At 37.1% G+C, this 144,179-nt stretch overlaps 1 protein-coding gene across 4 annotated transcripts; it reads right to left on the reverse strand.

Moving 5' to 3' along the window:
- Positions 1-36,120: 36,120 nt before the first annotated feature.
- MAP3K7 (mitogen-activated protein kinase kinase kinase 7) lies at positions 36,121-104,825 on the reverse strand (the record flags this gene model as incomplete). 4 transcript variants are annotated; one of them, XM_080700671.1, is made up of 17 exons in its annotated part: positions 36,121-36,301; positions 38,095-38,210; positions 39,025-39,086; positions 44,374-44,479; positions 58,172-58,236; positions 65,292-65,372; positions 68,141-68,270; positions 68,906-69,036; positions 71,652-71,733; positions 73,869-73,999; positions 75,766-75,894; positions 79,757-79,881; positions 81,951-82,089; positions 84,191-84,236; positions 84,729-84,794; positions 87,612-87,722; positions 104,706-104,825. In XM_080700671.1, the coding sequence occupies 17 exons, from the start codon at positions 104,823-104,825 to the stop codon at positions 36,121-36,123; spliced, it is 1,821 nt and encodes a 606-aa protein (XP_080556797.1). The 4 variants fall into 4 exon arrangements, with proteins under 4 accessions (XP_080556797.1, XP_080556798.1, XP_080556799.1 ...); XM_080700672.1 differs by lacking the exon at positions 65,292-65,372; XM_080700673.1 differs by lacking the exon at positions 38,095-38,210 and having other exon boundaries at positions 36,269-36,301.
- Positions 104,826-144,179: the final 39,354 nt, after the last annotated feature.

Raw genomic sequence — 144,179 nt, forward strand, 5'->3', positions numbered from 1 at the left:
TTGCTGCCTTACTGAGCACTGGCCTTAAACCTGTCTCAGCCTCTTAAGTACTGGGATTACAAATGTGTGCCACAGCATCTCGTTTATATTTTATTTTAAAAAATTTTTGGTGGTACCATTGTCAAACCCTGGGGCACTGTACCACTGAGCTACACTTCCTGCCCTTTTAATCTTTATTTTGAGACAGAGTCTCAGTAAGTTGCCTAGGTTGGCCTTGAACTTGATCATCCTTCCTTACCCTCCAATGTAACTGGGATTACAGGTGTGTACCACGTTGCCCTGCAATCAATGAATTGTATACATTAAAATGGTTATTTTCTATTGTGTTATATAAAAAGCCTGACAAGGTTGGTGATCAGGGAAGATCTCTCTGAGGAATCATCATTTAGGTTGTGACGTAAAGGCTGAACAAGAGTTAGCTGTCAGAAGGCTGTCAAGAAAGGCCACTGGGCAGAGGAAGAGTGTGTGAGAAGGAGTGCAGGGGGTTGCAGTGGCTAGAGGAGTGATACCATGGGAAAGCTACTGTGGGGCTCTTGCCCCAGGGACTGAGGTGGAGGTGAGAGCAGAGCAGAGCCCCTCAGGGCAGTAGCAGCAGCTCAAGTGAGGGTCAGTGTGACTTGGAGCAGCACTCACTGGGGTGTTGATTACTGCATGTCTCTAAGGAGGATGTACAAGGTGCATCATGACCTGCACCTTTCCCACCTGCCGCTTTTTTCTCCCACTGCCCACCGGCACACCCTTGGCTCCAGCCATGAGAAGGATTTTCTGACTTGTGAGTTCAAGAGGTGAATGCTTGCGCTTCAGGCCTTTGAGTGTTCTGCTCCTTCTTCTGGAATGTTTCCTGATATTTGTCTGACCCACTGCCTTTTAATCTTTTTTTTTTAATTTAGTGCATTGTAATTTTATATCATATTGGGGTACAAAGTGCCAGAAAAATACATACACAACTCTTGGTGCACTCCCTATTGGGTACCTCGACACACATCTTTGAGATTGGAATTGATAATTTTGTAGACATTCTTAGCATTGTTTCAACTACTACATTCTTTATGACTTTGGATTTTTTCCACCACCTTTTTCTGGTCCTCAGTCTTCCCCTGGAGTTTCTGCTGATCTATCTGATGTTGCCCTTTTTTTCTGAATCTTTCTCTAGCATCTACATATATGAGAAATTATATCTACTTACTTTTTCAAAACTGGCTATACTCAGTATAATATTCTCGAAATGCATCTATTTTCCTGCAAATAGTGTGATATTATTCTTCTTTATGACCGAGTAAAATTCCATTGTGTGTATATACCAATGTTTTGTGACCTATTCATCCACTGACAGACACCTAGGCTGTTTCATGATTTGGCTATTGTAAATTGTGCTGCTATGAATGTGGCTATGTAAGTATCCTTATAATACTCTGATTTCATTTCCTTTGGGAAGATTCCCAGGAGTGCTATCTCTGGGTCATGTGGTGGTTTCCATTCTCAATCTTCTGGGAAACTTCCACAGTGATCTCTATAGTGTCTATGCTAGTTTTCAGTCTACCAACAGTGTATAGAATTCCTATTTCCTCACATCTTCGCTAGCGTTTATTATTTGTGTTACTGATTATTGCCATACTAACTGTAGTAGACAGAATCTTAGTGTAGCTTTAATTTGCATTTCCCTGATTTTTTTCATAATTTGTTGGCCATTTGTATTTCTTCTTTTGAAAAGAGTCTATTCAGTTCAGTTGCTCATTTTTTAATTGTTTTTTGTGTTAAGCTTTTTAAGCTCCTTATTTATTCTAGATAGACCTTTGTCAGATGCGTAGGTAGTGAAGATTGTCTCCCATTCTGAAGGCGCTTTCTTGATGGTTTCCTTTGCTGTGCAGAAGCTTTTAATCGAATGCTATCCCACTTGTTAATTCTGGCCTTGATTTCCTGAGCTTTGGGGTCTTGCTGAGGAAGTTGAGCACTCAGCCGAGGTCCCCTTCTTTCCACGTGTTCTCTGGCTCTGACAGGCTTGTCTTTGAGGTTTCCCCACCCCTTGAGCCTGATTCTATGATGGTGCCTCTCATAATGGGCTGTATAATGGGCTGTCACTGCCAGCTTTATACTCCTTGGCTTTCCCCATTAAATCATGAATTAGTTAAGGCAGGAACTCACTTGTCCTGGTGTCCCCAGTATTACCTGAGTAAGCGAATGAACTTTTTCAAGAGGAATGAGTCAGAACTCAAAGCGTTGCTCCTCTGTTTTCCCTTGAGTCCTTCTTTGACATTCTTTCTTTCTTTCCTGAGGGTTTTCATTGCCATCCTTCAATAGACAGCACCCCTTTCCCAAATGCTTGCCTCTTCCCATTCTTCTTAATATCTCATCTCCAACCTTATAAAAATGAATCATATTTTAGTTCTCCAAATGTCTCAGTGGTGAGCAAATTTCTCATCATTGCTACCTTTTGTTAAAAGCATGAGATAGCCGGGCGTGGTGGCGCACACTTGTAATCCCCGCGCTTGGGAGGCGGAGATAGGAGGATCGCGCAGGTTCGAAGCCAGAAGCGCTGGCTTAAGAGACCCTGTTTCCAAATTAAAAAAAAAAAAAGTATAAAATAGGTCTGGGAGTATAGCCCAAGTAGAAGGGTTTCCAAGAACCACAGTACCACAAAAAAAAAAAAAAAAAAAAAAAAAAAGCATGAGATAGAGAAATGTCAAAAATGCTTTTATTAGCCAGGTGTGGTGGTGCATGCCTATAATCTTAGTACTGGGAGGCTGAGACAGGAAGAAGGATCCCAGGCTCATGGTCAGCTTCAGCAACTTATTGAGACTCTCTACAACTTAGTGAGACCCTATTTGAAAATAAAATAGGACTGAGAGTATAGCTCAGAGGTAGAATGACCCTAGGTTCAATCCTCAGTACTACCATCATGAGAAACAAAATGCTTTTATATGGGAAATTTCAGGCTGAGTCAAAAAAAAAAAAAAATGCAAGTTTGAGCAACTTAGCAAGACCCTGTTTCAAACTATAGAATTAAAAATATAATAGCTGGGCATGGTGACACGCTTGTAATCCCCGCACTTGGGAGGCAGAGACAGGAGGATCACACAGGTTTGAAGCCAGCCACACTGGCTTAAGAGACCCTGTTTCCAAATTTAAAAAAAAATTTAAAATAGGTGTCTGGGAGTGTAACCTGGAGGTAGAAGGGTTACCAGGAACCCCAGTACCAATAATAATAATAATAATAATAATAATAATAATAATAATAATTTAAAAAAATAAAAAAGGGCTGGGGATGTAGAGATTGAACGTGTCTCAGTTCAATCTCTACTAACCCTCCCCCTAACACACACACACACACACACACAGTTTAAGGTGAAAAGTAGGAAATTTCATCACAACATTTTTAGCTCTTTAGTCTTAAAACTGTCAGTTCATAAATAACTGACTTTTAAATAATGACATTATAGCCAGGAACAGTGGTGCATGCCTGTACTTGGGAGGCAGAGACTCAAGGATTACAAATTCAAGATCAGCCTAGGGAACTTAGCCAGATCTTGTCTCAAAATAAAAATTTAAAAGGACTGGGAGTATAGCTCAGTGGTAGAACCCCTCTGGGTTAAACCCCCCAGGAAAGTAAATAAATAAAGATATTATAACTCGAGATAATATCTAATGATTAAATTACAAAATTCTGGTTATGTTTTTAACCCCTTTAGGTTAAACCCTAAGTACCACCTTCTTCCCACATACAGAGTGAATAAATAAATAGATAAAGACAGTCTAATTCTAATACATATCTAATGCTTATTACAGGCTGCTGGGGGAAAGGATCTAATATATAAATACAGTCAGTGTTGCTCAGAACTGTATACATTTTCTCAAAACATTCACCTCTGTCTCCTCTGAAGTGACTCGGGCATACTAATGTCAAAGAGAGCTAAGCCGTCCACCTCCCTCCCACCTGTGCAGCTAACCCCTAGGACCCCGTGGAAGGTCACTTTACCTCCCTTGTTCTAAGGGACAAAAGTTCGGATCCTTTCCTCAACCATAGCAAGGACCATGGCTAGGCGTCCTATAACAAAAGACAGCAACAAGAGAAAAGCCCACACATTTACTTAATGTAATTTACATGGCATGGAAGACTTCAGAAATGAAGACCCCGAGAAACAAGGAAGCCCGCACATTTTTATGTTGTGTGGATGTAGGACTGGAGGACAAACGGCTATCTTCTAAATGGGTAACAAAGTGGGGGCTGCACAAGGCCTGTTTGCTCAGATTCTTGGTTTCTGTATCATAATTCTTTCTTCAGGTGTAGAGAGGGCAGTTTTGGAATGAGGGTCTTATGACATATATTTAGGAGAAGTTTAACTAGGTTTTATGTCCGCTAAAGGAGAAGGGGTGAGGTTCTATTTCCTTAGATTACGATATGCAGTGTGCTAACATGCTATATTTTAGGGCAGAGCCCTGTAAGTGCCCTCCTTTGTAAACTGGGATGATAATAATACCTACCTCAGAAATTTTTTTGATCACTGAATGAATTAATAATTGTAATACACTCAGAATGGTGGCAGGCATTTGCAGCAGCAACAAATACCTTCTGAGGAATGGGGAGTCACAGGAGATATGCAGGCAAGGCTGCTGGGCCCCTGCCTGCACGGCTCCCTGATCCTTTATCTGCAGAGGGAGGACAGGCCTGATTGGGTCTGACACAGGAAGCCTGTGCAGCCACCTGGGGAGGCACAGGCATTTGGACCATGGCGATTATAGTGATATATTACTTGAATTAACAGTGAACACTATATAATCACAATAATGTAATACTGATTGTGATGGAATTGTGACTCAACTATATTGGAATAAAATGATAAAGGAAATGGGAGAGTTGTTTGGAAGCTAGCTAAAGCTTCCACTACTATGACAGTCAAAAATTGAACACAAAGTGGGCGTGGTGGCGCACGCTTGTAATCCCAGTATTTGGGAGGCTGAGACCAGAGGATCGTGGTTTGCGGACAGCCTCAGCTACTTAGTGAGGCCCTCTGCAACTTAGTGACACCCTGTTTCAAAATAAAGAATAAAAAATAGGGCAAACGGTGTAACTCGGAGGTCAAATCCCTCTGGGTTCCACCCCCAAACCCTCGGAAAAAAAAAAAAATTGAACACAAAATTGAAAGATCAAGATATAGTGGTATGAGTAAAATATTTACAAATATGGGATAAACAGAAGAATTGTATTGAGAGTGAGGTTAAAGCTGCTCATTTTGGAGAAAGAAAATTTTGATTTAAAAACTAAGTGTGCTATTACCTTACAAATTAAAATTTCTTCCTTAAAACATTAAAAAAAAACAAATTGATTTACTTGCTGAGGCGCATTTGGCTTCTTGGCTAGGAGGCTTCCCTCAGCCTGTGGACACCACGGAGGTGCTATAATATCACAACCCTTAATGAGCTGATACCGCATCCAGGAGTGGCTGAATGTGTCAGCATTGCAGAGCTTGTTTCTCCCTCCTGTCAAACAGAGCCAAGTTCTGGACTGTTTTAATTAAGCTCAAGTTGGGAATGAAAGAGGGGACAGGACTGGGAGCAGAATGTAAACCTCATCCCATGTAACCACATTCTTTGTCATACATGAGTACTTACGTGGGCAAAGATCAGCCCTGTGTGGCCACCATGGGGAAATTACCATACGTAAATATGGGGCCCTTGGACCTTCAAAGTGATTAGTGTTCAGCTTAATCTTCAGGGATTAGTGTTTATGCCAAGTTAACTGAGAGGATATTCTGTAAATGACCCATTTAGTCACAGTGAACATTTATGGTTCAACACAATCATTACAATTTATGGTGATTAAAGTTCCATTTCTACTTATGTTTGTAAGCAGCTGTTTCTCTCAGCATCCCTCAGGTTTAATACAGCAAGACTTAGATGGGATCCTGTGTTGTTCCTGGGATTGCTACCCTAACTGCCATTTTATCCAAACACTTCCCACCATATTGGTCTGCAAACCCATCTCTGACTCGCACTCAGCCTCTTCCCACAATCCTGGATATTTCCCACTGGGGACCTTGACCTTAATCTTTGGATGTTCACTGATCTAAATCTTTATCCCAGATGTTCGCTGATTCTAAATCAAGGCAATATTTTCAAAAGGACTGTGAAGAATTTATGTTGACATTTTTGTATTTGTGAGAAGTTTAGAATTTTTCTCAAAGAGAAATCAACAAATCCACATTAATTCTAACCCCTCCCCTCGATATTTCTCTACATTCTTATCAACAATACTTTGGGGAATATGTGCCAGAGAAAACAAGTTAGCCTTGGTGGGGAATGAAGGTAACACGAACAATACTGAGAAATGACAGGTATTTACTCTTGGATCTAGGTCAGCCCTCTGTGTTCCCCCCCCATGAGGAAGCCAGGGATGGGCTTATGGCCAGATCAAAGTGGGAGGCGGCGGGGACCAGCTAGGACCTAAACTGCTCTGCTTCCCAGACCTTTGTTATTTCTGTACACAGTCAGCTACAAATCTGCTCTCAAACTCCAGAGTAAAATTCATCTGATGACTGCAGCTCCTTCTCTGCCTCCTGGTGCAATTTTATGAGTGCTGATGTAAGAGAAATGCACTTGTCAGCTGATGTGTTTCATTTGGAATTACAAATAATAATAACTGGCTATTGTGTTGGTGAGTTCTCATCTTGACTGCATTACCATGGGTCTTTCTTTTTTTGCACTTCCTTTTTTACGTGCACGCGCACACACACATCATTAACAAAATAAATATTTATTATTATCCAATAATAAAATTAGAATATCCACATGCTTGTGCAATCAGCTTAAAGAAGACAGTCTTGTGGAATGTGATGTCACATTTTAATGGATAATAACATGTCCTGTTATGAACAGTCATCAGAATAAGAGAATTTGTAACAAAGGTAATAGAGGAAATCTTTTGAGTATCAAATATTTAACATTTCTAAATTTGATTAGGCTTTTGAGAAGTATTAAAATAAGACATTCTTCTTTCCCTTCCCCCTAAATAACTGAAGTGTTTTCTCTGTGGGCAAATTTGACTGTCAGGCTTCCTCTTGCTTATCTATGGAAGTCTGCTAAAACATAGCTTGATCGTGTACTTTGCACTTCAGACCAATCACTCCACACTCGTTCTGTGCCAGGTTGTTATTTATAGAGAATGGCAGGTCACTGGGACCCTAAATGAAGTTCTAAGGAACAATGATAGCCAAAACACGTAAACACTTCAGGCAGCAAAGCTGGTCAGGTGCAAGCTTCTTTGGGGTAAAAAAAAAAGATTTCCTGTGTGTATTTTCATTTATAGACCATTCAAAAACTGATTTCTATAGATTTTAAGATAAAGTCACTTAACATCATATGGTTTGTGATAGCTGGTGTGGCAAACAGACTAATTGTGGGAAAAGTAGAATTGTCTGATGCCTCCTAACTGTGAGAATGAGCTAAGCAGCTTTAAGACTACAGTATATCTCTGCAGTATTTTTACTCTTTTGACATGTCTCCAAGTGGCTGTCATTTGTTTGGCAGACCCTGAACAGAAAGAAGTACAAGCAGGAAACTTCCCCTTTACCTGCTTAAATGAATTGAAAAGTAAAGTTAAAGGCCCTTCCTTCCTTCCTTCCTTCCTCTTTTGGTACCAGAGATTGAACCCAGGGGCATTCTGTCTCTGAGATATACCCCCAGATCTTTTCATTTCAAAACAGGGAAGATCACTAACATTTCTTGTAAAGTAATATGAGCATGAAGGTGAGGGGCTTCTTTGGTTTCCAGTTTCAGTCTGATCACTCAGGCAGAGAGGTGAGTTTAATCTACACAAACCATGTGTGTATTATGTTGATGAGTCTATTTGTTATTGGAGTCCTAGGCCAGAGGCTGGACTCTCAGGTTCCCAACAAACCATTTCTGGCCACTTGCCCCCCAAAACAGCCAAAAATAGGTACTAGTGAAAAGTAGGAAAGGAAGAAAGCTTTAACCAATATGGCCCTAGTGGGAAGGCAAAATAGGACCTACTGTCTTAGGCCTGTCTTCTGGGAACTGACAGGAGCTTTAGGTTTCAATAGAGTAAGGAGTGGGGCCGGGGAATAGAGGCATTCATCAGTAAGCAATTCTGGTCAAACTGTGGTCTGATTCACCATTCTCTTAGTTCAGCTGTGGGGGTCATTATTATGTGAGGGTCTTTGCAGGATGCAGGAAGTTTACCTATCACACCTGTGGGCCCAGAATGGGGAAGTTCATTTCCCATGAGATGATTGCTCCTGAGGTTCCTGGAAGGTGTAGGACAACCGATGACTTCTGGGTACCACTCCAGGAGTTGAAACAGGATGCTGCAAATCCTGACTCAGACTAGGAGTAAACTAGGTAACTTAGGGCTAATAAACCTTGTATTACTAGTTTTAAATGAAGACTCCCTAAAGGATTAATGTCTTATGTGCAGAGCTGAGCAGGAACTGACCCAACGTTTAAGGACAGATACAAAACGAGGGCAGAGGTGCCAAGATTTATCCTGCTTTTAGGTTTCCACGGGGCATCAGCAGGTCTAAGTAAAGAATCATTGCTCCTAGCAAAGGCAGCCTTTCTAAATCCCCACCAGTCTGTTCTCTATAAATGTAATGTCTCAACGGCAGGCAGAGATTGGGATTTATTCCTCAGAGACTAATGAATTTGCCTCCATTTCTTCTCCTTAAAAAAGACAATAGACCTTCTTGAAGCTTTTCCTTGTGTCCTTCAGATCAAACACCCTGTTGGAGTGAGTAGCGATTTCTGGTTCACATGTGCACGGCTGGTCATTACTGTGCAAGTCCTCTACAAATCTGCGAGTCACAATTTGTCCTCTCTAGATGGTAAAAGAATGCTGGGTTCTTGTCTTCTTGCTTTCCCTCACATCCCTTCTCAAATATGAACTACTTGCTACACTATTTATAGATTGTGGTAATTCCAAAATAAATATTCTTCATTATCTAGAGATAATTATCATGCACAGGCCTATATCAGGGTTGGAGCTAGCCATAATGGTGCATGCCTGTAATCCCAGTATTTGGGAAGCTGAGACAGGAGGATCACGAGTTTGAGAACAGCCTCAGCAAGCAGTGAGACTCTCAGAAACCTAGCAAGACCCTGTTTCCAAACAAAAAAAATAAAACAAGGCTGAAGTATAGCCTGGAGGTAGAATGCCTGTGGGTTCCATCCCCAGTAACACACACACACACACACACACACACACACACACACACACACAATCAAGGTTGGATGTGTGGGTATATGTATGTATATATGTGCATTATAATGTCTACAAATGTATTTTACGTTAAACAACCCAGAAATATAAGAAAATATATAGTAATCATCTCTCCACCACCATCTACCCTTTCTGGGATAAGCACTGTCCCTTCTCCACTGACCTCCATACTCCTATGCTTGTCCTATTACATGTATTTTTGTTATGCTTTTTATATTTTTTGACTAAAATGGGTATTATATATGTTCTTCAATGTCCTATTTTTATGTAGCAATAAATCATAGGTATCGGGAGAGCTCCAAGATGGCGACGGAGAGACGCAGCGTTCCTCACTAGCTGAAGCAAATTAAGTTCAACTACTGAGACAGAAGCGTCTTAATAAATAAAAAATTAAATGTATGATCCAAAACAGATTTGGGGAGTATGGCAGAAGAAATCCAACAACTGAACTGCAAGATTTACCACAACACACAAAGGAAGCAGAAAGTGAGCTGAAGACACAGCGGCTGGTGGAGTACAGGCGCAGGCGCAGACTGCCACAGGGCCGCTGGCCCAGTCGGGACTTTTGGGTCCTTAATATTCCCAGAGAGGCTCTAAAGTCTGAAAGTGTCCAGTGAGTTCCAGTACCTGAGGTAGTGAGCTAACTGGAGCTCCTGAGCAGCACTGTTCACCCACCAAAGGCGGCCCCATAGACACGCCCGGAGATCTGCAGGGACTGGGAAGTGGACCTGCTCACCGCGGGAGTGGAAAGTCAGCGGGATATGGAAGAGCTGCCAGAGCTTCAGAGCCACAGATTGGACTGCTAGCATGAATTCAGAGGAGCCACGGACCCGGCAAGCACACAGTGAGTGAGATAACTGAGTGCCAGTGTGCGCAGAGTGGGCCACCTCAAATTCTGGTATCACAGAAGGGCACTTAAGGCGTGATACCTGCACGGCGCCACAAGGGGACATTCCAAGCAAATATAAGACAGTGGTGCATTCACCATATATCAGTAATATAGTAGGACTGTTATCTCTTTTATTTTTTTTTATTATTTTTCTATTGTGGTCTATTATTTTATTGCGGTCTGGTATTGTTTGTTTTACTTTTTGGGTCTTTGGGTTTGATTTGGTTTTTGGTTTTCTGTGGGGATAAGTTTTTGGTTCCTTCTTTTTCTTTATTTATATATATGGCGGTTAGAGTTTTGTTTTATTTTAGTTTATTCTCATCCTTTTTATTCTCTTAATCTTTTCTGTTCTCTCTGGATGGTATCTTTTCTTTCTTTGTCGAAGTTGCTGTCTATACATGATGTATAAAAGTTAGCCTTTGTACCTTATTTTGTTTCTTTATCTATTTGTCTTTGCTCCTTTCTCCCACCCCATTTACAAAGTCTTCAATTTAGGCTATATATCATCTTCCTCAAAACTTTCTCTCCATCTCCTAAATGTATCTCTGTGTTTAATACACAAAATTTCTCACATCTCCATACTTATATATTCCAATAATTACAACTTTACTATCTAAACTTCTCCCATTCTCAACGGTATACAACCTTAGTATATGTAAATTCTTCCACAACCTAATCATATTTTCTACCTTACCTGACTCCTGTACCCATCACCCTAGCTACTCCACCATCACCCAACCCCCACCACTCGAAAATGTTTTGCTTACCGGCTGACTTTTCTAAAGTCCTAATACAAAGACTGGGCTGAAAATAATACCCACTAACGATGGGAAGACAGCAGAAAAGCAGGCCTGAGAACTCTGAAAATATGAGAACTAGGAATAATGGAGAAATGACAGAAGTCATGAATACTGACCTACAAGAAATGCAAGAAGGGGAGTTCCGAATCTTGATCTACAATATGATGAAAGGATTTAAAACAAGTTTAGAGGAGATGAAAGATGAGTTAGAAATACTAAGAAAGAATAAGAAAGAGGTCTGGAATGAAATGAAAGAGTCAATAAATGAAATAAAGTCAGCAATAGAAAAAAATTCTGGGAGATTAGATGAAATGGAAAGTAGAATATCACTGTTAGAAGACAGTTCATCCAAGACCAAAAACACAGTCAATAGTATATAGAAGTCATTACAGCAACAAAACCACAGTCAATAGTATATAGAAGTCATTACAGCAACAAAACCTAAACATAGAGCAAATTTGGGACAATATGAAATGCCCTAACTTACAGATAAAAAGGCATTGAAGAAAGGATAGAGGTACAGACCAGGGGCATCCATAATCTCTTCACAGAAATAATTTCGGAGAATTTCCCAAACATGGAATGAGAGATAGATCTTCATGTTCAGGAGACATACAGAACACCATAAGACAAGATCAAAGAAGGACCTCCCCACGCAACATAATAGTCAAAATGACTAATATAGAGGTCAAGGAAAAGATCTTAAAAGCAGTGAGAACAAAAGGTCAGGTGACATACAGAGGCAAAACAATAAGAATCACCGCAGATTATACAACCCAGGTCATGAATGCCAGGAGAGACTGGTATGACGTGATCTAGACCTTGGAAGAAAATAACTTCCAACCGAAGCTGCTCTATCCAGCAAAACTACTATTCAAAGTTGACGGAGAAATAAAAGTGTTTCAAGATAAACAAAATCTCAACAAATTTATAAATCCAAAGCCAACACTAGAGAAAATACTTAAAGAAATAAACCACAAGAAGAAAAGAGAAGCAGACTTCAGAACCAGAGAAGAGGGGAAAGTGATCAGAGGGGCTTCTAAGTAAGGAAGAAAGAAAAAGCTACCAAACAGATGACAGAACACAAAGTGACAGAAAACAAAAATAATATTTTAATAATAACTCTTAATGTCAGAGGACTTAACTCACCAATCAAAAGACATAGACTGGCAATGTGGATAAAAAAATATAACCCAAATATATGTTGTTTGCAAGAAACTCACCTAACAGCCAAAGACACTCACAGACTGAAAGTGAAAGGATGAAAAAAGATATATCATGCTACTGGAGAACAAAAAAAGGCAGGGGTAGCAATCCTGATATCCAACAAAACAGACTTTAACTAAGACACATCAGAAGAGACAAATCAGGGCACTTCCTTTTATTAAAAGGAACAATACACCAAGACAATATAATGATAGTAAATGTTTATGCTCCAAATGTGAGTGCAACCACATTTGTAAAACAAACACTTCAGGACATCCGATCTCAAATAGACCCAAATACAATAATTCTGGGGGACTTTAATATGCCTCTCACACCACTGGATTGATCTTCAAGGCAAAAGATGAGTAAAGACTCTTTAGAACTAAAGAAAACTATAAACCAAATGGACCTAATAGACATATAAAGAATGTTTCATCCAGAAACTACAGAATACACATTCTTCTCATCAGCCCATGGAACCTTCTCCAAAATAGATCACATCCTGGTACACAAAGAAAGCACCAGCAAATTCAAAAGATATAATATAATTCCTTGCATTTTTACAGACCATAATGGAACTAAAGTAGAAATCAACAACAGGAAACTCAAAAGAAACTATGCAAATACATGAAGACTGAATGATACACTATTGAATGATGAAGGGGTAAGAGCAGAAATTAGGAAAGAAATAAAGAAATATTTTTGAAATAAATGAAAACAGAGACACAACTTACCAAAATCTATGGGACACTATGAAGGCAGTATTAAGAGGAATGTTTATAGCACTGAGTGCCCACATAAGAAGGACTCAGAATCACCAAGTTCAGATCCTATTGGCACAACTCAAAGACCTAGAAGACTGCAACAGTCCAATCCCAAAGCCAGCAGAAGACAGGAAATTATTAAAATTCAAGCAGAAATAAATGAAATAGAGAACAACAACAACAACAACAACAACAACAACAACAACAAAAACAATTCAAAGAATCAACAAAACAAAAAGCTGGTTCTTTGAAAAGGTTAATAGAATTGATCAACCCCTGGCCAACCTAACCAAAAGAAAAAGAGAATCAATGCAAATTACTAAAATCAGAAATGAAAAAGGAGACATCACCACAGATAGTGAAGAAATTCAAAAGATTATCAGAAACTACTTTAAAAATTTATACTCCAATAGACTTGAAAACATGGAAGAAATCGATAGATTCCTAAAAACAGTTAACCTACCTGAACTGAACCAAGAGGACATAGCAAGCCCAAACCAACCAATAGCAAACAATGAAATAGAAATGGCAATAAAAATTTTTCCATCAAAGAAAAGCCCAGGCCCAGATGGGTTTCCAGCTGAATTCTACAAAACCTTCAATAAAGAACTAATACCAATACTGCATAACTTATTCCAGGAAATTGAAAGAGATGGAACTCTCCCAAATTCCTTCTATGAGGCCAGTATCACATTAATCCCTAAACCAAATAAAGATACCTCAAAAAAGAAAAACTACAGACCAAAATCTTTAATGAACATAGATGCAAAAATTCTAAACAAAATAGTAGCCATACACATTCAAAACCATATCAAGAGAATAATACACCACGACCAAGTTGGTTTCATCCCGGAAAAACAAGGCTGGTTCAACATACGCAAATCAATACATGTCATTCACCACATAAATAGAATCAAGAATAAAAACCACATCATCATAGCAATAGATGCTGAAAAAGCTTTTGACAAAATCCAACACCCATTTATGTTAAAAACACTACAGAAAATTGGAATAAAAGGAACATACCTCAACATCATTAAGGCAATATACAACAAACCCAAAGCCAACATTATACTGAATAGGGAGAAACAGCAAGAATTTCCCCTAAAATTGGGAACAAGACAAGGATGTCCACTATCACCACTCCTCTTCAATATAGTCCTTGAGACTCTTGCCACAGCAATAAGACAAGAGAAGAAAATCAAAGGAATTCAAATAGGAATTAAAATTATCCTTATTTGCAGATGACATGATCCTTTACCTAGAAGACCCTAAGAACTCAACCAAAAGACTTCTGGAGTTAATTAACAAATTCAGCAAAGTTGCAGGATACAAAATCAACCTAAAGAAATCAGTGGCTTTTCTTTAAACCAACAATGAATCCACAATGAAAGAAATAAAACAATCAATTCCATCCACTAAACCTCAAAACCAATAAAATACCTAGGAATAAACCTAACCAAAGATGTAAAAGACCTCTACAACAAAAACTATAAAACATTAAAGAAAGAAATTGAAGAAGAACTTGGAAGATGGAAAGACCTCCCGTGCTCGTGGATAGGCAGAATAAATATCATCAAAATGACTATTCTGCCTAAAATGATTTATAGATTCAATGCAATTCCCATTAAAATAACAATGACATTCTTCAGACATAGAAAAAGCAACTGTGAACTTTATATGGAGAAAGAAAAGACCCAGAATAGCCAAAGCAATTCTCAGCAATAAGAATCATGCAGGAGGTATCACAATCCCAGACTTCAAACTATACTATAGGTCAATAGTAATAAAAACAGCATGGTACTGGCACAGTAATAGGTACACTGACCAGTGGAACAGAATAGAAGATACAGAAACAAATCCACACACCTACAGTCAATTAATCTTTGACAAAGGGGCCAAACTCATACGCTGGAGAAAAGACAGCCTCTTCAATAAATGGTGCTGGGAGAACTGGCTATCCATTTGTAGAAAGATGGAACTAAACTCCTATATCTCACCATGCACAGGAATCAACTCAAGATGGATCAAAGACTTAGAAATTAGACCAAAGATTATGAAGTTATTAGAGGAGAACATAGGCTCATCACTACAACATATAGGCACAGGCAGTAACTTTCTCAACAAAACCTCCAAAGCTCAGGAAATTAAAGCAAGAATCAACAAGTGGGATAGCATCAAACTAAAAAGCTTCTTCTCATCAAAGGAAACCAGGAAGAACCTAAAGAGGAAGCCTACAGAATGGGAGATCTTTACCAGTCACCACTCTGATAGGGGGCTAATATCCAGAATATACAAAGAGCTCAAAAGACTCTGCACTAGCAAAACAAACAACCCAATCAAGAAATGGGCAATCAAATTGAATAGACACTTTACAAAAGAAGAGATACAAATGGCCAATAGATTCATGAAAAGATGTTCTTCATCATTAGCCATCAGGGAGATGCAAATCAAAACTATGCTAAGATTCCATCTAACCCCAGTCAGATTGGCAAGCATAAAGAAATCAAACAACAAATGCTGGTGAGGATGTGGGGAAAGAAGAACTCTTTTGCACTGTTGGTGGGAGATCAAACTAGTTCACCACTATGGAAATCAGTGTGGAGAGACCTTAGAAAACTGGGAATAGATCTACCATACAATCCGGCTATACCACTCCTGGGTATTTGGCCAAAGAGGTTGAAATCAGAGGACTATGGTAACATATGCATACCCATGTTCATAGAAGCACAATTTGTAATAGCCGAAATTTGGAAACAACCTAGGCCCCCATCAACAGATGAATGGTTTGCAAAGTTATGGGAAATACACACAATGGAATTCTATTCAGCTATAAAGAAGAACAAAATCATGTCATTCGTAAGAAGATGGAAGTGCTGGAAAGCATTATGTTAAGTGAGATCAGCCAAACACAGAAAGAGAAGGGATATATGTTTCCTCTAATATACCCAAACTAGTGAGCATTGGGGATACCAGAGGGAATCCAGATAACGGAAGGGAAATCTCAGCAAAGTTTGAATGGAAAGCTAAGAGAGGAAGGAGGCTGAACTTGATTGATGAGGGGCTACTTCCAAATAGGTGTAAAGGTACGAATATAGCAAGGTTAGCCTGGGTATTAATTGTTGGGAGGGGGGAAGGGAAAACGAGGGGGGGAGAGAGGGCACCAAATACAGATTAAATGTATAACATAAAATATAAAAAAGAAAGAAAGCAAAAAGAAATATTGAAATATTATCTCTAAGTGGTCAAAAGCTTGATATCAAACAAATGAATCTGTTATGTGAGATTATCATTGTTAATTTTGGATAAATTGCTATAATATTAGATGTCAACCACTAAGCCAAGCATGGGAAGGAGGGATGGGGAGAGAATGGGGTGGGGATTGGGTAGGGGCTAACTGGGCGATGTGTGCATGTATGTCTACACAAGTTTTTTTTTTTTTAATTCCATTATGATGTATGAATACAGTGCACCAATAAATATTAAGAAAAGAAAAGAAAAGATAATCCTAAATTTAGGAAAAAAAAATTATAGGTATCTAAATAGATATAGATCTCATATCTTTAAAAAACCATGTAATTTATCAAAATTAATCTTTTCTATATTGATGAACAATTTTGTGGCTTATGGATTTCTTTTTGTTAATTAAAAAGAAAATTTGAGAAGACTTCCAGGAAGATGGCGACAGAGAAAAGTGGCATTTATGAGTCCCGCTAACAATCGATCTCTATTACCACAAAATAAGCGCCTTTCATAGCCAGAAAATATCATCAGCAGAGAAATAAAAACTGTAAATACAAGGGACAGAGAAAAAGAGGGCTAGAAGAACAACCAGACACCAGAAAAGAAGCCAGCCCGCAGTGCTGCGGCTGGAGCCATGGCACAGAGCCACACTGGTGCCATCTTCTCTCACAGCATCAGGCTCCAGAGAGGAGGGGGACTCAGAATGGAGCTCAAACCAGAGAGGAGATATGCTGGCCTCACGGCCGACGGTGTAGCAGCAGTGCCATACTGCCGGCAGCAGTGGTGAGTACACTGGACAGCTCCAGATCAGCGCACTCAACAACCCACCAGGCTCCAGTGAGGAGGGGTGGACAGCGAGCTGAGGTGAGCTGCTGCATAACAGCAGTATAGGAAAACTACAGGCCTATATCTTGGATGAACTTGGATACAAAACTATTAAACAAAATACTAGCAACACACATTTAAAACCACATAAAAAAATCATACACCATGACCAGGTAGGGTTCATCCCAGGGATGCAAGGCTGGTTCAACATATAAAAATCAATCCATGTAATTCACCACGATCTATTTTGGAGAAGGTTCCATGATCATGTGACAAAAATCACATGATCGTTTCAAGGGACACTGAAAAAGCATTTGATAAAATTCAACATCCATTTATGAAAAAAGCACTGCAGAGAATTGGAATAGAAGGAACATATCTCAACATTATTAAGGCAATCTACAATAAGCCCACCGCCAACATCATATTAAATGGGGGAAAACTTCAAGAATTCCCCCTAAAAACAGGAACGAGACAAGGATGTCCATTATCACCACTTCTCTTCAATATAGTACTAGAGACTCTAGCCAGAGCAATAAGGCAAGAAAAGGAAATCCAAGGAGTAAAACTAGGAAAAGAAGAACTCAAACTTTCACTATTTGCAGATGACATGATACTATATTTAGAAAACCCAACAAACTCAACCAAAAGGCTTATAGAACTGATCAACAAATCCAGCAAAGTATCTGGATACAAAATCAATCTTAAAAAATCAGAAGCTTTCCTGTACACCAACCATAAATCCACTGAAAAAGAAATTCAGAAAACACTTCCACTCAGGATCTCACACACACACACAAATAAAAATACTTAGAAATAAACTTGATCAAGGATGTAAAAGATCTCTACAAAGAAAATTATAAAACACTGAAAAAAAATTGAAGAAGATCTTAGAAGATGGAAGGATCTCCCATGTTTATGGATACGCAGAATAAATATCATTAAAATGGCCATCCTTCAAAAAGTGATCTACAGATTTAACACAATGCCCATTAAACTACCAAGATCATTCCTCACAGACATAGAAAAATCAGTCCTTAAATTTATTTGGAATAACAAAAAGCCCAAAATAGGCAAGGTAGTTCTCAGCAACAAAAACCATGCAGGAGGAATCACAATACTTAACTTTAAACTATACTATAAAGCCATTGTAATAAAAACAGCATGGTGCTGGCAAAACAAAACAAAACAAAACAGAAAAACCAGATACATAGACCAATGGAGAAGAATAGAAGACCCAGAAACAAGCCCACACACTTTCAGCCAATTGATTTTTGACAAAGGGGCCAAAAACACACACTGGTAAAAAGACAGCCTGTTCAACAAATGGTGTTGGCAAAACAGTTTAACGATATGCAGAAAATTGGAAATTAATCCCACTTTCTCACCCTGTACAAAAGTAAATGAAGATGGATCAAAGACTTGGAAATCAAACTAGAGACCTTGAAGCTCCTTGAAGAGGGCATAGGTCCAACACTGCAACACATAGGCACAGATAAACACTTTCTCAACAAGGCCCCAAAGGAACAACAAATTAAAAGGCGAATAAATATGTGGGATTGCATGAAATTGAATAGCTTCTGTTCAGCAAAGGAAACTGTCAAGACCCTCAACTGAGAGCCAACAGAATGGGAGAAGATTTTTGCCACCTACACCTCTGATAGAGGACTAATATCTACAATATAGAGAACTCAAGAAACTCAGCACTAAGAAAACAAAGCACCCAATAACAAAATGGGCAAGCAAACTAAATAGACACTTCACAAAAGAAGAAATTCAAATGGCCAATAAATGCATGAAAAAATGCTCAACATCACTGGCAATCAGAGAGATGCAAATTAAAACTACCCTGAGATTTCACCTAACTCCAACTAGAATGGCAATCATTCAAAACACAAACAACAACAGATGCTGGTGAGGATGTGGAGAAGTGGGAACTCTAAAACATTGTTGTTAGGAATGAAAATTATGCAACTACTTTGGAAAACAGTATGGAGAATCCTCAGAAGAATGGGAACAAATCTACCATTTGATCCAGCAATACCACTTCTGGGTATCTACCCAAAAGAAAAGAATCCAAACTACCAAACTAACGCATGTGTATCTATGTTCATAGCTCCACAATTCACCATAGCCAAACGATGGAACCAGCCAAGATGTCCATCAACAGATGAATGGATCACAAAAACTGTGGGATATGTACACAATGGAATTTTACTCAGCTATCCAAAAAAAAAAAAAAATCAATTACATCATTTTCAGGGAAACTGATGGAACTGGAGGACATTATGCTAAGTGAGATTAGTCAGTGACAAAAAATAAGAAATCAGATGCTTTCCCTAATATGTGAGAGCTCGGGAGAAATGGGTCATAGGAAGAACTGTAGATGAAAAAGGAAATCCTATAGTGGAGCAAACAAGACAAACTAAATGAGGGGATGGCGGGGGGAAGAAGGAAAATCTCTAAAACATACAATGTACTTAAACATATCGAAGTCAACCACTAAGCCAAGCAAGGGAAGGAGGGACTGGGAGGGGATGGGGTGGGAATTGGGTAGGGCTTAAATCAGTGATGTGTACATGTACATACACACAAGTTTTTTTTTTTTACCCCAATATGATGTATGATGTATGAATATAATGCACCAATAAAAATTTTTAAAAAATTAAAAAAAAATTTGAGCTGGGCATTGTGGTTCATGCTTACAATCCCAGGACTTGGGAGGCTGAGACAGGAGGATCGCGGGTTCACGTATGGCCAGCCTCAGCTACTTAGTGAAGCCCTCTGCAACTTAGTGAGACTCTGTTTCAAAATAAAGAATAAAAAAATAGGGCTGGAGGTATAGCTTGAAGGTAGAATGTCCCTGGGTTCAATCCCCAGTACTGAAAAAACAAATGGCCATATTTAAAGTAACTTTTTGGTATCTATTTTTTTTTCTTTTTTACATACAGGCATTCTAAAACCTATAGATTTCTTGAAGTGGGACTTTTATAGAAACTTTCAAATGCAACAACAATAAAAAGAGCTCAAGATCTAAACACTAAAACCTACAAAACACTGCTTAGAGAAATTAAAAATGACCTAAGTTAATGGAGAAAATTCCCAACCTCAGGGACTGGAATTCAATATTGTTAAGACATACATTTTTCTCAATTTGTTATACAAATTTTAAAGTCAATCCCATTCAAAATCTCAATAGTTTTTTCTTTGGTAGGAATTAGTAAGCTGATACCAAAAGTTACATGAAAATTGCTAAAGCAATTCTTATAAAAGAACACCATTGGAAGACTTACATTATTGATTTTAAGAATTTCTATAGAGTTATAATTTGGTATAAGTCAATTGGAAAATACTAAATTTATGAATAGACTAAATTGTCTTGAACAAAGATGCTAATCCAATTCAACGGGGGAAATAAAAATGTCTTTTAATAAGTAGTGCAGGACTACAACTGTACAACTATGAGGAAAAGTGAATTGATCCTTACCTTACACCAGAATTACTCAGAATAGATCACAGACCTAAATGTACAAGCTAAACCAGATAACTCTTAGAAGAAACAAAGGAAAAAATCTTTGTTATCTTGGGTTAGGCAAATTTTTTAAAGAAAACACAGAATATAAAATTAAAAAATGATAAATTAAACTTCATTAAGATTAAAAGTTTTACTTTAAAAATATCACTAGAAAAATAAAAAGGTGCCATGTATGGTGGTACACACCCATAATACCTGTATTTGGAAGATTGAAAGAGGATGATCACAGGTTCGAGGCCAGTCTCAGAAACTTAATTTGACTCTTAGCAGCTTAGTGAGATCCTGTTTCAAAATTAAAATCGAAATAGGGCTGGAGGTGTATCTTGGCGGTAGAATGTCCTTGGGTTTGATTGCCAGCATCAAAACCAACCTACTAACCAACCAGCCAACTAACCAACCAACCAACCAACTGGGTAAGCCACAAACATGGAGAAAATAATATTCACAGCATAAATATAAGACAAAGAACTGTGGTAAGTGTACAAAAGATTTAAAACTCAATATTAATAAAAGAAACAACTCGAATTTTAATTTGAGCTAGGACTTTAAAACATTTTACAAATTATATGAAAGGCTAATAAATACATGACAAGATGCTCAAAATGAGTAGTCATCAGGGAAATGCAAATTAAAACCACAACAAGGTACCATAACACATCTATTAGAATGCCTAAAATTAAAGCAATCGACCATAACATATGTTGGCAAGGTGGAGAAAACAGAACTCTTAGGTATGGCTGGTGGGAATATTTAACTGTACAGCTACTTTGGAAAAGTTTGGGAGTTTCTTAAGAATATTAATGACTTCTGGGAAGATAGCAACCGAGAAAAGCAACGTTTATGAGTCCTGCTAACACTCGATCTCTATTGCCACAAAATCAGTGCTTTTCATAGCCAGAAAACACTATCAGCAGAGAAATAAAAAAATGTAAACACAAGGGACAGAGAAAAAAAAGATTAGAAGAACAACTAGAGACCAGAAAAGAAACAAGCCCACAATGTGGCGGCAGAGCCATGCCTGTGCCATCTTCCCTCACAGCACCAGGGTCCAGAGAAGAAAGGTAAACAAGGAGCTGAAGTGAGCAGCTGTGGATCATTCAGGTGTAATTCAGGAGTTCTTCCAGCACAAAGAACGTCTAAAACTCCCAGTGGACAAGATCATCACACCTTCCAGGGACTCAGATCAAAGCTCAAAACCAGAAAGAAATAAGCCAGCCTCAGGCCAGGTGTGGTGGTGCATGCTTATAATCCCCACCCTTGGTAGGCAGAGACAGGAGGATTGCGCAGGTTCAAAGCCAGCTGTGCGCGCTGGCTTAGAAGACCCTGTTTCCAAATAAAAATGTAAAAATAGGCCTGGGAGTGTAGCCCGGAGGTAGAAGGGCTTCCAGGAACCCCAGTACCACCAAAAAAAAAAAAAAAAAAAAAAAAAAAAAAAAAAAAAAAAAAAAAAGAAGAAAAAGAAATACACCAGTTTCAAGGCCAAGAGTGTGGCAGTGGCTCCATATTGCCAGCAGCAGCAGTGAGTTCACCAGGCCTGCAACAGCTCCAGATTGGCGCGCACAATAACCATAAGTGAAATCGTGGCCCTGACAGGAGAAATCCCAGCACTGAATGCCCAGGGACTCGCACTACTTTGATAATCTCCCTGGGTCTGAAATTTTACAGACCAATCCAGTGAAGGTGTAGCAGTGGCAGAGATACCACACCCTAGTTGCAGCTCCCTGTGGAAAAATGCCCAGCCCAGCACCCCCATGGTCTCATGCAGCCTCGATTAACTTCCTGTATCTAGGACTTTGATACAACCCAGTAAAGGAGCAGTGGCGGCTGAGATTACCACAAACTCCAGATTCAGAGCACCCTAAGTGAAGTTGTGGTGACCCGGGGAAGAACCCAGAGAAGGCACAAACTTCTCAAATCATGCAAAAGAGGAACACCCATAGAGCAATGAATGCCCACAACCCCATAATATCAGAATCTGATAACACAGAAATTTAGAGATCTCCAGAAGATCAAATCAAGAAAATAATTGTAGAAATAATACAGGACTTTCAAAAAGAATTTAGAGAGAGTCTAAGAGAAATAAAGGATGCGATCATTGAAGTAAAGGCCTCAATTCAAACTATAAACAATTGATTAGATCACATGGAGAATAGAATCTTGCTCCTATAAGATGATCACTCCAAAAACAAATGCATAATTTATAACTTAGAAAAAAAATCCGACAGCAGGAATATGACATTGAAGAAATATGGGCCCATTTTAAGAGAGTTAACCCAATAATAATTGGAATAGAGGAGGGAAAATAAGGTGAAACCAAAGGGATCAAAAATCTCTTCAAAGAAATCATAGCAGAAAATTTTCCAAACATAGAGCAAGAGGTCGATACACAGGTCCAGGAAACTTATAGAACTCCCTTTAGAGAGGATCAGAGAAAAGGTTCCCCACACCACACAATTGTCAAAATGACCAATGTGAAAGCCAAGAAGAGAATCTTAAAGGCAACAAAAACAAAAGGCCAAGTGACATTCAGAGGCAAACCAATTAGAATCACTCCAGACTTCCCAAACCAAGTCATGAAAGCCAGAAGGGCATGGAGAAACATATTCCAAACGGAAAGAAAACAACTTCCAGTCAAAAATTTCCTACCCAGCAAAACTATCTATCAAATTAGATGGAGAAATAAGAAGCTTGCATGACAAACATAAACTGAAAGAATTTATGTCTTCAAAACCAGTGCTAGAGAAAATACTCAAAGAGATTAACTACAAAGAAGAAATAGGTAATACACACCAGAACCAGAGAAACAAGATTTTCCATCCAGCAGACAACTAAGCAAAGAAGAATAAACAGTATTTCAAACAGAAATAAAATCTTAACATGTTAGGAATTACATTATCTCTCAATAATCACACTGAATGTAAATGGCCTCAATTCCCCAATAAGAAGACATAAAGTGGCAAAATAGATTAAAAACTGGAATCCATCCATCTGCTGCTTACAAGAAATACACTGTATAAGTACAGATAGTAACAAACTCAAGGTAAAGGGCTGGAGCAAGGTAATTCATGTTAAGTAGCCATCCTAACAAATGTGAAGTAGTATTTCACTATAGTTTTTAATTTGTATTTCCTTAATGATTAGCTATATTATGATGACTGATATTCATGTGTTTATTGATTATATAAAAATCTTTGGAGATTCATTACCTATTTGGAATATTAATATACCTTCAGATATAGCATTTGGAAACATTTTATCCCATTCTATCAGTAACTTTTAATTCTTTTTGCATTGTCTTTGGATGTACAATATTTTTTATGAAGTTTGTTTATTCTTTTGTTGCCTGTGCCTTTGGAATCATATGTAAGAAATCAATGCCAATTTCAATGTTGTGAAGTTTTATGACCCAGGCTTTCTTCTAAAAGTTTATAGTCTTAAGATTTACATTTAGGTCTTTCATCTGTTTTGAGTTAATATTTGTATATGGTGTTAGGTAAGGGTCCAATTTTATGCCTTTTCATGTAATTGTTATTTTTCAACAATATTTAGAGAAAAGATTATTATTTCCTTCACCAAATGTTCTCGGAAACCTTGTAAAAAAAGAACTTGACCATATATGGAAGAATTTATTTCTAGGCTTTTTATTTCACTCCACTGGTTTATATATCTGCCTTTATAGCAGTACTACACTGTTTTGATTATTGTTGCTTTATAAGGTTTGAAATCAGAAATTGTACATCTTCTAGATATGTTCATTTTCAAGATTGTTTTGGGTGTTTAGAGTTCATATTTCATGTTAGGATAGATTTTTTTTTCTGAAAATGAATAAGAAAATGTATAAAAAATAAAATAAAAACAAAGTAAAAAAAAAGAAAGTTGGAATTGAACACCAAAAAAAAAAAAAATTAATGCAATCACTTTGGAAAACAGTATGGAAGATCTTCAGAAGAAGGAAAGCAAATTTACCATATTACCATATGACCCAGCAATACCACCTCTGGGTATCTACCAAAAAGAATGAAAAGCAAAATACCAAACTAATGCATGAACAACCAAGTTCATAGCTGCACAGTTCACCATTGCCAAACTGTGGAACCAGCCAAGATGTCCTTCAACAGATGAGTGGATTACAAAACTCTGGGATATGTACATAATGGAATTTGCCCAGCCATAAAGGAGAACAAAATTATGGCATTTGCAGTGAAATGTCACAAAAAATAAGAAATCAGATGCTTTCCTTAATGTCCAAAATCTAGGGAAAAATGGGTAACAGGAGGAACTCTAGATGAAGAAGGGATCCTATAGAGGAGCAATTAAAGTGACCTATCTGAGGAGATGGGAGGGGGGAAGAGGTAAATTATTTAAAGCAAATGATGTACTTGAACAAACATAATCAAAGTTAATCAGGAAACCAAGCATGGGAAGGAGGGAGGGGGATGGTAGGGGTTAGAGACTGGGTAAGGGCTGATTGGGTGATGTGTGCATGTATATCTCAAGTTTTTTTTTTTTTTATTCTATTAAGAAGTATGACTACAATGCACCAATAAAAATTTATTGCCGGGCGTGGTGGCGCACATTTGTAATCCCCACGCTTGGGAGGCAGAGACAGGAAGATCGCACAGGTTCGAAGCCAGCCGCACGCGCTGGCTTAGGAGACCCTGTTTCCAAATAAAAATGTAAAAATAGGTCTGGGAGTGTAGCCCAGAGGTAGAAGGGCTTCCAGGAACTCCAGTACCACCAAAAAAAAAAAAAAAAAAAAAAATATATATATATATAATGCAAAAAAATTGTTGGTGGGATTGCAAATTAGTGCAACCACTTTGGAAAACAGTATGGAGAATCCTCAGAAGAATGGGAACAAATCTACCATTTGATCCAGCAATACCACTTCTGGGTATCTACCCAAAAGAAAAGAATCCAAACTACCAAACTAACGCATGTGTATCTATGTTCATAGCTCCACAATTCACCATAGCCAAACGATGGAACCAGCCAAGATGTTCATCAACAGATGAATGGATCACAAAAACTGTGGGATATGTACACAATGGAATTTTACTCAGCTATCCAAAAAAAAAAAAAACCTCAATTACATCATTTTCAGGGAAACTGATGGAACTGGAGGACATTATGCTAAGTGAGATTAGTCAGTGACAAAAAATAAGAAATCAGATGCTTTCCCTAATATGTGAAAGCTAAGGAGAAATGGGTCAAAGGAAGAACTTTAGATGAAAAAGGAAATCCTATAGAGGAGCAAACAAGACAAACTAAATGAGGGGATGGCGGGGGGAAGAAGGAAAATCTCTAAAACATACAATGTACTTAAACATATCGAAGTCAACCACTAAGCTAAGCAAGGGAAGGAGGGATTGGGAGGGGATGGGGTGGGAATTGGGTAGGGCTTAAATCAGTGATTTGTACATGTACATACATACAAGTTTTTTTTTACCCCAATATGATGTATGATGTATGAATATAATGCACCAATAAAAAATAAAAAAATAATAATAAAAAATAAGAAATATTATACCTCTCTTATAAGTACCATTTTCTGGTATCATTCTTTTAATATTTTGAGGGATTTGTTATGGATAGATTTACATACCAGTTGTTGAACTATTATTACCTTATAATGGATACCTGGTATTTTAGGGTATATTTCTACTGTAATTTATTTAACCCCTATTAATGAGTGTTCAGATCATCATTTTTTTACTCAATGCTGTGAAAAATGTAACTGTACTTTATTTTGTAGTGCTGGGGATTGAATGAAAGGCCATTGCCTGGTAGGCTCCACTACTGAGTATATCCCAGCTTTCATATTTGTATCTTTCTTCTCATTGTAAAGCAGTAAATATCTAAAACAACATTCGACTTCACATTTATGTTTCCTCTATAGACATGGAAAAAGTGGGCAAAACAAAGTTTATTTACTCAAAATGTTTTGTCTTTTGTATGTTTACATTTCCCTCCTTTTATAAAGGAGCTCCCCCCAGGAGCTTCCACTTATTAAGAACATTTTAAGTTGCCTTTTCAGTTTTGAAAGCTGTCCCTGAATCTTTCCTAATCCCGCCTGAGAATCTCAGGTAAAGGAGGTTTCATTTTTCTTTGACATCTTTTTAACTTTCACAGGACTAGAGAGGTTTAAGGTCTATAAAATTTACAAACAAAATACCCTTTTATAAAATCTGTTCTACAGTGCAGGTAATTTTTTTTCATTATTTTATTTATATGTGGAACATATTGAAATGGTATACATTTAGACTGTGCTTGGTGCCCTCTCCCTTCTTCCCCATTCCCCTTCCCCCTCCCAACAATGAGTGTCCAGGTTAACTATGGTATATTCATACTTTTACAAATATTCGGATGTAGGTCCTCCATTAATCAACCTCAGCCTTTTCCCTCTCCTACCCTTCCATTCTAGCTTTGCTGAGGTTTCCCCTCCATTATCTGAAGTCCCTCTGGTATTCCCACTACTCCCTAGTTTGGGCCTATTAGAGAAAACATATGTCCCTTCTCTTTCTGTGCTTGGCTGGTCTCACTTAACATAATGTTCTCCAGATCAAATTTATATAGTACAATCACTTGGAGGATCTGTGTAAGTTACATGTTTGGGTTTTACCCTCTGATGAAGCAGAATGTGTAATTTCTCCAGAATGTGTAATTCATTTTTTTTTTTAACTGAGGAAGCCATTTAAGTTCTCACTTATCTTCTCACTCCTCTTGCTGGGCTTGTGTTGCACACATCCTAATCAGATCCAGAGGATCTCTGGAATGACCTTCTATCAAATCCACTCCTACCAGGTTGGGCCAGAAGTAGAAAGGCTGCGCCACCCCTGTAGGATGCATGCCAAGGCGCCAGTTGTTGTGCCCATGGCAAAGGGCCCTGGGTGTGTGGCCTGCTCAGCTGTCCTGTGGAATGCCTTTGTCAATGAAACATGGTTAGAATATCATCTAAGGTTTTCTCTCCTCCTGGCTTTTATTTTTAATTTCATAGAAAAGTTAAAAAGGAAAGAACTTTTGAGTGGGAAAAATCATCACAATAGTATCTGAAGACATCAACCATTTCACTTGTCTCTCCTAGTCTGTTGGAATTGCCATTCTGTGGCATTATTTCATTTCTACTAAGGACTGGACAGACTCTTGTGAATGGAGTGAGGGGCCTTGCTCTCTTCCACTTTATTAAGTAAACAAGAAAACACATCCCAAGTTCTAAACCAATTAAAAATCAGATTTCTGTATGTTCTCCGAGTTAGAAGCCCTGGATTTGACCTGGACCATCATTAACTAGCTGGGCAGGTTTTCAAATGCCTCTGAGCTTTAGATTATCTTTTTAAAGTAAGGGCAACATAAATGCCTAAAACTATATATACATAATAAATGTTAACTCCTTTCAATTATATTCTTCAACATCTGTTTGTTAAACATTTTTGCCCTTAATTTTTAAAGATTTTATCACAATGGATTTTCTACCAGTTTCTTTTCTACGTGGCATTGTATACTGACTGTTAAATTAACTCAAGTTTGATTTCCAAAGGTGTTCCAACTGAAAACACATTTTAAAGTTTCATTTTATATAATAAAATATATATTTTATATTACATATTTTATATATTTTTACACACACACACACACACACACACACACACACATGTATGTATATGATGGAATCCAGGGGCATTCGACCTCCAAGCTACACCCCCTGCCCTATTTTTTATTCTTTATTTTAAAACAGGGTTTCACTGAGTTGCGGAGGGCCTCATTAAGTAGCTGAGGCTGTCCACAAACCGCGATCCTCCAGTCTCAGCCTCCTGAGGATTACAAGCGTGCGCCACCACGCCCACCTCCTCACTTTATATTTTTAAGCTGCATCACTTATAAATACAGAAAAATCTGCAAAATTTTAAAGAATGAGTTTATACCATGTTGATCATATTTTTTATGTTAATAAAAATATAAATTATTTGTGCATTCTCTGTTTCATGAGTGGAAGTAGGAGTGGTAGTGGCCTGCTTTCTATTCCCAGAGTATGGTGGTGGCTACTCACTTTCCTCCAGATCCTTTCAATCTTACACTGGTGACTGGACTCTGAACTCTGAGTTCAGCTTGGGGCTGCTCATAACACAGATGTTTTACAATCTCTTTGTAGCTGGAGGTGGCCGCATGACTGGATTCTGGTCAAGGATGGTGAGTGTATGTGATGTGCATCATTGCTGCTCTTCTTTTTGGTTCAAATGCTTTTTTTTTTTTTTTTTACTGAAACAGGGTCTTATGTTGCTCAGGCTGGTCTCAAATTCCTGGGCCCAGGTGATCCTCCTATCATTGCTGTCACAGCTGAGCATGTCTAACACTAAAATAATGGCTATCAGCCGGGCGTGGTGGCGCACACTTGTAATCCCCGCGCTTGGGAGGCAGAAACAGGAGGATCGCGCAGGTTCGAAGCCAGCCGCGCGTGCTGGCTTAGGAGACCCTGTTTCCAAATAAAAAATGTAAAAATAGGTCTGGGAGTGTAGCCCGGAGGTAGAAGGGCTTCCAGGAACCCCAGTACCACCAAAATAAATAAATAAATAAAATAAATAATGGCTATCTTGTTTATGCCATTATTTTTGGAAGCAGCCAAACTTATGTCCTAAGGAATGCAGGGAGATAGTATATGTGGTCTGGAATATTGAAATGAAGGGATTTTCTGATATGGATTGTTATAAAATTTCCCTGTAAAGAGCTCATCTGTTAATATTCAAGGTTGATATAGTTAGGTCATGAGGGTTATAACCTAAGCAGTGGTTACTGGATTACAATGGATTTATCTGGGTGGTGGCCTGGGCTGGCAGGGTGTGGCTACAGAAGGTGGGTCCCTGAGGGTACAGTCCTGGGGATTATTTGTGGTTCCTTCCCCCTGCTCCCTCACTTGCTCCTGGCATCCATGATGTGAGGAGCAGTCCATGTGCTCTCCCTTTCTCTGCTTCCCGCCGTCTGCCCCAAGGTCCGTGGTCCCCGGCCTCACAGGGACTGAACCAGAAAACTGTGAGCAAATGAATCTTCTAAGTTAGGTATTTAGATTACAGCTATGAAAATGCCAATACATGGATGAAATGAAAGGGGAAGAGATGTTCAGCTTAGCCAAGAAAATATATATGAGTTTTTTCAGTCTTCCAACATGTAAAACTTGTATAGTCAGATGAGTTTTACTAAGCATATGCTAATATCATGCCCACAATGTACAGAAGTACATGTCTTATAAGTGTGTAAATTATGTACTTCATAAGCAACACAGAAAATAACGGTGTTTTGGATCTTCAAAAAAATAACATGTTGAAAGACTGTTATGGAGCTGGGCTCCATGATATAAGCCTGTCGTTCTCGCCATTTGGAAACCTGTGGCAGGAGGATCACAAGTTGGGGGCCAGCCTGGGCAATTGTGGGTCCTGGTTTCAAAATTTAAAAAAAAGGGCTAGGGATGTAGCCTAGTGATAAGAGCACTTGTCTGGCATGTACAGGGCTCTGGGTTCATCCTCAGCACTGTGAGAAAAAGAAATCTCACTGTTGTACAAAAGGAGCAAGAACAGTGCCAATTTATTTTGCAAATAATATGTCTATCTTATTTTAGATGATTATTTGGTTGGGAAGCTGACTAGAGGCTAAAGGATTCTAAAGCATGTGGTGAGAGACTATCAGGCCTTATTCTTCAGTCACAAAAGAAGCTACACACCTATTTTCAAGTGTGTTTGGTCTCTAATTTAAATTTAGTAAGTGGGTAAATAAATGACTATGCCAGTCATTCTTGTAATATTTAAAGAGGTATCCACAAAAAAAGAAACACCTGAAAAGTAACTTCATTTTGTAAATTACTTTTGCTTTCCAACGATAAATGCCTAGCATTTTCTCAGTAGTTATGTGCTGTTGAAGCAATGCCCTTGCTGCTTTATATGGCACCTATATTATGACCATTAAATTACAGGATAAAGGATTCATGTCATGACTTAGAAATTTAAAAGCACCTAGAAAGTTAGGGAAAGTTAAATAACTACTCATTTCTCAGAAAAACTTCACTGAAAAGTGGCCTTAAGAGCTGCCTGAAATAACTCATGAAAGGCGGATCATTTAAACAGAAGCTCAGTTTTAGAGGAAATGCATGGCAGAGGGTAAGAAAAGAGCAGTGACTGGTGAAAAAGAGCACTGAGCCAGGTGGTCAAGCCCAAATGACCTGCCAAAGCAATCTTTATTTTTATGCACACCACTATACCAGGAAGGACCACTGTATAAAGTATCATGTTCAATACTGCATTTCTAAGATTGACTTCACTGTTACTGAAAGTATTATTTTGCATATTATTCTGTGATGTAATACTCAAACAAGTCTTTTCTAGAATTTTTGAGCAAGCTGCAGCACTGTGACAAAAACAGTAACAGAAAACTTATGTGTGTGCTCGCACGTGTGCGTGGTACTGGGGATTGAACTCAGGGGCATTCAACCTAGAGTTACACCCCAGCCCTATTTTATTTTTTTTACTTTGAAATAAGGTTTCACTAAGTTGTAGATGGCTGGTCTTGAACCTGTGATCCTTATGTCTCAGCCTCCCAAGTACTGGAAATGCAAGTTATGTGTTACTATGAAAACTTTGTAAGTTAAAGCAATCAAAAAAGTTTGATTACAACTAATGGGCCTATCCAAATGCTACTTTCCGTGTCCACTCACATTTTTAATGCCTACAGCAATACAGATAGAATTACACTTGCTTTAACATATGAATGCAAAGAAAATTTTGTGAGCAGTGTTAAGATTTTGTAAAAATGCGCTGGGCATGGTGGTGCACACTTGTGATTCCAGCATTCAGGAGGCTGAAAGAAACAGGAGGATCATGGTTCACAGATAGCCTATAATACTTAGTGAGGCCCTTTGCAACTCAGTGAGACCAGGTTTCAAAATAAGGAATGAAAAAATAGTTCTGCAAAAAAAAAAAAAAAAGACAACCAAACCCAAAAGAGAATATAAAAAAAGAGATGGTCTTAAATGTTTCTGAAGATGATGGCACTTCAGTCAAGGTTGCACCCAACGTATCTATAGCTTTCTAAAATCCAAGATTTTTCTCAAGAACTGATAAGTGATTTCCAAGTATTACTAGAAATGATTTAATTAAAACTTCCTCTCAAAAGAATTAAAGAGTACATACCGTATGACTTTATTCATGTAAAATTTCAGAAACGCCAACTCTTCAGTCCTGTTAGAGAGCAGCTAAGTGTCTGCCAGAGCCTGGGATGAGGCGAGGAGGCTGGTGGACACATTCAGTATCTTGACTGCTGAGGTGGTTTTACAGTACATTTGTCAAAGCCCAGAAAGTTGTTCATTTTAAATGGATAGCTTATTGTGTATAAGTTATACCTTAATTAAAAAAAAAGACCCCCAGAAACAAGCAAAAATGAAAACAAAAAACCAAAAACACTTACAATGAAAAAACTCAGGCTACATTTCACTTCCCTGTGGACTAGAGAACAAGTCTTTTCACACTAAGCCCACAATACTGTTCTTTGCTTTATTTTATTTTTTGGTGTACTTTTCTTTCAGGTGAAAGAGAAACAATAAAACCCCATCTGCCAAATAAGTCAATATGAAAGTTTTAAATCACCCTGAACTTGGTGAGAACCTTTAATTATAATATGACAAAGTTGTTTAGAGCAAATTCTTGGGTTCAAAAGACACACAGGAGTCTCAGTGCTGGATTTGTGGCTACTCACACAGTGGTCATGAAGCCTCTGTGCCTGTTAGTTAGGAATTACCTTGTGTCTCTCTTCCATTGCCATTCAATTTAAAATGTTTCCTATGTCTTCTTCACATCATGGGCAGATAATGGCCGGAGTCCCCATGTATGAGATTCTGTCTCAAACAAACAATAATGATGGAAAAACACACTCAGGTAGAAGTCTTCACTGTTAGGAACCTGTTTTCCCACTTGTAAGATGGGAATGCCATCTAAGTACTGTCACCAAAAGAAATGCACAGCTTGCAATTATTAACAAAAGCTTAGCTTATGACAGGTGATCAGTAAGTATGAAAAAATGAGCCAATTAATGGATGAATTTACAAATATAAAGGTTGGGTTTATACAAATGTGTATGTATCTGTAAGCTGAGGGATAGCTGGTAAGTACATTAAATACATAATATAACTTCAAAAAACTAGAAGAAATCATATTTCTAATAAGAAGAATTACTTGTATGCTGTGTTGTGCTTCATACAAATTAAGACTCATTAAATTGTTAAGGGCACCTTTTAACTACACACTCTGAATTAGAAGAGATAATGTGTTAACTGACCAATCACTCAGCCTTCTAAAAAATCATGATTATGGTAAAACAATGTCAAACATTAGAAAAATAATGACAGTTCTGTGTTGGGTAAACACATTGCTACAGTAGAACTCCTCATAGCTCATTTGCTCATAAAAACCATTTACCACTTTTGTGTACCACTTTAAAATAATAATCTGAATTTTATTAAAAACAAAAATAAATCTAAAAAGCTTCCTTCAATTACACAATATGCACAGAAATTTTTTGCATTACATCATCTTACATATTATGTTCTGAATGACAGAAGTAGAAGTAGAACTTACTACCATCTGAAGCAAGAAGTGCTGAAAACCATTCACGTTTACAGAGAGAAACAAAAGTCTACCAGGCAGACCTGTGACCTCTGGCTGCAAGCAGGAGTGTTAACTACAAACACAAAAGAAACCTGAAGAGGACATCCACTATGCTAAAATACTTCATTAAAAAAGTTACACACTTGTAAATAATTTTTAAACAAATCTTTCTAAATGGTGTGTCGCTATACGGTGAACTAATTTTTATTCAAGCATTTTTTTTTTATTGCTGAGGAGTATTTTCCCCTAGATTAGATAAAAGCTTTGCTTTGTTTCCCTGGTGGCAAGAATAGAACGTAATTAGTATTTGTCCAGGAACTGTCTGTAAATTTCTTAGCAAATTTAAACAAGTTTAAATTTGTTTGCCTGTTTGCTATTTCTACCTCAAAAATGAGGGTTAGGAAAATTTGTAAAACTAGAATTATTAAACAGTGTGGCTCCTTGTTAATACCTCTATTTGAAGGTTTGATGGATGAAAGAAATGGCTAATAAAGAAATTGGCTGTGGGTTTTAATTACCCATGGCATCCTTTTTCCCATATAACCAGAACTTAAAAAATGATATTGGCAGTATAACCTTTTTTTTTTAAAAACCAACTGCAACCGCCTTCTTGGGACAGCTGGCATAAATCAAGACTGCTTTATTTTATTTATTTATTTATTTATTTATTTATTTGTTTGTTTTTTGTTATGCTGAGGATGGAACCCGGGGTATTTTACTTCTGAGCTATACCCACAGCCTGATTTTTTAATTATTTTGAAATAGGGTCTCGCTAAGTTGCTGGGGCTGGCCTTGAACCTGTGACCCTCCTATCTTAGTCTCTAAAGTACTGGGATTACAGACGTGTACCACTGCACTAGACTCACAGTATAACCTCTTAAAAACAGAATACGGCTGAACTGTACTCCATGTCCAGAGCAACTACAGTACTGACAACCCCAAGGAATTTATTGTAAACAAAAAGCAACTGCTCAAAGGCCTTTGCATATGGTACCATGACTAAATCTACTATTTTCTTCCATTTACTTTTTTTGATATTTTTACAAAGTGACTACATGTAATTATGATAAAGTTTCCTTTTAAGTGTCTTATGACACAGCAAAACATTAATGACTAGAAACAAAATCTGTGGGCTGTAATGCTAAATCCAAATCGAAAAGTCAAGCTTCAGCATCTACTCTTGGATACCGCATACCTTCAGTAGCAAAGCTGCTTAGCAGTGACCAGGACCCTTTTGGTTGAGTGACAGGTGCTCACACAGCAGCAATGCTATGGACTTAGCATTTATGCTTTTCCTTAGTCTACAGTTAATTTTGTCCCGATTTTACTACTCATATGTTGAGCCAAATATTTAATTTCAGCTAAGTAGTAAAATTATTCGGGAATGAAAACCCTCCTTTTATTTAAGTGATAGAAGACACTTAGTTCTAGAAGGTTTCTAATAACAGATTTTCAAGAAGCTAAAAATGACACAGTTTAGTACAAACTGTCCTTTGCCTTTATTGCTTGTATACACAAGGGATTTGTTATAAAACTCAGCAGGAGGAAGAAAAAAATAATGCAAGAAAAAGTCACCTGCTTTAGCACTTTTAAGAATATTTTGATAACTTCTTAGATCAACATTCTTATCTGAAACAGAGCAAAATCTACAAGCATGACAGAATTCTAAAGAGCAGAACAATTATGCTTTCATTTTTTATTTTCTTTTAATAAAACACTAATAATAACATTCTTATTTTATAAGACACTCTTGAATTGGTATCAAAATGTGATTTATTTTAATACCAACTGAAAAAAATAGAGCTTGTATAGCTTATTATTTCAATGACATTTTATTATTACTTTTATTTTGAAGGTTGGTAGCAAAGTTATTGTTAACAATATAAATATTCTCTTTATAAGTGTTGAAATTTTCTTAAAAGTATTGAAAGGCAGCAGGCAGTTCAGGTTGGCTTGCAAGTAAAATCAGTTATTCCAATTTGAGGGTAAGTAGTATACTTGATAAGTTCATTTTTTTACATCTTTAACTTCCTTACTAACTTCTGATCTGCCTGTTTTTGTGGGTATTATATAAAGAACTCTAATCCCAAGCCGTTTTGCTGGAGCAATTATTCCATTTTCCAAAATTTCTCTTCAGTTTTTTTTTCCAAATATATAGTAGAACAATCTAATAATCATTACAGAAGAAATAATCACTTATGCTAGATCATTTGTTTTGCCTTTAAATTTCATTCGAGATATTAATATTAGTCATAAAAGCCTTATAGTTTCAACACGCATACACACAGAATGAAAAGTCTTTATGCCTTAAAAAAGCTCCATTTTGTTCAATATATCATAAAGAACTTTTGTCTAATGAAAATTGGTAAACTTGCTTTTATTAAATACAGCAGCCACCACTTACCTTTAAATATTTCATAGATGGAACTAACATTCAGTACTGATCCAAGAATGTGTTGTCATCAAAGCCCTTACAACAAACAACCCTAAAGGGTCTATATTTCTGTATACCACCAATTACTCTAGATTTATAATACCCTGTCTGTAACTTGGTGTATACCATCATTTGGGAAAAAAATATTAGTTTTTTGAGATGAGATACAAGAACAAAATCATTCTGAGGTTCCACCTTTAAGATGGAAGAAAGGATGATGTTTGCACATAGCAGCTGGTTTGCTACCCCACGGTCTATCAGGCTAGCCTCCACACAACGAGCATGCATACACAGCCACAGTTCACCGCATCTGCTTTGGAGGCGAGAACCACTGCTTATCCAGGTCATAGATGCCATCATGTTACGCAAGAGATGGTGGAAATGAATATCCACCATGAGAAGAAAATAAATGATGTAACAAATGCAGTAAATATAGGCAGGTGGCATTCAGAACACGCCGAAAAGCTATCACTCATTTGAATTGTCACAAGGGTTTTTCTTTTCTTAAAAAAGGTCTTTCTTTGCGTATTTTAAAATATAAGGGTCCCAGAGAATCATGAAGTGCCTTGTCGTTTTTGCTGTTGACTTCGGATGACCTCTAGTTGTTTTTTGCATTGCTGGTAGTAAGTAGAAAGGCTTTTGTTTTCATCTAAAAGCTTTTTATGTTCCTGTACCAGACGAGATGTGTTTTGCTGGTCCTTTTCATCCTGGTCCAATTCTGCAACTAGTTCTTGCCTAAAAACAAAACACATAATAAATATTACAAAGGATAGAAAAATTTATATCTATCAGTTGGTGATGGAAACTCATTTAATGAGAACTTTTGTTCTGAGCCTATCATTTTGTATCTTAAGTATACTACTCAAGTGTAATTATGGACCAGAATGGAAACTATCACATACTCGTCTGGTGTTAACCATACAAATATCACAATTCTCCCATAAGTAATTACTTAGAGAATAAATAAAGTAGATGAAGTATTAAAATAAAAATTACAAAAAATTCAATTGATAGCCTCTTTTTGTGCAGGAAAGAAGAAAAAAGTCTCTATTTGGTTACGGGACTGTTAAAGTTCTAATAATTCACATTCTCCTTTGATGCTTGTGGACTTATTCATATTCTGAAGTCACAATCTTAACTACAGTATTGAGTTAGCTAGTAGAGCATTTGCAAGCTAATTAAAAGAGATGGTTTCTAACTTACTATTTTAAACAGAACAATACAAACTACCACATTTAAAACACCCATTATTTGCAAACATTTTCAGGAAAGAGTTGTTTAAAGTCTGACTAAGCTTAGTTCCTTTTATTTGGGAGAGATATTAAGTATTAGTTACTAAAGTGAGGTTACTATATATAAATAACTGATAAAATTCCTCAAACTAAAGAACTTCCTAATATTTGGATTTAAAGGAAGTACTTAAGAACTGATTAATACTGTCATAGTTTTCATGCCCTCCCACTTCTATCATTTGCTTTTTTCCAGTATAGAACTATTCTTTCAAATGCTTGAAAATGTCAAAAGCATAGGTTAAATATATGAAATATAAAATGTAGGATTCAATGTATGGCTCCACCATCTTGTACTACATTAAGATGTATGACTACGATACACCAATAAAAAATTAATAAAAAAAAGGTAGGGTTCACCCACCAAAACAAAGTGCCAGTAGTTCTACAGTTACCTTTATAATTTCTAGACTGTAATATTTAATTTCCTATTTAGGCTTACCTTTGAAAAGCCAAGTTGATTTTATTTAAATTACTGTGTCAATAAACTGTGATAAAAATATTTTGTTTTTTGAAGCAAAACTTTTCACATGTTATTTTGTAAAACAAGAACTTTTATTTAGATAATTCATAGAAGGAAATCACATTATCATATATACACATAGTTGCCATAATATTCTCCTACAACATTTGATTTTAGTTACACTCATAAATCAGCTTTATAAATATAAAATCTCATGAGAGTCATGCTTAGGAACACTGAAGATTTTTGTTGTTTAAGAACCATGCATAAAGTAGTGTAAAAACTAGATTGGGTTTCTTAAAAATGGGAGAAAAGCAACTGTATAATTCTCAGAAAAACATGTATGGGTATAAAATTCCCCAGAAAAACACTTATAGAATTGAAAGAAAACCTTGTGATGAGTAATCCTACTCTGAAAGATCTGGAAAGAATATATAAAAATGTTTCTAAGATAAAGTTCAACTTGACATTTGTAAACCAAATCATTTAACTTATGGCTAAGAAAACAATAAATCTCAATAGGAATAAATCTAAACAGCTTTTACCTTTAAAACATTTGGGCATATTGCACTAGCTTATTTTTCTTAGTCAAAAGGTTTTTTTTTGGGGGGGGGTATAAAAATTAGTCAGAGTGTGCTTAAAACTTAACAGAAATCTCCAAGCTGAAAATAATGACAAATTCTAGAAGTTTTTTTTCTTCAAATAACATTGCCATCTTAATATATTTTAAACTCAAATTACAAGTATACTTTTATTTTTATTCATAAAAAACTTACTTTCTCTGTAATAACAATGCAATTTCTGTTTGAACTTTCATATATTCTTGGGCCATTTTACAATGCTGTTCAAATACTGCCATGGATTCTTTAGAGTTTGGACATGGTGCTAGAGGCTGAAAATAAATCAGAAATGTTAAAACATAAATTAAATCTCAGTATTTAGCTAAGATGAGTGATAAGAAAGACTGTGATATATTTCTGTAGCACTGAAGCAACAGTCTTTTAAAAATAAGTGTTATACATGCCACAGAAAATTTTGGTATCGTTTTGTCAGAGTTAACTCAGAAATTAAATTACACTTGCTGTTTTAATATTCTCATGTTCCAGAGAACTAAGACTAGAGTAATTGAAGTCTTACATGACATTTCAGGTTGCCAAATGGTATCATACTAAGAGATTTTTTTATTTTAAGAAAGTTTATCAAAAGTTGCTCAGGCTGGCCTACAACTTGAGAGATTCTGTCTCAGCCTCCTGGGTAGTAGGGTTTACAGGTGTGCATCAACATGTCTGCTCCCAAGAGATGTTTAGCTTTCATGTTCAGAAGAAGGTACTGAAATATATTACCCTTATCATCAGTTACTATGAACATAAGAATGAATCATAAAATGTATTAAGTAGGAATAATTTTATAGGAATATTTTATTTTAGTTCAGTAAAATTAGAGATGAAAATGCTATGCTCAGCAGTATTGAACAAAGATATGGAATTATTTTAAGACGACTGTTATAAAAACATCAGATTCTGCCAATCTTAAATCTGTACTAACTAAAAATAATTCATTTTGATTTTATTCTAAAGTTTAAGTAGGCCAATTAATAAGTATAAACAAATGAGCATACAATGATGAACAGGGACATAATTGCTAACATCAAAGAAAAACTGCTAAGAATAAAAAAGTAAACTTCCACCATGAAAGTGCTCTTTTACCTGTAGTTGGTGATCCAGTGTAAGATAAGCCATTGGGATGGAGTTATCTGATCCATTGGTATCTGAAATTCAAGTACGTGTTTTATTTATTTTCTGTCATAAATAACTATAAACAAGAAAGAAAGCATGTATAAGATATTGTCCCCCCAATAGTAAATAACATATAAAACAAAAGTTATTTCTATTGGTAATGAAAAGGGCCTGCTTTTGAATTCTAGAATTTTAAATTCTAAAGGTAAAAGGAGGACAACCAATTACAGATATTAAGATATAATCAAGTTAAGTTGGCTATAAACTAAATAGAACATAGTATGTTAAAGCTTGTAAGACCAGTCAGGCATAGTGTTATACACTTGTAATCCCAATGCTTTGGAGGCTGAAACAGAAGAACCACAGGTTCAAGGCCAGCCTCAGCAACTTAGCGAGGCCCCCACATACATTCACTTGTGATCCCATGTTTAATTAAAAACAAAAACAGTAACATATGACTTTTATATTTTATGTACAATCCTACCTAATCAACCTCTCCTCCCCCTCCTTCTCTCTCTTTTTTTCCCTGCTCTCATGTGCTGGTGATTGAACCCAGGGTAATCCTACTCCCAATCTATGTTTCCAAACTGATTTTGTTTTTTGTTTTTGTTGTGCTGGAGATTGAATCCAGGGGCACTCTGCCTCCAAGTTATATCTCTGGACCTATTTTACTTTTTATTTGGGAATAGGGTCTTGCTAACTTGCTGAGTCTCACTAAGGTGCTGAGGCTATCTTCAAACCTGTGATCTTCCTTTCTCAGCCTCCCAACTACTAGAATTACAGGTGTGCACCACTACCCCCAGCACCACGGCACCAATTTAATTTTTATTTAGAAACAGGATTTCACAGGCTGGGCGTGGTGGTGCACACCTGTAATCCCAGCATTTGGGAGGTGGAGACTGGAGGATCGCGGTTCACAGACAACCTCAACTACTTAAGTGAGGCCCTTTGCAACTCAGTGAGACCCTCTTTCAAAAAATAAAAAGACTAAAAAATAGGGCTGGTGGTGTAGTTAGGAGCTAGAATGCCCCTGAGTTCCATCCCTGGTATTGCCACAAAAAAAAAAAAAAAAAAAAAGAAACAATTTCACTAAGTTGTGGAGAGCCTCGCTAAGTTGGCTGAGGCTGGCCTTGAATCGGTAATCTTCCCTTCTCAGCCTCCCAAGACTGAGATTACTGAGATTACAGGCATGTACTACCATGCTCTGCTCTCCACATCTCTTTCTTGCTATCATGCTAAATTTACTAGAAGGCCGCTGGGCCAACTCTGTCAACACTGGGATAAACAGGGAAAGGGAAAGAACATTTAGGTTGCTTAAACAACCAGTCAGTTTTGTCAAACTATTCGAACAAACAGCTTTTTTTTTTTTTTAAACCTTTAGGTTTCTTTTTCTTTTCTTTTCTTTTTTTTTTTTTTTTTGAGAGCCATTAAGAATGTTCCTGCAAGTAACTACTACAGCTAATAAAACAGACCAAATGAGATAATGGATTGAAAGGAACACCATGTGACACTGGTATAAACTTAGAAGTTCATACATGATGGTGGTAATTATTAATACTAAATGGAAAGTCAGGAAAAATTGCACTGTTAAATAGTTAAGTCTATTTCAAATTGACAAAGTAGAATTTATTAAATAATTGAGTGACACAGAGAAAGACAGCCTAGTGGAGCCTTATGTACTTATCCTAAAATTATATACTAACACAAATGTTTTCTAAAGTGCCAAACAAGAAGCACACTTAATGTATTTCTTTCATGGGCCTTCTCCCCACCCCCAACAGTATTTTCAAGCTATGTTCCCCATTCAAACAATGCTTTGAACAAAACTAAAACTGACTAAAATGATAATGCTTGACTTGACAGAAAAAAAATTATCTTAAAAGTTTCCTCAATTTAACATTTCTACTCCTTCCCTCCCTTTCTTCCTATATTGGAGATTGAACCCAGGGGCATTTGCCTCTGTGTTATACCCCCAGCTCTTTTTATTTTGAGCCGAGGTCTCTTAAGTTGCTGAGAGTTTTGCTAAGTTACCAAGCATTGGCCTAGAACCTGTGATCCTCCTGTCTCCATCTCCCAAGTACTGGGATTACAGGTGTGCACAATTACACCTGGCTCTTAAGGTCCTTCAACTGAGTATCTTTTTTTCCCCTAAAACCAAGAAGTAGGATTTAACTTTCTCATTTATATCTAAGTTAAAACTGAACTTCTAGTCTCTAATTGCAATACTTGGTAAGGAGTATTCATAAAATTCACAAATTCATAAAAACAAACGGCAAGGTTACTCCATAAAACACTGTCTTTTTTTTTTTTTAGTGTTTCAACTGCTAAGCAAAATAACCGTCTTCTCAATGTCAAGAGTCACACTGATTTGATTAAATTAAGTGAAATCTCTCATCTGATACCCCAAACAAAATACTTGTTACCATATTATATTTTATAAGTATACATTCTCTTCTCATACCTTTCCTGCTTTGACTAAATACACACACACACACACACACACACACACACACACACACACACACACTATGCCAGGTCTCATTTAGTGGATTTCTCTCCTGATTATTAAAACACTTAAAGCCGGATGTGGTGGCGTACACTTGTAATCCTTGTACTTGGGAGGCTGAGACAGGCGGATCACAGGTTTGAGGAGTCTTAGCAAGTAGTAAGACTCTCATCAACCTAGTGAGACCCTGTTTCAAAATAAAAATAACATAGGGCTGGAATCGTAGCTCAGAGGTAGAATGCCCCTCAATTCCCAGTATCAAACAAAACACTTAGATTGTACTATAAATTTTTTAGTTTATTATTCAGCATGATGAGTTTATTATTAATGTGTATCATGACTCTATAATCATGATTACATGAAATGAGCCACATCTTAGGTCTAGTGTTGTAAAATATTATGCACAGGAGACACTCTGTAGTGAGTTCCTCTCTCTACTAGGTCTAGGTATTCCTCTTACTAGGTCCTCTAGGTAGTGGGTGGGTAGACTGGTCTCTCTCTCTCTCTTTTTTTTTTTGTTGTTGTACTGGGGATTGAAGCCAGTGGCACTCTTATCTCTGAGCTACACCTCCAGCCTTTTAAAATCTGAAACAGGGTCTCATTAAGCTGCTGTACATTGGTCTCAAACCTGCCAACTATTAGGATTACAGGCATGTGCCACCACCCCCAGCTTGTATATCTTTCTTCATTCCTATTATACTACAAAAAACTTGAAAAGTAATCATTATTTGGTCTGATTATTAAATTGTTATGCTCTTAGGTTTCTCTGAAAATACAAAGAAACCTCTCTTTAAAATTAAAAAAATCTAGCCAGATGTGGTGGTGCAAATTTGTAATTCCAGTACTTGGAAGGCTGAGACAGCAGGATCACAGGTTTGAGGACAGCCTCAGCAAGTAGTGAGACTCTCATCAACCTAATTAAACCCTATTTCAAAATCAAAATAAAAAATAGAGCTAAGGTATAGCTCGAAGGTAGAATGCCCCTGAGTTCAATCCCCAGTACCACAAAAATAAATAAATAAAAATTTTAAAATCTTATTAATTAGGTCTTTAAACTTATGTTTACATTCATCATTTTTCCTTTGGTCTGTAGTAGTCTTTTAATCTACTTGTTCCCTATATTTTATTCTATCAGGGATAAATTACTGTAGGAATATGTTTTATGGCAAAGACAAAATTCAGATGATATTGCAATTGGGACCTAGGTAAGACTTCTAGCTTTTGGTATTTTGTGAAAATTTTTTGGAAAAGAAAAAACAGATGGGTTAGAGGGTAGGACAACACATGATTGGATAGATAGCAGTTAAGAAAGATATTTTAAAACAACCTGTTTTTAATTTTACTGGCATAAATTGATAATCTGCCATGTTGATGATTTACAAATCTAGAACAATCTAGGCTGAAATACAGGAGCTGCCCAGTTGCATAATGGACCTGCACAAATGCCATAATGCCAGGGCAAGTACTCCCTTGGTTCGGGAACCAAAAAGAGCTGCTATCACTTGAATGTTAGTAGTGAAATCTGGCAAGACCATTTCATTGTCTATCACTGGGGGGTGGGAGCACATCTATGATGGATTCAACACACATGCTGAACAGTGGTGAGCTGTGATAGGGATGAAACTTGGGAGTTTTGCCATTACTATATTTAAACTTACTAAAACTAGAGAGTACGCCTGTAGCTAAACATAGTTTTATCTTACATGACACAGAAGAGGAGCCACTCAGTTAATTTTTTAAATTAAATTATAAACTTGACTAAACCATGCCAAATACTTATAAATATTTGAGTCTTATTTTAGTTTGTGAAGATAGAAAGCTGACCGTTAGGGTTCAGTTTAATTGCCACTATTAATAACCTAGTTGATCTTAGGTAAAATCCCAAATGGTTTAATTTTCCAAAGTCTAAGAGATCATCTTCCCTGAATTAATGAAATATAAATAAAAATTTTAATTTACGTATGTTGATGAGTATTTAGTAAGGTATTTTCTTAATGTTAGGGAGAAGTTTATTTCACTATAGCACATCATTTTATTTTTGTCCATAACTAAATTATTCTATCACTACTTTTAGACAGGTAGATTTTAATACTAATATTACGATAAGTCAGTCATTCAATGTTGGGGATGCAAGGCTTTAAAGGTCTATGTTACTGAAATAAAGTCTCCTTATCAGTAAAAAATAATTCAAAAGGGCAAAAATCAGATTTTTTTTCTAAGTCTTATATCCTTAAAAGAAAAGACCAATCTGGAGATGATGGTTACTTTAACCATTCTTCTGGTTGTAGTTATTTAAAAGATAATGACTTTACTACTATCATTCAGGAGGATGGTTTATAATAGGAAAACCACAGACCAAAGTAACCATGAGTATTATGGATCATAATAGGAAATCCACAAACTGAAATATCAAGAAACTTTTCAGTTTCTATTTCTAATACAAATGTGTACACGTTACAGGTTGAGCATTCCTAAACCCAAAACCTGAAATGCTCTGAAGCCTGAAATTTTCTGAGTGCTGGGGCAATGCCAATAAAATATGCTTCTCAAGTAGTAAAAAACAAAACAAAACTAAACTATTTGAAAAATATATGTTTAGTATCTGGGAGAAAAATTGCAGAGGTCAAGGAAGTCTTTGTCATAGCACTCAAAAAACACTGTAAAATTTACTGGCATGTAGCTGATTTTATTAATATGAAAATCTAAACTACTATACAATGCTTGCCTTTGTAAAAGCTAGAGTAATAACAGGGCTAAAGGCACATAAAAAGATGAAATCAGTTTCCCATTCTACTGAGGAACCAGACTGTCACCTGTGGAATCATCAGGGGTCCATGGATGACTTCGAGTTGGCTTTTCTGAGGTTGGTCCTGAGGTAGTGATCATTCTGACACTAGGACTGGATGACCTACTGCTTACCTGCAGAAGAAATGACAAGGAAACAAAAAAAATTTTTTTCATTAAAAAAGGAATGACTACAGAACATTTCCATTAAAAGACAAAAGACAGACTTCCATTTCTATTAGTAAAGGTTCTGAAACAATATTATAAAAAACCCCTCTAAGGATATTTTACATATATGTAAAAATTTATATGCACTCATACATTTTGCTTCTTCAAAGAAAGTAAGAGAAATACTCTTCAGACCAGAAATAATGCAAGATCAAGAGAACAGGAAGAGATCATGCTTCTAGCCCTGGGGAGTTCAACCTATGGCCTAGAACTCTTATTTTGATTGTCTGCTGCACTCAAAGGAACAGGAAAGAAAGCCCTGTGCCTTTGGAGGATGGTAGTAAGGCTGGAGAAACTTCTGCTTGAAGCTAAAATTGAGGGAAGAGCCGGGCGTGGTGGCACAGGCTTGTAATTCCCAGGCTTGGGAGGCAGAGACAGGAGGATCGCGCAGGTTCGAAGCCGGCCTCACTGGCTTAAGAGACCCTAGTTCCAAATAAAAATATAAAAATAGGTCTGGGAGTGTACCCCGGAGGTAGAAGGGCTTCCAGTACCACTGAAAATAAATGAAATGCAGATAGCCAGTAAATCTGTTTTCATAGTCCCTCTTCTGTATGGAGGTAGAAAATGTATATACAGCACATCCATAAAAAATTTCTAAAGTCAATGGAAGATATAACAAATCCCAACCACAAAAAATATCAGATATAAAAAGTAAGAGAAAAACTTATTTCTGAGTATAACATGGAATATACATAGTCAACCCCTAGAAAACAAATAGAAGTATATAAAAAAACAGTGAGAAAAGACAAATTATAGATTGAGCTTTCTTTTTGGTGGTACTGGGGTTCCTGGAAGCCCTTCTATCTCCAGGCTACACTCCCAGACCTATTTTTACATTTTTATTTGGAAACAGGGTCTCCCAAGCCAGCACGCGAGGCTAGCTTCGAACCTGCGCGATCCTCCTGTCTCTGCCTCCCAAGTGAGGGGATTACAAGCGTGCGCCACCACACCCGGCTAGATTGAGCTTTCTAATCCAAAAACCTGAAATTAGAAATGCTCTGAAACCCAACACTTTCTGAGTCTTGAGGTGATGCCAACACAAAGAAAATCCCACATCTGACCTCCTGTGACAGGTCACAGGCAAAACACAAGCACACTAAAAATACCGTATAAAACTAGCTTCAGGCTATTTGTATAGGGTTCATAGAAAAATAAATGAATTTAGCAAGAAGAAAAAATTTTCCTTGATGAAAGGGCTATGATATTATCAGGAGTATTGATAGGGGCTTAAATTTACATACTGAAAATATTAACTGATAAAAATGACTCATTTATAAGATTACCAAACAAATAAAATAATATATAAATAAAAATTTGAATAACATTCTTGCTTAGGATGAGTAAAGATATACATAACTCTGAAATCAGTAAAATAGTGAAATAAAAACTATATTTATTCAATTCAAAAGGAGATAAGAAAGGGAAAAAAGTGAGAAAATACTTAGGAGAAAAAAAAGGAAAGCACATACTAAGAATAAGTAAACTTACCAGTAAAAAAAAACAAATGTAAACAGATTAAACTATACAGTTATTAAGTGAAAGCAAAACCCAAATCAGATAGTTAGGCTGAATTAAATGCTGCATTTAAATAAGATGTCTAATTCATGGACAAAGGAAAAATAGAAAATTAAAGGATAAAAAAGATAACCAGATAAAAACTACCTCGGTCGGGTGTGGTGGTGCACACCTGTAATCCCAGCACTTGGGATGCTGAGACAGGAGGATCCTGCAGGTTTGAAGCCAGCCTCAGCTACTTAGTGAGGCTCTCAGCAACATAGTGAGACTCTGTTTCCAAATAAAACAAAAAATAGGTCTGGGAGTGTAGCCCAGAGGTAGAAGGCCTCTGGGTTCCATCCCCAGCACCACAACCCCCCCCCAAAAAAAAACCCCAACCAAACAAAAAACTACTCCAAATAAAGTTAAGTACCTATAGTGAAGTAATAGAATATATTTCAGGGCAAAGAAAACTACCAGAGAAAGAGATAAAATATTAAGTGATTTAATCCAGAATATAATAATCAGAAATTTGTATGCTGCATTTATAGTTCAAATAGATAAAGTAAAAAGCAGAACCAAACAAAAGGAAAAAGGAACATATCCATCATAGTGGTGAGATATAATACTCCTCTGGAAAGGAAACAGAATGCAGACCAAAAAATAAAACACAGCCTGAACTGCATAAAAAAACAAATGAAATTTAAATATTTATGAGCCTATCACACAACAGCCATGAAGAAAATCTAAAAAAAAAAAAAAAAATCCATATAAGTTAAAACAATGTAATTATGATTAGTACTGACTTCAAAATTAACTTTAAAAATCTTATTTTTTAAGCTTGGCATCATGGCACACGCTTGTAATCCCAGCATTTGGGAAGCTGAGACAGGAAGATCGCACAGATTCAAAGCCAGCCTTGGCCACTTAACGAGGCTCTCAGCAACTTAGTGAGACCCTGTTTCCAAATAAAGTATAAAATAGGTGTGGGACTATAGCCCAGAGGTAGAAAAGCCCCTGGGTTCCACCCTCGGCAACACACACACACACACACACACCCTTATGTTTAGAAACTTAAAGATACTTCTAGTTCATTGGTCAAAAAATCCAAAACAAAAATTAAAAAATATTCAAACTTAATTTTAAAATAAATTATGATAAAACTTGTGGGATCCAATTAATGAGGCACTTAGGGTAAAAAATTAAATTTGAAATATGTAAAAAAGAAAACTGAAAACACCAACAATATGCAAGTTAAGAATCTAACTTAGTTAGAAAAAGAAACAAACTACAACCCCCCCACATAGTAAAGGATATTTTAAAAACTGAGCAAATACTATAAAAATGTTGTGTCTAATAAGTTAAAGAAAATTTGAATTGTAATGAGCAAATATGCAAAAAATGAAATAAATTCTCCAAATTTCCATTATAGAAAATTCCAAGCCTCAATGGATTAAAATTATACATATATATGTACATGAATACACATTTTGCAGTACTTGAGGTTTGAACCCAGGACTTTGTATATGCTAGGCAAATATTCTACCACTTTTTTTCAGGTAAAATAAAAAAACAATTTTATTAGATAAAATTAAAAATAAGATTTTTTATTTTCAGATAGGTTGCCCATGCTGGTCTGAAACTTGGGATCCTCTTGCCTTAAGCTCCCAAACAGCTGAGATTACAGGAATGTGCTACCATACTTGGCTCAGATAGTTTTACAAATTAAATTCTACCAAATGTTCAGAAAAAATTTCTAAAAAAGAGATAAAAAGATATCTTCTAGCTTTGTTCTTTTTCAAGATCGTTTTGGGTACCTAGAGTCCATATTCCATATTAGGTAGATTTTTTTCTGAAAAATAAATATATAAATATATGATAGTTTCACCTAAAAAATAGAAAAAAAATTCTCTGGTAAGAAAGAAAGCAAAAAGAAATATTGAAATGTTATCTTTAAGTCACCAAAAGCTTGGTATCAGACAAATGAAACTGTTATGTGAGATTATCATTTTTAATTTTAGATAAATTGCCATAATACTAGATGTCAACTACTAAGCCAAGCATGGGAGGGAGGGATAGGGAGAGAATGGGGTGGGGATTGGGTGGGGGCTGACTGGGAAAAGTGTGCATGTATGTCTACAAAAGTATGTATCCTACTATAATGTATGAATACAGTGCACCAATTAAAAAAAAAAGAGATAAAAAGGAAATATATCCTGATTTATTCTCTAAGGCTAGTAAAACCTGATCAATTATCAAAGACAGTATGAGAAAGAAAAATTGCTAGCCAATCTCACTTTCAGAAGTCCTAGGAGTAGTTATATCAATGAATGAAATTTGGCAATATAAAATCAATAAAAATAACTTAAAATGTTGAGTATATCCAAAAAATTCAAAGCTCACTCATTTCATGTTAGGAATTCTACTACTAATTAATTTCAACATATTAACAAAGTAAAAGGGAAAATCTCAATAGATACAGTTCACAATTGCATCATTATGGAGTTGTGATTTTCACTAACTGCAGCTCTTCTGAGAGAAATCTTGAATACAGATCTGGACTGGATACAATTCCAAAAGGAGTACGCAGGCATACTTGAGAACACAAAGTTTTAGGTACACCTACATATAAAAAATAAATTCGTAGAGTCATCTGTAGAAATTTATTATCACATGATTCAGTCCAATAACACTTTGCATACCTAGGATTAAATGTCGATTTGGTCACTTAAAGCTCTGTGAACTTGTGCACCTTATGCTCTTCATGTGAAAAATGTGTATGAGAAGCAGTAATAGGTAAGAAGTTGGGCCTTGGAGAAAGACAACACAGATTTGAGTTTCTGTTCTGCTAGCTTTAGGTAAGTTATGTAATTTCCAAGACTCGACAATAAAATGAGATCAGCATTAACTCAGGTCATAAAAATCAAACAAAATAATGTACATTAAATATCTTGACACAATAAAAATGCTCATTAGCCAGGCTTGGTGGCACACGCTTGTAATCCCAGCATTCAGGAGGCTGAGATTGGAGGATCACAGTTTGTGGTCGTAGACAGCTTCAGCTACTAAGCGAGGCCCTTCGAAATTACAGAGTTATACACTTTTATCATTTGCCCTGTTTCAAATTAGAAAGAATAAAAAAATAGGGCTGGGGGTGTCACTCAGAGTTAGAATGCCCCTGGGTCCAATCCCCGATACTACACACACACATACACACACACACACACACACACACACACACACACAGCCTTAAAAATGGTCATTAAATGTCAGATACGTTGGTTGTAAATACAAAATGCGAATATGAGATGTGTAGTACCTAACAATTCCTTTCCTAGTTTAAAATCACAATCCTTTTATAAAGTATATGTGACTCAACCCTATCATGAGAATTTTCTTCCTCCTTTGAATTTAGGTTATATTTATAGTCAGTTCCTATATAAACTTAATTTGGGTATGAAATGCTTTATATTTCTTTCTCATTCCTTTAATTGCTTAAGGGCAGAGGAATTTTATATTATACTTCTCAGTATCTAGGAAGATGCTAAGTATACAATAATCATAAATTCTCAATGAATGAAATCACAGCACAAGTTGTTGGCACTTAATGTAAGTGCCAATCAATGTAAGACTGCTGCTTAAGTTTATTTATCTTTGGTATATAAGAAATATACATCAAAGAGAACAAATGATAAAACAAGTACTAATATAAAATTGTCACTGAGCTGTTAACCTTCTTTGTCTGAAAGCAAGTTGATTTAAGAAGAGTATACCAGTTTGCTCATAGTTGTAATTCTATTATACATCATTTCTTATTTTAACATTCTTAAAAGGAGAAATAAATGCATTTACAATATGGGAATAGCAATGTCTTTTATGAATAATTCAATCAGATATAAGTAAGAATTACATCTCCAGACTAGTAAGAATGGATTTAATATATTGGAAAAATAAGGTAAAATAATTGCAAATTGAACATTTATAATATTGAAACAAGATGTGTGGACCTGATATTACCATACTATTTAAGTTTAAATCCTTCCCAAGAGAATTTCTTGCCACATGTTTCTTTTCACCTCTTGCTTCCCAAGGTGCCTTTAGCATGTCTTGATTCACTTGTTCCATTTATTGATTTCCTATAGCTTATTATAAAACTAAGAAGTAAGACTAACATTCTCAGCTCAAGATTCAAAATGTCTTTGCTTAAAGATAAAGAAAAGCCATATAGAGTTAAATTTAAATCCATAAATTATATAAATGTTTATGTTTCAAGAAATGTATATTTTAATAAACAGTATGTTAGGATGTTAGCATGCTTACATGAAAAACCAAAGATATACAACCTATGACTATATTTTTCAATATCTAAACAATAAAAGGCATAAGTAAAAAACAAACAAACAAACAAACAAACAAAAAAAACCAGCAAGCAGCTAGTCTGTAGCTAAATTTCTACTACCACTTACAGCCCAAAACGGAAAAAGTCTTATTTTCTAGTAGCTGCAACCAAAAATGGAAAAAAGTTTATTTTATAGTAGCTATTTTTTAAGAATCATCGGCAAAATTCTGATGGCTGTAAGTGCTCTCAAACTACTAAAACCATTTAGTATCTCCCTTCAAGACATTAACTCTTACTTTACTTTATTCTGATATAAACTGCAAAGTTTAAGAGATATAAACATGACTTACCACAAGGATTGGATATGAAAGTGGTTACAAGAATACAGAACTTGTCACACAGCAATTTAAAGCAGCAAAAGAATACTAAGCCAAATTTAAACTGCAGGGGCAAATCTTCAGTGACATGTTCCAGAACAGGACTTTGACCAGAAGTTTTCCTCTATATTTATAAAAAAGAAATTGGAGCCAGGCACCAAGTGACACCTGCTTTTAATCCCAGTACTTGGGAGGCTGAGATAGGAGGATCCAGGTTCACAGCCAGACTCAGCTACTTAGTGAGGCCCTCTGCAACTTAGTGAGACCCTGTTTCAAAAGAAAGAATAAAAAAATCGGGCTGGAGGAGTAGCTCGGAGGTCGAATGCCCCGGGTTTAATCCCTAGTACTGCTAAATAAATAAATAAATAAATAAATAAAATCGGGCTGGAGTATAGCTTGGAGGTAGAAAGATCCTGGGTTTAATGCCCAGTACCAGAAAAAAAAAAAGGGTATAAGTGGTAATGTGCATTTACATTGGTACTGTGTCCATCATGATAGTCACAGACAATTAAATGTATTATTACAACATTATTAAAAATGTTCTAATGCAAAGATATATGTTCCGTGTAATTCTGGTACCATTACAGATCTTTACAAGGAAATTTTTAAAATATTTAATATTAATATATTAATATTCTTATATGGTCTTTAAATTATCTGGTAGAAAAGTATATTATCAACCAGGATTAACAATTATTATGCTAAGTTTCTGACTTACAGTTTTAATGGAAACTTTTTTATACTAAAGGATGTACAAAATTAAAATGCATAAATTATAACAAATCATATACTTTAAATAAGTAGTAACAATATATATATAATATCCCTTTTGCTATGTGTTAAAAGTCTGTTAAGGATAATCTATAAGAAAAAATACATTTGGGGTCTGGGCTGCATGGCCCCGACCTGGGAGGGTGGGCGGGTGGGCATGGGAGGGGCTCCCTTAGGCAACCACCCCCACTTGGAAGGCCCCAGAGTTCTGGGCCACATGGTCCTGACACCGGGAGGGTGGGCGGGCGTGGACTGGGTTCCCTTAAGCGACCCCCCCCACATCGGGAAGGCCCCAGAAGTCGGGGCCCCATGGCCCTGACCCCCAGGAGGGTGGGTGGGTGGGGGCGTGCCCCCCCACACACACACCTGGAAGGCCACTGAGGTCCGGGCCACATGGCTCCGACCCTGGGAGGGTGGGCGGGTGCGGGCGGGGCTCCCTTAGGCGACCCCCCCCCCTACCTGAAGGCCCAGGAGGTCCAGGCCACAAGGCCCAGACCCCAGGCGGGTGGGCTTATGTGGGCGGGGCACCCTTAGGAGACCCCTCTCCCACCTGGAAAGAAAAAAAATAATTTTCATTGCTACCGAGTGCCTGATCCCACATCCTCCCAAAACCACACATACTCTCTTCTCTTATTAAAAAAAAATATTCGAGAGGGGTTAAGATGGCCCCCAGTGGCAGCTAGAATATTGGAGATGCAGACAAAACATATCCATCTGAACTGGAACTTTTGGAAAAATTCCCCGTGAAGGAGGACTGCTGCTTCTCTACATCATTAAGAATCCTGGACATCACCTATAAGGAGAGAGTCTAGCAGAGACGTAGGAGGAAGGTGGTGGCTGTAGTAGTAGCCAAAATGGCGGTGGAGGCTTAGATTTGGGAGAGGCAGACATCTGATCCAACCCACCCTGATCCTCTGAGGAAATTAACCCAAAGGCCAAATGCTACTGTCGCGCATGCTTAGGAACACTGGACATTACGTACTATGGGAAAAGAGCTTGGGAAAGATTTGAAATGGTGGATGCAGTCGCATTGGCAGTGGCAAGTACTCAGGGGAAGCAGAGATCTGACGTAATACACCTGGAACTTTTGAAGAAATTACCTCAGAGACAGAATACTACCACCACAAACCCTTGGGAACGTGGGACAACATGCTGGGTGAAGAGGGTGCTCGGATTGGAGCCTGCCGAGGGGTGAGGCTGGTGCCGGGGCCAGCAAAGCTGGGATGGGAGCCTGCTATGAGGCAAGGCAGGTGATGGAGCCTCCAAGGCCAGGATCGGAGCCTGCTGAGGGATTAGGCCGGTTCTGGGGTCAGTGAGGCCGGGATTAGAGCCTGCTGTGAGGCAAGGCTGGTTCTGGGGTCAGCGAGGCTGGGATCAGAGCCTGCTGTGAGGCAAGGCCGGTCCTGGGGCGAGTGAGGCTGGGATCAGAGCCTGTTGTGAGACAAGGCCTGTGCTGGGGCCTCCGAGGCTGGGAATGGAGCCTGCCGAGGGGTTAGGCCAGTGCTGGGGCCATCGAGGCTGGAATCGGAGCCTGCCATGAGGCAAGGCTGGTGCTGGGGCATCTGAGGCTGGGATCGGACTCTGCCGAGGGGTAAGGCCGGTGCTGGGGCCAGTGAGGCTGGGATCGGAAACTGCTGTGAGGCAAGGATGGAGCTGGGACTTGCAAGACCAGGATAGGAGCCTGCCGAGGGGTTAGGCTGGTGCCAGGGTCAGCGAGGCCGGGATTGGAGCCTGTCATGAGGCTAGGCCGGTGCTGGGGCCTCTGAGGCTGGGAGAGGAGCCAGCCGAGGAGTTAGTTTGGTGCAGGGGCCAGCAAGGCCAGGATTGGGGCCTCCCATGAGGCAAGGCTGGTGCTGGAGCCAGTGAGGTCGGGATTAGAGTCCTCCGGGTGGCCAGGCCACTACTGGGGCCGTCAAGAGTGGGATCGGAACCTGCAATGCGGCATGCACAGAGAAATAGCACAGAAAATAAAATCCAGATGCTTCCCCTAATTAGCAAGAACTAGGAGAAAAATGGTAATAGGAGGAGGTCGAGTAGTAGAAAGGGCCCTACTGAGAAGCAATTAAGGTGACCAATCAGAGGGGAGGGGATGGGGGGGTATGGAATCTCTTTAAAACTCATGAGGTACGTAAACAATTATATCAAAAACAATCACCAATTAAGCATGGGATCGAGGGAGGAGGAGGGAATGGGAGGGGGATTGGATGAAGGCTTATTGGATGATATGTGCTTTTATATCCTCTCAAGTCTTGTATTCCAAAGTGATGTATGATTACAAAAAATAATAAATAATTGCCACAAAAATAAAATAAAATCACTGAAAAAAAAAAGAAAAAATACATTTGTAGAGTCATCTATAGAAATTTGTTATTACATGATCCCTGACATGTTTTTCTCATGACATTGAAAGACTAGAATGTCAGTTGTATTCTGATTCTTTTCCCAGTGCTATTTTTCATCTTATTTCTGGGCAGCAGTAACTCCATCGTGAGAGTGAGGAAGTGTACAAGAGTTCTGGGAGGCATCCCAGGTGGTGCACATAACATGAATTAGTAGAACCAGAAGGGCTGTGTTACTGTTTGCTGAGGCTCAGGGAAATTAAGGACCTTGCCCAAAGTCACAGACTTGACTAGTAAACAAAGACTCCAAAGTCCATACAGAAACGCAGTGAGTCCAGTTCACAACTGCATCATTATGGAGTTGTGATTTTCACTAACTGCAGCTCTTCCGAGAGAAATCTTGAATACAGATCTGGACTGGATACAATTCCAAAAGAAGTACGCAGGCATACTTGAGAACACAAAGTTTTAGTGAAAAATAAAGGTACAACTACATATATAAAAAATAAATTCATAGAGTCATCTGTAAAAATTTATTACCATAGTAAATGTCATTATTTATTATAAGGTAGCTTTGCTCAATTATAGGATTCTGTTAACTTATCATCAATGAAATCTATTTAAATAATGAAGCAGACCATCAGAAAACAAAATATTTAACATTTACTAGAATTATTTTAATAGACATAAATTCAATTGTTTTCTTCTGTTTGTGTGTGTGGGTGTACTGAGGATTATAAACCCAGGAGCATTCTCTCTCCTGGCTACCCTACCAACCCTTTTAACTTTTTATATTGAAACAAGGTCTTGCTAAGTTGCCAAGGGCCCTGCTAAATTGCTGAGGCTGGCTTCAAATCTGTGACCCTCCCGTCTTGGCCTCCCAAATACTGGGATTACAGGCTTGTGCCATCACGCCCGGTTATATTCAGCTTTATGTGGAATGAGAGAATGTAAGGTTTCTTTGCCATGGATCAGATTTGAATTTAAAATGTGGTCATAACCAGGAGAGTAGTGAAAGGGACTGGGGGAGAATCAGGGGAGGGAAAGGTAAGGTACAGGGAAGGAAACAGAACAAAAGATATTATATGCATATATGAAAATTTCACTTAAGAATTTCACTTCATATACAGTTAAAATGCACCAACAATTTTTTTTTTAATTGGTCATAACAAGTCATTGGCAGTGCGAGAGGGAAGGAACCTAAGGTTACTTTCCTCTAATCTTCAGTGTACCTATCTGCAAATCAAGAAATAAAAAGCACCCACTTTATAGGGTCAAGATTTTGATAATATATCCTAAGGGCTTGCCTGGTACAAAGCCAGTGTGTAACGAACGGCAGCTGTCATTACTGTACTGATAAGAGAACTGACCAGGTAAGTCTCATTTACCCAAAAAGCTTCTTGGGGACTGAACTTTGTTGGTACTGACAGTGCTCCACAGCAAAGACAACTGGGAGCAAATCTGCAGTGGAAAGAGTAGTGTTTAATATTTGTTACAGTGAAGGAGAACACTCCCAACAGGGCACCAAGGGGTGTGTATGAGGGTTTTAGAAAGAAACCATTATACAATCTAGGCTTGAGGAGTTTACTTCAGACTGGCTGCTGTAAACAGCAGGTACAATTCTATAAAGCAGACAGACCAGAGTGAGGATAAAGCTACAATCAATAAAGCAGCAGCAATCATTCATATTAGGTAGAAGAGGGAAATGCTTGGCTGGGGGGGGGGGCAGAGACCTTGTTTAAGTCTGTATTTATACAACGTGGTTAAATGAATTTATTTTGTTTCATTACCATGGTCTCAGCATAACCTTGTCTGATGTTGGCTTTCTGGGAGTGTACTTTCAATAGGACATTGACACAGCCCAGCTGGGAGAGCCAGGCTAGCTTTTTACAAACCTTGCTTGAGTGTCTGTAATCAGGTGCTTTGATAGATAAAACTATACCTTCAAGTTCTAGAAATCCATGTTGTGAATAATTTTCTTCTTTAAATAATATTATCTCCATGAATAATTTTAAAAGTTTTAATGTAACGGTCACTTATCACATACTTTTCAGGGGAAAAGTATATATTTTACATGGTACATAGGGTTATTGTTATTTCCAATCCAAAGTGGACATTAGGCATTTGAATGTCAAAATAATTATTTTTAAAACAGTAGATCAATTTCTAAAACAGGCTGTACAATTATTATATATCAGCTACCATATCATATTCTCCCTCGCACCAAATCTTTTGGAGCAGTCTATGACAATTAATGCAAATGATTGTTCCACAGCCAGGCGTGGTGGTGCACGCCTGTAATCCCAGCATTTGGGAGGCTGAAACCAGAGGATCGCGGTTCATGGACAGCCTCAGCTACTTAGTGAGGCACTCCGTAACTTAGTGAGACCCTGTTTCAAAATACAGAATAAAAAATAGGGCAGGGGGTGTAGCTTGGAGTTCGAATGCCCCTGGGTTCCATCCCCAACCCCCCTCCCCCCCAAAAAAGATTGTCCCACAACTGTATCCTATCTCAGCTGAAGGTATTGTAAATGAAAGAGAAATAAGGTTTGGTATAAGGAGATTAGCTTTGAATTATTGTATGTCATTCTAGAGTTTAAAGAAAAGCACACTAGCAGCCACTGCTGATGTATCTTAGGACAAGCTTCTCATTCCTAATCAAAGTGAGAACATTTGGCTAGAGGTTCTCGAAAGTGGAATATCAAGGGCAATAGTAAACAGAGCTTGAAAGGCTGAGCTCATCAAGTCTCTACGGAATTAAAGCAAAAACCAGATGTCAAACTATCTGTTAGTAAGTGGGCTGATTAAAGCTTTTAAGAATTCGAGGACAAGAAAAAGAAGACACTTCAGTTAATAGTTCTGGGGTCTCACAAAAATAAATATACTGAAAACTAATATTGAATAAGTGAAATAAAGAATCAGTCATTAATACCACAAATATATGATAAATAAATTAGTGTGTCTGCATATTTATATTTTAAAAACAATGTACATATGTGTGTGTAGGCATTGTAAGTTAAGTAATGAAATATTTCCAGATATAAATAAGGATCAAAGATATCTTTCCCTCTGGACCCCATCTTGCCCCCCCCCATTCCTATACATAATACTGAGACTGGTATTGATAATTTCATATATACACAGAGAATTACTTGAATTGTTTCCTTCATTGACTCTCCCTTGTGCTGTGTGCATGTATATCATAATGATATATAATTACAATGCACCAATAAAAGTATATTAAAAAGATATGTATCCCTTAAATTTTTCAATGATTTTATTTATTAAGCTAGTTAAGTTGATGGCCAAAAAGGCTTTCAAATTTTATTAGAGACTACAAAGAATCTCTAAAGTTTAAAGTATTTTATAAAACTGAAACAACTTTCTAGAATGAATAGTATTAATATTCTATTATAAATTAAATAACATTGTTTTTAGTATATGATGCTAAAATTTTGCATGAATATGGACCATGATGTGATAATTTTATTACTTCAGATGTATGCTGTATTCATAAAAGTTATTTTAGTATAACTGAAAACAACATATTTCACAATTAGCCTTCAATCATTTAGAGGACATGATATACATTATATAGGTCAAGTATATTAATCTGAGTAACAAAAAAAAAGCAATGACTGAGTGACTTGTATATATCTGGTTGGTTAAAATGCTACACTAGTGAGTAATGGCTTGAATAAATAGCACTGTCTGGATGGACGGTGTAAAGAGAAGCAATAATAATAAGACAGGAAGAGTTTGGAAGAACAGCCAGAAATATAAGGAACAGAAACTTTGAAAATTAGAAAAAAAGCCTTTCCAGAATTTATCACCTGCTTAATATTTTCTTAAGGATATTTCAAAAAATATATATATCTGGTGGCTATGCCAAATAGATATGCTAATGCCCTGTGTGCTCCAAGAGGAGTGGCATCTTGCTGGGGAAATATTCATTCCCATTAGAAACAATGGTAGTTACAAATTATTAAAGTATAAATCAAAGAGTTCTTTCTGAATACTTTATAACATACATAGAGATACTGAGCAATTTCTTATGCAGTTTAAATTTACTTTCATAAACTGTCCTTCAAGTTAAATTAATAATAGCATCTATGCTTTTTTCTTTTTAAAGTATTTAAATTCAGTGCCAATGTGAACTTCTCTACCACAATTTTATGTCAACTCATAAAATTAATTTTGCAGAACATATTATAGTTAATTCTTGATTTCTGCTTATCATTATTTCTCAAATGCAAAGCATATGAATGTTAAGTCTTACCTGACCAGGTTCTGTTCCAGTAACAGTCAAGTCTTGGACGGATCTACGCCTTGGTTGTCCGTTGCCTTTAAAAAAAAAACAAAAGAAGTAAAACACTGAAACCTATTCAAATAGGTAATAAGGGCATATCTGCTACAGGAGGAAGGTGCATTTTGTTGTTCCTTGGATCTATACAAAATATTTATGGGAAAAAGAATGAGTGAGTTTATGGTGGGAGAAGAAAAATGTAAGGAAAGGAAGAGGAACAGCTGCAGTGTTTTAACTCAAAAGTTGCTGGCCTATGACAGTCTGTCCTGATACAATAACCACGCCTACCACATGAATAGCTGTACTCTCTTCCACCATCTTCTGTCATGTGTTTTGAACGCCTGGGGTCTGAGGCTGATGACGGCATCTATTTCAAGGACCTTACGTTACAGCAAGAGAGCCAGCAGACTGTAAGACACAACTGACTTTAATGGGCAACAGTACCTTATTGCAGGGTCTAAAAGGATGGTTAGGCTTAGATTTATTATACCAAGTCACACTTAATCCCATTTGTATTTGTCAGAATCTATTGTTTGTGAATAAGAACTCGATTTCCTCCTGGAGAAGAATGCCTAATTTCATTCACAAATATATAGCTTGCTCAAATAGGCTATTATTTATATGCCAATAATAATTTAATCAAAAAAAGAATTCTGCAAATTTAAGTCTTCGACAAAATAGAATGAATTGAGCAATAGCTTCACTCAGCATTTTTATTTGGGAATAGGGCTGTTTATACAGTATCTTCTGAGAGATCAGCTGTCTAAAAGGAAACACCAAAATACTATGTGTAACAGCTGACACAATACTCAAAATTCTTTACACTCTGAAAGCTATATTATGTAATTTCTCAACTAGTAAGCAGTACTCAGAACATGCACCTTAATAGTTCTGGCTTAATTAGCCGATAATTTATAATTTTTATATTTTTCTAATTCTGAGTATAAAAAAATCCTTCTCTTAAACCAACCAGTAATTTGGCAACTTATGCCATGTGATCTCATTTTTTGCGCATAAACTAAATGCATTTACAACCGAATAAGAATGTTTAATGCAGTAATATGTGTACTGAATATAAAAACTCAATGTTGTAACTACTCTTGAAAGAATAAGCCATCTCTTTTTCTATTTCAGGCTGTTTTAGAATTCTTTGCATAATATAAATTCAAATTTACTTTGAATTTCAATTTGTTTAAAAAAATCTCAACTTTCTATTACAAATTAAAACAACAAACTATATTTTTTTTGAATCAGACACACTAAAATACTTTTACAAATACTTTTAAACTATCCGTTTCCCAAGGACAAAAAGGATCCCTATCACTATGACTAATAAGCAATTTTAGGCACATTTCATTCAACACACTTATTCTAAAATTAGCACAGATGAGACAGGCTTGTAAAAGTGTCTGGAATTCTCTTTTCAGATCAGCAACATTTGTGAATCTGAAGAACCACCGAGCAGCACATGTGTCTATAAACCATTACATCACCACTGCAGTGAATTGAACTGAAGTCTAGAGTGGGGTAGGAGGAGAGGGGAGTAAAAACTTTTAAAAGAAGAAGGATAATGAGTTGACAGTTAAGAAATGCCATAAAATGAGAATTCTTCAAGCTATAGCATGAGTTAAAGCAAGCAATATTAAGCAATGCATTTTAATTAGTCGAAGCATAGCAAAAACCATCTGGCAAGTAGTTCAGGCAAAGCAAAAAAGAATTGCAATCAACAAATACTTGTTGCTCCAATATTGTTTAAAAGTCATGATTTAGAAATATAAAAAAAATCAATCTCCTATTACTGCAAATGAAAATTACTGGGTGTGTTCTCAGAAAATTTGGATCCTGATTGTTTTTTTTGCGACTGAGTACTAACTTAGAATGCATTAATTTTACATTTTTCTATGTTTCTATGTGTACACCTGTATTATACAAGGTAGAGTAAATAAAAAGTAGAAGGCCGGGCGTGGTGGCGCACGCTTGTAATCCCCACGCTTGGGAGGCGGAGACAGGAGGATCACGCTGGTTCAGAGCAAGCCTCGCTGGCTTAAGAGACTCTGTTTCCACATAAAAATGTTAAAAAATAGGTCTGGGAGTGTAGCCCATGGGAGTGTATACCGGAGGTAGAAGGGCTTCCAGGAACCCCAGTACCACCAAAAAAATAAAAAATAAAAATAAATAAATAAATAAAAAGTAAAAGAAAGGAGGGCAATATGATATAAACAAACACCCAATAACAGAATATGAAACCTGTATATGATTGTCTTGAGGTTTACATTGTGTATTAAATTCAAAATGACATTTTAAAAAACTCTTCTAGCTAAGAGTATAATTACAATGCACCAATTTAAAAAAGAGTAACTGAAGGAATACATTATATTGCCAGCTCATGCTACATACCTCTCATTTCCCCCAAACAGAAAGGGAGGCAAGAGTACTAGCTTATTGGTCTATTCAGTTCTGTGTATGGTAAAGCCAAAAAGACAAAACCCAGCTCTTCAAAGAAGCTGCTCTTTTAAGTACAACTGATTTCCTGAGCAAGAAGTTGAAAGTCATCACAGAATTCTTTCAGAGACCGCTGGCTTAGGTCCTAGACAGTCTACTTCTGTGGTATATTCACATAATTGATGGTAGTATTTTCATTAATGAACCTCAGCCTTCCTCCTCCACTTCCCTTAGACCTCCCTGGCTCCAGTGAGGTTTCTTCTCCATTATCAAGAATCTCTCTGGTACCCCAATTACTCCCTAGCATGTGCATATGACAGAAAACATATGATGATCCTTGACTTTCTGTGACTCGCTAATCTTACTGCATATAATGTCCTCCAGGCCCTTCCAGTTTCATTTTCTTGCAAAAGACCAAGAATAGCCAAAGCAATTCTCAGCAGTAAGAACCACATAGGAAGCATTGCAATTCCTGACTTCAAATTATACTATAGAACTATAGTAATAAAAACAGCAAGGTATTGGCACAAAAACAGACACACAGACCAATGGAACAGAATAGGAGATAGAGAAACAAACCCACATACTTATAGCCAACTGAATTTCTACAAAGGTGCCAGACACATACATTGGAGAGCTTTTTTAAAAAATGGTGTAGCCGGGCGTAGTGGCGCATGCTTATAATCCCAGCATTCGGGAGGCTGAGACCCGGAGGATCGCAGTTCGCGGACAGCCTCAGCTACTTAGTGAGGCCCTCTGCAACTCAGTGAGACACGGTTTCAAAATAAAGAATAAAAAAATAGGGCAGGGGGTGTAGCTCAGAGGTCGAATGCCCCTGGGTTCCATCCCCAGACCCGGAAAAAAAAAAAAAAAAAGGTGTGTGGAAGACTGGTTATCCATTTGTTTTTGTTTTAAAGAGGATAGTGAAAGGAAGCAGTTTAAATAATGTTGATAAATAAAGGTATCGCTTCCAATCTCACTAACATACATTTTGTGTGTGATAATGGGGGTGGAACCCAGGGGCTTTTCTACCTCCGTGCTATTCTCCCAGACCTATTTTATACTTTATCTGGAAACAGGGTCTTACTAAATTGCTGAGAGCAGCCAAAACTGGCTTCAAACTTGTGCGATACTCCTGTCTCAGCCTCCCAATGCTGGGATTACAAGAGTGCGCCACCATGCTCGGCTCTCACTAACATTTTTAAGGAGGGAAGAGGGGCGAGCTGGGTGGTATGTGGAAGGTAATATGCCAAGAAATATGTGCATGTATGAATATATCACTTTATATTTCACAATGATATCTAATTATAAGGTATTAATAAAAGTATAAAAAACTTACACATTTCCCCATCAAAAGAGAGCAATTGTTACTGATGATTTTTACCTTTTTAATAAAACTAGCTTTATTAGGTTAGAGGTTGACTTTTTTGATTATACAAACTGATCTTGGTAAACTATTATTATGATAGATGGAAAGATTCCCTAAATATTTGATGTTATGGTTAGATTAACTTCTCTATATATCACAAACACAAAATTTTATTGGAAGTGGGGAAGCCATAGAGAAATGACAAAAATAGGTATAGTATCTCTTATTATACTTCCTCTTGGGCTGCAGCATCCCTTATCAAAGGTTTATAACTGCTAATGAGACCATTAGGGAAGGCAGAGACTTGCCAGATCTAGAAACACTCCAGATTCTTTTTATTTCATTGTCTCTATATATTGGTGCTACAGTATTTAAAGGAATATTTAATAATTTATCCAGCTAAAAGAATGCTTATAATATCTACTATCCCTTGAACAAAATATAGTATGAGAAGGATTATTTTCATCCTGGTAGAGAAAGCAAATGCCTAGGTGTGCCTGAAGACTATACCTGCCTCTAGCTGTGTAGCACTCTACAAAGCTCTTCCCACCTATCATTTTGTTTGCTAATACCTAAGGTATTTGATACTTTTGAAGGAGGACAATAGCACATAAGTATCAGAAACCTAACTATCCATCTACTTTTCTGTTAAATATGTTTGGGTTTGTTTATATTCTACCTCACAGGAATTGATTCTATCATACTCTTAATAATCAAGGGATCTAAATAAAACTGAAATCATAAGAACACCTAAGATTTTTCAGTTCTAAGATAATACTATAAATAATAAATATCAATTAAATTTAGGCTTTGCAGGAAGTGAGTCCCAATTTTTTTTTGGTGGTACTGGGGTTCCTGGAAACCCTTCTACCTCTGGGCTACACTCCCAGACCTATTTTATACTTTTTTATTTGTAAACAGGGTCTCTTAAGCCAGTGAGGTTGGCTTCGAACCTGCGCCATCCTGTCTCTGCCTCCCAGCGCAGGGATTACAAGTGTGCACCACCACACCCAGCTGGCATTTGTATTTTTACAAGAAATGTAAAAATTAGATATTCTTCTAGCACCAGATAAATTATCATTATCAGACTGTATTATAAAGTCTCACAATCATTAGTCCCTATCTTGTGTCTGAGCAGAAAAGAAAAAAAAAAAAAAAGGAGGCTTGAATAGTAAAAAGCAAAATGTGGGGGAAAGAAAAGAAAATCCAAGTAAAACAAAAATCTGCATTTTATTGTCCTTATTAAGGTACTGAAAGGAAAAATAAAAATTAAAAAAAAACCTTAAAACAATCCAAAATCTTTTCATTTATTCCATTTCAAATTAAAATTTGCTGACTGGGAGAAAGGATTATGCTTTTAAAACTTAAGTTTTAATAAAGAACATTTAAGAAAGTCCTGTTTCCTTTTCTCACAATCCACTCCAATTTATCAATTTACAATGTACAATTAGCAAACTTATTAGAATTTTATAGTGCAAAAGGTCTAAATTCTGTATATTTACATTTCCTTTGCTTAGCTGGTACACTGCTACTTAGCAAAAGCTTTTGTACAAATGAAGAGTGAGCAAGATGTCGTACATACTCTTGGTAATTTGCTTTTTACACTGCCTTGCCTGATAATAAGGAGCCAGAATGACCTATAGCTCACTCTTCAACGGCCAGCAGAGAGTGCAAAGCAGAAGGGAAAGTTACTGTCCCAAATGCTGATATTTCAGCCCCAGAAATAATTGACAAGCTGTGTATCTGGACCCACAGGGAGTCTTGAACAATTAAAGCTCAATTTTTACATGACCTGAGAGAATACTAAATTGATGAAAATTGCTGGTAGCCATAAGTTGCTTTTCCTTTCTCATCATTCCGGGTTCACAGAGTATTTGCATTTGTTGACAACTCTATCACGCATTTTTATATAGTGATTATTATGATGTAGAGGTAAATCTTTTCTGTGATATATTAAACATGTCTTTAGTAAGAGAGGAAGTCCATTCCAGTAAGCATACTGGACTCAGTACATTGTATGTGGCCAAAGGGATGTATTATGAAACTATTTATCTAAGGTAAAGAGAATGATATGAGAAAAATAAATCCCTCTCTATAAAAAATGCTTACTAGCAGGTCCTAGGGCCAATAAGAATTGTCTATATCAAGAAATACCTGTTAATATCACAGAACTTGTGGGAAATCCAATTATAAGAAAAAATTCTAGAAGTATTAAGAAATTTAGAAAAATATTTAATATCCTCAATTTGTAGTCATATTTGTTTCTGCTTTCCTAGGCTCATTTATGGACATGGCTTCTATAAATAGTGAATATCAACTAAAAATGGTAATTTTCTGTCATCTATGAAGTGACTAACACACTAAGAAATAAAAGCAATTTTACTCATTTAACACTGAATATGTGAATTAGGTATAAATCAGGTAATTTGTGAGATCTTTTTTTGTGTGTATGAGTCTGGGGTTGTGGGGATGGAACCCAGGGCCATTTGACTTCCGAGCTACACCCCTGCCCTATTTTTTATTCATTATTTTGAAATTGTTTCTCACTAAGTTGCAGAGGGCCTTACTAAGTAGCTGAGGCTTGCCACAACCCGTGATTCTCCTGTCTCAGTGTACCAAATGCCGGGCTTACAAGCGTGTGCCACCATGCCTGGCTGTGAGATCTTTTTGATAATCTACAAGACCCATAATTAACCTTTGTTTTGTATTTTTTTTGTTTGTTTGTTTTGGCAAGAAACCCTACAAAACAGCAAATCTTTGGTTTTACTCTGTTTCTGTTTTCTAGGATAAGATAAAATGGTACTTAGCAATTCTTTTTTTTTTCTCTCAATTTCATATTCATTTGCTACCAACAGAAAGAGGCTGGGATAGAAAGCTTAAAAGGACTCCGAAAAGTAGTAAATGAGGAGGAAAGGAACCAAGCACAACAAAAAAATTTAAATAGTCATTGCCTCTTTATGCTGGGTATACAAAGTTCTGGGTTTGGCTTTGCCTGTCCACTTACAAGAAGAGAGGAAGTTGGTAGAATTCTGGGGTAGTGGTCTCTCTTCAGTGAAAAGGTTTATTTTCCGTTCTATTTTATCCTAGCAGATCTGAGGTTAGCTTTTCAAAGCCATTCAGTGTGAATGTATACTGCTTTCAAATCTGTCTCTCCTTAGTTACTGTATGCAAGGTATCTATTTTTACATCCTATGAAAATTGGAGCAAGAAGCATTTTAAAAGTACCAGGGATCATTATTCCGGTTCCACAGCTATTAGACCAACTCAGGTGGTCTATGATACCTGATATGACGATCTCAGGGACATCCAGAATGTTGCCAAATGAAGCGGTTTTACGGTGGCCCCGTTTAGGCTTGGAATAGGCTGCAAAAACACATATATATAGTATACATGCAAACAACCACAAATAGTAACACAGAAAACGAGTAACTACAAAAACAGAATAACTCTCAAATAGTTCTGTTAATAACATTTCATGCAAAATGGCATGCAGAACTATCTAAGTTTTCATCCATGCTTAGAAGAGGCATGATTAAAGAGCAAACCAATACAAGAAGTTTCAGACACTGGTTTTAATTAGCAGGGGGAAAAAAAGACAAAGACAAACAAAGCTGAAGGGTAATGAGGGAGCTAAAGTTTGTGTTCATTGAGACAATCTACCTAAGTGAAACCAATGATATGCAATGAGGGGAGAGGAGGGGAGGGGAAGAAGAGAGGAATTAATAAAAAATAAGCTGTAATATTGGCTTTGAAAATACAAACACAGGAATATATTTCAAGTTAGGTGTTTCCTGGAATGTGCTATAAAGTAAAGTTCAGTGATTAAATGATAATTATTGAGTCAAACTACAAACTGTACATGCTTTCCTAATTATAAACACTTATACTTATTTCTAATAAACTAATATTTACTATAGTTTCCAAAGTTTAGAGTACATGCTTGCTAAACATGAATGTTGTAAAAAGCTGGAATATGAACCTTTCAAAATAAAAAAATCATTAAAAATTTAAATTACATAAAATTAAAAGGATGTACAGCACCATTTGTCCTCCATTTAGGCAGAGAAGACAGGTTAATTTTTTCATCTGTGGTACTGGGGATGGAACCCAGGAGCCTTCTACCTCTGGGTTATATCCCCAGACTTATTTTATTTTTATTTGGAAACAGGGTTTCACTAAGTTGCTTGAAGGCCTCACTGAGCTGCTAAGCCTGGCCATGAACCTGTGATCCTTCTGTCTCAGCCTCCCAAGTAATGGGATTACAAGCATGCACCACCACACCCGGCAACAGTTATATTTTAATGTTTGTGGTTATCCTTAATCTAGTAAAGTATCACTTCTATAAAGAATAGTTATAACCAATACATGACTAGAGAAATAATACTAGCAAAGAATAAAACTATTTATTATAACACTTTTTAAGGGTACATTTGGTATTTTGCAAATCTATTTTGAATGACATCCTGAAGTGAAGAAAGTTTTCTAAGTGTGGGCATATATCACTATGATTATGGTTCATCAACACTACTCCACAGAAATATTTGTAACTCTTGGAGACCAGAGGACTCCAGCAGCTGGTGACCCCACTCAAACTTGACTGTTTCTGCACATTCGTCTGGCAGAGAATGTTAGTTTCTTGCCAATTTCTATTCTTTCCTTCTGTCTTGGCAATAAAACTCTAACTTCAGTTAGGACAGCAATGTTCCCAGATCAATGACACGATTCTTTACTGGAAGCTGTGTGTAGCCATCTGACCACGTTATGTAGAAGCTGTTAGGGAAGGTTTCTTCAAAAAGCTTGACTGCTCTTTCACCCTTCCTGTTACTGCCTTCCTGCTGCCTAAAATGTGGAAGTTATGACTGGAACTATAAGAGCCATTTTGTACCACAAGGTAACCCCGAGGATGGAAGCTACATACAGGGTTATGGCAAAGAGAGAAAGACACCTAATAATCATGAGCCTACTTCCAGACTTATACGTGAAAAATAAAGCTTATGTGTTATAGACATTGTTATTATAGATGTTCTGTTACATCTAATGAACTCTAACGCTAGCTGATAAATGAGTGATCGTGATTAGTTGGAGACCAGAATGACAGTCTGCCTACACTACTTGATTCTGAAGAGAGCTCCACATATAAGAATATTCTATTCAGAAAAAAAAAAAAAATTAAAAAAACCCTAAAAAATTAAGCTTTGGTTAGCTACATTAAAAAACTGTATGTAAATAAACATAGAAACATACATTTATACAAATATAGAGTTAAAAGACTAGAAGTAAAATACACAAGAATCTTAAGTGTTTATCTCTGAATAGGAGAATTATGAACGGTTTTTAATTTACATTTCCACAAGACAAATGTGTTTACTTTTTAGAATCAGCTTCCCTCCACCCTAGGGAGAATCTGAAGAAGAGAAAAAGTAAAAGCAAAACAACCCTTCTCCCAAAATTAAACAAGTATAACTAAAATTAAAAACTGGTTAGAAAAGGTGGCTATCAGTTCACTTAGGTAAAAAAAAAAACCAAACAACATGTAATTGTTTTTGTGCTGATCAATTATTCCATGGTTAATAATGTTAAACTAACAAAATCAAATTTCAATGCTAGCTTTTTCAAGATCCAACAAAATAATTACTTTTATTTTATAATTCAAATTAATAACAATAGCCAGCTTAGCTATTTCTACCAGTGGAAGGAAGAAGGAGCAGAAAACAGTAAAATCATATTTGGATTTAAAGTACATTTTTCTGCTAAATTCAAAACCAAATATTTTCTATGAGTTGAGTTCAGCACAAAAATTTAGTAGAATCACTGAAAATTCTTGCAAACATTCTGGTTTTGGCCAAATTTTAATTTATCAGTTAGACTTTCAGTTCATATTTAAGTAGAATCATGTTTGAAAAAAAAATTTAACTAGCAAGATATATTTTACAATCCAAATAATTTACAAGTTTTACTTTTTTAACCTAGAATTTGAGATAAATATGTAAATTATTACTAATATACTATTACAAGCATATTGTGACTCTCCTTCCTACTTAAAAAAAAGATTAAAAAAAACCTTTTAATTACTAGGCCAAATAGGATTATAAACATTTTCACTCCTCTTCGGACTTGAGGTTCCTTTTTACCTGTGGTGGCAGCGATTCTGGCTTCTATTTCAGACATGTCAGCACTCATCCTCTTGCCCTCAGAGGTTGGGGGCAAACTTTCCACACTGCTCCCACGGGAGGGTCCCAAGCTCAAACGTCCAGATTCACTCTGTTAGAATTACAGGTCAATCTTAATTACTAAAGTTCTGTGGATTTAGGAATCCTGGGCAGCCTAGAAAGAGGAAGGTCCAAGTGGGATTCTTATGGATCCTGTACTTCTCTGAGAAGACGGAAGTTTGCAGGAAGAAGCAACAGGGGAAGGGAGAGCAAGCTCAGAGACTACCTATATGAAAGAGCAGTCAGTAGAGCTGGGTGTTAAGCACCATAATTATTAGTTAACCTAAGTGCTTCAAGCAAGGTGAACAAAATCACTCCTTAAGATATTTTAAACCAACAATGGCAACAACATAATAAATATGAACAGCAAAAATGATACAGATTTATAACTCTTTTAAAGTGGGTAGTACAGACAAAATATATTCATTTTATATTTTTAACCACCAACCAATAATGTCAAGGGTTAACATAGGAAGGAAGTCATAGAGTTGCAAAGGCAGTAACATTAGGAGGCAAAACAACTTGCATGGTAATAAGTGGAAGGAAAATCTTATTTTATGTCTCTTTTAAGCTCATTTGTATACTTCAGGAAGAAGATTCAGGATTTATATAATAGAAGATAGCAAATGATTTCAGCTAGTTTAGTGTAGGTTACCATACAATTTTATTTTTAAAAGCATAACAAACCTGTTGCTTTGCCTGGTTTTTCAACAACTTTGATTCTAAGCGTTTAATAGTATCATTTGTGGAAGGAACTTGCTCCATATTAGTGTCACTTTTATTACTGGTATTTGTAGAAGCAATGTCCATGAATGAGCCTGGGAAAGTAGAAATATTTATGACTACAAGTGGAGAATACTAGAAATGCTTCATTCAATAATATGCAACCTAAATTCTTTTCTAAATTGCTAAGACACAGATAGAAATAAGACTTTTTACACTATTGAGGACACCCCAAACAAGCCCATCTTTTTTTTTTTTTTTTTTTTTGCAGGTCTGGGGATGGAACCCAAAAGCATTCGCCCTCTGAGCTACACCCCCTGCCCTATTTCTTACTCTATTTTGAAACCGGTCTCACTGAGTTGCAGAGGATCTCCCTAAGTAGCCGAGGCTGTCTGCAAACCGCGATCCTCAGGTCTCAGCCTCCCGAATGCTGGGATTACAAGTGTGCGCTACCACGCCCAGCTACAAGTCCATTTTAAATGAAACTTAACTATAGTTAAAAAAAAAAGCAACCAAAATGCCCAAATAATCTTCTAATAGTCAAGAATAATTTTTTTCCCTCCCCTAAGCTAGTTAAAAAAAAAAAAAAACCAAAAAAATCTGAGGTCTATTAAACTGAAATGCAAAAGATAAGAAGATGAGTGAGTTTGGAGCAATTATCAAAGCTTGGAAAATGTTAAGTTTGAATTCCTATTAGATAACAAGCTAAAGGTTGGATATATGAGTATGGAATTCGGTATGTGATGGAGGGAAAAAAAATAACAAATTGCTGGTATATAATGCCCTGATGTTGGAAGAGATTACCAAGGAAATGGATATAGATAGAAGCCAAATGACTGAGCCCATGGTGCATTGAGGCATTGAGAAATAACTAGCCAACAAAATAAAGACAAATGGCTAGAGACATATGATGAAACTCAGGCTTGTGATATCCTGGAAAAAACTAAACAAAGTGCTACAAGAAGGAGATAGTAATGAACTATGTCAGATGCTACTGCGAGTTAAATAAGATGAGAATCAGGGGCCAGAATGTAGCTGAGTGACAAAGCGCCTGCTTTGCAGGTGCGGCACTCTGGGTTCAATCCCTGGTTCCAAAAAGACAAAAAAAGAACCCCTTTAAATAAGATGAGAATTAAAAAAATCATATAGTACTATAGAGATAAATGGTGAGAGAACTGGGAAGTGCAGATAGGATCCAAAGCACAAGCAGGAAGGCTTGCTTTGTCTAGAAGCATGTGTAGTTCAGCCATGGCAACAGGAGAAAATACAGAGTAGATGGGCAGAGGCAAGTGAGCAGGTGGGAAGAGTGGAGAGTTTGGGAAAGCTGTCTTCTGATTACTCCAGTTTGTTCAAAGAAGTAGTAAACAAGGTCCACTGAGAGTGAGAAGTAAAGAAGTATATATAGAGAGGGTACGGTATAAAATTAAGTAATCTAGGCGATAGATGTTTGGAAATACAGTATAATTGCTTGGCAGTGCTAAAAATACGCATTTGAGGACAGTAAACATGTGCTCTCTTCAGCCATGTTCAGCAGCATTGGTATAAGCAAGGAGTAAGGGAAGTGTCAGATTTAATAAGAATTATGATTTAACAAAGCAGGTCTGAGTATTACTCCCAAAGGGTTTTAAGATCAACTGGACTTAAGTGGAGGAAAAAGGAGGAAAAGACGAAGAAAACTAATGGTCAATGAAAAGGTGGACGGAACAAAGGACTAAAGGACGCAATACAGAAACAAGGAGAGGGTTCGGAGATGAAAGGGTAATGACAGAATTCTAAAGAATTCACTTTAGGACTCAGATAGCTCAAAAGATTTTCAGTAAAATTGGAATTTGAAAATAATTAGTCCCAAAACAAAGCAGCTTAAAATTAAACTATTCCTGAGGTGGGAAGAAAAAAATCAGTAAAAACGAAAATTTAAGTGCAGGGTAAATACGTGTGTATATGAACACACATATCTTTGAGAAGCACTTATATTAATAACAAAAATACAATATATCCCGAGAATGACAATATTTCTAAGCTTGAATACTATTTCTACTATTTTGTGATGACCACAAACTATCATTTCTCCATATTTAGAACAGAGAGTAACTGGTAATTAAAATAGCTTCTTAAATGACAGTCTCTGCAAAGAAAACCAAAACATAGGGTGTTCATGATGAATTAAAATATTATATACATTTATAATAATTTCAAATGCTATTTGACTTAGCATTTATGTAAAAATGATTTTTAAAATTAACAATAATATTCACAGCATACAATATCCAATCTTATAATATATAACTATGCAAGAATTCCAAGACTTGAAAACAGGCCTTAAACTCTTTAATTTAGATATCTTCATGAAGAATGATGAACCTGGAAACTCAAATTGCAGTCAATCATATGAAATCAAAGAATTAAAATGCAAATGGGGACATCATTGCTTCTTGATTATAATTTCATGGGATTTTTAAAAAGTTGGAATATTACTCTTCTTTTTGTGGTACTGGGGATTGAACCCAGAGGCATTCTACCTTCAGGCTATACCACCAGCCTGATTTTTTATTCTTTATTTTGAAATAGGGTCTCAATAAGTTGCAGAGGGCCTAAGTAGCTGAAGCTGGCCAAGAATCCAAATCTTCCTGTCTCAGCCTCCCAAGGACTGGAATTACCAGCATGCACCACCACACCTGGCTGAGATCACTCTTCTAATCCATCTATTTACCTGTACTAGTAGCAGAGTTGCTCTGTCCTTCATCTGAATACTGACAAGGATACTGTAATGGCTCATCTGCTCCTGGAAAGTACTATAATAAAAAGGTAAATCACAATTTAAAATTTCTTTAATACCAATTAAATCCTGTTAAAACTAACTGCAAGAGTACATCTCAATTATTCCGTAGTTTTGAGGTTTAACAGCAGTAAAGACGTTGCTTTATTCTTCCTATGGTATATGTTGAATTTGGAGAGGACCAAGTTCTTTATTTTATAAAGATAACATGTTCCCTTTCAAATGTCAACTGTGGACAATACCATGCACCTATCTAAGAAGCTAGTTTATGTGGACTTTAGAGTCCTAAGGGAAACAGCAAATATTTCTCTAAAGGAACACATAAAATAGAACAGTATCATTTTTCATATGAGACACATTTATGTGCTTATACTAGTGACAAAATCTTCCAAATGAAATGATTGTTAGTCTGATAAATGAGATTTGGTATACCACAGAATAACTGTTAGAATACTTTACATATCAAGAAAATAGACTATAGATAGAGACTTGTTGAAATTATTTACTGGGCAAAAAAGCTAGAATTTAAGGAAAGAAAAAAAAATGTATTTTTTGGGGGGGGGTCTGGGGATGGAACCCAGGGACATTCAACCTCCAAGCTATACCCCCTGCCCTATTATTTATGCTTTAATTTGACACAAAGTCTCACTAAGTTGCAGAGGGCCTCACTAAGTAGCTGAGGCTGTCCGAGAACCACAATCCTCCTGCCTCAGCCTCCTGAATGCTGGGATTACAAGTATGCACCACCACGCCTGGCTAAGAAACACATTCTTAAGGTAGACAAAACATATATGAGCACAATTACAATTTGAATAATTTATACAGCCCAAAGTTTTAAGTTCTTTGACCACAGAGACTAAGTTGGTTTCTTACCCACAAAACCTTTAGGGCCTACAGTTCTATTTATAGCTAATTTCTAAATATGATGGTAAATTTTAACTAATTAGTTCAAGATGCTTTGCCTAAGTTATTCTTAATAGAATGAACAAACTAAATCTTTGACCACTTAAGAAATCATTTAGTCTATATTTAAAGAGATTACACAGTTCTTCTGCTGAACAAGTTTTGAAATTTATGCACTTGCAAAGTACACTGACTTTTATTTATTTATTTATTTCAGTACTGGGGATTAAACCCTGGGGTGCTCTACAACCTAGCTATACCACCAACCTCCACCCCTACCCACTTTTTTTTTTTTTTTTTTTTCTGATAAAGGATCTTGCTAAGTGCCTGACACTGGCCTTGAAACTATGATCCTTCTGTCTTAGCCTCCTGAGTAGTTGGGATTACAGGCATGAAACACTGTGCCCCACAGAACTTGAATTTATTAAAGCCAAACAAAGTATCAAGTGTTTCTGTTAGTGTTCCAAAAACTAAAAGCCTAAAATATTTGGAATAATTCTGCAATGTTTGATTTGTAAAGTAGGAAAATGTGGTCATCATTTTAAAAGGGCTTTTCTAAACTATAATTAGATTGATTCAAGTTTAAATTTTTTGGCATACTGAAAACCTGAAAATATGCAACAAAAACTAGTAAAAATCACTCAAATGTGTCTAAGTATGCAACCTCTCTAGTACCCTGAAGAAATGATGAAAATTTGAAGCAGAAAATTTAAAATGTGGGTTGGCATGTTTATATATCTAAATCCTATGAAGGCTTTAGATAACATCTAATTCACCTTCTCTCACATTACAGATGTGGCAAGGAGCCCAGAAACAAACATACTTGTCCAGAAACCTAAGCTAGCCATCTTCCATTTTAAAGAACAAAAATTTTTTTTCTGTTTCCTTAAACTATGAGTAATACAAGCCTATTAAACCTTGAAAAATAAAAAAATGTAGGAAGCAGAAAATAGTAATACTGTCCCCTAGATTTTTTTTTTTTTTGTGGTACTGGGGTTCCTGGAAGCCCTTGTACCTCTGGGCTACGCATCCACACCTATTTTTTATGTTTTTATTTGGAAATAGAGTCTCTTAAGCGAGTGCGGCTGGCTTCGAACCTGCGCCATACTCCTGTCTCCGCCTCCCAAGTGCGGGGATTACAAGCCTGTGCCACCATGCCCGGTGTGTCCCCTAGATTTTAAGAGCCCACTAACACTCAGTACATATTAAATTCCCCTAGCCCAAAGCCCCTCAAAAGAAGGATTATACCCGCATCAAGTGAGTCATTATTTTCACAATTTCTTCCATGGAAGGGCGCTGAGAAGGATCTTTAGACCAACAGCGAGTCATCAGGCTCTCAATGGGCTTTGGCAAATTTTTTATCAAGGGTGGTCGAGTACCTACAATAGAAAATTAGAGGGGTGAGAGATGAGAATATATTTACCTATGGAAATAATGTAAGCTCTTTATATGTATTTCCAGAGCAGATTTTATTTCACAAACTTTGTCATTTGAGATCTATATTTTAGATTAATCAAAGAACATTTTTGGCCTTTAAGTTGACATTTATTTTATGTATATTTTCAAAAGGAGGAAAACTCTAACTTTAAAAAAGATGAAAAATTTTACAACACATTCTATTAAGTAAGACTTAAATGAGCAGTATTTGATTTGTTATAAACATTCTTTTTAAAGAATGGATTAATGACAAAAGATTCAAGGATTACTTTATTAAGTAAAAGGGTGGCTTGAGGAAACCTCATCTGTATTTTGATTCACTGCTAAAATTTCAACTGTTTGAAAAATCGTCTTCCATATCCCAAAAGTGGTCAACTATGGTATTATATTCATTGACTTGCTAATGAACCTTTTGTGGGAGGTAGACCTTTTGGCTGCTGTGAATTAATAATTTCATAAGCTAAAAATTGATGACATTTTACAACTATCAAGCCTGTAATATTATTAGTACAGTTCCTTACTTGAAGGCCTCAAATACAATGAGATCTTTGTAATATATGAATTAACAAGTCCTTTCACCTTTTAACTTCACTGACATTCAATTATTTACTGACAATTGATGGAAAGACAGAGAAAGCAAACTGTCTTGGTCAATGCTCTAGCATTCTCTATAATAACACAAAGCAGTAACATTTATGGTGCCTCAGAAAACTAATAAATGAACAATACTGTTTGTCTTGTCTGATGATGGGACTGTTTAACCAGTTTATGAATGACCTAAACAGTTACAGAGACCTTTGTTTTTTTTTTTTTTTATCACTGTGGAACAATGAATAAAAAGTTATTAGCCGGGATGATTATAACAAAGTACTAGAAATAACGTATATGAAGTAATTATTTCACCATATAAAAAACTTACCTTCATATAGTTTTTCTTCAAAGCAAATATGAAGTGACTTAATTAATGAATACTGACATCATAAGTGGTTAGAAACATTAGAGGTATAAAAATATCATAGGGATATAAGAACACCAAGTGTGTAGGTCAATATGACTTAACAATATAAGCAACTGAGTCAGAAGGATCTGGATATGAATCCCTGCTCTACCACAAACTAGTCTTGTGATGTTAGGCAAGTTATTTAACCTCTCTAGGTCTTAGTTTCTTTATAAAATGAAGCAACACCCCATAAGAATGGGTGAGAACAAAAAAGAAAAGGCATGTGAGACTTTGTGTTCTGCCTGAGAGTAAGTAACAAGTCTTATGATGAGTGTCTGCTTTTTCTTTTTGGTGGGACCTTTCTTTCTCTCCTAGGTGAGGTCTTGTTTCCCCAGAAAAAAAAAGAATGACATTTCCTGGTTATCATAATCATGTGAGAGATCTCAGTTATGTATTAATTTTTTTCTACAGAGTACAGTCTGATGCTTCTCTATCCCAGAGAGAGACAGCAGGCACTGGCTGTGTACTGAAGACCTTCCCTAACCAGCACACCAGCAAATATCCTCAGCCCTGCGTGGAGGCCAAGACCACTCACGGCACTGCCGTGAATCTGTGGAATCTGTGGTGGAGGACAGAGATCAGTAACAGGAAAGTAGTCTGGTAACAAAGAATTGTATATTTTAGTGTTAAAGATAAATGGTCTTCTTTGCGGGAAGGGACACGATCAACATATACAAATACATTAAAGAAAAATTTCTTTTCACAAACCATTATGAACTGCCCACATGATTCGGAAAGCTGGACCACCGATCTCATCAAAGGGTTTCCGACGTGTTATCACTTCCCAAAGGATAATACCCCAGCTGAAGACGTCACATTTTTCACTATAATTGCTACCTAGAAAAAAAGCCAGTATAATCAAGACTTTTTACCTATAACATCCTGAAACAACTGCTTTCATAAATTTTTTAAGAGTATTTTGGACAAAAACAAGAAGCTGCCACATGTAGAGATAAGAGTTTACTCTTTATGAAGTGCCTTAAGTCTTTACAAAAAATACATTTTTAGAATGAGTTAAGTACTGACAATACAGTAAAAACCTATAATGGAAAGTCAGTTACTTTCTACCTTTTTGTCAAGAGGCAAAGGCCATGTCTTTTTTTTTTTAATGTATGTAGACTGATACTTTCTCTGGGGCAGAGTATGAAAAATTTGTATATTCCTTTTTGAAATTTTTTTGTTGATTTTTTTTTTCAGGTTCTAGGGATTGAACCCAGACTTTGGCATACAAAGAATGTGTTTTACCACTGAACTATACCCTTAACCCCATAATTTTTTAATCTTAATTGTTTTCCTGTTTTCTTTTGTTCTTTTTTTTAGGTACTAGGAAATGAACACAGAGACATTTCTACTTCTGAGCTATACCCACAGCTCTATTTTTTATTCTTTATTTTGAAACAGAGTCTCACTGAGTTGCAAAGGGCCTCACTAAGTAGTTGAGCCTGGTCATGAGCCTAGATCTTCCTGTCACAGCCTCCAAAATGCTGGGATCACAAGCATGCACCACCACACCCAACTTTATTCTCCTATTTTCTAATGGATAACACCACTCTGCTATCAAAATTAGTGTTTCTTCATGCGGGGTGTCGTGGCGCACGCTTGTAATCCTCAAGCCTGGGAGGCAGAGATAGGAGGATCATACAGGTTCGAAGCCAGCCTTGCTGGCTTAAGAGACCCTGGTTCCAAATAAAAAATATATATATAAAAAAATGGGTCTGGGAGTGTAGCCCAGAGGTAGAAGGGTTCCATCCCCAGTACCACCACCAAAAAAAAAAAAAAAAATTAGTGTTTCTTCCTCAATATACAGCAAGATAAAATTCTTAAGTTTAAAACAAAAAATTATTTGTAAGTAATAAGGATTATGAGTAACAAGTTTATAGTAAATGGATTATGTGGCAAAATTTAAAGAATTGATAAGTTGGTGGGTGAATGAGCAGAGTAACACCACCCAAAACACCCTCACCTAAAACAATATCAAACCGCTTACCTGTAATACTAACTTCTAAAGAATGAAAAAGTATTATAGTGGTAGTTTTATATGCTACGTAGTACGCTGTAATATAATATAGCAATGTTGTCACATTACATGGGCTACCAGATACTTTTCAGAAATGCAAAAATTTATGCATCCCAACAGCCAGATCTTTGTTGTTCTGGACAATTAATGGTAACTATTACTGTTCTGGATAAGTAAATCTTTTTGCTTTTCTTATTACAGTAACACCGGTTCCATTTTAACTCGGAGATCTATTAGATACATAAATGATTTCTTTTTTGCAGTACTGGGGATAAAGCCCGGGACATTCTATCTCTAAGCTACACCCCCAGCTGTAATTTTATTCTTTATTTTGAAACAGGGTCTCACTGAGTTGCAAAGGGCCTCACTAAATAGCTGAGGCTGTCCTTGAACCTGTCTTGGGAAGCTGAGACAGGAGGATTGTTGCAGGTTTGAGGACAGTGAGACTCTTATCAATCTCATGAGACCCTGTTTCAAAGTAAAAAATAATAGAGGACTGGGGCTGTACCTCGGAGGTAGAATGCCCCCTTGGCTCACCCCCCCCCCCACCGTATCAAACACACACACACACACACACACACACACACTAAAATAAATAGAGAAATATGTTGATACAGAAAATTATATATAACTTATGAACTACTCTTTAGAACCTGAGTGAGACTTGGAAGTAAAAAGGAAAAGTAAGCTCACCTTTCTTTTGTAGTTCTTAGTATTATAATTCTGCCAAATTACTTGCATTCTTTTTAAGGCATGCTATTTGTTTGTTTGTTTGTTTAGTGGTACTGGGGGTAGAACCCAGGGGCTTTCTACCTCTGGGCTACACCCCCGGGCCCATTTTATATTTTATTTGGAAACAGGGTCTCACTAAGTTGCTGAGAGCCTCACTAAGTAGCTGAGGCTGGCTTCAAACCTGTGTGATCCTCCTGTCTCAGCCTCCCAAGCACTGGGATTACAAGCATGCAACACCACACCCGGCTAAGGCATGATTATTTAACTTCAAGACTGATTGTGTGTGTGTGTGTGTGTGTGTGTGTGTTAGTTACTGGGGATTGAATCCGGGGCATTCTAACTCTGAGCTACACCCCTAGCCCTATATTTTTATTCTTTATTTTGAAACAGTTCTCACTAAATTGAGAGAAGCCTCACTAAGTAGCTGAAGCTGGTTACAAACCTTGATACTCCTATCTCAGCTTCCCAAATACTGGGATTACAAATGCGCACCACCACACCCATGTCAAAACTGATAATTTTTAATTGCTAAACACCAATTCAAAAGCACAGTTGATTCTCATAACTTCTCACATTTATGGTCTACAAAGGCTCTGTTGCATCACTGCTCCTAAAGGAGATTAAAAAGTTTGGTTCCTATGTGATGCTGGTCACAACTTATTTTTGTCAACTAATCAACATATAACCTTGTTTTACATGTGTTTCTATATTGATTCACTAACACTAGACTCATGGCACTGCTTATTAAGCAGCAATATATGCTACTTAATACATGTATTTTCATGTGTTATCTCACATATTCATAACTTCTTTTTTTTTTTTTTGTGGTCCTGGGGAAGGAACCCAGGTGCCTTTACCTCTGGACTATGCCCCCAACCTATTTTATATTTTATTTGGAAATAGGGTCTCACTGAGGCTGGCTTTGAACCTGTGCGATCCTCCTGTCTAAGCCTCCCAAGAGCTGGGATTACAAGTGTGCACTACCACACTCGGCTCATAGACTTCTTGTACTTAGGCAGAACTAAAATTGGTAGCTATTTAATTAATTATTTTTTTTGCGGTATTGGGGATGAAACCGAGGAGCATTGTACCTCCGAGCTACAGCCCCCAGCCCTATTTTTCAGTCTTTTTATTTTTGAAACAGGGTTTCACTGAGTGTGAAGGGCCTCACTAAGTAGCTGAGGCTGTCGGTGAACCATGATCCTCCAGTCTCCATCTCCCAAATGCTGGGATTACAAGCGTGAGCCACCACGCTCGGTTGGTAGCCATTTTAAGTGAGAAAATCACCAACAAAAATTATCTAAATGAGGAAAATTAGGCATTAAATAGATCATAAAAAGAAGAAAGTAGAACATCACCTTGTTTTGTCTCACAATGGGAACTGTACTGGATGACTCAAAATGGGCGCTATGCTGCAACATGCACATTGTCTATGAATAATTTTGACAGTATCATAAGTAAGGATTTGGGGTCAATTATGGACTCTATTAACAATGAGGATTGACTACATATGTAATGTACACTTAAATATACCCTAGGGCTGGGTGTGGTGGCACATGCTTGTAATCCCCGCGCTCAGGAGGCAGAGACAGGAGGATCACACAGGTCCGAAGCCAGCCTCAGGTACTCAGTGAGGCTCTCAGCAACTTAGCAAGACCCTGTTTCCAAAAAAATATATAAAATAGATCTGGGAGTATAGCCCGGAGGTAGAAAGCCCCTGGATTCCACCCCCAGTACCACTATAAACAAAACAAAAGAAAAATAAATATACCCTAAAATTTGTGATGTAAGGCTTTATTTACTTAAACATTTCTTAGACTTCAATATATACTGTACAATTATGTACTATGTACAACAAAACCATGGGAAATGAGGATAGTCTACAATTACACATTGGATTCATGTGGAGTGAGGAAAATCATCAATCATATCATGCTTCTACCATTATACCTTCAAAAACTTCAGGAGCCATCCAAGCAGCACTCCCCTTGTTATTGGTCATGTGTGTCTGAATGTCACAGGCTGTACCAAAATCACAGATTTTTAGAACTGTCCCCCCTGCAACCAGCAGCAAGCTGTTAAAAAAAAAAAAAAATCAGAAATTGTAAGGCCAGTAAACTGCAATAAAAGAGGTGCCATTTGTGGAGATGGAAGGAGCTAAACAAAATGAATGGTATCATTAAACTTCTGTATAATGTTTCTTGGTCACTGTGGCATTCTAGTCTGATAGTTCAAAAGAACATTAATAAAAATTAATTCACCTAATTTGGAGCTATCTAGGAAGCCTACTAGATTCACATTTTGATGTCTCTATTTCTAGCTCCATTATCTTTTTGGATTATATTTTTCTCTGGTCAAAATAAAACATGAGGTTTAAAAAGTTTTCAGTAGGTCAATATTATAGTGTCCTGAAATAGGAGCTTAGGCATAAATATCATAAACATGTATTATTTAAAAAACAGCAACATCATACAATTAAAGTAAAACCAATACAGAAAGAAAAAATGTTCCTTATTTTATATGTCTTTATTTTGAAGATATTTCTGAAAATGTTCAACCTCAAAATCATTTTTGTATTTAGAATATGTACATATGAAAGGAAAAAAATACTTTGTGCCTGACACTTGCCTATCTCCTCTGAATAATTAGTGTGTTGTTGGCTGGTTCTATGATTCTAATGAGTCTGCTTTAAAAATTCAACTGTGTGTTAATACAGGGGGGAAAGGACTAAATATAACGACGGGAAAACAGGGGGAAGTGATTTTCTTTTCACTAGCCAAGGCACAGAGCTAAGACATGGGAGTCATGTAAAAAAAAAAAAAAATGTCATGAATCTAGGGCAAATGTTATTTTACCAGGGACCTGCAAATATAAAAATTACCTTTAACCTGGGAATAGAAATAAGGTATACTAGCCCCAACAATAATTCCAAGATTTGGAACCTACATAAAACCCATCAGATAAGACATGAGGGTGACCAGTTACAGTCAGAAGAGATGATTTAATGCTTTAAACCAGTATCAAGAAAAAAAAAATGAATCATTTAAGACTATCCTGTTATTTTGTGACTGATTTCCTACAGAATATCTCTATCTGAAGACTGATGTGATAGTAGAGGGAAAAAGGTATGTGGAGACTCTTATTCTTTCATAAGTAAAGAAGAAAACAATCAGAGGAAAGAAGACAATATATTTCATGTGCATTTGTTTTGTGTGTGTGTGGTACTAGGGATTGAACACAAGGGCATTCTACATCTGAACTACACCCCCAGCCCTATTTTTCATATTTTATTTTGAAGCAGGGTCTCACTAAGTTGCAGAGGGCCTCATTAAGTAGTTGAGGCTGTCCGAGAACCTGGATCCTCCTGGCTCAGCCTCCGAAGTACTGGGCCTGTTTTCTTTAACTAAATACCTAAGTAAACAAAAAATTTCAAAGTTTTAGCCTTTTAAATTATCTAAGGAGCCGGGCGTGGTGGCGCACGCTTGTAATCCCCGCGCTTGGGAGGCAGAGACAGGATTGCACTGGTTCGGAGCCAACCTCGCTGGCTTAAGAGACCCTGTTTCCAAATAAAAAAATATATAATAGTTCTGGGAGTGTAGTCCAGAGGTAGAAGGGCTTCCAAGAACCCCAGTACCACTTAAAAAAAAAAATTATCTAAGGAGTTTTAGAGTTCTTTCAAAGTCCCAGAGATCTGAAAGATTTTAAATTTCTACTTAGATGCTGGAATGCCCATTTGCTTTCCTCTGAAAGGACAAGTAATACTACTCTTCAATGTCTATCATGTGTGGAGAGTGTATTAATTTCCAGAGATAGAGCAGAGATGCTGAATCAGACTTGTCATTGATCTCAGAAAATTGTCTACTAGTAACAAATACTGTGGGCACAAAATGATATTCATATGCTGAGAGATTCTAGAAGTATGGCATTCTAAGGCAGGAAGGAGTTATAAAAAGAAAAATTTCCCCAAAGATGACATTCTAAAATGTAAGCTAAGATAAATGACTAAATGATGATGAGTCAAAAATGAACATTCCTGAATAACCAAAAGGAAAGGGAAAAGAGAAACTGTGCAACCACTACCTTGAATTAGGTAGCAGGTAGGGGTGGCGAGAGGGAGGAGGCCAGGTGTCACATTAGGACTTACTTTGGTGGTTTCAGGTCCCTGTGAATTAGAGCTTTGGGTTGCATGCTGTGTAGGTAAGCCACTCCTTGGGAACACTGTAAACACCAACTCATTGCATGAGCAGCAGTGTAATATGGCAATGGTTCAGCACCATGTAGCACTGCAAAAGAAAGGCACAAACTAAAAAGAACTTTATTGCATATAACAAAAGATACAATGTGAATGCAAGTTCCATCAGAACATAGGACTGCATATTTTTCTACACATGCTTCCTTTAGTCCAGCTTTTAACTCGTTTCTAAATCAAAATGATGGAAAAGCTAATATTTTTGAGTTGATAACTGCCATCTATGTAGCCAACATTTAATAGGAGCCCTATTAAATATTAAACATTCAAGTAAAGTTAATACACATTACCATACTTTTTCAAGTTGATAAAGTCCTTCACACAGTACTATAAATTATAAGCAGTTTTTCATACTATAAGAGAAATGGTACGAAATCAAGATGGTTGTATGAAAATGTTACAACTGTACTACCTAAAACACCTAAAAACCAGTTAGTAGTTCACATAAACAAAGGGGTACTAGATACTTATTAACAATGAGGAATACATTGGCAGGAAATACAAGATTTTTTTCTTTTTCTTTTCCTTTTTTTGTGGTACTGGGGTTCCTGGAAACCCTCCTACCTCCAGGCTTCACTCCCAGACCCATTTTTATATATTTTTTTTGGAAACAGGGTCTCTTAAGCTAGCAAGGCTGGTTTCAAATCTGTGTGATCCTCCTGTCTCCTCCTCCCAAGCACAGGGATTAGAAGCATGTGCCACCATGCCCAGCCAAGTTAAAGTTTTTATAAAATAATGTTAATTTAAAATATAAATGTAACTATTTTATATAAGAGACAATAAATTTGTGTATAAGATTGTTAATTTAAAAATAAATATAACTATGTATCGTGTTATAAGAAATAACACGATACATAGTTATATTTTAGGGTGAAAAAGCTTTGTTCTAATACAGGTAATAAATAGCACACAACATTCTTATTGTTACAATTAAAATGTTTTGTGAAGTGAGTTTCCGTGTGTGTGTGTGTGTGTGTGTGTGTGTGTGTGTGTGTGTGTGGCGGCGGCAGTGGGGAATGAATCAGAGACATACTACCTCTGAGCGATACCCTCAACCCTATTTTAGTTTTATTTGGAAAAAGGATCTCCCTAGGTTGATGAGAGTCTTACTACTTGCTGAGACTGTTGTTGAACTCATGATTCTCTGATGTCACCCTCCCAAATAGTAGGATTACAAGGGGGTGTTTGCCATACCCAGCCACATCTTTAATTTTAAAAATAAAGCAGAATGGAGTGGAAAAATGATTCTAAAATGATCTAAAATGAGAAGGCTCAAAGCTGAGAGTAGGCAAAAATAAAAAGTCTGAAGATATTTTATTATTATTATTATTATCATCATCATTACTGTGTGTGTGTGTGTGTGTGTGTGTGTGTGTGTGTGTGTGTGTGTTATTAGGGGTTGAACTCAGAGGCATTCTACCTTTTAGCTATACTCCCAGTCCTATTTTATTTCTTATTTTAAAATAGGGTCTCACTAGGTTGATGACAGTCTCACTAATTGAAGCTGTTGTCTCACTCCTTGTTCAGTCTCAACTACTTATTGAACCTGTGATCCTCCTCCAGTCTCAGCCTCCCAAGTACTAGGATTACAAGCGACTGCCACCACACCCAGCTTTGAAGATATTTTTAAATCATTTAAAAGCCAAATTGTTAGCTAGGTGTGGTAAAATGAGCTGTGCCCACAATCCTAGTACTTGGGAGGCTGTGACAAGTGGATCATGAGTTCAAGGACAGGCTGAGCAAGTAGCAAGCAACCTAGTGAGACTATTTCAAAACAAGAGAAAATTAGACTGGGAATATAGCTCAGAGGTAGAATGCCCCTGGGTTCTATCCCCAGTAAACACACACACACACACACACACACACACACACACACACACCACTGTATTTAAATGCCTTTAACATGAAAATCACCATCAATTAAAAATTGATGTTTAGAATTCTAAATTTCATACCATCTTTTAATTATAATAGTTTCTTAAAAACTACTTTTAATTATAATAGTTTCTTAAAAACTACTTTCTTTTGAAATTCTGCTGATAAATCATGAAGAACACTAACACATCTTATAGTTTGTATTAAAAACTTTCAAATTATTTTAATCTACCAGATAAAGAATGTCTAATGACACTCACCATTATATAAAGAACCCCCTTCAGCATATTCCATCACAAGACACACCTAAAAAAAACATGCCAGAAGAATTAACTAGAGCTGTCATATCCTAGAACCCCGAAGAGGTAAGTTAATTCAGCCCATGATGTTCTTGATTTTATAGATGCATTAAAAATTCTTCTTTTGGCCTCTATTATGTGAATGGTGCTAAGTTAAAAAAAAAAAAAAGAGGGAGGGGTTATCGATGACATAAGATCTTGTTTTCTAGGAGTCCACTAAGAAGAAAGATAAATATAAAGACATAATCACAAACTGCTGGAAACTTTCTCCAGTGCTGATAAGTAGATGAGGTCAATGGACATGTAGAAGAGGTCAAAGAACTAAAACAAGTCCTTCCGTACACTTTTTTGTTAAAAGATTACAAACAAAAGTGTAAAATGCAACTTTTTTCAGAAATACATCTAAGCACTACAAAACAGCTTCATAAACTACTCATTTGCATATATCTGCCATCTCATTTCCTTTAGATAAATGACAACAAAGCAGAAACAAACTTACTGGATTCAAGCAGGCTCCATATAACTTTACAATATTAGGATGATTCACACGTGATAACTGTCGAAGCTGTAACAAATTAAGGTTTTTTTTTAAAAAAGTGGTCAATTTTAGGTCCTGATTTCACAACACTTAAAATATTATGGTCATACAAACAGTTTGGTTAAACCATTCAACAACTACTACTTAACATCTAGCAAGCACTATGGTTGTGGGCACTGGGAATACCACATAGCTACCAACAATGACACAGAATCCCTGACCTCCAATAGTTCAGCTGGATATCATGTCAACAAATTAAAGCAATATACAAGTGCTGTAATAGTACTGTATGAACAAGGCAGGATAAGTACATAAACAAAGAAACTACAAGAATGTTAGGATCCCATCCCAGGGATGGCTCTGAGCTGAGCTCTACACAGGCCAGAGCCCAAGAAAGATGCCATGACCATCTTCCCACCTGTGGCTGAAGAGTCTATCTACCTACTCTCCTGTGACCCAGGTTTTACTTGTTATTATATAATCAACACAGCTCTAAAGTAGATTTTTATTTCTGTTTTAAAGACAAGAACTTAAGAGTTAAGGCCTAAAGAGGATTAAATGAGATGTTAAAAATTCTGTAGGTAGAGTGGAACTTTGATCTACTTGACTTTCAATTCTGTGAGTATTTCAACCAAAATGACACAACTACATTAAAATGGGCTGGAAACTATAACCTAGAGCTCAAATATATGTTATAAATCAACATGTAACTATTTTATATTTGTTTCACAACTGGGATGATGAAACAAAAAGGGTTAATGTATCTTCTCACGAAACTGCTTCTTGCTTTCTTCTCTCCCTCTTACTCTTTCTGCCTTTCTTCTTCTCTGTAATTTATATTATGCTGCTGGCTCATATTAGGTCCACTAAGGTCTCTAAATCTTTTTACTATATGCTTACTAGAAAGCTTTATCTCCCTAAAGACAGCATTTATGAACTTCTTGGTCCTAACAAAAAATAAAATCACTACTTACTATATTTATTACATATAAATATGTACTTATGTTTCATCTCATTTCAGCACTGAGTTTCAGTAACAGATCATTCATTTATCCCTGACCCCACCTCACTCAATACAATGTAAGTTCTTCTTCTTTTTTTTTTTTTTTAAAGGCATAAACTCTGAAGGATGAAGAGAATGTAAAATGAGAAAACCATACCTTTCTGGAAGCTGAAAATCTAATGACTAGCACTAATTGACACAGCTGACTTAAAGGAGCTACTTAATAAATTGGCAACAAAACAAAACTGTGAAGCAACCAGATTTTTTTCATATAACCTCCATGAGGTTGAGTGGTAATATTAGGTACCTATGAAACTGAGCTAATAAATATGGGTGGGGAGGAAGTTGCTGAAAGTTAAACCCAAAATCCCTTCCCTGATTTCAAATCTCAACAATTACCTCACAGTGTTTCAGTAGGAAACTAGAGTTTAATCCTTTAGAGAAAGTATAACAAATAGCGGCTGGACTGAGGGACTCTAAACATGAATGAAGGGATAACTCAAATGTCTCTGGAAAGCAGAAAATCTGGATGGGAGGAGGTATAGTTTGTTGAAGTTTCTTTTAAAATCCTAGAGAATCATTTGACTTTTTAAATTATGTATATGTATAACGTTCATTAAAGTTTTTTTCCACATGCTATATGATCTTTTGGACTTGTGATTCCTAGCATTGAACACATATGCCATTTCATTCAGCTTTGTGAAACTGCCAATACAACACTATATCATCACTGACCTTATCTAAACAAAAATCGTGACTAAGGTAAAGCTGAGGCCAGAGTCCTAAAGCATACTACCAGAGATCACTTTATATCATGATGACATTAAATCATTCATCAGCTTTTCTCAACTCAGCCAATTACAGATCACTTCATCATAGCATAATTAAGTTCGCATTTCTCCATGTTATTTTAAAAATCACAAAGTATATTTTGAAATTCTGATTCAATGAAAGCAGAGATATGAATTCAGAAGATTTGTAAGACAGAAGCTATTTATCCATTTACCATGAAGGTTAAAATATAAAACATGGATTTAATTAAGTGTTGTGATCTAGTATGCAAAATAACAAAGTTAATAAAATAAACATATCTAACATGCTAATTTCATAGTTGCTGAACTCTCCATTACTCAATCTGAAAAAAAAAGAAGTTTAAGTTTTCATGGTAAATGAAAAAAGTCAAATTCAAAATTATCTTTCATTAAAATAATCCATTTAAATTTCTAAAAATATTGTTTAAAATGCACAGGGAAGATTTAGAGAATATCACTACTATTTCAAAACTAAAACTAAAAATATATGCCTTGAAATGATTTGAATTATATGAATGAGATTACTTTTACTTATTTATTTACATATATATATATATATATATATATATATATATTTTTTTTTTTTTTTTTTTTTGCAGTACTGGGTATTGAACCAAGGAGCATTCTACCTCCAAGCTACACCCTAGCCCTATTTATTATTCTTTATTTTGAAACAAGGTCTCACTAAGTTGCAGAAGGCAGGCCTCAGTAGCTGAGGCTGTCCATGAGCCTAGATCTTCCTATCTTAGCCTCCCAAATACTGGAATTACAAGCGTGCACCACTATGCCTAGCAAGACTATATTTTTTAAATTGAGGAACAGATTCATTTAAATAGAAGCCTCTTTTTCCCTAATTTTAAAACATTATAAATAGTGTTAAAAAATATTCCTATGACATTACCTTTGGTTCAAATTGTTGATGTTCACATATACAGAGAAATGACAATTTAGAAACAATGTCTTTTATGATATCAAATTTACAGAGTATCTCAGGTAGATAATTACATAACAGAATAACTCTCAACTTACCTCTACAATAAAAGCTTTCCTCTCAGATTCACTTTCTATTTGTTTAATAGCAACATCTTTTGCTCTCCACTTAGCTTTGCAAACTACTCCAAAGGCTCCTCTTCCAACAACCTAAGTTAAAAGAAAATCTCATGAGAATCAGAAGCAAATAGATCCAGTCTAAATATAACACTGAAGACAATTACTGAATCTGATTAAAGAAAATTTTAGCAATTACCAATATTTGCATTTGCCACTTTAATAAGAATTAATTTTCATTAAAATGAGGAGATAATGAAAGGCACTGTTTAAATTTTTGAAAGTTTATGGTCCTAGCAAGGCATGGTGGCAAATGCCTATAATCGCAGTACTTGGGAGGTTGATATAAGAGGATCACAGGTTTCAGGCCAGCCTTAGCAACTTATTAAGACCCTCAGAAACTTAACCAGACACTGTTTCATAATAAAAAAACAAAATGGACTAAAGATGTAGTTAAGAGGCAGAATGCTCCTGGGTTCAATCCTCAATACCAAAAAAATCAAAAAAAGAAAAAGGTCTAGGTACTCCTTCATTCTCAAATAAAACCAAAACAACAAGCAAAAGCAATACATGGAAGCATAAACAAAGTAATTTGTTTATTGTAGAGAAAAACATTAAAACAGGCAAGGCAAATGAATAGACAAGATGGTTCAGAAAAATGAAAAAAGTGGGAACATACAATAATAAGTATAACAAATGCTTTAAGCTATCATATTTAAAATTTAAAAATTTAAAATAGCTTTTGAGTAAATGTAAAGAAAAGCGATAAGGGGAGAGGATAAAAATATAGAGTAATACAGTGTCACAGTATTCAGCAGAAAAATAAAGAAATTACTGATACATGCAACAACACCAATGAACCTCAAAAATGTTATGCTAAGTGAAATAAGCCAGATGCTAGAAACCACATAAGATTCCATTTATATGAAATTTCCAGTAAGGAAAACTTTGTAGAGTTAGAAAGTAGACTAGTGGCTGCCTGGTGCTCAGGGTGAAAGCTGGAATTAATGTAAATGGGTAGCTGGTATCCTGCCAAGGTGATGAAATGTTAAAAACTGATTTACTGTGATGGCTAACAACTAGGTAAATTTGCAAAAATCACTGAATTGCACACTTAGGTGGGAGAATTTTGTAATAACCAAAACATATCATTATTTAGAAAATGCTATTACAAAGATCAGCCATGTATCACATTATTGTTTGTGAGTATCACATGGGTTCATCTCTGTTAAGCTAATCTATTTTTATAAATGTTTAAAATTTCCCAAACTATTAAAAATAACAATAGTAAAAAACAAAATTAATTTTTATCTGTTAGAACAAAATCTATAGATTTATCATTGGACAGCACCTTAGTTAAGTGCCATCTACTCCAATCTCTCAGCTTCTTGTCTATACAATGTATATAAAGTAGGCACTGACCTAAGCGCTTTATACATATCACCTCATTTACAGAGTTTATAGGAAGCAGGTAATAATGCTACCCTCATTTTACAGATGAAGTACCTAGTTTAAAAAAGCAAACCAACTTTTCCAAGTGTACATAAGCTAGCAAGCAATACTCTGTGCTTCAATGCCTGACAGTCTAATACCAAGGTGATCCTAATTTGTCACACATATAATGCCCTCTGTATATCAGTTATGTCTTGATAGGAACCTTTACTTTAGATAGATAAACTTACAACTCTCTTGTAACAAAGCTGACTATAGCTAGGATAATAGAATGACTTTAATCTACATATGGACACACTATAGCATAAAAACGGGGCAATAATACTACCTATACCAATAGTATTTGTTATCTGGGATGTAAAGGCACTTTAGCCATGGCTCAAATTCTACTTCATAAATCACAGAAAGCAGTATGTACCTTGTGGGAAACCATTAAGGTTTTCCCCTAAAAGAACATTTCTGATTCAGCTGACTGTCCTTCACCCAGAATCAACAAGGTTTGGGGTCATGGAAAGTTCAAAGTAAAAGGTCTGGGAGAAGATCAGGTGGTGATGGCACAAGGGTACTGATTAACTTACCTGTAATGTATGTGCTTTGGATTGGTCTTTATTGTATTCTGGTGGTGATAGCAAGAGAATATTGATTGACCTGTAACTGTATAAATACCTCTGGAGAAATAAACCCAGAGTAAGCCCAATAGAGATATTGACCCAGGAGTAATTGTTGACTAGTAGAGATAGTAGGCTGCCCCCCCCATGTTAGAATCTAAAAATTCTTAGAATCAAATTCTTAAGAGTTGAATTCTTCATCCTCATGCCTCTCTTTGGAACACGTACTTTTGCTGGCTGACCCCTGTAGGTGGTGGCCCTTATGGGGAGATTCTGAAACTGAGGATTTAGTGAAGGACACCGCTGAATAGAAAAGAAGTGTGCTCGAAGATTTGTGGTGGCGGTGAAAAACGTGGGAGTTGTAATATGCAATGGATTAGTTAAAAAAGATGCTTTGTGCTAGAGAAATTAAGAACACGAAGGCGCCTAATGTAAGAGTTGTAATATAAAATGGGTCAAAAAATTACTTTTTTGCACATATGTTAAAAGATATGCTTTGTGTTAAGCTTCCTAAAGATGAGGATACTTTAGATACTGAAGAAGAGGAACAGCTTGAGGAAACTGCTGCTCAGTACCATAGAGATGAGCTGTTATCTTTAATATCACTGCTTCAGGCAGCTATAAATTGGGCTGCAGAAAACGGAAAAGATACTAGAGGATTGAGAGTTTTCCTGGTTACTGAAGACCCTGATAGTCAAGGAGGTGTTATTAGATTTCTTAAATGCCGACAAAACTGGTTCAAGGAGGTGTTACTAATTTCTTGAATGCTGACAAAACTGGTCACACAGCAACAGATAGATATTAGCATCCATCCTCCAAAACAATTTTGCTCTAATAAAATGGAAAAATCCTTGTATAGGAATTTAGAAAGGTCCCGCCCCCATACTTATATGGGGAAGAGGGCATGTTTGTGTTTTCTCACAGGATGAAGATAATGCACGGTGGATACCAGAGCGGCTGGTGCGACATATGGATCAAGCAAAAATAGAAGACTCTCGGATTAATGCTGATGACTAAAACATGGGCTTATGTTCCAGATCATCCCATACGTATCCAGCTGTTTGGGACACCCTTTTGTTTTTCTAAAAATGTCAAAAAGATTCGATGTCTGCAGTTGATGCCCATGGTATTGCAGACATGTACAAAGACTGATAATAACTGTGTTATTCAAAAAAGATGGGATGTCTGCAGTTGACACCCATTGTATTACAGACAAGTAGTAACTGTGCTGTTAAAGGTTTGGTCTTGTGGGGCCCTGGTTACACAGGGAAAGAAGAAAAAAAGGTTAGCCCACTAATAACTTGTTTACTGTTAAACTGATTTAACATGTAAAAATCATAGTGTTAATTGGAGGAAATGTCTTACTGAAATGCCTATTTTACATAATATTCCCAATACCTTGTTTATTGGGGACTCAAGACAAAGTGTTGTCTTAGGACAAAGTGAAAACATTTTTTATTTAGTACAAGTGCACAATTTATGTTTGAAAAGTACCCCCATTTAAGAGGCTGGTAGCCAATGACAGGTAAGTTTTCCGTGGGACAAGGAAACCTAAAACAAGATATACAGTTTATCAAAAGACAGGTAATCCTTGATACCGGAAGGAAACAACCTAAGACAGACACAGTCTTCTTTGAATATAATAAGAAAGGGGAAATTGTGGGGAGCCATTAAGGTTTTCCCCTAAAAGAATATTTCTGATTCAGCTGACTGTCCTTCACCCTGAATCAACAAGTTTTGGGGTCATGGAAAGTTCAAAGTAAAAGGTCTGGGAGAAGATCAGGCGGTGATGGCACAAGGGTACTGATTAACTTACCTGTAATGTATGTGCTTTGAATTGGTCTTTATTGTATTCTGGTGGTGACAGCACGAGGATATTGACTGACCTGTAACTGTATAAATACCTCTAGAGAAATAAACCTAGAGTCGGTCCAATAGAGATATTGACCCAGGAGCAGGGGTCAGCCAGTAGAGATAGCAGGCTGGCGCTCCCCCCCCCCCACTCCCCGTGTTAGAATAAAAAAATTCTTAGAATCAAACTCTTAAAGAGTTGAATTCTTCATCCTTACGCCTCTCTTCGGAACCCGTACTTTTGCCGGCTGGCCCCAGCAGTACCTTTCTCTCTCTCTGTTCTGAGTTATGCCCCTAGTCATTTATTGTTTATTTACTGATTTCTTATTTTCTAACAGGGTCTTGTTAAGTTGCTAAGAGTCTTGCTAAGTCACTATGGCTGGTCTCAAATTCATGATCCAATCCTCCTGTCTCAGCCTCCCAAGTAGTGGGATTACAGCTGTGTGCCACCAGGCCTGGTTCACATTCCTCATGTAGTTCAATGAATAAAGCCAAATAGTTACCATTTACTAAATGTTTACTGAGTGCCAGGTATTATTCTTTGTGTTTTTTCATGCACTAAGACATTAAGACATTTAATTCCCCCCCCCTCCCGGTTTTGTTTTGTTTTGATTGTGTGGGGATTGAACCCAGGGGCATTCCATCTCTCTAAGCTTTTTTTTTTTTTTTGAAACAGGGTCTCACTAAGTTGCTCAGAGCCTCACTGCTTGAGGCTCATCTCAAGCCTGTGATTTTCCTGTCAGGGCCCCCAAGCACTTCATCTATTTTAAAGGTAAGCAAGTGGAGCCACATGGTTGCAACTTATACAATATCACATGGTCAGAAAGTGTTCAGGTTCAAAATCCTAGAGCATGTACTTATTATACATACTCTATATTCACCTTCTGGGTGTTACTGGTTTATAGGAGGCAGGGCAGGAGCTAGGCAAAACTGTGTAGGATGCCAATATCTTTGGTAGCTAGTCTTCCCTTTGATGGCTTTTTCTTTTATACTTCCTAGCCCTGCGCATTCAGGGCTCGTGCTCTCCTCCACACCTCTCATAAGAGAAACAAACCAACACCAGTCATTTGCACAGGTCATCAAGTTCCTTAGCCACAAGTGGGTAATGGATACCTGGCACCATTAGATTAACAGAAAGAGCATGCCAAGGCTCTGGAGCCTTGCAGACTTGAGTTTATATGCAGCCTTGGCACACTTATTAGCTCTTAATACTGGGCAAGTTAATGTCTTTGAGCTTCTGTTTTCTCAACAGTAAAACAGAGATGCTTACAGTTCTTAAGTTAAAACCAGGCATTTCACCGGGCGTGGTGGCACACGTTTGTAATCCCTGCGCTTGGGAGGCAGAGACAGGAGGATCGTGTAGGTTCTTGCTGGCTTAAGAGACCCTGTTTCAAAAAAAAAAAATATTATATATATATATATATTAGGTCTGGGAGCGTAGCCCTGAGGTAAAAGGGTTTCCAGGAACCCCAGTTCCACCAAAAACAAAACAAAACAAAGAACCCAGGCATTTCCATAAATACTACAAAAGAAGATTAAGTGCTTAGAGTTAGGTAGGAATCAGTGTATGGAGCTGTAGTTCTCACTTCTCTCATAAGAAATTAAGATAAACAGCAAACTGGTCCTAAAATTTTTTCTACTTTATGGCCACATTAGGCTAAGAAGATATACAAAAAGATCAGACTAGCTGGGCATGGTGGTGCATCCTTGTAATCCCAGCATTTGGAAGGCTGAGACAGCAGGATTACACTTCACAGACAGCCTCAGTTACTTAGTGAGGCTTTCAGCAACTTAGTGAAACCCTGTTTCTAAATAAAAAGTATAAAATAGGCCTGGGAGTGTAGCCTAGAGGTAGAAAGCCTCTGGGCTCCATCTCCAGTATCGCAAAAAAAAAAAAAAAAAAAAAAAAAAAAAAATCAGACCACCTATTGATATCACTTTATTTACTATCAGTGAATAAGTAATTTAATATATTCTTCAACTGTGTATTTACACCAAAACAACGGGTAATTCGTAGAACTCTATTTTTTCTACTCTGAGGAATGTCCACATAGGATTCCAAATATTACCTATATTTGTGGAACATATACTTGTTCACAAGAATTGTGTTGGGTGCCTGTGACTATTTGTGACTCACAAGTGCCACCTAGTGATGAGATGATGACGGACTCAGATTCAACATAAAAACAAGAAGACAAACTATAGGCAAACGAGGATATGATAAACTCTTCACTTTTGCTTGAGAAAGCAATTTTCTAAGCCACCTTATAATATAAAATCGGTACATTCATGTAAGATGAGAGCCCATAGTCTCAAAAAGTCTTCATTCGCATTAGAGCCTCAAGATATTTTACATGCAGAGTAACAGGATCTACAATGATAATAAAAGCAAGATGTTCAAGGCTGCACACACACACACACACACACACACACACACACACACACTTATATGAAGTAACTGCTAAGAACTCAAAGAAGGCTACAGCACAAATTCAATGTTTAAAAAGTAAATTTCTGTGTATCAAAAATGACTTCATTTTTTAAATGGTGTAAGTATAAATATACTAGGGATAAAAAGAAAAAAGCCTATGTAGAGAAATGACCCCTGCCTTCATGGAATGATAGTGAGGTAGAAAAGAAATTCAAGACTAAGCAATAATGTGTACACACACACACACACACACACACACACGCGCGCGCGCGCGTGCGAAAGCTCGTGCACACACATATTTTGGCGGTACTGGGGATGGAACCCAGGGGCATTCTACCTCCAACCTACACCCCCACACCTATTTTTTAGTCTTTTATTTTTGAAACAGGGTCTCACTGAATTGTGAAGGGCCTAAGTAGCTGAGGCTGTTCACGAACTGTGATCCTTCGGTCTCTGCCTACAGAATGCTGGGATAACAAGCATGCACCACCACACCCGGCTTATTTATTTTTTTTTAACATTTAACAGCTGAAGAGAGCCAAAGGCAAGAGAGTCCATTAAAGGGCTAAAGACCTCATCCCCTCCTCATTTTCCAGAATAGGCTGAGGGATTAAAGGGCAGAAAGGATTTATACGTATCCCATCCACTCATTTAAGAAGCTGGCAGACTCAGCAAATGGGCTTCACAAATATGGAAAGCTACAGAGGAGTGGCAGATGATGTATATAAAAAAAAAAAAACAGTATATTACAATATCCTCTTCATCCCTTTCTTCAAGAACTAACATTTTAAAAAAGAGCCAATTTTATTGTCTGTATAACAGTAATACAACCGTGTATTCACTTAGGAGCATACAGTCACCATTGTTTATTAGGGTTCCCCATCCACAGATTCAACCAGTGTGAAAAAAATATTTGAAAAAAATTACATCTTTACTAAACGTACAGATTTTTTCCCCTTGTCATTATTCCCTAAACTATACAGTATGACTATTTACAACATTGTATTAAGAATTATAAGTAATCTAGAAATGATTTAAAATATATCAGTGTATGTATGTAGGTTATATGCAAACACTATGCCATTTCATTATAAGGAACTTGAGGATCCTTAGATTCTGGTATCCACAGGGGGTCCTAAATCCAATCTCTCATAGATTCTAAGAGATTACTGTATAATTTTTAAAGCACTTTACAAATAAATGAAATTCATTTGCTGTATAAAATGAAATTTAAGTCTCATCATATCCCAGTGAATACATTAGATTTTTTATTTTGCCTTAGGAGAAAACCAAGGCTCGATGAAATGCAGTTATCTATTCAATACCATGGTACTAGTAAATCTGAGCTTTCAGTTATGTCTCATGATGCAAAAAACAGCAGCAGCAATAGCAACAACACTATCACTACCAGGTTCTACAAATACTTAGAGCATTTTGGTCCAGTGCCCTATACAGAGGAAGCATTAGAAAAAGTTACTCAAAAGTAGAAGGTAAGGCCGGGTGTGGTGGCGCACGCTTGTAATCCCCGCGCTTGGGAGGCTGAGACAGGAGGATCACGCAGGTTTGAAGCCAGCCTCAGCTACTTAGTGAGGCTCTCAGCAACTTAGTGAGACCCTGTTTCCAAATAAAATATAAAATGGGCCTGGGAGTATAGCCCGGAGGTAGAAAGCCTCTGGGTTCCACCCCCAGTACCACCAAAAAAAAAGTAGAAGGTATGTTACAACCAATAACAATCACCTTTTCAAAAGATTATATTCAAATTAGATTTTTAACTGTTTAGAAAAAGGTTTTAGACTGAAGATGGTTGCCTCGATTTCTTCTTTCCTTGTCTGTCCTTGCCATTCCCTTATTGAGGAGTTTATATCTTCTTCCCTCAAGTTTGCCCAAGGACTCCTCCCATCACTTATAGGGCAAGTGATGTTTTGGACCTTTCAAAACCAGCGCTCAAGAAGCCTAGCAGCTCCATTTCCTTCCTCTTGGAATCCACCCTTCTCTAAGAAGCCCAACTGATATGGACAGGACATACAAGGGACAGCTGAGCATTTGGTTGAGAGTCCAAGAGTTTGTAGCAGACAATGGCACCACTCTGCCAGGTAAGAATGAGACATCTTGGATGCTCTAGGCCAGTTGAGTCCCCAGATGACAGTAATTATGTATCAACACCTAAACATGTGCTTATTTTGACCCACCAATTCTATTTCTGGTGTTAATTCTAAGCAGTAATTAAACAGGTATGAAAAGACCACTGGTGTCAGTTTAGAAAAACAAAAATTAGAACAACCAATGTACTCAACTGAAGGCTAATTAAGAAATAGCTCTTTTTAGCCTCCTTCATTAACTTTTCTTCCTCTGTCCAAATCTTATATACTAACTTATATATTAATAATTTCTTAAGGTCTATCTTTGGTCCTCTTTTCTCAATTAGCTCTCTAATCTTATAACTGCTTTCTTTCTCTCTCTCTCTCTATCTCTCTCTGGTACTGGGGATGAAACCCAGGGGCATTCAACCTCTGAGCTACACCCCTGGTCCTATTTTTTTTTTAGTCTTTTTTTTTTTTTTTGAAACAGGGTCTCATGGAGTTGTGAAGGGCCTCACTCACTAAGTAGCTGAGGCTGTCTGCGAACCGAGATCCTTCGGTCTATAACTCCTGAATGCTGGGATTACAAAGTGCGCCACTAAACCCGGCCTAACTGCATACTCTCAAATCTTCCCACCCGGGTGTTCTTCCCACACTCAAGATATAGTTAAAACTGCCTTTGGAAGGTGGAGGTTCTACAAGCACCTCAAGTCCAACATGTTAAATACTCACTCCATTATCTGTCCCTTACTTCAGGGTATTGTAGTTCAAAGTCAGACTGTATCATCTTATTTTAATTAAGCCAATTCTCACATTCTGGTAAGGTTTTATCTTAAAAGCATCTAACCTGCGCTACAATCAGATGTTATTATGGAACTATAATGAATTTTGTTAACTGTTTTATCTCCCATTGTTTTTAAAATACTGCATCAATTTTTGCAATGTATGTGTTTTACACACACACACACACACACACACACACACACACACCCAAACAACAAGTGTCTTAAGTGTCTGATTTTTCCATTTGGAAATATTTTTTTAAATGTGGAAACTGCCAGGTGTGGTGGTACATGCTTACAATCCCAGCATTTGGGAGGCTGAGACAGGAGGATCACGGTTTGTAGACAGCCTCAGCTACTCAATGAGGCCTTCTGCAACTTAATGAGACCTTGTTTCAAAATAAAGAATAAAAAATAGGGCCCTGGGTTCCATCCCCAGACCTGGGGGAAAGGGGGTGGAAACCACTGCCATGAGATCCTGTTTCAAAATAAAAAATAAAAAGGGCAGGAAGCATAACTTGGAGGTATATGTATGTAAGTATATATACTTCCAAGAAAATGTTTTAAAAATAAATAGCTTGGGAAAAATTTATAGGCACACAGAGAAATTACGTACATTGTTAGAGAAGGGGTAAGTCAACGTTGCACACTACAGACAGCAACCCAATGTTTTCCCTGCATATGACTGGTCAATAGAAGAGAATGGTATAGAGAGCTACTCCTGAGATATATTGGCAACTGAAGTAAATAATGAAAAACCTAATATTCAAATTATAAAATACTGAAAAAACCCTACATTTTACTTACTACCAAATTTCTAATTCAAGTTCAGGAGCTTTTTAAACTGTATTCATAACTGGATGGTATAACAGTTTCTATGACATTATCATTAATTATTTTCAATACCTGTTTCACCAAAGATCAATTTTCATCAAAAATACATAAAAGAGAGGCTGGGGGTGGTGGCGCATGCTTGTAATCCCCGCTCTTGGGAGGCGGAGACAGGAGGATCGCACAGGTTCGAAGCCAGCCGCGCTGGCGTAAGAGACCCTGTTTCAAAAATATAAAATAGGTCTGGGAGTGTAGCCCGGAGGTAGAAGGGCTTCCAGGAACCCCAGTACCACCAAAAAAAAAAAAAAGAGAGAAAACATCAAAGTTTCAAGTATATCCCCCATCACACAAATTCATTCAAAATGGTGAGCCTATAAATACTTAAGACATTCTTAATAATCCCTCATCTTTTAAAAAAAATAGCTGTGCGTAGTGGCACACGCTTGTAATCCCCGTGCTTGGGAGGCAGAGACAGGAGGATTTCGCAGGTTTGAAGCCAGCCTTGCTGGCTTAAAAGACCATGTTTCCAAATATAAATATAAAAAATAGGTGTCTGGGAGTGTAGCCCGTAGGTAGAAGGGTTTCCAGGAAACCCAGTACCACAACCAAAAGAAGAATGGAGAAATGGCTTAAAGAGGACTAGGTTTTAGAAGTCCTGAAACCACCATATGGCCACACCACACCTCGACATTTTCCCAAAAGAATTAAAGTGAGGCCACTAGTGATAGCTGCATATCCATGTTTATAGCATCACAATTCATAGGAGCCAAATTATGGAATCAACCTAGGTATCTGTCAACAGATGAATGGGTAAAGAAAATGTGGTATATACACACAATGGAATTTTACTCAGCCATAAAGAACAAAATGTTATTTGCAGGAAAATGAATCGAATTAAAAGAATATTATTCTAAGCGAGACCAGACAGTCTCAAAAAGCCAAGGGCTGAATGCTTTCTCTCACATGTGGAAGCTAGCGAGAATATGGGCAACAAGAAGAATTTCAGATAAACGAGGATAGAGACCATTAAAACAGGGTAAGAGAACTGGAAGAGGGTGGAGAGGAGTGGGAAAGAAGAACAGAGGAAGGAAACGTTAAAACAGTCCCTCCTTTAAAAACTAACTTGTTTAGGATAAAAGATTACATCATTCCTTCATGCATATCAGGTTAAAAAAATGTCTAAACTAAATGGAAAAGGATGTATGCCCTTGTGCTTAGTTTACTATGAAATAACTATCTTAGTTGTCTCCAATTCATGGTATTTTTAGTTCAATGACCACAGCTCTCAGTTTGGTTTGGCTCTGTTATAGGGACTAGTGAATGGACCCCTGGCTATGCTGCCATCCTTCTGGCTGGAAGTCTGGAACATGACAGAACAAGCACAGATCTTACGTTTATTAGTTAGTACTTGGGGCCTCTAACTATTTCAGAACTTCAATATCTATTAATAAACTGTGGCAGAGCGGAACTACCATCTGCTGACAAGACAGACTTGATAACATAAAGGCAAAGCTTTGATTATTCACTCTTCTGAATTTTCTATGCAGTCTTTTAAATCCTGCCATAAAACATCTGACCCATTTAATAAGTCTTTCCTTCAAATAATATGCTCGGGTTATTTTCTTATGCCACACATACACAATACGAAAATTATCTGTTGGCTACCTCTTAAATAAATATTTCAGATTTTTACTGAAATCAGTAGGCACTAAGTTTCATATGGAAGAGTATATTACTTTGGATATCCAAAACTAAATAGTGACTGACAAACCTACAAACTAAATTTTCTCAGACCACTGGAATTTAGGTTTTTCTCTAGCGGCACATATATTTATAATCTAGATATACAAAATACACATCACTGCTAAAGTTTTTTCTACATTTCCCTTTCCTGGTATATTTTTGCTTTTTTTTTTTTTTGTGGTACTGGGGATGGAACCCAGGGGCCTTCTACCTCTAGGCTACACCCCAACCTAGTTTATATTTTATTTGGAAACAGGGTCTCACTAAGTTGCTGAAAGCTTCACTAAGTAACTGAGACTGGCTTCGAACTTGTGCGATCCTCCTGTCTCAGCCTCCCAACTGCTAGGATTATAAGTGTGAGCCACCATGCCTGGCTATTTTTGCTTTTAAAACAAAGACTGTGTGTCTCTGGTGTGTGTGTGGTACTGGGGGCATTCTGCTGCCGACCTAAATCCCTAGACCTTTGTATGTTTTGTTTTGAAACAGGGTCTCTCTAGGTCGATAGACTCTTGCTCCACAGCTGAGGCTGCCATCAAACCTGAGGTCTTCCTGTCTCAGCCTCCCAAATACTGGTATTACAGGCTGTGCCAGCATAGCTCCTCTGTGTCTCTTTAATGAAGCCTAAGAACATATGTTTTAATGACCCTATCTGTCCAATATACTTGCTCATATGCTATAGTGGTGGCCAATCCGTTAGCTGTCTCTTTTTAAGCAACTGGTAAATAGAGTCTTTTTAGTACCTCAGTAAAGGTTCACCAATACTTGGCTAAATTGGCATTTGGCCCTTTACACCACATCTTTTACCTTTGCTAAATAAAAGTATTTGCTAAGGATAATGAAGTGTAATGGAACCAACACTGAAACAAGAACCAGATCTCATTTCTAGTATAAACTCTGCTTTAGCTGATCACATAACTCACTTGCCCTCATTTTATCACATGTATATATAAGAGAACCAGATGGGCATTTAATTCTTATACTGTCATAATGGAGGCTACAAATGTGAAGAGGACCAAACACAATTTCGGTTACTGGTAAGTGCCACAAAGAGTAATCCGTATGACAAAGATGCAGGTTGCCTGAGAGAGCTTCTCTAAGGAAAGGGCACAGAGGTGGGACTTGAAGGGGGAATCAGTCATGTGAGGCTTTGTGGGAAGAGCACTCTAGGTACAGAAACAAATGCAAAGACAATTCATCTTAGTGACGTTCCCACTCCATCGCAGTCACTTTATTCAAAACCTAGTTTAAAATTTGTCCCCAATGGAGTCTTTTGGGATCAATTCAATTTTCAAATTATAGTTTATGGTCCTCAACTTATACTACAGCCACAGTTTTAAGTTCATGGACCTGAAACATAATTGTTCTGTTTATTCCACTTTTTTTTTTTAAATAAGTCATGGTTTACAGAGTAAATCCCAGGATTTTTCTACTCATCTTCCAGAAAACCTCAGTAATACTGTTCACAAAGGAGTTACATGCTTAGGACCAACTACTATGAAGAAAATCAGTATTTTGTATCCCCATTCCCAGAATAAAGTTTCATTATAGAGTACTTCAGAAAGAACTAAAGTGATACTGCAAATCTAGTGGAAAGAGCTAATGACTCATGAACAAGAAATCTCAAATTCGATTCCAGCTTTATCATTTACTTAGACATGTGGCTTCTGGCAAATCAAACTTTAGGACCACTTGTTAATATCTGTAAAATAAGAATATCATTTGCCTTGTCTACCAAAATTAGTTGATCACTAATGAAATTTCATGGGAGAACATGATCACTTTCCACATAAATACTGGAAATAATGTGTTTTATATTAGAACTGGGAAACCTTGAGAACTTTTGTTCAATCCCTTAAAATAAGATATATCATCGCCGCTCTCTCCCCCATGCCCAAATTATGAGACTTAAGAGAAATACAGTACAGCAGAATCAATACAGGATCTAAATTTTCTAAATATCCAGCCCAGCAACCTTTTACTACATCACTGTTTTTATCACTTCTTGCCATTTCATCCTAAATGTACACAGTTCACAATTTATTTTGTTTGTTCGTTTGTTTTGCAGTACTGGGGATGGAACCCAGGGGCATTCACCACCAGCCCTATTTTTTTATTCTTTACTCTGAAACAGGGTCTTGCTAAGTTGCTGAGGGCCTCACTAAATAGCTGAGGCTGGCTGTGAACCTATGATCCTCCTGTCTCAGCCTCCCAAGTACTGGGATCACAAGCATGTGCCACCATGCCTGGCTTTAATTTAACATTCTCTATAATCAAATCCAGGAAGGTAAAAATGAAATGATTTTTTTTAAAGTACCAAGTAGATTTCTGAAGTTGAAAATTTACACAATTTGATAGCACAAATAAATTTAAAAGGCACCAAATGTTACTGAGTCACAATATTTGGAATGCAATGATTAAAATAGCTGATCTATTAGAAATGCGTATCTATTAAATGATCACAAATTTGGCCTGTGGTTGAAATTTTTACATAGTCTTTAAATATACTGACATAATGCTGATACAGTTATATCATTTGAAAAATACAGAATATGATTTTCTTAATTTAAAAGGTGATGTATTTACACTGAAAGCAATATGGAAAAAAAAATGGGGGGATCATCTTTTTCTGTTTCTCTATTCATGATTTAACCTAACAGAAGACTCTAAGTTAAAAAATAGTGCTGGGCATGGTGGCACACGCTTGTAATCCAGAGCTTGGAAGGCTGAGACAGGAGAATTGCACAAGTTCAAAGTCAACCTCAGCTACTTAGTGAGGCTCTCAGCAACTTAGTGAGACCCTGTTTCCAAATAAAGTATAAAATAGGTCTGGGAGTATAGCCCGGAGGTAGTACCCCCAGTACAAAAAAAAAAAAAAAAAAGTTACTGAGTGCCCTTGGTGCACCAGAGATTATATAATACTTTTAATGTGTATAAATGAGGAATATAACAGAAATTATGTAATGGTTTCACCATCAGGAAGGTCTGAATTCAATCTTTAATGTAAAAACAAGCTAGGTATTAAATAATGAAAAAGAACAAAAGCTACGCTTGTTATCTCAGTATTTGGGAGGCTGAGACAGGAGGATCGCAGATTCTTGGCCAGCCTCAGCAACATAGTGAAGCCTTATTTTAAAATAAAGGATAAAAATTAGGGCTGGAGGTATACCTTGGAGGTTAGAATGCCCCTGGGTCCTATCCACAGTACTAAAAAACAAACAAACAAACAAACAAAAAACCCCCAAACCAGAACTAAAACAGTAGACTGCCTAATAGTAGCAGGAAATTTTCCTCTAAAAGTAAAAAATCCACTTCCCAGAAATGTCTTAAATACACGAGGATGGGAGAGGGTTTTGAAACATAACTAAAAGGCTCCTGGAAACATAAAAACCTAACCATAAATGGAATGGCTTTGGGGGAAAGAGCCTTAAAGCAAATTCTTTCTTAGTAACCCTAGTATTATTCCATAAAGCAAGAATGTATAAAGCTCTAGAAAGTAGTGTGAAAAAACTAAGGTTGAAAGAATCAAATGAAGTAAGTCTGTGAAAGAATTTGGTAGACTATAAATTATAAGTTATTATTACTTAACATTTTGTAGTCTACAAGCATAGCAGTTCACCAGAGTAGACGTAAATGTTTATTTAAAAACTGCAATTCTTGTATACTGACTCATTGAATTTTTATTCTTAAAAAAGAATGTTAGCCACAAAAGCTGGATCAACTATCTGCTTCTGAAAAAGGAATTTATCATACCCTCAATAGTGGGGGGAAAAAAAGACACAAAAATATGTTCTCTTCCTCAAAATACATATCTTCTTTTAGTCATGCAACTTTAAAGCAGGTCATTATTCCTCTCTAGAACTAAATTTCCTAACAATATGTGTCAGGCACTGTGTTTGGTGTTTTGTATATACTGTTTAATTGGATCTGTTATATGAATAAAATAAAATATAAATCTTTTCTCCTATTTTAGCTAAGGAAACTAACTAGCTTAAAGAGGTTAAGAAACTAGCTAGCTGCTAAATCACACAAATGGTGATTTGGCATATCTGACATACTGAATCCCCCTTTAACACCCCAAACCTTGCTTTTACCACACACTACCTTATAAGATGAGGATATTCTCAAAAGTTATTCCATGGTATAAAAATATAATTCAGGAATCCATTATTCTTCCAAATTTGAACATAGAAGAAATATATTTGTTACATTACTTATCTTACTATTTTTCAACTGTTGTTACTGCAAGGTAATTTTAGAGTTTCAAAGTAAGGATACTGTTCAGTGTCTGTAATATTTCACTAGGACCTACAGCATTATGGTTATAGGAAATACAAAGTGCATAATCTAAAAAATGATATACAGTAACTACATGAAGATAATATTTCCAACCACTTTTAACAAGTTACATTTTTAACAACATATAGATACAAAGCTTTAACTTTTCTAAATTTCACGATCCTTCGAATCAAGGTACCCTCTGTGACACTGAAAAGAAGCATTGTATTAAAGGTACCCTGAAATACGTTACTCTAAAGTAAATTATTGAAGAATAAAGAATGGATGTTTGGGGGGGGGGCGCGGGAGGGAAGTGCTGGGGACTTGCACATGTCAGGCAAGTGGCCTACCACTGAGCAGTATCCCCAGCCCTGGATTCAGGTTCTCAGTCATTTCTGGTTTGGTGTTATATTCTGGTTGTCACTGTAATCATTAGTTTTCTTTTCAGAACATGCTACCTGAAACATATGTTCATGATAGACCAGTGTGTGTTACTAATGGTGAAGTTTGTAAACTGGCCCAAGAGAAGGTAAAACACTTAATAATACCAGCACAACTCTATGGTATTGTAGACAGAAACATTCAGTACTGGGGGGCGCACTTTATTAGACGTGTCTATCTACTAATTAACAATCATTTATTGAGCATCCCTACATAACAGGCACTGAACTAGAAGTCGAACGTAACACAACCTTTAGTCTTTCACACGTCTAGCGACTTCAACTTCTCTACTGCCAGGTTGTTTGCCGAATTTACTACTTACAGACATGGGGGCTGTAAGTGGTAAATTCTCACCAGTTCATTCGCCTGTTTAAGGTGAACCAAATCTAGACACCAGAGTATCAAATTCAAACTCGGCAAGAGAGCCAAAGCCAGGGGAAAAGACAAGCTCGCAGGGGGCAGCCAGCTCAGAGCCCCCGGGACCCGGCCTCCGAGAGGCAGCGGGGATCCGGGCAAAGCCCGCAAGCTAGAGCGCGGGAGGCAGCTCGCGGGGGCCCGGCGGAGGCGGGGCGGGCCTCGCTCACCTCTTCCACCTCGATTTCCTTGTAGTCGATCTCTTCAAAGTTAAGGACCTGGGAAGGAGCCTCGATCATCTCACTGGCCGAAGACGAGGAGGAGGAGGAGGCTGCGGAGGCTGTAGACATGATCCCTCGCGGCACCCGGGGGGCCCGGGGACGGTGCCTCCCGGACAGTCCGGGTGAGACCCGTGGCCTCCGGCCTCCGGGCCGACCTTCAGCCTGGTGCCTCGCAGCCCTGCCACCCCGCGACCCGTGGCGGTGGACAGGGCAGCGGCCACAGCCGTGTCCGGCTCTGGCTCCGCTGCGTTTTCCGCTCTCGGGCCCCGCCCACCTCACTTCCGGTTCCGGTCTGGAATCGGAAACTGGGAGGCCACGCGCTTGAGAGAGGGGCGGGAAAGAGAAAGGAAGGACAGGTTGGGGTGGGGTGGAGGAGGGTGGAAGGCTAACTCCTGGACCTGTAAAACAAGTTTCGCGAGACCCCGGTTAAAGGGTCTCAGCAGCCGAGCGATACCGCGAGAACTGACGCGGTGACGTAATTTAAGTGCGCGAGCGGAAGTGGCGCGAGCACGACGGAAAGCCCGGGCGGTTGGTCCTTTGCCGACTCGCGGGAAAAACAAAACCTGCGGTTTCGTCTTCGCTTCGTGAACAGTGTTTTACTTGCATTTTCTCTTCTCTGAGACGCTGCCGGCGGGCGGGGTGGTGTTGGACTGTGTTTTTGTGGCGAAGCTTTTCAGTTTCAGTCGTAAATCAAGCTGTGTTATTACTCTAGGAGGCCTTGCGAATATATACTTGGAAGTAAGGAGCTGCGTCTGTTACTTTGAGCTAGTTCCCGACGCTCTGAGACTTTGTAAAAGCAAGTTGGCGCACGCATCCTGAGTAACACTATGTGGAAGCAGAGAGTTCACGAACAAGAGTTCTATTTTGATGTTACGAGGTTTTACACAGATCATGAGGCCTAATTTTATCGTGTTCATCTCAATTTATGGATTGCGAGTGTTTAACACCAGAGTAGTGCTAAACAATCATCAGTAGTTTTGCAGTTCAAATATTTTTGTCACCATTTCCATTACACGAGAAATTAGACTCGGAGAGATTAAAAGACTTTGATCCTCAGAAACTAGAACAGACTGTCTCCAATGTGGATAGTATTGTCCAGTTTGTATTACCAACACAATTTTTAGTTTTAAGCGAAATGTTAAATTTTAGTCAATTTGACCTGAAATTATTGACAAAATTGGGAATAGAAGTGAGGATTAAGGACCAAGGATTGATTCCTACAGATGTCAAATTCTAAGTCTTAGTAAGAAACTGAAAGGGGCTGTAGATGTAATTCAGTGGTACAGTGCTTACTTAGCATGCAGGATGTCCTCAGAAAGAGAATGAAAAGAAATTGTGGGAAAGGACTGAGGGAGAAGAGTAACCAGGAGAGCTTTCCAACGAAGGAGTAACCTTTCAAGCAAATGCTGTACTTCAGAAGTATCTTAAACACATTTGGAATTGTAAATAGATCACTGTATTTGGTAATAATTATTATGAACTAGGAAGTGTCATTTTTTATTTGTAGGACTAGTAATAATGACAATTTGGTAAGTGGATAAAAGAATAAACAGGTTTTTTTTCTCACTGTACCCATTCTCATTTTACTCAAGGTCTTGGCTTCCCATACCTTTTTTAAAAAAAAAAAAAAATATGTCTTTTCTTTTGTGTGTTTGGTACTGGGGATTAAATCTAGGGGCATTTTTACTTCGAGCTACCCCTGGTCCTATTTTATTTTTTATTTTAAAACAGGGGCTTGCTGATTTGCTGGGGGCCTTGCTATGTTGTTGAGGCTGTCCTCGAACCTGTGATCCTCCTGTCTCAGCCTACCAAATACTGGGATTATAGACATTTGCCACCACATCCAGCTTTCTTAATATTCTCATTGCTGCATTGTAATTACACATCATAGTGAAATTCAAAGTGATATATACATTCACACATTGTGTATTTCCCTCTGTAGCTCACCTTGCTTCTTTCTTCCTCCCTATACATGTGGGTAAGGTTATCCAATGCCATTTTTATGATTATGACGCCCAATTTCTTCTCCATACTCGAGATTTTCCCTGAATTCTGGACCCATTGGACATCTCCATTTGGATATTACATAAACACCTAAACTTGACGATGCTAAAAGCAAACTCAAAAGTTGCCACATCACAAATGTTTTCATCTTTGATCCTATCTCACCGAAGAATCCTGAATTCTATTCAGTAGTCTAAGTGAGAAATAAGGCATGTGAATTAATGTAGAGTACACTAATAATCTTGGCGAAATCGGACTAAATCAATGGAGTAATCATTTTAACCTGTCATTCCTTTTGCATTTCCAAAATGAGATGGTCACCTCTTACCTTAGGTTATCAATTTGCAGGTCCATATCTGATTTAATTTAATCCTTGTTGTTAGTATAATGTATGCTGCCAAGTTAGAGCTCAACAAATAAATACATGTTCTGGATAAACAAATATTTTTTTTGTCAATCCTTCCTTGCCCTGGAATCCTATACTTTCAGAATCCTATACTTTTCAGAATCAAGCTCTGCTTGATCTTTTCCCCAACATTTTGTTACTAAAAATATCAAATATACAGAAAAATTGAAAGAATTTGTAGTAAACACCTGTATGCACACCAAAATTCTACATTTAGCATGTTGGTATGTTCACTTTATCATACATCTGCTCATCTACTTGTCCAGTTCTACTTCCATCCATTTGGTTTTAATGTATTTCAAAGTGAACAACATTATTTTGAACATTATCTACCCCAATACCTCTGCTTGTGTATTTTATATAGTCTGAAATCGTGTTCAACTTGCAGATAATTTCCTTGTTCTGCCTGGTACTTTCCCCGCAGTTTCTAATAATAAAGGCCCAGCAGTGTTGACATTGCTGCATCCAGTCACTCCTAAGGTGCAATTCACCTCTTCCACTGTATGATATGGTTATGTAAAAAGTTGGTCAAACCTGTGTTTTCGTTCCTGCAACTAAAGAATCCAAAGTAATAATGTTTGAATCCAGAGAAATGGTAGGAGGAGCTGGATATATCTTGGGTCTTCAATTTTGACTTTTCATTCCCTTTCATTTCTTTACTTATGGTGAATTAAGAATGGAAACTAGACTGAATGTGGGGAAGGAGATAAAGGAAAAGGCAGTATATAAGATGCTTTTTAAATTTCTCACTTGTGCAACTCAAGGTATGAAGGGCACCTTTTACAGAAGGACTGAAACCAGGCCAAGAGAGGAGAGATGAAGCAATCCGTTTTAAACATGTTGGGCTAGAGGTACATGAGAAATTTCCAGGTGTTTTGTTTTTATATATAGTGTAGGGATCAAACCTCAGGCCTCCTACATGGTAGGCAAGTGCTCTATCGCTGAGCTATACCTCTAGTCCAAAGGAGTTATTAAGTATACAGTTGATCTTAGGGAAAAAAAGATGGAGTAGAAAAACATATATGTACTGATAATAATTAAAGTCACGAAAACATGAAATTGGTGAAGGAAAATTTGTAAATTGAAGAAGACTAGGACTTAAGACAAAGCCTTAAGGGATAAAATTATTATGGAGTGGGTTGAGGTGGAAGAACTGCCAAAGAAGTTTGGAAAACCAAAAATTATGATGTTAGAAGCCAAGATCAAGCAAGAAGCTAAAAGTGAGAAAAACTGAACAGTATTAGATTTGGGACTCAGAGGCCATACAGAATCCTGAGTAAGGCAATTTTCATATGGGAACAAACTGGATAAATTGGGTTGAGAACTGAATGAAAGGTGAAGGAAATTACATAAATATGAACAAATTTTTTGAGAAATGTATGAAAGGCAGGCAAGATACAGAGCAATGTGAATTCAAACCACTTTGAAGCAAGGGAATTTAGGGCTTTGGCAAGAGTGTTCTTGGAGTGAGTCAGGCAAGTTACAATGAAGATTAAAGAGATAAAGGGAGGATGTGGTAAGAGTGAAGGGGTAGAAGGATCAGCAGGGTGGAGGTTTGCACCTGGTTAAAGAATAGATGCACAAAAGTTTCCTGGGCATCCGGGTGTGGTGGTGCACACTTGTAATCCCAGCATTCGGGAGGCTGAGACCAGAGGATCGCAGACAGCCTCAGCTACCTAGTGAGGCCTTCTGCAACTCAGTGAGACCCAATTTCAAAATAAAGAATAAAAAATAGGGCAGGGGGTGTAGCTCGGAGGTCGAATGCCCCTGGGTTCCACCCCCAGATGCGCCCCCCCCAAAAAAAAGTTTTCTGGGCAAACTGGGTGGATCTGAGTTTATGATTAAAAAATGAGACATTTGAATTTTTATTAGAGTCATCACTCTTTCAGGTGAGACAAGATCTGATAAAAGATTGGGAGAAAGAAGGGATAGTTCTTTGGAACTGAGTAGAGTGGGAACTGAAAAATCAAAATATTGATACATCATTCATCTAACAGTCTTGTTGGACACTGAAGTTGTTTCTTTCTATTAAAATATTATTGAATGAACTTTTTTCTATTAAATATTATTTTAACATACTATTGAAATATGATTGTGTTTAAAGCTAATATTTTAGGTTGTCTTCATGCAAAAGCTATTCTGTTTCTCTATCTTATTTTCCTTTATAAGAAATGTTTCTAGTTTCCTATACTTAGAAAAGGGGTGGTAAGCTAATTGCAGCTAGGATGTCTGTGTTTTATCTTCAAAGAACAGGTTGTAGAATTCTAATTATAGAGTTACCATAGTATAGTTCTAACACATAAATTGAATAAATTACTTAGACATTGAACTTTAATTGTTAGTTTTCCTTCTTTGAGGAATGATAATGGATAAGACACAGATACTAGAAGACTCTGCTGTCCCAGGATAGCTTAGTTGCCGAAAAAGATAAACTTGGAAGAAAGAGGGACTGGTTTAGTGGTAGGGGAAGAATTGCTGGTGATTTTTCATGTCCACTAGTTTTACGAACGGCATCTCTGCTCTCTCCCTCACACTTTAAAATGTCCTTTTTTTTTTCTTATGACATGTTTTGATGGCATAGGAGTATAAGGAAATCATGCCCCATGTACATAGGATCCTGAAGTGCCCACTCAAGCAGCCTCAGCTCTTTCTTTGTGCAAGAAGCTTCTTTTTGGTTCAGCTTCTTATATGTGCAAGCTTCTTCTCTGGGTCTGTCCTCTGGAATCAGTGCCAGTGGGTAGGTTGGGGTGCCCTCATGTGGACACTTAAGGCCCCTTGGAATGTAGATTGAGTCCAAAGTAGAAGGTCAAGAAAATAAGTCAGGAGAGGCTAGTGTTGCTCATACCAACCACATTCCAGTGAAGGGACTATTGTTAAAAGAATGGAATGTATTTCCTTAACCATTTTGTTATCTTGATTTGAAACTTTTAAATAAACATTGGGACATTTAGTATGTGGGCCTTCATTTGTATTCTTGCCCTGGCCCCCACAAATGTTAGAATCTGTTTTTGTATTTGCTTGATTTCTGTTCCTATATGCTAGTGGTTTAGGGGTAAGGTATTCCAAACTTGGTTTGCAATTTTCTAAATTTCCCACAGATGCCTCTATCTTATCTTTTTGGTTCCCTACCCTTTAGCTTTCTACCCATTACTCAGTTTTATTTCTACCTCTTTACATATCTGACATCATCTTATTTATTTTGTTCCTTGTTTATTTTCTATCGTCTCACTCCCTCCTCAACCCTGCAATTGGTCTTAGCGCTGCTGGGCAGGAATAACGTTGTGTTCATTGTCTCCTCGGGATTCAGAACAGCACCTATAATGTAGTATGCACTTAGCTTTTTAGAAAGTGAATGATATCACCATGCACAGTGGAGCAGGCCTGTAATCTAATTATTTGGGAGGCTGAGACAGAAGAATCATAGGTTTAGGGCCAGCCTTAGCAACTAAATGAAATCCTCAGCAAGCTTGTGAGACTCTGTTTCAAAATTAAAAATAAAAAGTGTAGCTCAGAGGTAGAATGTCCCTGAATTCTATCTCCAATAACTTCCCCCAAATGAATATTTACAATTTTTTTTGGTGGTACTGGGGGTGGAACTCAGAGGCTTTCTACCTCCGGGCTATACTCCCAGACCCATTTTATATTTTATTTGGAAACAGGGTCTCACTAAGTTGCTGAGAGCCTCACTAAGTAGCTGAGGTTGGCTTCGGACCAACCTGCGCAATCCTCCTGTCTCAGCCTCCCAAGCGCAGGGATAACAAGCATGAGCCACCACGCCCGGCTCAAATATTTACAATTTTAAGTAAATACTGTTTAATTTATTTCAGGTATAAGGATTGGGTTAGCCTAATATTATTGGGGAATATATACCAAAGGGGTACATTGATCTACAATTAGCATACCAACTATTTGTAATGGAGATATCTCTTTTAGTGTATTAAGGATGTGTGTGTGTTTTGAACCCGTGAGTATTCTACCCCTGAACTATATACTCAGTCCTAATTTATTTTGATTTTGAAACATGGTCTCACTAGATTGATATCTTTTAGCATATTGAAATGTGTGTGTGTGTGTGTGTGTGTGAGAGAGAGAGAGAGAGAGAGAGAGAGAGAGACAGACAGACAGACAGACAGACAGACAGACAGACACTGGGGATTGAACCCCGGGGTATTTTACCTCTGAACTACACACTCAGTCCTAATTTGTTTTGATTTTGAAGCAGGATCTCACTGATGAGGCTCACTACTTGCTGAGGCTGTTCTCAAACCTGCCAACCTCCAATCTCAGTCTCCCAAAGTACTGAGATTACAGGTGTGTGCCACCATGCCTGGCTTGTATTGAGGATTTAAAATGCTTTGATCTGGCCAATTAAAATCTTTCTCCAATCTGGATTATTAGCCATAAAAACAGACATGATATGAAATATGGAGATATATGTGACATTGTTAGATCTGCTTCTTTGATAAAGAAGCGTATGATTCTTGCTTTAGTTGACATTGTATATTTCCAAATTAGTGTATGAAAGTATGCAGACAAGGATATACATGTTCTTTGCACAAATGTGTATATTTTTTTCCAGCTTGAGTGTGTGAAAATGGAATTGATTTTTCTTACAAGGCTTGGACCATATACAAATGTACTGATTATATAAATTATCCAACAATAAGTAAATAAAGAAAAATGTAAATGTTACCGATGTAATGAATAAAAAGTAACATATTTCTAGTTACTACTGATATTTATTATCTAATAAAAACTTATTGTACTTGGAAAAAAAATCTTTCTTCAAAGCTGGACATGGTGATGCACACTTGTAATCCCAGCATTCGGGAGGCTGAGATCCAAGGATCGTGGTTCTCGGACAGCCTCAGCTACCTTAGTGAGGCCCTCTGCAACTTAGTGAGACCCTGTTTCAAAATAAAGAATAAAAAATAAGGCGGGGGTGTAGTTTGGAGGTCAAATGCCCCTGGGTTCCATCCCAGACCCGCAAAAAAAAAAAAAAAATCTTTCTCCAATGTTAATATAACTACCTTCTCTTTCTAGATTTTTCTAAGGTTAAACTTCTTCCCAAATACTTATCACTATTCAGCCCATTTAATCATTTGCATGCTGAAATTTAATATACGGTTTTACAGTGACAATAATTATCATTTTCAGAAATAACTGATACTTGAACTAAAAAGTATGTAAAGTTAGTCAGAAGAGATAGATATTTGCTTTCTGAGTTTTTGAGGCATGCTTAAACATACCATATCTCAGCATCAAATTTTAAAAGCAAAAAATCCAATAGATGCTTTGGAAATAAAAATAATCTTCATGGAAATACTCCTTTTTACTATAAGGGTGCATCATTAAATGTTTCGTTTCACAGACTAATATGTCAACTTTGTGTTTTAGATGATCTTTCTCAGAGGAAATTCCAGAAACAATTTGGCTTCATTTCCAGGAATAAGTAGGGGTGTTTCATTTCACACAGCCTCAGGGAATCACAAATTAAAATTTTCCACTAAAATGGATGCCATCTACTATTTATTATTTCAACAAACAAACTACTCTACTCTGCTGAAGTTGCAATCAAAGTGAGGAATATTGTAGTGCTTGAAACCTGCAAGGCTAAGAGGGTCTACTTTGCGTTCTTGGTAAGCAGCCCATTTCACATCTTCCTCTGAGTTCCCCAGCACCCCACAGAGCTACTCTCAGTGGTGAAAAGCTCCATTAAGTAAATAGAAGTTCCATATTTAGAAGCCATCTCTGGGAATTCAAAGTGCTCTGAGAGGGAAATTGAAAGTATCAAGATTAAGGTATTCATGAAAGGTTCTGTTAAATTTCTGTTGGGGTGCTAATTAATTTTCTAAAAATTCAGTTATGTAACATACAAATCTTAACATACAGTATAGGAAAAGTAACAAGGTCTTTTAATTATGTCCAGAGGCATCCAAAAAGTTAAAGGAAATAGTCAAATGATAAAATCATTCCTAAGTAGTATTTTAGTTTTATATTCAACATTCACTTGTCTTATTACAGTCAGTAAGTTTGGGAAACCAGTATTTAGTCCTCAGATATTTGAAGAAATATTAGAAGTAGTAGAAGAAATTCATGAAGTATAATTATAAGAACTATTCCTTGATGGAATTGCTTACCTCAAGTCCAGAAAGAAATCTCAGCATGGATTATTAAACTTGTGCAGATAGCTCTAGCTTGAATTGTTAAATGAAGAAATAATCTGATATACTTTTAATATTTGAAACCTGACTAACCATGCTAACTCTAAGTATTGAGCTAAATGAGGTATGCTAAATTTCTAGCAATATTAAAATATTTTGTTTGAATTGTTAGGAATTTAAATTATATTTATTTTGTTAAATATTGAAATGTCAATATTTTAAATCTTTTAATATATATAAAATTACATAAGATAATACCTAGAAAATATGTGGTATTCAAAAATGTTGATATGAATGAAGTAAGATATAGAGAAACAGATATACAGGACATGATTTAATAAAATAGCTATAACTCTATAGGTCAGTCAGTGAGGATAACTCTTTTTTTGCGTGTGTGTGTGGGTCTGGGGATGGAACCCAGGGGCATTCTACCTCTGAGCTACAGCCCCTGCCCTATTTTTTATTCTTTATTTTGAAACCGGGTCTCACTGAGTTGCAGAGGGCCTCACTAAGTAGCTGAGGCTGTCCACAAACCACGATCCTCCAGGTCTCAGCCTCCCAAATGCTGGGATTACAAATGTGTGCCAGCACGCCCAGCTTAGGGTAACTCTTGCAGATTCTGATCCTGTAAGTCTCTGATGTGACAGGAGCAGCATTTGTTCCTATTTCACAATCCAGTCAGAGGTGAGAATCCTTGGGGATCACATAATTGGCAGCAGTCAATTTGGTTTTTTTCCTCTCTGCTTCTACTCTACCTAAACCAGTTCCCCTTCCTTGCAGATTTGTCCCCATCAGTAACTTAGCCATCTTGCAACAGCAGTTTCTTAGTATCTGAGATAGAGAACTGTTTTTTTTATTACTTTTAATAAGTAATTTGAATAATTCATTTTGAAGAATCAAAAAATTGTATTACATTTTAAACTTGGATCCATTTTCCTGTTGTTTAAAAGAAGAAAGTTGCTGTTAGTGATTCTGTTTTGATTTGTAATACATTTTTATCAACTATGGTTAAAGACTCCATTTGCTTTCATGAGACTGAGGGACCTTGTTGAGGACACCCTGAACTTGGCTGTAATCTTTGGTTTTGTGAGGTCAGTAACTAACTTTTATTAGTTCATTTAAAGGATAATTAGCTTGATTCCTGCTTGCTAAAACCACTAGTGACCATAAGAACTAAAGAGCCCATACTGTTTATTAGTCATAAGTCAGGGGCTAGAGGATTATTAAGGACAATTGTAATAGGGTAGATGAATATAAGGAGGTTTAAAAGAAGTGGCATGTGTAAAGATGTTGATACAGGTGTAGGTGAATGCATTAGTGTCCTAGAAAATTGTTTTATTCACTTGATATAATCACTGCTTGAAAAAACAACTAGCTTTATATCCAGAAGAAGATGTTTCACTTTAATGACCTCTAGGGGATTCTCCTAGTTATCAAAGCCTACTTGCCTGTATTACAGATTCATTTCTAAGTTCTAGGTTTCTACTGAAGTACCATCCGATTACATTACTTTTGGGTATATTTGGGGCCCTTCAGACAAATGATTCATTGTAACCTTACCTGTTTGAAGGAAGTTTTTTGAACATGGACCTTCCATGGACAAAAATATGAGACTTTTTTGTTCATTTCCTTGAGTAATTCTACTTTAAGGTTGCATCACTGTGGTTTTCCCAATAGTATTTCCTTTCTTTTCTTACCTGATAATCTACTACTAATTTAAGGCCAACTCTACTTAAACTTGGGAAGAGATCCTTTTGTTTCAGGGAGAAGAAATTAAAGTTTAAATTGATGCAGAATAAAACATTTTAAAGAGCCGGGTGTGGTGGTGCACGCTTGTAATCCCCGCGCTTGGGAGGCGGAGACAGGAGGATCGCACAGGTTTGATGCCAGCCTCAGCTACTTAGTGAGGCTCTCAGCAATTTAGCGAGACCCTGTTTCCAAATTTAAAAAAAAAAAATAGGTCTGGGAATATAGCTCGGAGGTAGAAGGCCTCTGGGTTCCATCCTCAGAAACACACACACAAACACACACACACACACACACACACACACACACACACACAAAAAAAAAAAAAAAAAAACATTTTAAAGAGTGCAAGTTTAATGAATCACCAGGAATGAATCCTCAGGGATATTTAGGAATGTGGTTAATACTATAATAAATTTATCGAATGTAATATTGTTATACTCTATGGTATTAAGTAGACATAGGTAATCAGTAGAGGATGAAAAATAGAAAATATTATCATTCAGCTTATGCTAACATTTAAATATCTAAGTTTCTTGTACTTCTCTAATAATTACTTTTGATTTTCTTGATAAATGACTATTGCTTAAGGTTAGCATGTCATTACCTTGATCAGACTGAATGAAATCCACAGACTAAAGAGAATTTTCATTCTTAGCCCAAATTAAATAACTCTTGATCAATCTAAATGAGAGTAAGCCGAACACCTCCTCATACATTTAGACAATTCAAAAGTTTATTAGTCAATATAAGCCATCTTCATTAAAAGGAAAGCAATAACATTTTAATTGACATATGATGTTTATTAAACTAACAAAAATGGAGTTGTCTTTGGTTTTAATTTCATATAATATTGCTTTCCTTAATTCCTCTGCTCAAAATTGATTTCTACCTTTTTCTAAAGGACTCATTATCAACTTTAATAGGCCTGGGATTGATCCCCTTTGAAGACAAAGAATACATTATACCCTAGGTCTCCAGCTTAATTTATCAAGAAATAGATATTATCAGAATTCATCTCCAATTGAAGCATATTGGATTGGCATAGAAAACGATTTCTGAAAGCAACCGAACTTACCTGCAGGACTGTAATAAGATGTGAAATCTGCATTAAAATTGAATGCTATTGAATCTTGAGGAAGAATGTGAGAGATTCAGTATGTGTAAAGAGTCACAAGTAAGATGTTTATACTTTTTAAATTTGAGATCCTATTTTACTTTACATTTTAATTGGCTGTATAAGTGTACTAAGGACAATTTTTAGGGTTTAAGTTATTATTTAAAATTCTTTTTGGTACTGAGAATTGAACCTAGGGGCATTCTACACCTCCAGGTTTTTTGTAAATGTTTAGATTTTGAAACAGGCTCCCACTAAGTTGCTGAGGGTCTCACTAAATTGCTGAGGGTGGCCTTGAGCCTGTGATCCTCCTGTCTCAGCCTCCCAAGTACTGGAATTACAGGCATGAACCTGGATTATTGTTTTTGTTATTTTTTCTTTATGACTAAGATAATGTGTGTGACTATCTTTTCCAGAGGAAAAAGTCCTATATCATGGCAATCCATCTGAGCCAGATTGCAAAAGTATACTTTAAAAAATAAATTAGGCTGGGCGTGATGGCGCATGCTTTTAATCCCCACTCTTGGGAGGCTGAGACAGGAGGATCACACAGGTTCAAAACCAGCCTCGGCTGGCTTAAGAGACCCTGTTTTCAAATAAAATATAAGATAGGTCTGGGAGTGTAGGCCGGAGGTAGAAGGGCCCTGGGTTCCATCTCCAGTACCACCAAAAATAAATAAATAAATAAATAAATAAATAAATAAATAAACCTCAAAGGGTAGCTAGTGAGCTTTTATGGTTCTGTTTTGCTACATCTGGATAGCTCAGTCCTAAATCATTTATTTATTCCTTCATCAAGCAACAGAGATTTACTGAATGTACACAGTAATAGGTGCTATATAATAATACCCTTAAAAGCTATTCATCCTGGAGCTGAGAAGAAGTTAAAGTTACATTTTATTTCTGCACATGTCATCTTGACTTCCAGGGCCAACAATTATATCTTTGTTGAGAAGCTACCTTTGTGTTGCTAAACCCCACTTTGCCCACATACATGAGGAGGCTGGAAGTGGCTGGGGATCAATGTCTCCCAGGTGATGGATGTTAACCCAGTGACCTGTGGTATGGAGATATAAGCCAGGCTCTTCACCTCATTTTCTAGAAGAATTTTAGAGCTTTTTGTGCAGCCACTGCCTCCGCCTCCGCCTCCGCCTCCTCCTTCTCCTCCACCTCCTCCTTCTCCTTCTCCTCCTCCTTTTTTTGTGGTACTGAGGATGGAACCAAGGGGGCATTCTACCTTAGAGCTACACCCCCAGTCGTATTTTTTATTCTTTATTTTGAAACAGGGTCTCAGTTACGTGCAAAGGGCCTCACTAAGTAGCTGAGGCTGTCCTTGAACCATGATCCTCCTGTTTCAGCCTCCCAAATGCTAGGATTACATGCATGTGTCACCATGCTTGGCTTTATTTTGCCTTCTAATGGAGCTGTTGGCTTAATAATTCACACTATGTTGCCTGCCTTTCCTTTTCTGCATCATCTTCCCATTTCTCTAAGGGTCACTATTCCAAATAAATAATGTGTACTACTCAATTCTTTTCTCGGAGTTTGTTTCTAGGATAATCCAATTAAGGACTTTGCTTTGTACGAGCAATCTAGGCAGAATCTTGGTTGTTGCAATGCATGTCTACCAAATAGAGACAGTGAGTAGGATTTTTGTTTCTTTTTCAGGTATGAAAACTTCCATACCTTAATATGTGATTGCCTAACATACACAAGGCCCTGGATTTGATCCCCAGTACTGTAAAAACAAAACAAAACAAAAAATCATAATCATAGCCAGGCATGGTGGCACACGCTTGTAATCTCAGCATTTGGGAGGCGGAGACTGAAGGATCACAGTTCAGACAGCCTCATCTATTTAGGCCCTTCACAACTCAGCTACTTAGGCCCTTTACAACTCAGTGAGAGCGTGTTTCAAAAAATAAAATGATGAAAAAATAGGGCTGGGGGTGTAGCTAAGAGGTACACTGCCCCTGGGTTCCATCCCCAGTACCACAAAAATATATATAATCATAAAGAGGATCTATTGTCTTTAGAGATATTTATTTATTTATTTATTTGGTGGTACTGGGGTTCCTGGAAACCCTTCTACCTCTGGGCTACACTCCCAGACCTATTTTATATTTTTTATTTGGAAACAGGGTCTCTTAAGCCAGCAAGGCTGGCTTTGAACCAGCATGATCTTCCTGTCTCCGCCTCCCAAGCTCGGGGATTACAAGGGTGTGCCACCATACCTGGCAAGAGATATTTATTAATCAAGTGTTTACTCAACTCCTCCTAACATAGGGGATAGAACAGTAAGAAACAGATAAAAGCCCTGAACTAACATTCTTGAGCTAACATTCTTGTATTATCCCAGAAGCTTGATACCCAGAATTCTAGTCATTTCTGGGCTAGATAGTACTTAGGAAGTGCTCTTTAGTCCTCTACCTAAAACCTTTTGGTAGTTTCCCATGTGTTTAAATAAGATATAAAGGCATTAACATACTTATCAGGCCTGTATGGTAACATCTGGCCCATGCTTACTTGTCCAAAACGTTACCAAAGGACCTATGCACCTTGGCTGATACTAGCTTGCACCAGCATTACATCAGTTTCATTAGCATTCTTTGCTTTCTTCTAATATTAATCTACCTCAGAAACACATCTGATCCCTTCTTTCTTGACTTTCTTCCTCTTGCTCCCCCAGATGTCACTTCAAATGATAACTTAAATAGCACTTCTTCAGAAAGATTTTCCCTATCATCTCATCCAAAATTTGTCTTTTTTTTTTTTTTTTTTGGTGGTACTGGGGTTCCTGGAAGCCCTTCTACCTCCGGGCTAGTATTCCTCATAGTATTTATGACAATTTATTATATATCTATATATACACATACACACACACATATATATTTGGTTTTTAGTGTTTGTTTGCTGCCTATCCCACCACTATAAGCTCTGTGAGGTCAGAGACTATATCTGTTTTGTTCACCACCAAATTACTCAATGTCTGGCATAGTGCCTAGTACATTGTAGAGGCTTAAATAAATTTGTTGAATAACTATGCAGATTGACCTCAGGCTACTTAAAGTAGCCTCAACTCTTTCAACCTTTTTTGTTAAGTTTCAGTCTTCCAAGTCAAAGACCTTTCTAACTCTTGTTGGTTGCCTATGTGAGGGGCCAAGCTGGTACAACAGTCATCATCTATTTATGTAATAGTCTATGCCTCAGGCACCAAAGTAGGAAAATGACTATGGCAATCTGATGAGATAACAGGAACCAAAACAGAAACTGTCCTTACAACTAGAGCTTTCCAGAACTAGAATCGAAAGGGACAAGATAATCCCAGAATCCTATTGGTTCTCACTGGGGAACTAAAACCAAAGCATGACTGTGGGCAGAAGCAGCTCAGGCAGCAACATGAAAGCCAACGATGAGACTAAGAATATAGGCAAGTGTTTGCTTCTAAAATTGTTTGAAGTGTGATGTATATGTGAGTTTGGATATGTATGTATGTATGTATGTATGTATGTATGTATGTGTATGTATATGTAATATATATATTCCATAACTACTATATAATGCTTACATATTGACTGTCCAACATACAGAATGGCTGGAATGCCAGGGAATGACTGATCCCTAGGTGGAAGAATCAATACAACCAGCTGTGTGGTGCTAGGAGAGTCAGAAATAGGGAGATGAGTTGAGCTGACACTTTAACCTTGCTTATTGTCATCATTTTTTCGTGGTTGGTTTTTAGATGGAGTGTAATCAGTTTCTGATCTAGTTCCTGTTCCCTTTTAGATTTCACACCTTCTTAGATTCAAATAATTAATCTTCTCCCCAATATTTTATTATGAAAGTTCTCAAACATAATGTAATCTTGAAATAATTTCACTGTGAACACCTAATTTCCTACTACCTAGATTCTATCATTAACATTTTACTGTGCTTATTTTATCATATCTCTATCCATAATTTTAGCATTTGTCTACCCATTGCTATATCTTGATTTTTTTTTTTTTTTTGGCGGTACTGGGAATGGAATCCAGGGGCATTCTACCTCCAAGCTACAACCTTAGACCTATTTATTTATTTTTTTTTTATTTTGGAACCGGGTCTCACTGAGTTGTAAAGGGCCTCAGTAAGAAGCTGGGTCTGTCCTCAAACCTCGATCCTCCTGTCTCAGTCTCCCAAATGCTGGGATTATAGTCATGTAATACCACACCTGGCTAATAGGTCCTATGTTGCCCAGGATGGACCCAGACTCTTGGGTTCAAGCAATCATCCTGCCTCATCCTCCAGAGTAGTTGGGAATAACAGGTGTTTGCTATGGTTTCTGGTCTTATATCCTAATTCTGTATTTATTTACTGATGGAAATAAATTATATACATTGAGATATTCCTCCCTAAATACTTCAGAATTCATATAATTAAGAAGAACCCAATAATTTCTTTATATTTTCTTCTGAGGTAAATTTTACATATAATAATTTCACAAATATTTATATTCACTAAGTTTTAAATGAATACACCTGTATAATCCAAACCCTATATGATATAAACATTATTGATTGTCCCAGTAAATTCCTTATGCCTTTTCTTAGTTGGTCCCTGCTCCATCCTCTAGAGGCCAAGGCTATCCAGTATTTATTTATTTATTTATTTATTTATTTATTTATTTATTCTTTTGGTGGTACTGGGGTTCTTGGAAGCCCTTCTACCTCCAGGCTACACTCCCAGACCTATTTTTACATTTTTATTTGGAAACAGGGTCTCCTAAGCCAGTGCGCGCGGCTGGCTTCGAACCTGCGCGATCCTCCTGTCTCTGCCTCCCAAGCGCGGGGATTACAAGCGTGCGCCACCACGCCCGGCTATTCTTTTTTATTTTTAAATATGGAATGCTTCACAGATTTGCATGTCATCCTTGTGCCATGCTAATCTTTGTATCGTTCCATTTTTAGTATATGTGCTGCTGAGGTGAGCACTGTTTTGTTTTCTTCTATCATAGTTTCAAGAAGTTACTTTATACTAGTTAATGCCATTAATGAACCCTTAAATAATCTTGTCTTCAGCAGTTATCTGGTTTTCTCATAATTCAAATAGAAAGGTCTGTGCTTTCAAAATTCAAACTCATCTAAAACTTGAAAGAACTTGGCACAATAAAGCTAATGGCAGCTTTTAATTGCTTTTTTCTATTAAGACCTAGTGTTATGGTTCACATTTTCTCAGGGTATTCCAGACACAAAATAAAACTAAGGGGGTAGGGTCACAGGGTCACACTAACAGAAACAAAACAGTATTCTGTATCATCACCTCTCTCCCCACTTGCTACTGGAGATCTTTAAATGTGTCTCATATAAGCTTGCTAACAGAGCTAAAAATCATCCCTCTAAATTGACAGTTGCTTGTTATCCTTCAATGGGCGAAAGTGGTACTCTGAAAATTTAAAGAGTTATTTTGCTGAAACATCCTTGATCTCTTTAATAAATAGAATGTTGATGATCAAGTCTCACTTGCCTTGTAGATATGCTGAGACATATCTCAATTTTCTGTGGGTTCACAGCTTGGCACAGTCTTAATATTTGTTACCACTATTACAGCGGACATCCTTGGAAACTAAACTATTGATAAGAGCCACGCCGTTTATCTTATTCCTCCAGTACAATGGAAAATACTTTATGTTAACCTTTAGCTTCCATACATACCTTTTAAGTGCAGGCGTTACATTAAACAACACTGATGCACCCAAACTACCATCTGAATACCCAGTTTGGATTCTTCTCAACCATCTTATCAGCAGTAATTTTTATTTTTATTTTCTTTAGTGTGTGTGCACACATGTGTGTGCATGATACTAGGGATTGAACCCAGGGGCATTTTACCTCAGAGCTACACTCCCAGCCCTTTTCATTTTTTTGTTTTGAAACAGGGTCTCACTAAATTGCTGAGAGTCTCGATACATTGCTGAGGCTGTCCTCAAACCTGTGATCCTCCTGTCTCAGTCTCCCAAGTACTGGGATTACAGACATGTTCCATCATGCCCAGCTCAGCAGTGATTTTGAAACAATGCTAGATCTGCACTGACAGGCAGTCAAAATTTAGTTTCTAATGTGTTCTTGATTTTATTCAAGTAGTAGTAGTATTTATTTATATTTGAAAAACGTTATAGTTTATTTGAAAAATGGACTCACATTAGAAAAATTAAAAAGTCGTTAAAGATACAGAGGCCTAAATATCTTAATATATTAACAGTGAATTTAGGGCAAAGACTACAGCGAGCTGTAAGCAATGATTTGTCAATCTCCATCAGAAGTTCATTAGGTTTTAGCAGCTTGTCCATATATGAGGTACAAGAAAGAAAGAGAAAGAAAGAAAAAAAGGAAAGCAAAAAGAAAGACAGGCTTTAGAAATATGCCATCAAAGAGTGGGTAAAGTATAATGACAAATATATTCTGTAGCTCTTTAAGATCACTCACTGCTAAAATAATTTATTATAATGCAATTTTTCTTTTTCTTACAATCGTAGTGATATGTGTACTATATAATTATTTATCTGGTATAGATTTCTCCCACCACAGTGTAATGACCCTGAGGTTTCATTTTCTTTGAACTACTCTTCCATAAAAAATTAGCAAAAAGTATTTAAACGAGTTCAGTATGTTGGATTAATTAACTTCTATGACTATTCCTAAAGAAAGCTACTCTTGATGTTGGGTTGAAAAATAGACACAAATATTGACAGAGACCACAAAATAGCACCTTAAAAATATAAATTTTACTTTTGCAGTATCAGATATCTAAAAAAAAATGTGTACTTTTGTTTTCTTGTGAAGAAGTTAATGTGAAACTTCTTAAAAACATCTGTTCTGTTGTACTTTAAATGTTCAGAGGGAGAAAATCTTGACTCGTCCAGGAAAAGTATATTGTATTGAGAAATTATTTTTTAGCATTTTGAAATATTTGCTTTTTAAAAGTCACTGGTGTGGTTACTCTGAGAAACTGAAATTAAAAACTGAAATTTGCATGTGTAAATCTTGGCTAAGTAAAAGTGTAGAAAATATATTTTAGGCAAGAGAAGCAAGTATAAATATATAACAGTAAAATCTTCAGCAATAAAGATGAAATTAAATGAATTACCTATATTCATATCTTAAACATTGTGGAATCTTTGCAAGAAATGAGGTGTTTCTGTATACTGACACCAAATAATGTTCTAAGGTCCATTGTTTTAGAACAAACAAGCAAACAAACAAAATGCTGTGGGTGTGGGTATGTGTGTACACCCATGTGTGCAAGCATCTGTGCACACGGAGAAAAACTGTTTAAGAATATAAAAAAAAAATGTTAACTGTATTACTCCTGGGGAGTGAGTGGGTTGGGGTTGATATTTGGAGATTTTTAATTTAATACGTTTTGATTTTAATTTTTTAAAAAGCCAACCAGTACATTTACAAATTAATGATTTTTTTTAATGAAAAAAGAATCCGGTATGTGGGATCATGGTGGGCTGCTCTTAAAGTGAATTTGTAGCTGGGTGTGGTGGTGCTCATCTGTAATCCAGTGCTTGGAGGCCAAGACAGAAGGGCTGTAGGCTTGAGACCAGCCTCAGCAACACAGCGAGACTCTGAGCGACCTCGGGAGATCCTGTTAAAAAACGAAAAATAAAATGGTGCTGAAGGTACAGCTTGGAGGTAGGGTGCCCCTTGGTTCAATGCCTAGTACTCCCCCTTCAAATGTTAGTTGAACTTGTAGAGAGCTTCAGGAAATTTCTTATAGCAATTCTTTACTAGAGTTATAAAATAGGTTAGACTGGTGATTTTCTAACATTGTCGGAGCCATAGAGCCTGTTGTTTACGTTCAATCTTAAGCAGAATCCCTATATGTGAAAGCGATGAAAGCAGAATTGCTTGGTGGAAGCTGGAAGTGAGGGGCTTTTCTGTGTTTCCCTCCCCTCAGGATCTTCCCCAGGGCTCTGCTGAACACAGTTTGAAATACACTGGTCTCTTCCCAGGATGCTTTTGATTGAGTCCTTCCTGAAGGTCAGAGGGATATACCAGCCCTGTGATTCTAAAGCGCAAAGAATAAAGAATGCCTACAGGTAACCCCTGAATTCCCTCTTGCTTTACAGAAAGCACATCTAGAGCAGGAAACATTCGTCTCATGTCAGATATTTCCAGATGTACAATAGAAAAGGAAAAGTTTTTATTTTGCATTTTTGGCTTAGGAGGCTTATAGTTTTACTTCTTAAAACCCAAGCTTTATGATCTATGCCTCTTTATATCCTGAAAGTGACTAGAACAGTTTTCTTAAGTTAATGCTTATAAGCCCTATAAATGGCTGCTCTATCATTCTTAGGTGTAATGAGACAACCAGTTTTTAAAATAAAAATAATTGCTTTGCATTTATTTAAGAATATGCCTTTTCCAGGTTTAAAGCAACTAAATAGAGAAATACATTTAAACAAAACATAAGTAGTATTTAATATTGAGAGCTTAGCCAAGAATTATTCTTTTTTAGGATGTGCATACAATTTTATATTTATTGTTTCATACTTAACATTTGATTTCTGGGTTTATTTGCCGTATTAGAAGAACAATTTCTCAACACCATACATTGTTATGTTTAGCTTGTTAGTATAATCTTAACATTTTAATATAAATATGTTAAACATAGCATAACAATTTATTTGCATGGGACTGAATTTCTGCCTGTACTTTAAGTCACTTTATTTTTATTAATATTTTTGGTACTGTATATTGAACCCACGGTCATTCTGTTTCTGAGCTACACCCTCAGCCTTTTAGTGTGTATGTGTGTGTGTGTGTGTGTGTGTGTGTGTGTGTGTGTGTGTGTGTTCTTCTACCTCCAGGCTATACCCCCTGACCTGTTTTATATTTTATTTGGAAACAAGGTATCACTAAGTTGCTAAGAGCTTCATTAAACTGTAGAGGTTAGCTCTGAACCTGCAATCCTCCTGGCTCAGCCTCCCAAGTACTGGGATTACAAATGTGCGCCACCATGCCTGGTTTAAATTTTAATTTAATTTAAATTTATTTTAGAAACAGGGTCTTGTTAAGTTGCTGAGAGTCTTGCTAAGTTACCAAAGTTAGCCTTGAACTTGTGATCCTCCTGTCTCAGCTTCTCAGTTACTAGAATTACAGATGTGCACAACCTTGCCCCACTTTTATTTTTATTTTTAATGTGGGCGTGGGGGGGGGAAGTGCACAAGAGCAAGTAGAGAGAAATTTAAAAACCATGTTGAAGAAGAAAAAAAATCTCTCTTCCCCACAAGGTGGTACTGTGGTTCTTTTACTCTTTCAAAAACCTGTGCACATCACTGGTATTTCTCCACTTGTCTTCCTTCCCCCACCTTTTACAGGTGATCTTCAATTAGATTCTAATAAAAATGAGAAAAATTTTCAAAGAAAAACCTGATACTGATAGCCCGTCACTTTTAGGTAACTTGCAAGCAACTAAAAAAAATTCTCTATTTAGACTTCTACATGAGAGTTTTTTTCCCCCTTAGCTTTTGGCTTTTTTTTTTTTTATACAAAAAGTTATTGTACCAACTTTGGTTATAATTTATAGCATTTTATTTATACTCTTTCTACTATATACTTATGGTTGTATATATAGTAGTTTTTTGTTGTTTTAAAGTAACATGTATTATAGGTATCTTCAAAATGTTTCAATAAATGAACACAAATGCAGCTCATCATATACAATTCAACTTTGAGGTTTTAAAATTTTAGTCAACTTTTACATAATAATTTCTTTTTTATGGTACTGAGGATGGAACCTAGGGGCATACTACTTCCGAGATACACCCCCAGCCCTATTTTTTAGTCTTTATTTTGAAAATAAAATGAGGGCCTCATTAAGGAGCTGAAGCTCCCTTTGAACCCCCTGTCTCAGCCCCGCCCCCAAGTGCTTGAATTACAAGCCTGAGCCACCACGCCCGGCCATAATTAAGAATTTGACCCAAGCCTCGTTTCTATCGGTAAAAATTATAAAGCATTTTTTTTTCAGGGAGCATTTGAGTAGACGTTGTGCTATTATTTTCTTTTACAGTGTCCTTAAGCTTATTTGAAGATTAGAAAAGTATGATATGAAACACCGTATATAAATTTGTTTTACTCTGAACTGAGAACCAAGAGAAGTATTCGGAAGAGTGTGTTCCAGGCTCAGAGTTCCCTCTCTGCGCGCTGGTCACAGGCCTGCATTTGTCAGACCCTGGCCTCGCTTTCTGGAACTGGCACTTTTGGGGACACAAGGAGGACGCCCCGGCGGGGTCATGCCTTGGGGCAGAGGTGGTCTCAGGGGCTCAGCACAGCTGAAATGTGATGGTTGGGAGTACTCGGGTCTTCAGACCGTGTTTGCGTAGGAAACAGTTCTTTCCCTACTGCCTGTTTATTCGGGTGGCCCTCGAGGAAGGGGCTGATGGAGACGAAGGGGCATCGCTTAGGGCGTCCTGGGTCTAGGGAGAGGAAACAAATCTTTTGATGAATTTATTAGTTCCAACAATGAATCTGGGAGGAAAATGAAAAAGAAAAAAGGAAAAAAAAAAGATTCGAGGAGGCAAAGGAGAGGCAAAGCCATGGGAAAATACAAGATTACAAAAGACAGAAGAGAGAAAGCAAAAATAAAACAAAATAAAATAAAATAAAATAAAATAAAATAAAATAAAATAAAATAAAATAGAGGAAGAAGGGAAGTGGGAGGAAGACGGAGCCGGCACTAGGAGCTCCGGGCCGAGCGTTTTCATCGCTACCTCTCGGCTGAGTCGCAGAGGCTTATTTTCTGTCCTGCTTAACCGGCGGGCAAACGCCGACCTCAACGGCTAAGAAATTGCTCAAGGTCACCGAGCTAAGTGTCGGAGCCGGGATTCTCCGCGCTGCTCGACAGGGATGGGTCTCCGGCCACCGCACAGGGCGCGGGGAGAGGCGCAGCCGGCGGCGCCATCCTCCCCTCCCCCGGCGAGAGCGCGGCCCCCACCCCGCCCAGCCCGGGAGGAGCGCCTGGGTCTGGGTACCCGCGAAGGAAGAAGCGCCCCAGCCCTCCCTCCCCCCAGGCTCCTGCAGAGCCACCCTCGGGCCCCCCAGCCGCGCCATCGCAGCCGCCCCCAACCCCGACCCACTCCCCAGTCCCGACCCGACCCACTGAGGCGTCCACACTGCACTTAACCACTGGGTTAGGACTCGGGCGGCGGCTGGGACCACGTTTCCCAGAGCCTGGGCTTGGGCGCCGAGATGGAGCATCCCGGCCAAGCCAACTCAGACCCGAGGCCAGCAGTATTTACAAACCTCACGATAACTTAACAAGAATACACACAGCTATATAAAACGGGGAACGAGTCTACCTCACAGGAGTTAAAAGAAAGCAATCACAGGGGAAGAATAATGTCCCCATGTTGTAAATCGATACAGTTTCATGTTATTATGAGCACCCTATTCAGTGAAGAGCTCCTGCCAATCCCCAGTGATTATTCAATGATTATTAATTGACGAGACACCTTTCACCCGAAAATGGCTTGTCTGCATTGTCTTTCTTCGCAGAGAACTGCGAATTAAAGTTTCTTTGTTAGAGAGAACAAAGAAGAAGCCAAACTATTTTAAGGAGCCTTTAGCATTTGACTTGGCAAACCGTTTAGCTAAAGATCAGCCTTCGCTCTTTGAAAAACTTGCCAAAGTCTCAGTGGCTGTGTTGGGAACAAGGGAGGCTCTCCTGGTAAATCCGGGGCCCCTTTTCTAGGGGTTAGCAATTTAGGAGTAAGAAATGTAGAAGTCTTGCAGTAGGACCTTTCACATTCCTAGGGGAGGTAACAGGCTTGCAGACCCAAGGCGGTCTTGCAAGTTCGCAGGTAAGGTGAGTGGAAGCTAGTTCTAACCCTGGGGCTGCCTGTTGGTAGGAGCCTTGGCTTCGAACCCCTTCCTCTGACAGTCGGGTCCTATACTCCGCCCTGATTTTTTCTCTTGGGAGCCCAGCAAAAACTCCCTTCTTGAAAGTTTGTCAAGAAGGGAATCTCTTCCTCCTTTTCATTTAAAAATTATTTTCTCTTGCTGTCAGATTCATTCTGACATAGATCAGGAGTGGAAAATGTGTGGTATAGAATAGAGTCATTAGTAAATCCATCTCTTTTTTTGTTTCATTTGACAGCAACACATTAAATTAATCCCTGTCCAAAAGAATCACATTAAGGAAGCTGTCAGTGCTAATCCCCGGCTCATTGTGGCACCTAACTCAGGGCTGACTTTAATAGGTCGCGCTGACATTTGTTTCTTCAGAGACACATAGGTGACTTCATCCAGACCCAAATATATTCCCTTCAAAAAGTAGAGGCACTCATAAGTTTTTACAGATTCTGAATTTGTTGGGCTTCCAACTTTAGGGTTGAAGCTTTAGTTGGAAATGTTCATTCACACTTTTACCTTTAATTAAGCAAAGATGTTTAGAACAATAAAAAGAAAGGTAGAATCCTCCTTAAAAGGAAAAAATAAAAGCTGAATTTTAAAAAGTTTTAAGCCAGGCATGGTGGTGCACACTTGTAATTCCAGTACTTGGGAGGCTGAGACAGGAGGATCACAGTTTCAAAGCCAGTCTCGACAACTTAGTGGGCCCTCAGGAATTTAGCGAGACTCTGTTTAAAAAAATAAAATCAGATTGGGGGTATAACCTGGAAGTAGAATGACTCTGAGTTTAATCCCAGTACCCCCCGCAAAAAAAAAGTTTTGAAGTAGAATGATGCTGCTGATGTTTATATACTCTGTATGTGTGCTACACTCCCAAATTAAATAATAAAAAATTTAATTTTAATAAAATTAAAAATTATTTTTTAAATTCTGAAACAGGGTCTCACTAAATTGCCAATGGCCAGACAGGCATGGTAGTGCAAGCCTGTAATCCCAGTACTTGGGAGGCTAAGACAGGAAGCATCACAGGTTTGATACCAACCTCAGTAACTACCCTATTTCAAAACAAAAAATAAAAAGGCCTGGGAATGAAGCTTGGGAATAGAATGCCCCTGTGTTCAGTCTTTTCTCTCTCTCTCTCTCTCTCTCTCTCTCTCTCTCTCTCTCTCTCTCTCTCTCTCTCTCTCTCTCCACACACACACACACACACACACACACACACACACACACACACTGCTTATTTTGGCCTTGAATTTGCAATTTTCCTATCTCAGCCTCCTGAGTACTGGAATTACAGGCATGCATCAACACATTCAGCAGTTCATATACTTTTTAGCATTCTATTACCTTACACTATTATTTATATATCTAATTGTGTATTAGTCAAATTTAAGATAAGCAAAAAAATTAAGGGTTGAAAAAACACATTATAGATGAATGGGGAAAAAAAGGGAGGGGAGAGGCAGGGATGAGATAACCTGGAAAAACATTAAGATTAAAAGATCTATTGAAAGTGTAGAGAAAAAGGGAATTTCTGCAAACCCGGCCAGTAATTTGAATAGAAAGAATTTAGGCAATACAGAAACTAAGAAAAATACATTTAAGTAATATTAAAACATCATTTTAACCAACATTTATAAACTATGATTATGAAATGTTTTCTTCAAATGCACTCTCCTAGTCTCTTTCTCCTCTCTTCCACCCCCAACTCCACCCCTGTGCACTGATATGGATTATCCAGCTTTGTGCTTATGACATATATGGATTTCAGATCTGACAATCATTTATTAGCCTTTGTCTGGGCAGCTAAGAGAAAGCAGAGGGCTGATTCAATCTCAAACCATTTAACCTGTTCTTAAAAATATGATTCTCTCTGGTTATTCTTATAGATATTTGGCAAGGTTTAGAACACAGAATGAGAGCTAAAAATCGAAAAATGACATCCATTATTTAATAAGTTTATGTTGAGTGGTTAGTGTACAGATACTATAGCTTTTCTATATCCATACATACCAGAAAAATGTGTGTATATATGTATGTATTCTTTTTTTATTAATTAAACCATACTTATCCATATTGCAAAATGATGCTGTGAATCTTTTTACAAAGTGAAAACTTACCTTCACCCCATTTTTTCCTTTGAAAATCTATATTTTCAAGAAGATATGGTATAGTTGCACCTCTCATTTTCAGGATTTTAGATATATTATTCCTTCCTTCCTTCCTTCCTTCCTTCCATGTGTAGTACTAGGGGTTGGACCCAGGGGCCTTCTACCTCTGAGCTATTCCCCCACCCCTACTTAAAAATTTTAAAACAGGGTTTCACTAAGTTACTGCATGTTGGTTTCAAACCTGTGGTTTTTCAAATTCTTTCAATTGAAAATACACCTCCAACTTAAAAGTTATCAAGTTTCCATAATTTGTGGTAGCAAGTCTGGACTCCATCTGGACACAACCATCTTCAAAATTATTATTATTATTATTATTATTATTATTATTATTAATTTATTTGGTGGTACTGGGGTTCCTGGAAGCCCTTCTACCTCCAGGCTATACTCCCAGACCTATTTTATACTTTTTCATTTGGAAACAGGGTCTCTTAAGCCAGCGTGGTTGGCTTCAAACCTGCGCGATCCTCCTGTCTCTGCCTCCCAAGTACGGGGATTACAAGCGTGCGCCACCACGCCCAGCTTCAAAATTATTTTTATGCAATCTCTACAAAACGCACCTTCATTGAGCTTTCTGTTGAAGGCTATTGAATTTATTTTAATGATTGAACAACTGAATTTTATTCAGAGGAAATTGGCTAGGGTTTTTGCGGGGGGTGGCAAACAATAAGACTAGAAAGAATCAACAAGAAAGAACTATACATGCATTCAGTCCTTCCAGACAAATTCCGGGAGTAGGAGGAATGAGAACTTGGGTCCATATTGCATCAGTGGACAAAGACCCAGTTGACAGTTGACATTTTAGAAACTGGTGAGTTACAGCAGACATGAACGGAATGCTAATGCTCTCAGGACTCCAAACTTAACAATACCTTGTACTTAGTACAATGTCTTATACGTAGTAGGTGTTTAATAAATGGCCCTTAAATCAATGATGTATGTGTGTATATAATACATGAATAGGGGATGTATTCATGATGGGATGAGTAAAGATAGGAAACAAAAAAGGAGATGGGGAGAAGAAGCAGCCCAACTGGACACTGGTAGTTGTGGAAGTGGGTGTGGCTGGTGGTATGCTGCTGGGCTGAATAGCTGACAACCAGGATCTGTGTGAATTGAGGTTGAGGATGAAGCCAGTAAGCAATAATGCAGTGGATATATGAGTTCTTATCCTTTGGAAATGTATGCACGAGCACTTGTTCACTATATTCATAGTCAAACAAGAGCTTTGCCTTCAAGGAACATGTATCTCAAGGGAAAAATTTTGTGTTCAAATATAGATTATTCAAACATCCTCCCATAGGATGGAATGCATGTGGAGGTCCTTGGTTCAGTCCTCAAAGGAAACAGAACCCACATCACTATATGTGATGTTACACCATGAAATAACTTTGAGTGATGGAACTTCCGGGGGTGTTGCATGGTTCCCCTTGATGCAGTAGGGATGGATTCCTGCTCTTTCTCTTCCTATAGGCAAAGGAGACAGGGAGAGCCCAATGACAAACTTTTGGTGGTAGAGACTCTGCTGGAGCAGGGTCTGGGGTTGTGGTTGTCTTGGTGATAGTGGCAAAAGCAATAGGTTATGGTGAGGAAGGATTTTCCAGCAGAATAGAGCTGTCCTCATCCCCTGTGGCCTCAGGCCACTTCCATATACCCCTCCCCTTGAACACCTTATGGTGTTTTTTTCATTGGCTCAGGGCTTGGTTGGCTGCGTTCCATTTCCACACTTGTCTCCTGTGGTTGTGTCTGGGGTTTTCTTTATCCTATGTAACAGAACCCTGATCTACTGCTTTTGCCTTATCATCTGTGTGAATTTGAGGCAGACACAACATTATTTATTTATTTATTTATTTATTTATTTATTTATTTATTTGCTGGTCTGGGGATGGAACCCAGGGGTATCCAACCCCTGAGCTACACCACCTGCCCTATTTTTTATTCTTTTCTTTGAAACAGGGTCTCACTAAGTTGCAGAGGGCCTCACTAAGTAGCTGAGGCTGTCCGCGAACCACGATCCTCCCGTCTCAGCCTCCCAAATGCTGGGATTACAAGCGTGCGCCACCACGCCCGGCAACATTTTTTATTTTTAAAATGGATCCTGTTTAAATGGATCATGGCAATGATGAGTATGGGGTGAAGGGTACCCTCACTTTACTCTGATTTAAAATATGCTCAGACTGTTAGGGAAACACAAATATATCTATATGAGACATGCTTCTTGGTGTACGTAAATGACTGAAACCAGTGGTAGTGACGATTCAGTCACCACTATTCGAGACAATTGTCCTAGGAATTGGAGGAGAAATCTGGAATGAACAAGACTTATGAGATGATGGTGAAGACTTGGATAGAGATATGGGCATGGCTTGGCCGTACTGAGGTGTGGCTTGGGTTGGAGTAGGGTGAAGGGAGAGAAAGGGAACTTTACCCTCCTACCAACTGCTCTTGCCTGCCAAGCTTCTGAACACTAGCCTTATCCAGGGAGAGCAGGAGCAGAGGAGAGGTGCTAATAATTTTCTCTGAGTTAGCGATCGCCTCTTACTTCTGACCTGAGGCATGTTTCTGTGATACTCTTGTCTAGGTTGGTGGACTAGGCTATGGAATAGAAAGAAGACCCAAGAAGGAAATTAAGGGAATATGTGAACCTATATACTTTCAATTTTCTTTTCCTTTTTTTATTTTTGTATTTCTTCTGAGCCCATTGAAAAGAATGTAACTGACAACTACAACTCATTTTCAAACTTAAATTATACCTGTGTAATTTAGGTAGAAAACCCCTGGGCAGGTATGGTACCTTTGCTTGCCAGGGTACCAAGCATACTGGAAGCATTTAGCAAATAATGATAATAATTTAAAGCAATGGGAGTATTGGGTGTATCGGGAGATAAGAAACCAAAAGACTATGGCCCACTAATAATTAATAATGTCTCAGGAGGTGGTCCACTGTTTTGGATTTCAAATCCCCTTGTTCAATTTCTTGCTGGAGTGAATTCCACACGAAAAAAGAATAATCTTTAATTTGATACTTAGTCACTTCAGTGTCCTGTGCTGAGCTGGCTAAGATTGCATATTCTTATGAAAATATATGCATTCATAATCAGTCAGATAATGTTGCTCCCCAGGGCTTCTAAATGCAAAAGCAAGAGATTGTATATGCAGATATGTGGCTTCAAAGTCAGAGGACCATCTAAGAAGTTCACATTCCTCATTTCTTACTTTTTATTCTTGGAATTGAAAGGAAAATAACACTGTGAAAACTTATAATTAAATACACAATGAAACAAGACCCAGCATCCATAAGTTAGAGCTTCTCTATGAATGCTTATCCTTTTGTGTAATAGGCTGAATTGACAGACATTTTAATAAAATGATAGGATAATTGGAGCATGCCTTTGATTAAGGCTTAATTACCAATTATTTTGTTGCCTCTCGTGCACATACCCCGAAGAGCTGGGGTCTGCATTATTTACTTGAATTAAAATATTCAGAGACCATAGATTGGCTAGCCATGAAAAGCCACATTTATGTACTCATCATTTCTTCTAGTGTGTCCCCCTCCATGTTTGTTGTACCCATTACCATCTGCCTTGTGTTTGTTTTAAATTTTTCTTCTTCTATCCAAGAAAACTTATCATTCTTTGCTTTTCTGAACTAACTCCATTTCATTTTATATTCTATTTTCTTAGTATTCTTTTTTTAAAAAAAACACTTGGCAAAGCAATTTACTTCAGCACACAAGAGTATGTGAACACTGGATGGGCAGTCTGCTCAGCCTTTTATCTTCTTTGCATAGGCCACTGTGCCGTTCCCATTGGCTGGAATAAGACTTCACAGTCTAATCAGGTTCACTGGTTTTCCCTGGGAAGATTTTTACAAAGGGAGAAACCTGATACTAGTACATCCCAGAGTGGAACATACAGACAATTGTACAGAAGTTGCAAAAATGGATACCTAAGCTACAGCTACAGAATAGAAGCCTGCCAGTTTCTACGTGATCTTGTAACTTCAATAGAAAAGATTATTTTCCTTTCTTACAATGTCCCTCTCTTCTATTATACCCTTTAATTTTTTCTTTGAATTTTGTTAACATGAGCAGACTTTCTCCATTGGAGTTTATAAGTAGAAAAGGTTATTATGGCATGGGGTGGAGGCTGTCTCTATAAGTCTCTGGACTAATTCTTATGTGTAAGGGATTATACAGAATCCTATCCAAATCATCATTCTGATAATAACAATGAAAAATGTCAGGACATATGTCATTATTTTCTTCATTTAATAAACCATTATTTTATTAGATTAGTGAGGGTATCATCTATTCTTGAATTTTTAGGAAGTTTATTTGCTAGGGTTAATCTTTATGGAGTCAATTTATTTTCCCATGTCATTTGGCTAGTAGTATCTAATTGCTTAGCTATTCCTTCTATATAATATAAATAATACACACAATATTTAAAAACAAACAACATAGCAAACAGTTTAACATATTGACTACTCATTCCTTGTCCATTAGTACTAATGATTTGCTTATTATAAGTGTTATCCGTGACTGTCTTTTATTTTTTCATATTTGGCAGACTCATATGTAAATCAAGAAACTTGTTTGTTCTTTATATGACTGGTGGTCCTGGACCTGCAAAACCTCAAGAGGGTCAGGTTTAGTTTTATAGCATTTTATAAAGACATCAATTTATAAAGAAGTTTTAGAGATCAGTGCCATATAATTTCTTCTGTGAGCCTAAAAGCAGAAGCACCATTATAAATTATAATGTATAATATAGGGGGGAGCCAAAGTCAGAAGATATGTACTTAAATTATGTGGGTGGTATTTTATTTATTTATTTATTTATTTTGCTACTGGGGATGGAACCCAGGGGCATTCTACCTTTGAGCTACACCCTAAGCCCTAATTTTTATTCTTTATTTAGAAACAAGGTCTCACTGAGTTGCAATGGGCCTTACTAAGTAGTAGCTGAGGCTGTCCTTGAACTGCCCTGTCCTAGCCTCCCAAATGCTGGGATTACAAGCTTGCACCACCAGGCCCGGCTGTGGAACCCTTCTATCTCCAGGCTACGCTCCCAGACCTATTTTATATTTTATTTGGAAACAGGGTCTCTTAAGCCAGTGCAGCTGGCTTCGAATCTGCGCGGTCCTCCTGTCTCCGCCTCCCAAGCGTGGGGATTACAAGCGTTGAGCCACCAGGCCCGGCATATGGGTGGTCTTTAAATGACCTTATGAGTCTTTTCATAAATCTTTTCAGAATAGCACTTTTATTTCTGGTTAAATTTTTCTATTGTGTATTCAAGACCAAGTAGGGGCCAATATAACTTTTTATAAAATTGTTTTATTGTCAAAGTCAGTCAAGCCTCGTCAGGGTTGCAGTTAAGAACGTAGTGAGGCCTTTGCTCTATCAGTTGCGTCATCTTCCAGAGAGAGTCATGGTCTTGCTGACCATTCGACTTTCCTTGAAGCACAGGGATATTTCCCTCTTTGATGACCCTCCTTTTTTGCAGCATATGTGCTCGTGGCTCCCACTCTCTGGGACCTTCATGATCACCCGATTTCAGGAGGTTGGGTGACTCACCAGAGTTGCAGGGGCCTTTAGTGAGGGCCCATTATCCCCTGGTTTCTATTTTACCTTGAAGGGCAGAGGCCAAAATATTGGCTGTGTTCTCCTTAGCTCTTTTATTTCTCTTTTATTTCCTAATTGTTCTCCAAATCCCAGTTGTTCAACACCCAGTAGGTTAGCTTTATCAGTTCTTGTTAATGAATAGAGGTCAGAACTATAGCCTATCTGCTTTCCAAGTGATGGCTATCATCTCAAAACACTGTTTAGCTTATTCTTCTAGAAGCTGTGCTCTTTGGTCTGTGCACAAAATTATGTCTGGTCAGCTGTGGTATTTGCTTAGGTCTTTCTCTGCATTGCTGAGATACTTCTAGGGGCGGATTAAGTCAGATTCTTTGTCCAAGGAATTGATACGGAGAAAGAGTGAATTAGTTGGCTATGAGTGTTGAAGAAGTCCTACAGGTCCTTCAGATTTAGACCTAAAGGACTGATGTAGTCATCTGTGCAAGCCCATCTGGAGGAAGACAGAAAAATGAAGAAGATTTCAGGAAAAAAAAGCATATATGAAAGATTCTTGAGGGGATAAAAGGAGTGGGGGCACTGTCTGGGTTTCTGTTGGCTTCTTAGTTTCTTTTGAGTCTCTCTTGAGACTGTAACACTTGTTAGATATTCTTAATCCTTTATGTTATTATCTTTTTTATTTTATTGGCCCAAGTGAATTTCTATTGCTTGTCATCAAATGATTTCTTATTAAGATACATTTATTACATTCAATAAGTTTTTTTTTTTTTTTAAGCCGGGTGTGGTGGCACATGCTTGTAATCCCAGCATTCGGGAGGCTGAGACAGGAGGATCACGGTTCACAGACAGCCTCAGCGACTTAGTGAGGCCCTCTGCAACTTAGTGAGACCCTATTTCAAAATAAAGAATAAAAAAATAGGGTGGGGGTGTAGCTTGGAGGTCAAATGCCTGGGCTCTATTCCCATACCCACACACAAAAAGTTTTTTTGTACATATGTCCACTTTCTCTACTAGACAGTAAACCTCCTAAAGGTGTGTGTGGGGGAATTTTTAAAGTTTATTTTAAGATTCCCAGGAATTAGCTTAGTTGTGGTTGGTTAACAGAATATGTTTGGATGTTTGAAAACTCCAATTTTTTGATGCCCTTTTTTAAACAAATAATTTGTGAAATTACAAAGGCAGTGCTGCTATTATAGTAGATGATAGTGTTAGGTCTTCTAGTAATTTTTTTAATTTTTGGTGGTACTGGGGTTCCTGGAAACCCTTCTACCTCCGGGCTACACTCCCAGACCTATTTTATATTTTTATTTGGAAACAGGGTCTCTTAAGCCAGCATGGCTGGCTTCAAACCTGCGCGATCCTCCTGTCTCTGCCTCCCAAGCACAGGGATTACAAGCGTGCACTACCACGCCAGGCTCTAGTAACTTATTTTACAGCATTGGGGAATGAACCAGGGGCTTGCACGTGCTAAACAAGTGCTCTACCATTGAGCCATATTCTATACCCTTTTTGTTTTTATTTTTAGTTTAAAGCAGGGTCTTGCTGAATTGCAATTCTCTTGCCTCACTCTCCTGAGTAGCTGGTACAGGTGTGCACCACCACCCTGGTGATATTTTTGTATTATTATTATTCCTGTGTGGTAGTGGGGACTGAACCCCCTGAGCTACCTCCTCATACCTACTTTTAAATTTTGAAACAGTCTCGCTACGTTGCTGAGGGTCTCATTAAGTTACTAAAATGATCCTCAAACCTGCAATTATCTTGACTCAGCCTCCCAAGTACTGGGATTACAAGTGTGTACCACCATGCCAGCACATTTTTTTTTTAATTTTGATAAGGGATTTCTAGAATCAATTCTTTGAGGTAGAGGAAAAGCCATAAGTCTAGAAATTTATCAATATTGAATTTCATAGAGTGGTATTACATGAGCCTTGGAACATCATTGAAATTATAACATACCTTTGTTCAGAGCTGGCAGGACATAGGGATAACTGCAGAAGAAACTGTTGAGGGATAGAAGGGTTTCCTGTGTAAGGACTGGGAACCATGATGAGAAATTACTTTCCTGAACTGCATTTGCTTCCTTCCAAATGTTTTTAGAAAAGCACTGATCACCATCCAGGAAAAATAGTCCTTGTGAACCAATCAACATTCCCAGTTATTGGAGCTAATATAACCCTGGGGCCCTTCACTCTGTGAATCTGTGTATTGTTCTTTAAATATTGTTGTCTATAATAATCCACTCTCTTTTGGCACTTTCTGTGTTGGTGTTACTGATTGAATGACACTTAACAAACATCAAGTGAAGACTTCTCTTCTATGGCAGGGATTAAAGAAGATGCTGTCATATTATAGCTGCGACCTCACTTTAAGAAAATCAAAGGGACAGATCAGTGACATTAGCTTGAGACCAGTGTTTTCCTCCCCCCCTGCCAATTCTGAATTCTTAATCCTCCCTTTAATCATGAGGTGCATGTTTTTATTCTTCTCTCTTCAAAGTATTATATCAGCAAGCTTCCTTCTTTCTGGCTCTACCTAACCTGTGCTCTGCCTGACACTGTTATCTCTGAAGCTTCCATCTCTACTGGCTGGCAGCTCTGTGGGTACCAATACCTAAGAGAACATTAGCCTTCACCAGACCAAAGCCCATTTGAGGCAAAATTTACAGAAAAGCCATTCAATGAAGAATATATCTTTCTTAGTATTGTTTATAGCAAATGGACCAGGCTTCAGAAATTACCTTTGTTTGAGGACTTAATAAACGTGTGTCTTGAAGTGATGGTCCTTTTAAAGTTAAGTGTAATTATAATAGGATAGAGGTACAGTATAGATATGTGGTTGGATAAACATATAAATATATGCTTATTTAATAGAGTCTGGGATTATTTCTTTTTCCCTTGTGAAAATGTTGCTCAGCTATAGTAAAACATATATGCACTATTCTCTGGAGAATCTGTGAACATAAATGGAGGTTAAACAGCTGGACAGAATGCCAATGTTTTAAAATATATCTGAGAATCAAAGCTAGGAAGCAAAAAGACCTCCTTAGCTTCAAAGGTAGCCAATTAAGTTGCAAACACTATTGATAATAGTTCTTTTATTCAGAAGCTTATTATATAAAACACCATGCTGTCTTGAAACTGAAGAGGTTGCCATGCAGTCGTCTCTATAATCCATAATTGAAAGAATCATAAATGTAACAATTATTTCCCTCTATGATTGCTTTCACAATTTCTGGTTCTCCACAGGATCCTTGTTATTTTTTTTTTTTTTACTTTTTGTTACCTTCAGCTCAGTGCAACAATCAAGCAATTATAGTGTGACTCATATTTAAGATTAAATTTTATGTATCTACTGAGGTATATAAAACCTTTATTTTTAATAATTGTGAGATATATTAATGTGATCAACTTTTAAAGTAGATATTATTGATTATAATATATTCTTTATAAGTTATATGCATTTTTCTTAAAATTTACAAATTTTATCAATCAAGAATGTAATAAAGCAATGTGATTAATTTAGATGGACATAAATACAACAGTACAGCATTTAAATTGAAAATATCTGTATGATGAAATAGAGGTAAATAAAAGCAATTCTCATGTGATATATATCATCTTTACAAAATTCTCTCATCTTCCAGAGGCTCTTTCTAGCTTTATACATTTTAAAATATTTAGTAATGAACTAAATTAAGATGTTATTACTTCTCAGATTCAATATTGTCATTCTGTAGATATCACGCAGTGACAGAGGATGCTTAGAAATCTACATTTTGTTCCCTATGTTTAAGAAGTTCAGTTAATACTTGTTTAGCAGAGATTTTTCACCAGACTTGGTTTGGAGAATGGCAATCTTTCTGAGGACTCTGATGTAACAGGGTATAAGTGAAGGTTAGGGAGGGGGACCGAGCTCTCTCTTGTCTTCTTTTTCTCTCTCCCAAGTCCAGAATAGAGGAGAATGAAATCATGTAAGGAAGGGGAACGGAAGAAGGGATTTCTGAACAGTTTCAGAGAGACTTTCATGCATTATGAACAAGGGAGTTAAAAGCAGCTGTCCACATGGTCATTAGTTCATGCTCTTTTTCATCACTTGGGAGGCTGAAACAGGAGGATCGCAAGTTCAAAAACAACCTCAGCAACTTAGTGAGACTGTTTCAAAAATAATAATAAAATGGGTTGGGGTTGTAGCTCAAAAGCGGAACACTCTTGGGCTCAATCCTTAATACTCTGCATCCACAAAAACCCCAACAATAAAAAATCCAACAACTCCCCCAAACCCACACCCAAAACATCAAATTATGTCATATTAGCAAAAGCTAATATCACCTTATAAGATTTTAGACTTTATTTACAGCGCACCCAAATATTTCTTACCATGTATTACCTATATGTTCTCACAAAATCCTTCATGTTTTACATCTCAGAGACCACCTAATTTATTCTCCTAATTGTAAATAACAATAACTCAATGCCTATATTAGAACTAGAATGATTTATACTTTATTGTCCAACCATGGGTACTTTTGAGAATAAAAGAAGTTGCTATAATAACCACACCAAGACAACAGATGTAAAGTAGAAAACTAGGATTTATGAGCATATCGAGTATAAAAAATAGAAACTAAGATTGCCAGATGGTTGAGTCATTAAAATTAATTTATTTGCTTTTTTAGACTTCTGCTATTATGACTAAGAGAAAAAAGTTAAATTGGCCATTCTAATAATAGCTAACTTTTTATTATTTATTATGAGCCAGACATTATTCTGAGAGTTTTATTGTAGAAACATAATTAACCTTTGAAATAACCCCATGAGGTTGCTACACTTGTCCTTATTTTATAGATAAAGAGATGGAGACATTGAGAGGTTATATTACTTGAACAGTCACAAAACCAGTAAGTAAAAGATCTGGGGTTCAAACTCCAGTATTTTAGGTTTGAATAACAGCCACCTTATTTTGCCTCTTATGCCTCTAGCATTGATGACTACAAGGGCTGGCCTCAAATAGCAATAATTAAAGGGTGAGCAGATCTCAAAGGGTTTCAATTTTAAGGACCACAGAGAATTAGAAGCCCAGAGTAGGAGGCTGTAAAGTATATGATTAGAAACCAAGATAAATCATTTGGTCTCAGAGATCAGAAATTTAAGAATTAGATTACAGTTATGGATGACCCTCAGTGTGCTTTCTGATGTGTGAGTCTTATAGATGGTGTTAAAAAAAAAGTAGGAATGATGGCTACGTGGTGAGCCTTGGAGAGAAGACAGGGGTAAAAGGAGCATCTGAAAGAAGTGAGAAGTAAAGAGAGGGAATGCAAGTTGCTCCCCCTTGGTGCATGACACACAACTTGGACTTCAGACCTGGTGGGAACAGGGACAAAGAAAAGTTTTCTAGTCAATGCACTGAGGCGACTTGGGCATAGCATCCATGGCTGGCTGCTATGAACTTCTGGCGACCTCAACAGAGATCCCACTAGGCTAACTTGTGCTGAGAAGTCATAGAGGAATAATTAGACCAGTTATTCCTTGATTTCCAGCTCTCTTGATAGTAGGAAATTATGTGTTTGAAGAACCAGGAGCAGTATATTACCAGGTATAATTCTATATAATGTGTTGTATTTTTTATTAGGTAGTCATTTTCATCCTTATCACCAATTCATCTTTAGTTCGAATAGTTTATCACTGCATGGATTTTGGTATGAGCATACATTTACTATATATACTTAAAAACCCTTTGACATATAAACTTTTTCTGTAAAAACTCAAGAACATACTCATTCACCTCTTTTATTGATAATTCACTCATCTGGATCCCAGTTATATTTTATTTATTAAGCTGGAAAAATCAATCTTGACTATGTTGGTAAACCTTACTAAGGGACCCCTTTTAACTGAATAGTAGTGGTACCATAGGGAGCTGATATAGAGGAAAGAAGTCCTGTCTTCAAGGTATTGAGATAGGAACACACACCAAGCCAAACTGAAGACAATTTAAAAACAGTATAAATAATGGCAAATGACAACAGAAAATACTTACTTCAAGTCTGAATGGTTAGAGCTTAAAAGTATTTTCACCAGATATTTTATCCTATCATAATCTGTTTGAATATTATCAAATATTTTTACAAAGTGATCCAGGACAATGACAAATGTAATGGTAAAAGGTAAAATTATATTACCTTAAAAAGATAATTTGTATCTTATAATTTTAGAATAAACAGAATGATTCATTCAGAATCCTTCATGCCTTTGCTCAAGGTCGCTTGGTAGCACAAACAGAACTAGAATCCAGATTTACTGTCTCTCAGCCTGTAGTTTTTTCACCTCTTTTTATAGATAATTCCCTCATCTGGATTACTTCTGTAATCACTTAAAATCATATATAGGTATGTATATGCATGTATATATAATATAGTTTGCATATCTGTAAACCTAATGCTTAACGATAAAGGCAGAAATTTAATTCTGGAAAATGTAGTTTTTTTTCCTCTAGTAATATAACATATTCCTGTGATGAATACAAACAACCAATCAAAATTAGCAAATTGCATAATAATTCTAAATTCTAATCTTGTTTTCATCATAGACTTTGTACAATCTCAGTAGGTCAGTTCACCTCAATGACAATCACCCTAAAAAAATGAAAAATAGTGAAAAAATAATATCTTTACTTTCTGAGCCAGGGAAAAGTTGTGCTTGTTTTTCTTTTGCATAAATGATTGGAAGGGATTTGAGAATTTCTTGTTATGAATGTAGTATATTATTTTGATAAAATAAATTGTCTAAAATATTTACAATGATGACTGAACAAAGCAGAAAGTCTAAGCATGGTATTTTCTGTTTATGTATTTGATTTCCATTTTGGTCATCTAGACAGAATTAAATATATTTTCTGTATATATGGTTTTCATTTGTGACTAAATTTTTTTAAAAAATAAATTATGCCAAAAAATACAATAATTTTACTGAAGTCATTAAGCCATGCCAAACTATTCAAGCAATTTCTCCCTGAATTCTCTTGCCTTATCTTGATAGACTGTTGCTTTTGGTCACATTAACTAGGTAATTACTTAATCTCCATTATTTTCTGATATTGTAATGGAACCAAAAATAAAAGAACATGGACACCAAGTGTAAACTCTGAACATAAAAGCACATTCAGTTAGCAGGTGTGTGTGTGTGTGTGTGTGTGTGTGTGTGTGTGTGTGTGTGGTACAGGGGATGAAACCCAGGGGCATTCTACCTCCGAGCTATACCTCCAGCCCTACTTTTTATTCTTTATTTTAAAACAGGGTCTCATTGAGTTGCAAAGTCAGTTAGTATTTTTTTGTGTATAAATATTTATATTTTTAAAGGTGACGGGGACAGGTATTATTTTAGGTTGGTTAAATAAAAATGAAGGAAGAGCCAAAATAATAAATTTTTAGAGTAATATTTTTCTAAGTTAAATGTTTAAATTATAATATTAGAATAGGCATAGTCCCAATCTATATTTCAACATCTGCACATTCAAGACTTAACAACAGACATAATTACAAATACTTGAGGCTTTTTATAACATAGGAACTAACATTTAAATCTATTTGATGAAAATCTGTTTGCTACACCCCATTTGCATTGCTTGTTGGATAAAACAAAATGTTTATTCTTGTTATTTAGTAAAAACATCTATTTTAAGCATAAAAGCATAGGTTCAAGTCAAAAGAATGTCTTTTAAATGAAAATATTTTTTGCAAATTAATAGATTGGAACTTATTTTATGGCTCTGATAATATTTTTATTTTAACCATTAGAGGGCACATTAGTTCAAGAGAAATTAAACAAAAAGCACAACAATAAGATGGAAAGAGGCGGTAGAGAAAATTGTTGCATTTAACTGTACTTATTTTCACTCATTTCATTTGCGACACAACTTATTAGACATAGTTTTAATCTGTAAAAAGAATTCCATGTATGTATAGTTTCATGTGAGAAATAACTTTCACTTTTTATTGCTAGCTACTGCTCCTAAGAGAATGAGGCTGGCCTAGTTGAATTTGACGAGGTTGACTGTTATGTGACCAAGGAGGCTGTGATAAGTTATGACTTTTGAAGCACATCTTGAGTTCAAAGGTATGTATGATTAGGTTATTATGAAGTAAGTCGATGCCAGTCCCCAGTCATGTAGTTATGAAAAAAAGGGCACCTAAATGTGAATGAATGCAGCTCAGCAAAGAGGCTTCACCTCAAGTATTTATAACCTTTAAAGTTTGGTACAAATTATGGAGAGAACAATAGATGGCCCCAGAGCGAGCACAGGCTTTATTTCACTAGAAAGGCTTGACTGAGGTCGTAAACT

The sequence above is a fragment of the Muscardinus avellanarius genome (assembly GCF_963383645.1).
Source record: "Muscardinus avellanarius genome assembly, chromosome: 8".
In the NCBI taxonomy this organism is placed as follows: Eukaryota; Metazoa; Chordata; class Mammalia; order Rodentia; family Gliridae; genus Muscardinus; species Muscardinus avellanarius.